At 44.2% G+C, this 143,676-nt stretch overlaps 8 protein-coding genes across 13 annotated transcripts; 1 reads left to right on the plus strand and 7 right to left on the minus strand.

The window, feature by feature from the left end:
- Window positions 1–738: 738 nt before the first annotated feature.
- On the minus strand, window positions 739–9,576 carry LOC139405718 (protein S100-A1-like). Its single transcript, XM_071148139.1, has 3 exons — window positions 9,491–9,576; window positions 1,441–1,606; window positions 739–1,364 (listed from the first exon to the last, which is right to left on the minus strand). Exons 2-3 carry the CDS (start codon window positions 1,603–1,605, stop codon window positions 1,203–1,205), a joined length of 327 nt encoding a protein of 108 aa, XP_071004240.1. The 5' UTR covers window position 1,606; window positions 9,491–9,576; the 3' UTR covers window positions 739–1,202.
- A 3,600-nt stretch (window positions 9,577–13,176) lies between these two features.
- LOC139388077 (protein S100-A16-like) lies at window positions 13,177–18,535 on the minus strand. 2 transcript variants are annotated; one of them, XM_071134610.1, is made up of 3 exons: window positions 18,329–18,535; window positions 14,080–14,201; window positions 13,177–13,810 (listed from the first exon to the last, which is right to left on the minus strand). In XM_071134610.1, the coding sequence occupies exons 2-3, from the start codon at window positions 14,197–14,199 to the stop codon at window positions 13,652–13,654; spliced, it is 279 nt and encodes a 92-aa protein (XP_070990711.1). In that variant the 5' UTR covers window positions 14,200–14,201; window positions 18,329–18,535; the 3' UTR covers window positions 13,177–13,651. The 2 variants fall into 2 exon arrangements, with proteins under 2 accessions (XP_070990711.1, XP_070990722.1); XM_071134621.1 differs by having other exon boundaries at window positions 14,080–14,204; window positions 18,329–18,501.
- A 4,019-nt stretch (window positions 18,536–22,554) lies between these two features.
- LOC139405719 (protein S100-A11-like) lies at window positions 22,555–23,834 on the minus strand. 2 transcript variants are annotated; one of them, XM_071148140.1, is made up of 3 exons: window positions 23,790–23,834; window positions 23,366–23,496; window positions 22,555–22,830 (listed from the first exon to the last, which is right to left on the minus strand). In XM_071148140.1, the coding sequence occupies exons 2-3, from the start codon at window positions 23,492–23,494 to the stop codon at window positions 22,696–22,698; spliced, it is 264 nt and encodes an 87-aa protein (XP_071004241.1). In that variant the 5' UTR covers window positions 23,495–23,496; window positions 23,790–23,834; the 3' UTR covers window positions 22,555–22,695. The 2 variants fall into 2 exon arrangements, with proteins under 2 accessions (XP_071004241.1, XP_071004242.1); XM_071148141.1 differs by having other exon boundaries at window positions 23,366–23,544; window positions 23,790–23,826.
- A 268-nt stretch (window positions 23,835–24,102) lies between these two features.
- Window positions 24,103–41,789, minus strand: LOC139388081 (toll-like receptor 12). Its single transcript, XM_071134636.1, has 13 exons — window positions 41,685–41,789; window positions 41,268–41,490; window positions 33,204–33,339; window positions 32,448–33,106; window positions 31,040–31,256; window positions 30,720–30,887; window positions 30,321–30,626; window positions 29,444–29,704; window positions 27,500–27,688; window positions 26,799–27,236; window positions 26,443–26,651; window positions 26,212–26,329; window positions 24,103–26,012 (listed from the first exon to the last, which is right to left on the minus strand). The coding sequence occupies exons 2-13, from the start codon at window positions 41,474–41,476 to the stop codon at window positions 25,989–25,991; spliced, it is 2,934 nt and encodes a 977-aa protein (XP_070990737.1). The 5' UTR covers window positions 41,477–41,490; window positions 41,685–41,789; the 3' UTR covers window positions 24,103–25,988.
- Window positions 41,790–45,322: 3,533 nt separating this feature from the next.
- Window positions 45,323–68,054, minus strand: LOC139388199 (pre-B-cell leukemia transcription factor-interacting protein 1-like). Its single transcript, XM_071134761.1, has 12 exons — window positions 67,929–68,054; window positions 60,724–60,806; window positions 60,499–60,589; window positions 51,242–51,303; window positions 50,691–51,138; window positions 50,311–50,550; window positions 50,037–50,060; window positions 49,366–49,418; window positions 49,114–49,230; window positions 48,750–48,984; window positions 48,136–48,264; window positions 45,323–47,820 (listed from the first exon to the last, which is right to left on the minus strand). Exons 2-12 carry the CDS (start codon window positions 60,778–60,780, stop codon window positions 46,391–46,393), a joined length of 2,886 nt encoding a protein of 961 aa, XP_070990862.1. The 5' UTR covers window positions 60,781–60,806; window positions 67,929–68,054; the 3' UTR covers window positions 45,323–46,390.
- Window positions 68,055–68,410: 356 nt separating this feature from the next.
- Window positions 68,411–69,436, minus strand: LOC139405720 (lens epithelial cell protein LEP503-like). Of its 2 annotated transcripts, XR_011633901.1 has the most exons (3): window positions 68,981–69,436; window positions 68,866–68,896; window positions 68,411–68,650 (listed from the first exon to the last, which is right to left on the minus strand). XR_011633901.1 is itself a non-coding variant. In XM_071148143.1 (2 exons), exon 1 carries the CDS (start codon window positions 69,209–69,211, stop codon window positions 69,020–69,022), a length of 192 nt encoding a protein of 63 aa, XP_071004244.1. In that variant the 5' UTR covers window positions 69,212–69,436; the 3' UTR covers window positions 68,411–68,650; window positions 68,981–69,019. The 2 variants fall into 2 exon arrangements, 1 of the variants encoding a protein (XP_071004244.1); XM_071148143.1 differs by lacking the exon at window positions 68,866–68,896.
- A 2,894-nt stretch (window positions 69,437–72,330) lies between these two features.
- Window positions 72,331–106,587, minus strand: LOC139388088 (SHC-transforming protein 1-like). 3 transcript variants are annotated; one of them, XM_071134667.1, is made up of 13 exons: window positions 106,185–106,587; window positions 91,593–91,757; window positions 91,201–91,271; window positions 90,254–90,317; window positions 89,387–89,506; window positions 89,122–89,175; window positions 87,550–87,601; window positions 84,346–84,472; window positions 84,120–84,270; window positions 82,099–82,156; window positions 76,359–76,478; window positions 75,829–76,073; window positions 72,331–75,687 (listed from the first exon to the last, which is right to left on the minus strand). In XM_071134667.1, exons 2-13 carry the CDS (start codon window positions 91,752–91,754, stop codon window positions 75,559–75,561), a joined length of 1,353 nt encoding a protein of 450 aa, XP_070990768.1. In that variant the 5' UTR covers window positions 91,755–91,757; window positions 106,185–106,587; the 3' UTR covers window positions 72,331–75,558. The 3 variants fall into 3 exon arrangements, with proteins under 3 accessions (XP_070990768.1, XP_070990749.1, XP_070990758.1); XM_071134648.1 differs by having other exon boundaries at window positions 91,593–92,412; window positions 106,185–106,474; XM_071134657.1 differs by having other exon boundaries at window positions 91,593–91,938; window positions 106,185–106,335.
- A 1,070-nt stretch (window positions 106,588–107,657) lies between these two features.
- Window positions 107,658–116,572, plus strand: LOC139388105 (FAD synthase-like). The gene is made up of 10 exons (XM_071134678.1): window positions 107,658–107,768; window positions 108,555–108,773; window positions 110,365–110,742; window positions 114,080–114,193; window positions 114,472–114,739; window positions 114,894–115,041; window positions 115,202–115,300; window positions 115,543–115,732; window positions 115,925–115,998; window positions 116,099–116,572. The coding sequence occupies exons 2-10, from the start codon at window positions 108,594–108,596 to the stop codon at window positions 116,232–116,234; spliced, it is 1,587 nt and encodes a 528-aa protein (XP_070990779.1). The 5' UTR covers window positions 107,658–107,768; window positions 108,555–108,593; the 3' UTR covers window positions 116,235–116,572.
- The last annotated feature ends 27,104 nt before the right edge of the window (window positions 116,573–143,676 follow it).

Raw genomic sequence — 143,676 nt, forward strand, 5'->3', positions numbered from 1 at the left:
GGCTGTATCACCGCCTGGTATGGCAACTGCACCACCCACGACCGCAGTGCTCTCCAGAGGGTGGTGCGGTCTGCCCGACGCAAATTATCTGCCCTCCAAGACACCTAGAGTACCCAATGTCACGGGAAGGCCATCAAGGCTGGGACCGAGAGACTGAAAAACAGCTTCTGTCTCAAGGCCATCAGATTGTTAAATAGCCATCACTAGCACATTAGAGGCTGCTGACTATATACATAGACTTGGAATCACTGGCCACATTAATAAATAGAACGCTAGTTACTTTAATAATGTTTACACATTTTTCATTACTCATCTCGTATGTATATACTGTATTCTATTCTACTGTATATTAGGCTATGCCGCTCTGACATTGCTCATCATATATTCTTAATTCCATTCCTTTACTTAAATGTGTGTATATATGTTGTGAAATACATGTTAGATATTACTGAACTGTTAGAGCTACAAACACAAGCATTTCGCTGCACCCGCAATAACATCTGCTAAACACGTGCATGTGACCAATAAAATGTGATTAAGTTAATGGAAGTGCAGCACAGACACGAAAGTCTATCCCTGGAGAGTCTCACTCTGCTCCCATCTGGTGGCCAGACTGTGTTAATACTCCTCTCCATCAGAGAGACTGGGTACAATGAGGAATATCCCAAACATACACACAAAGTATCCAGAAACCACAACAATACTCCACGACAAGCTTTGGTTAAATGTCAGGTTTATTCTATCGAGGAGGAACAGTTTAACAATGAATGAAAAATGAACAGGGGGTTTACAAAAGCAATGAAAAGACAGAGAAATTATATTCACATATTCAACAATGACGTTGAATGACGTTAATAATGATGACTTAAACTCTCCACATTTTCACTCTGGAATAAACTTCTCTGTGTTGGGTTTGGTTTGGATCGAGATGGCACACACACTAAACACAAAAACACACTGCCCAGGGTGCCAGGATGCATCTATGAACATCTCAGAGTGTGTGTGTGCATGTGTGTGGTATGTATGGTGTGTGTAGGTCTCTGTTATTAAACAGTAGACATTAAGCCTAGCCAGGATTTGAGTGGAGATGTCTCATAATAATCGTCCTCTCCTCAGTGAGTGAGTGAGTGAGTGAGTGAGTGAGTGAGTGAGTGAGAGAGAGAGAGCATAGACATGTGTGAGTGTACGTGTGTGTGTTGTGTTCACTTCTTCTCCCCCTTGTCGTTGTACTCCAGGAAGAAGTCGTTGCAGGCGACGGTGAGCGCCCCCACCAGGATAACAAACTCAGTGAAGTCCACCTCTCCATCATTGTTGGCATCCAGGTCCCCCATCACCTTGTCCACTGCTTCCTTGTCCTGGGCATTCTGGGTAAGGGAGAGAGGAAGACTTTTACACTGTGTGTCTGTGCGTGTGTGTCTGTGTGTGTGTGAATCTCCTTACCCCCAGGTAGTTGCCCAGCTCTGCAGAGAGCATCACTTTGAGCTCTGCTCTGCTCAGGGTGTATTTGTCGCCCTCGTCTCCAGAATACTTATGGAAGGTCTGGATCATCAGCTGCATGGCAGTCTCCAAGGTGGACACATTATCTGTTTTGGTAGGGTTAGACATACTACAGAGGTAGAAAGACAATAGACATGGTTAGGATAATGAGCAGGTGTTTCACATTGTAGTAGGACATCAAGTGATGTAGCCTGTGCAGAGTGTTTGTATTTTCTCATGGAAGCTGAGCCAGGATCAGATGGATCAGTCAAACACACTGTAGAGAGCAGTGGAGGCTGGTGAGAGGAGAACATCTCATAATAATGGCTGGAATGGAGTGATATCAAACACATGAAACACCCCCCCCAAAAAATTGTGTTTGATATCATTCCATTCCATTATTATGATCCATCCTCCCCTCAGCAGCCTCCACTGGTACAGTATCAACTGAGTTAGCAATCACCATGTCTGCTGAGCACGGCAGGACAGATAGGACGAGAGAGAGAGGGATGGATGAATAGACAGAGAGAGCTGCTTGTTCCTCAACCCTGTCTAGTTCCTGAATTAGTCACAAGTTTAAAGTCATCCTACCCAACACCTGAAGAACTACAAACCCCAAGAGTCCTACTACATTACTAAAGCCCCAGACAGTTAGCCATGGAGTATGATGATGATTGATGATTAGTTTCCCCACTTAAGGAAAAGTTGATCCTGGATCTGTGGGGAGCCACATTGAGACACTGTAATGGAAAGGAGATAGGTAATAGTGAGCAGGATATGTGAACCCCAGCCTTCTGATAAGAGTGAAACTCACACCAGGTAGAAACACACCTAGCTCTAACTCTAACCCTGTCTCTAACCCTATAGCCCTGTCCTATCCAAACCAGTACAGGAGGAACTGGGACCATAGGAACCTGAGCTAGTCTCTACCTGAGCTGGACTGGATGGTTGGTAACAGAGGAGACAGGTGTATGTATCCCACCACCCTGCCTCCATCCCACTCTGCCGCCATCTCTTTATCCCACCCCTCCTCCATCTCTTTATCCCACCCCGCCTCCATCTCTTTATCCCACCCCCCCTCCATCTCTTTATCCCACCCCTCCTCCATCTCTTTATCCCACCCCTCCTCCATCTCTTTATCCCACCCCTCCTCCATCTCTTTATCCCACCCCGCCTCCATCTCTTTATCCCACCCCCCCTCCATCTCTTTATCCCACCCCCCCTCCATCTCTTTATCCCACCCCGCCTCCATCTCTTTATCCCACCCCGCCTCCATCTCTTTATCCCACCCCGCCTCCATCTCTTTATCCCACCCCGCCTCCATCTCTTTATCCCACCCCGCCTCCATCTCTTTATCCCACCCCTCCTCCATCTCTTTATCCCACCCCGCCTCCATCTCTTTATCCCACCCCGCCTCCATCTCTTTATCCCACCCCGCCTCCATCTCTTTATCCCACCCCGCCTCCATCTCTTTATCCCACCCCGCCTCCATCTCTTTATCCCACCCCGCCTCCATCTCTTTATCCCACCCCGCCTCCATCTCTTTATCCCACTCCATCTCTTTATCCCACCCCGCCTCCATCTCTTTATCCCACCCCGCCTCCATCTCTTTATCCCACCCCGCCTCCATCTCTTTATCCTACCCCGCCTCCATCTCTTTATCCCACCCCGCCTCCATCTCTTTATCCCACCCCTCCTCCATCTCTTTATCCCACCCCTCCTCCATCTCTTTATCCCACCCCGCCTCCATCTCTTTATCCCACCCCTCCTCCATCTCTTTATCCCACCCCTCCTCCATCTCTTTATCCCACCCCGCCTCCATCTCTTTATCCCACCCCGCCTCCATCTCTTTATCCCACTCTGCCTCCATCTCTTTATCCCACCCCGCCTCCATCTCTTTATCCCACCCCGCCTCCATCTCTTTATCCCACTCTGCCTCCATCTCTTTATCCCACCCCGCCTCCATCTCTTTATCCCACCCCGCCTCCATCTCTTTATCCCACCCCGCCGCCATCTCTTTATCCCACCCCTCTACCTCTCCATCCCACCCCTCTACCTTCCCTTCGCACCCCATCTATCTGTCGATCCCATCCCACCACCTTCCCTTCGCACCCCATCTATCTGTCGATCCCATCCCACCACCTTCCCTTCGCACCCCATCTATCTGTCGATCCCATCCCACCCCTCCACCTTCCCTTCGCACCCCATCTCTGTCGATCCCATCCCACCCCTCCACCTTCCCTTCGCACCCCATCCCTTCCCCACCTCTCCATCTTACCTCCACCTCTCCCACCCCTCTTCCCTGACCACTCTACTTCTTTCCCTACAATTACATTTACACTGTATCAAATTCACTTTATCCCAACAGAAATCTGAGCTCATTCTTGTTTAGGAAAAGATTTGCCTCCTTTGAGCAAGATATTTACATAAACAGAAAATAAAGAAGAAAAAGAAGAGAGAGGTCAGTCAGGACAGAGGAAACACAACAGGTCAGAAACTCTATAGAGGCTAACATCACACCAGAATAGACCAGGGAATAGACATTAAAACACACAGAGTAGTGAAGTCTACAGTACAGGCTGTGTGCTTTCCCCTCTCTGTAAAAGTTATATTGACATTGTTTAGGGTTACAGCAACGCAAACTTTGTATCATTGTCTCTAGATCACAAACAGCTGAAATATATTTCATCTGCTCCACATTTTACCGTGCTAGACAGAGCTACCTCCTGAAGAGCAGTAGGGCTGAATTGTTTTGCCTGTTGCTGAAAAACTGCATTCATTCCTGAGTCAACCTTTCTTCCTTACCTGAGCAAAGGAGGAGTGCTGGCCTGCTGTTGGACACGTAGAGGGAGAGTAACGAAGAGCGGTGAGAAGGGGGAGATGGACAGCCTCTTAAATACTTCTCTCCCTCCTCCCACTCCACCTCCCACTCCACCTCTCTCCCTCCGCCTCTCTCCCGCCTCCCACTCCGCCTCTCTCCCTCCTCCCACTCCGCCTCTCTCCCCTCCGCCTCTCCTCCCACTCCGCCTCTCTCCCCTCCTCCCACTCCACCTCTCGAACCCCCCCCCCCCCCTCGAGAATACTGGAGAACACTCTAGCAGTTTCACCTGTGAGAGATGTGAATTAAATCTTAATGAAATCATGAATTATCCTTCAAGAAGTTTTTGAGAAAGCCAGGGAGATGAAGAGAGGGAAATCAGAAGAGGAGAGGAGCAGAGGGAAAGCAGACGAGGAAAAGAGGAGGAGAGGGGAGCGATGTGGTGTAGCCTATTTATCCACTTTGGCCACATAGACAAGGTGCAGAGAGAGCCACAATGGAGCCAAGGTACAGAGAGAGCCACAATGGAGCCAAGGTACAGAGAGAGCCACAATTGAGCCAAGGTGCAGAGAGAGCCACAATGGAGCCAAGGTGCAGAGAGCGCCACAATGGAGCCAAGGTGCAGAGAGAGCCACAATGGAGCCAAGGTACAGAGAGAGCCACAATGGAGTCAAGGTGCAGAGAGAGCCACAATGGAGCCAAGGTGCAGAGAGAGCCACAATGGGGTATCACTTACTGTCTCAGTCAGTGTGCTATAGTAGCAGTGGATTACCATGGCCCGGGCCTGTAGCCATATTGTACTGCGTGTCAAAACATAGGCCAGGGGAAGCAGTGAAAGCGTGTTTAGATGAACAGGAGAAGCCCTGGAGGAAGGTGAGAGGCCCTACTATGGCGCCAACAATATTCTTTCAAAGATGCATGCCATCCACAAGATTAAAATACAGACCATCTCAATACTTATCCTCTGAAATGGAAAATATTTCATTTACAGTTTTCCACAATTGTTTACACATGTTTGCTGAATCATTGGGCCATTTTCCCAAAACACTAAACACAAAACTCTACAAATCTGTACCAATAGCAAACACTGCATTCAAAACTGTTATTGCTTTCCATAATGTTTTTTTTTGCATCAAAATGACATACATGAATAGATCTGTCTACCAACCAACAACACACTGATGTGCTCAACACAAAACACTGAATATCCCAGCAGTAGGTTTATGATGTGCTCAACACAAAACACTATGAATATCCCAGCAGTAGGTTTATGATGTGCTCAACACAAAACACTATGAATATCCCAGCAGTAGGTTTATGATGTGCTCAACACAAAACACTGAATATCCCAGCAGTAGGTTTATGATGTGCTCAACACAAAACACTATGAATATCCCAGCAGTAGGTTTATGATGTGCTCAACACAAAACACTATGAATATCCCAGCAGTAGGTTTATGATGTGCTCAACACAAAACACTATGAATATCCCAGCAGTAGGTTTATGATGTGCTCAACACAAAACACTATGAATATCCCAGCAGTAGGTTTATGATGTGCTCAACACAAAACACTGAATATCCCAGCAGTAGGTTTATGATTTGCTCAACACAAAACACAATGAATATCCCAGCAGTAGGTTTATGATGTGCTCAACACAAAACACTATGAATATCCCAGCAGTAGGTTGATGATGTGTTCAACACAAAACACTGAATATCCCAGCAGTAGGTTTATGATGTGCTCAACACAAAACACTACTATGAATATCCCAGCAGTAGGTTTATGATGTGCTCAACACAAAACACTGAATATTCCAGCAGTAGGTTTATGATGTGCTCAACACAAAACACTATGAATATCCCAGCAGTAGGTTTATGATGTGCTCAACACAAAACACTATGAATATCCCAGCAGTAGGTTTATGATGTGCTCAACACAAAACACTATGAATATCCCAGCAGTAGGTTTATGATGTGCTCAACACAAAACACTATGAATATCCCAGCAGTAGGTTTATGATGTGCTCAACACAAAACACTACTATGAATATCCCAGCAGTAGGTTTACGATGTGCTCAACACAAAACACTGAATATCCCAGCAGTAGGTTTATGATGTGCTCAACACAAAACACTATGAATATCCCAGCAGTAGGTTTGATGTGTTCAACACAAAACACAGAATATCCCAGCAGTAGGTTTATGATGTGTTCAACACAAAACACTACTATGAATATCCCAGCAGTAGGTTTATGATGTGTTCAACACAAAACACTATGAATATCCCAGCAGTAGGTTTATGATGTGCTCAACACAAAACACTATGAATATCCCAGCAGTAGGTTTATGATGTGTTCAACACAAAACACTACTATGAATATCCCAGCAGTAGGTTTATGATGTGTTCAACACAAAACACTATGAATATCCCAGCAGTAGGTTTATGATCTGTTCAACACAAAACACTGAATATCCCAGCAGTAGGTTTATGATGTGTTCAACACAAAACACTGAATATCCCAGCAGTAGGTTTATGATCTGTTCAACACAAAACACTGAATATCCCAGCAGTAGGTTTATGATGTGCTCAACACAAAACACTGAATATCCCAGCAGTAGGTTTATGATGTGCTCAACACAAAACACTACTATGAATATCCCAGCAGTAGGTTTATGATGTGCTCAACACAAAACACTGAATATTCCAGCAGTAGGTTTATGATGTGCTCAACACAACACTATGAATATCCCAGCAGTAGGTTTATGATGTGTTCAACACAAAACACTACTATGAATATCCCAGCAGTAGGTTTATGATGTGCTCAACACAAAACACTATGAATATCTCAGCAGTAGGTTTATGATGTGCTCAACACAAAACACTGAATATCCCAGCAGTAGGTTTATGATGTGTTCAACACAAAACACTGAATATCCCAGCAGTAGGTGTATGATGTGCTCAACACAAAACACTGAATATCCCAGCAGTAGGTTTATGATGTGTTCAACACAAAACACTATGAATATCCCAGCAGTAGGTTTATGATGTGCTCAACACAAAACACTATGAATATCCCAGCAGTAGGTTTATGATGTGCTCAACACAAAACACTATGAATATCCCAGCAGTAGGTTTATGTGTTCAACACAAAACACTGAATATCCCAGCAGTAGGTTTATGATGTGCTCAACACAAAACACTACTATGAATATCCCAGCAGTAGGTTTATGATGTGCTCAACACAAAACACTGAATATCCCAGCAGTAGGTTTATGATGTGCTCAACACAAAACACTATGAATATCCCAGCAGTAGGTTTATGATGTGCTCAACACAAAACACTATGAATATCCCAGCAGTAGGTTTATGATCTGTTCAACACAAAACACTACTATGAATATCCCAGCAGTAGGTTTATGATGTGCTCAACACAAAACACTATGAATATCCCAGCAGTAGGTTTATGTGCTCAACACAAAACACTATGAATATCTCAGCAGTAGGTTTATGATGTGCTCAACACAAAACACTATGAATATCTCAGCAGTAGGTTTATGATGTGTTCAACACAAAACACTGAATATCCCAGCAGTAGGTGTATGATGTGCTCAACACAAAACACTGAATATCCCAGCAGTAGGTTTATGATGTGTTCAACACAAAACACTGAATATCCCAGCAGTAGGTTTATGATGTGCTCAACACAAAACACTGAATATCCCAGCAGTAGGTTTATGATGTGTTCAACACAAAACACTGAATATCCCAGCAGTAGGTTTATGATGTGTTCAACACAAAACACTATGAATATCCCAGCAGTAGGTTTATGATGTGTTCAACACAAAACACTGAATATCCCAGCAGTAGGTTTATGATCTGTTCAACACAAAACACTGAATATCCCAGCAGTAGGTTTATGATGTGTTCAACACAAAACACTGAATATCCCAGCAGTAGGTTTATGATGTGTTCAACACAAAACACTGAATATCCCAGCAGTAGGTTTATGATGTGCTCAACACAAAACACTATGAATATCCCAGCAGTAGGTTTATGATGTGCTCAACACAAAACACTATGAATATCTCAGCAGTAGGTTTATGATGTGCTCAACACAAAACACTGAATATCCCAGCAGTAGGTTTATGATGTGCTCAACACAAAACACTGAATATCTCAGCAGTAGGTTTATGATGTGCTCAACATAAAACACTGAATATCCCAGCAGTAGGTTTATGATGTGTTCAACACAAAACACTGAATATCCCAGCAGTAGGTTTATGATGTACTTGACACAAAACACTGAATATCCCAGCAGTAGGTTTATGATGTGCTCAACACAAAACACTGAATATCCCAGCAGTAGGTTTATGATGTGCTCAACACAAAACACTATGAATATCCCAGCAGTAGGTTTATGATGTGCTCAACACAAAACACTGAATATCCCAGCAGTAGGTTTATGATGTGCTCAACACAAAACACTATGAATATCCCAGCAGTAGGTTTATGATGTGCTCAACACAAAACACTGAATATCCCAGCAGTAGGTTTATGATGTACTCAACACAAAACACTATGAATATCCCAGCAGTAGGTTTATGATGTGCTCAACACAAAACACTATGAATATCTCAGCAGTAGGTTTATGATGTGCTCAACACAAAACACTGAATATCCCAGCAGTAGGTTTATGATGTGCTCAACACAAAACACTGAATATCCCAGCAGTAGGTTTATGCCTTTTGCATTGTCAGTGTTACACTGTAGCTGGTTGTAAAATATTGTTACAGTAATGTATACCTACTCAAATATACATAAATAAACACATACAAATGCAATACAGTAACAAAAACATTGTCATTTATTTCCAAAATGCTGTATTTTTGAACACTCTGTCACGTCCTGACCTTAGTTCTGTTTTAGTTTGGTCAGGGCGTGAGTTGGGGTGGGCATTTGATGTTTTTGTTCTATGTTTTGTATTTCTGCTTTTGGCCTAGTATGGTTCCCAATCAGAGGCAGCTGTCAATCGTTTTATCTGATTGAGAACCATACTTAGGTAGCCTGTGTTCCCACTATGATTTGTGGGTAGTTGTTTTCTGTCTAGTGTATGTCACCTGACAGAACTGTTTCGTTTCTTCCTTTCACTTTGTTCTTTTGTGTGTTCAGTCTAATAAATGAACATGGACACTTACCACGCTGCATATTGGTCCGATCCTCCCTACTCCTCCTCAGACGACGAAGAGATTCGTTACACACTTGTGTTTTGTATGTAACACTTTCTGTACCCAACAGGAGAAAAACAGGAAAAACATTCAGTATGATAAAGGGTTTTCTGTACAAAAATGAAAGTGGCGCATTCCTTCAAAACTCTAAAGGCAAAAACACATGCAAAATGTAAGAAAGAAAAACATTAGGCTACATCCTGCTGTAATGTCTGCTTCAAACTCACATCCTCAAACACGTAGATCCCCTGAACACAGCTCACTCTCCAGATCCCAATCACCTGAATTCTAGTCACCTGTTCTGACACCTGTATGTCATTATCACACACTATTTAGTTCAGTTCTTTGCACCCCGTCACTGTGAGGTATTGTTTGTTTTGTGACACACGGCTTGCAGAGCGCTGTGGTGCCCATGATCGGCTTCTCCTGTGAATGATAGTTTTTGTCTGCCTCACTAACCACGACTTTTGCCTATTCCCTGCCTGTACTTTAGTCTATCGGATTTCCTGTTCTCTACCTATTGCCTGATCTCCTGGACTACGTCATTAGCCTTCTCCATGCCTGTACTGTTGCCCTTTTGGACCCCCTTCTGCCTGCCCCTGGACCCAGCTACCTGCCTCCTCCTGTGTATGACCTTCTGCCTGCCCCTGGACCCAGCTATCTGCCTCCTCCTGTGTATGACCTTCTGCCTGCCCCTGGACCCAGCTACCTGCCTCCTCCCGTGGTCCTATGCAATAAACAACGCTTGAAACCAGCGCTGTCTCCCCTCGTGTTCATCACACCTGCCTCCTATTTTGGTCTGGCCACAGCACCTCATCTACATCACAAGCGATGTTCTCCCTGGCTAAACAGAATCTTCTGGAGTGACGGACCCAGCCACCAAAAGCCCCCACATCAACTTCACCACATGCATCCTCCATTGCCTGGAGAAGAGGCGTGTGAGGGGATGGCGGTCATACACCTTCCATCACCATGCCGAAAAAAACTATTCAATTGTGTTTAGGAATGGGGAATATGGTGGGAGGTATAGAACAAACTGTGGGTGGTCGATGAACCAGAGCAGCCAGGTGGAAACTCACGTTGTCCTAGATGACAACATACCTGGGCTGCTCTGGTCCACCCCTCTGCTCGGCTGGAATGAGGATTCCGTGTATTGTGTCCAGGAATGTGATGAGAAGGGCGGTGTTGTAGGGACTAAGGTTGACATGGTGATGGCTGACGCCTTGCTGGCTAACGGCTGCACACATGGTGATATTCCCTCCACGCTGTCCAGGGACATTCACAATGGCACGGTGGCCAATAATGTTCTGTCCCCTTCTAGAGCAGTCAATATGGTGAGGCACAATATACTGGATTACAGTACTGTAATGTGTCTATACAGTGCTGATATGATAGTAAATTCACAGTATAGTACTTACTTGCTCATATTCATAGTGCTGTTCTTTAACCCTCTCTGAGTGTCGCTCAAATGGCGACCTGTAGACCTGTTTCATCAGGATTCAGTTGCTCTGTAATACACGGTGCAATGTAGACAAGCCCACCTGGTGAATGTTATTGAATATTGTGTTGTCTGAAATGTGGTTCTGGATGTCTCGTAGGCTAATGGCATTGTTTGCCACCACCACGGTCTCCTGTTCTGGTGTGAACAGCCGGTGTCTTCTACCATGGCCTGGCCGTCTCTCAGTTCTGCAGAAGATCCACAAATATGATGACATTACTGTAACGTTGGGCAACAATCACTGAGTAACACAGGCCTACTGGTATGTCGGACTGCAGTATACATAAAGAGCATAGTGTAGATGGTAGGTAACTTACCGGTTGTCATTTCTGAATGTACGGATGATAGATGCAACCGTGTAGCAGCTCAGGTTGAGCTGAACTCTCTGCCCAGCATCCCTCATACTCAATCCATGGTTGAGCACATGGTCAACCAATGTGGCCCTGATCTCATCTGAGACAACTGTCCTTCCTCGTCCTCTCACTCCTTCACCTCTAGCTCTTGCTTCACCATTGACTTCCATTTTTCATTGACTTCCATCTCATCTGTGGCCTTTTATAGCACTAAAGCTCTGATTTCTAAGTGAACAATTCAGCAACTAGTGTTTACACCTGTGAGGAGTGGGTGTAGCCAATTGGTTTATAGAGCTTGAAATTTTGCAGACTTGGTTTAAGGATTTGGTACATGAGTTTCAGGTTTCGGTGATTGTGTTACAAGTTCCAATTATAGTGTGTAAACAATTGGGAAAAACTGTAATCTGTCATTCTCAAGCATCTGCTCAGTGAACTGTGTCTGTTCCCCTCAGGGCGTGTGGTGTGATGACCTTGTTGGCTGGGCCTGGTCCAACAGCTGCCCTGCTTGGCCTGGTAGTGTTTCCAAATGCTGTGTTGGACACACTGATTGGTAGCAGCCAATTTGAGCTGGTGATTAGGTTAAGGCCTGAAACAATGGTTCTGTCTCCCAGTAGGTTAGATGGTAGTGATTATTGAAATGAAGTGCAGAACATGTTGGAATGGCTTTAGGGTAATATAGGAGCTCCAGAGGGGGTTTATAATGTAAACAGCTCAGCAGACCGGAGGCTGTGGTTAGCCTAGTGGGTGTGTGTCTGGCCTGAGGCTGTTTGAAAGGGAAGCTGGTACCTGATACAGGATCAGAGGGTACTAGCTGAATGGAGAGAACACCCTTGACAGGCAGCCATGCATAGTTATCACTTCTGTAACACACACAAACATATACAAGCAAACAAAATTACACAAATCCTACATTCATACAAATGCACAGCTATTGTAATAATGTATATTTTAATGACAACTGCACTCCACAAACCAAAACAGCAAAGTAAATATGTCTCCTTGTTTGTCTGTGCTGTTTCTTTGACCACGCCTCAGGCTTTATACAACCACTGAATGATATAGTGTCTGTGCACGTCATGTTTGTTAAGTCTGAATGTTAATGTAACATACAGTACTTACATCCACTACAGCTCTGAGGCTGCTAGCCCCGGGGGAGTGGAGAGTAGGATTGTAGTGTATAGATCTGCCTGTATTACAGTATAGACTTGTTATCTCTCCCTGGTGCAATGCAGCATCGTATTCTGTTGGCAGAAGATGTGTGTTATCCTCGCTGTGCACAATAGGTGGTGTTGTATATTGGTGTCCAATTTCAATATTCTGGTGCATCGTGGGCAACGGAGCGGGACACGACTAAATTTAGAAGTGGTGTCCATGGAAGCAGGTATCAGTGTATTGGTTCTATAAGGTGTGTGTGTGTCTTCCTCATGACACAGGGCAACCTAGAGAATGTCATTTAGAAATCGACTTCTGCCCAAGTCGTTGCCTCTCCTTGTTCGGGTGGTGCACGTCACCGGTCTTCTAGCCATCATTGATCCAATTGGTTGGATCCACAACTGGTTTCAATCCCATTCATTACCTGTTGTGTATTTAACCCCCTGTTTCCCCTCATGTCAGAGATGGTTTGTTATTATTATCGTGTTGTATTGGTGCGTCGGGTTCTCGTACCCACTTTGTTTTGTGTATTTTTACCCCATTAAACTACTCCATTTTACCAAGATAAATTCTCCTGCACCTGACTTCCGTGCCACCTATACACACACACCTAGGACAATGTTAGAGCAGTGAAAGAAGACATGACTTTAAAACATTGCCATGGCATTTATTTCAACATGATAACAAAGCATTTACTGTAGAAGTGTTGATTTAGAGTAGTTATACTAAAACATGTGAACTGTTAAACTTAATGTAAAAAAAATGCCTTCATAAAGTATTTATAAGACCAGTAACATTTATAACTGAGATGAAGATTGGTAGTGTAAGCATATAAAATATGTTGAGATGAAGTTAAGTCTGATTATGTAGTGATATACAGCCAAGGGAGATTGACAGGTCTATGAGCCTCTATAGGTACATGGGGCCTTATGGCAGTGTTCTTCAATTCTGGCCCTGTGGTCACACACACTGTAATCAAATCCTTCACGAGTTTCCTCTGGTGTGTCAGTGTTGGAATGGAACTAAAGCCTGCACACCCTGTGGGTCACTAGGACCAGGATTGAAGAACCCTGCCTTATAGACTGCATAAGACATCTTATAGAATGTCTATGAAGCCATATGTAGTTCCTATGAGGCAGGTGTGTTGTTGGCTGCAGTCCTCTGCTCGCTGAGGGTGTTTGCCACGTAGCCAATCAGAGTCATGTATTCCTGGAAGCTGACCTTCCCATCTTTGTTCTCGTCCAATCCCTTACGCATCTCCTTCACTGCAGAGGAACTCTCTGTTCCCTATGAGGGGAGAGAGGGAGAGAGTGGGGAGAGAGGAAGAGTCTATCATTAAAGATTGCTTCCCCTAGAACACCTGGTGCTGATTTGCATTAAGACTAGGGTTGAGGCTCGGGTGTAACCGGGACGCGAACACGAACCTAGGGTCACGGCTCGGGTTTAACCGGGACGCGGACACAAACCTAGGGTCATGGCTCGGGTTTAACCAGGACGTGGACACGAATCTAGGGTCAGGGTTGAGGAGTAGTGATACAAGGATAGGTGGAACTTACAGTCATGACGTTGCCGAGCTGTTTATTGACAAGGCCCTGGAAGTCCTTATCTCCGAGACTGCCCTTCCCTTTGGCAGACTTCAGATACACTTCTACCACTGTCTGGATGGCCGACTCCATAGCTACTGGGAGAGAAGAGAGGATGGGGGGGGGGTGCAGAAAACTCTAAAGTTTAGACAATTGAATGCAGCAACTGTTTCACTGGAACTAGCTGGAACAGTTAAGACAAGGTACACTCTTAGAAAAAAGGGTTCCTAAAGAGTTCTTCGGCTGTCCTCACAGGAAATCCTTTATGATTCCACATAGAAAACTCTGTGGAAAGGGTCCTGCACGGAACCAAATGGTTTCGAACTGGAACAAAAAAAGATTATTCAATGGGGACAGCTGAAGAACCCTTTTAGGTTCTAGATAGTACCTTTTTATCTAAGAGTGTAGAAAGAGGACGTCAGAATAGAGGAAAGAATGGAAGAGAGGTGAGGTAAACAAAGGAAACTAAGGAAAAGAGAGAGAGAGAGAGGGACGGGAGGAGTCTGAGGTAAACAATGGAAACTAAGGAAAGGATAGAGAGAGAGAGAGAGGGACGGGAGGAGTCTGAGGTAAACAATGGAAACTAAGGAAAGGATAGAGAGAGAGACGGGAGGAGTCTGAGGTAAACAATGGGAGCTGTGATGTCTGATGGAGAGAGGGATACCTGATCACCATAAGCCAGCAGAAGGCTATGGGTTCACATTACTACAGCTAAGACCTGTCTGTTACACTCTCCAATATATATATATAGCTACCCTACCCCCTCTACAGTATCTCTAACCCCTTCTCTTTTAACATTAGGGTGATGTCCTGAGGGTAGGTCGGGTGATGTCCTGAGGATAGGTCGGGTGATGTCCTGACGAGGGTAATGATGATGGGTGATGTCCTGAGGGTAGGTCGGGTGATGTCCTGACGAGGGTAATGATGATGGGTGATGTCCTGAGGGTAGGTCGGGTGATGTCCTGAGGGTAGGTCGGGTGATGTCCTGACAAGGGTAATGATGATGGGTGATGTCCTGAAGGTAGGTCGGGTGATGTCCTGAGGGTAGGTCGGGTGATGTCCTGAGGGTAGGTCGGGTGATGTCCTGAGGGTAGGTCGGGTGATGTCCTGAGGGTAGGTTGGGTGAGGTCCTGAGGGTAGGTCGGGTGAGGTCCTGACGAGGGTAATGATGATGGGTCATGTCCTGAGGGTAGGTCGGGTGATGTCCTGATGATGGGTGATGTCCCGATGAGGGTAATGATGATGGGTGATGTCCTGATGAGGGTAACCCTAGAGCCTCAACCCACAAGTAAATTTCCCATCTGACAATGTCACACCTGAATGCACACACACCAAAATGCATGCGCATTCCCACAAACACACACACCTGTCCCCTGGGCCTAGGCCAATTAGGACTGATCTTACATTAGCCTAATTAGTGGGTGAGTGAGAGCAGAACACACCCATGGTCTGATGCCAGGTGTAGGATTCTGTTTCATATCCCACCTTGATGCCACACATACACACACACTATCCTGTGAGTTCCGCTGTAACTAACACATTAGCCAACCACAGACCCACACCGCTGGACATCTGTCATCATCTTCATCCCTCATCACTATTTCACCAGCCTGCGGGTGTCCCGAGCGAGACATCTTCTACGCACATAATTAGGAGACGCTGTGTGCGGTCCTCTGTAGCTCAGTTGGTAAAGCATGGTGCCAGTAACGCCAGGGTAGTGGGTTTGTATGCACGCATGACTAAGTCGCTTTGGATAAAACAGTGCTAAATGGTATATATTATTATAATCAGGGATGGGCACCTGAACCCCTTTTGTAGGCCCGCCGATCAATTTCCACACATTTTTCAGGAACTCAGTTTGCTTGCTGTTGAGAGTTACAATAGTAGAACAGACCAGGTGACGTTTCTAAATGTGGTTGTGATCAGAGTGATTGATGAGAAGATTAAAAAGATACTCATGGATCAGACACAGAGGATGTAATGAGACTAAATGGTGTGAAACCAAGCTGCCCGGGCTGCACCAGAATACAGAACAGAACCCTGGACAGGACTCGGTCAGCGGGAGGGAGGAGATGAGAAGTTAAGAGAAGAGACAACAGAGTTCAATAAGGTGACACTAGTTTGGTGTTTTATGTTTGAAGCAATGACTTGGGAAAACCAGGTCAGCTCAGGCTCCAACAATACTTTAAATATATTTTTTCAAATTGAACCTTTATTTAACTAGGCAAGTCAGTTAAGAACAAATCATTATTTACAATGACGGTCTACACCGGCCAAACCTGGGCGATGCTGGGCCAATTGTGCACCGCCAATCACAGACGGTTGTGATACGGCCTGGAGTCAAACCAGGTTGTCTGTAGTGACACCTCAAGCACTGAGACACAGGGCCTTAGACCGCTGTGCCACTCGGGAGCCCCCCACATAGCACTGAGACACAGGGCCTTAGACCGCTGTGCCACTCGGGAGACAGACATGTTTAATTGATGTTTAATAAACCCCACTACGAATTTACTTTCACATCCAGTTACTTTCAACTATTCAACATTATTTAGGTAGTCTACACAAATGACCTTGGAAGCTGAATAATGTTTATATGTGTTGACATGATATCTCAGTTGAATCTAACAGCTTGTTTCCATAGCTAAGCAGCGTACAATAGAGGCATGTATCTGGGTGGTAGACTTGATCTGACTGAAGTGAATTTCCTCCTGTATTCCACTAGGCGACAATGTTCAGGCAGGAAGTGTAGGACTGTGGCTTCACTTTTTATTTCAATATACCTCTATATTTAGGTTAATGGCATGACGTTGAAAAAATGACGGTGTAAAATATGTCCAATCAAATATGAAACTCAACGTAATTTCATCCATATTGAATATGATGAAAACTATTATTTATGTTTTTAAGTGGAATTTAACAGGATTTCAACTTATACATAGTTCTGATTATTATGTTGGAATTAGATTGATGTACTGTAACAACCTTTGTCAGGTTAAGACAATGTATTTAGGTTGAAGTTTACCCACATTTCAATGCTTCCAATGCTGGTTGACTTTTTTTCAAAATGTTCCATGTTGATTCACGTCACAATATGTTGGCAAATAATGTTGAAACAACGTTAATTCAACTAGTGTGTGCCAAGTGGGTAGTGTGTTCTATAAAGCATTGTGGGTTATACCTGGCTTGACCTGGGATGTCAGGGCTTGCAGGTGATCATCAACCTGAAAATGTAGATATCTTTCTCCTTTCCGAACACATTTAGGGGATAGATACAATCATGTGGCAGCCTGAATATGGCAGAGAGAACTTGCTTCAGTCTAATTAGGATACTTTAGAGAGCGTTGGGTGGTGGGTCACAGCAAAGTTTGAGAACCACTGCTACAGGCCTAACTACATAAATGGACACAATAGCTTATTTAGAGCCACGTCTACTCACTCTCTCCATGCCTATGAACTGTGAGAAGCTCGGTTCAGTGGACTCGTTTCACCTGCATGAGCTTTGATTATTTCGATGGCCAACCAGAATCAATCAGCGGGGATGTGATGTGTTCAATAACTTACCAGGTGTGACTGGCTCACTTCCGCAACCATACCTGCATGGTGCTGTCAACGCCGTTTGCCACAAGCCATTTCTCCCCGCGCTATTAAATACACCTTGGGTTGTCATTCGACGCACTATACCAACGTCTTACCGTTCGTTAATAATTCAGTGTGAGCTGTCCTAGCTGCTGTTACACAGGGCCACGGTCGGTGTTGAGGTTGTAGACAGACTCGAATGAATGTCATTGTCCACAAGCTTGTAACTACAACAACTACCGAACCGTTCACTCTTCGGCTCGTGCATAATTTGAGACGATTGTGGGTAGCCTACCCACAGTGGTTTTGCGCCCCCCCGCCTTTAGCCGAACTAATACGGTCGATTTGTAGAGTGGTCCCGAGTCTTACCGACTGACAGGGAAAATAAAGACGCGCCTTCTGGTTTGTCCTGAATTGTAAAGGGGTTGAGGATTGGGTTACCGACAAGGAGAAGCCGATCCCTGTGCTATCATGCTAGGTGGGTTTCGGACAATAGATCCGCTCGCAAACTACATTATTCATGTTCGAACGGAGGAACATTTTCTGGGAGGCCCATTTGGATCCATCAACGCAATGGCCTGTTTGAGTCAACGGAACTTTAGACAAACAGGCTAGGCTACATACTTCAGTTACTTTATCTACTCACCGTTAGATTGTGAATGAGAAAAAAACAAATGTGCTCGATGTCAATTATCTTGTCCAGGCTCTCTCCGTGTCTCTCAGGCACTCTTCTCAAGGCTCAAACTTGATCAACTAGTTGCACTCAAAAGAATCTCTTCCGTGATAGAAAATTTTCTTCACCAAACTTTTTTGTATTGTGTCACAGAAGGGCGTGTGCCTGGGAAAGGGGGCAGTGTGCCTGGGAAAGAGCAAGGGAGATAGGGGGAAGGGCTGCCAACATTCATTTTATTGTGTTAACTACTCTACGATATGAAACGTTGATTTGAACCTTCTTATCAACTAGTGGGTCAGGTGGCACCCCACTGTCTGATTTATATCGCGTGATTTCTGAGGATTTTCTCGATTATATCGACTGATTGGTTCTGAATGGGGTTAATAACTACTCTATAGTTTGCCAGTTATTTTATTTTCATGTTTACAATAGATGGTTTATTGTAGACTATATGTTGTATTTAGATTATTAAAAAAATGTGTAGCCATAATATGGTAAACTTAGGTATGCTATTATGAACCCTCCACACAACGTTAACAATTACTTTCCACAGATCAATGTTAGGGATGGCTCAAATATTTTAGCCACCACATTGCATCAGCACCTTGAGTGAGCAAGTGTGAACAGGCAATAAGGTGTGTGTGTCTGTGCATGGTAGTAGACCGAGTCATATTTCCACCACACCCTTAAAGTCAACATCAGTTCGAGTTTATTCAACCACATTTCTCAGAAACACAAACCATAATGTATAATTATTCACAAAGCAAGGAGAAACTTAGTCATGTAGAACTCACAGACAGATTCATTAAGAACATAATCACAGCCATGTTTTTAGTCAGTTTGTTATTTACACGTAGGCTACATTCTCCCGTGGCATGTATTCATGGATGCCAAGTGAAGCCAGGCTTCCCCAAGAAATTGACAAAAAAACAAGATAAAATAATGTATATTTTGTCTCTCTGTGTTTCATACGTTTTTTTCCTTCAATTCACAAGAGGTTGAATGGATCTCACCGGAGAAAGCAACCAAGTGAGCGAAACAGTGCCCCTCTGTCTCTGTATGTGTAGCCCATATATCTGATGCTGTCTCGTCAAAAAGAGAATATTGTTGCCGCCTGTAGCATTGAAATCAAGGGAAGCCAGTGAGCATTTGGACTCCCTTGATAAAACAAATTACACAATGAAAGCCAATCAGCGTTGACATAAACTAAGTAAACTCAGCTGTGAATGGTCCTGGCCCAGCCTGAAAAAGTGTCAAGGGAAGCCAGTCTAGATTTGGCTTCACACCAATCACATCACATCACATCAAAAGCCAAACGTCATTGACAGAAAAAACTTGAATTGTTGCATCTCGTTGTGTTGTTGTCCTCTGGTGGCTAGCTAGCTAGCTAAAATTGTCCCTTTCCTAAAATAGCCATGGATGGAGAGGGATTTGGACTTGTGGTTTTACTTACAGTGCATTTGGAAAGTATTCAGAACCCTTAACCTTTTGCACATTTGTTACGTTACAGCCTCATTCTACACACAGTACCCCATAATGACAAAGCAAAAACAGGTTTTTAGAAATGTTTGTAAAAAAAAAAAAAAAAATGATATCACATTTACACAAGTATTCAGACCCTTTACTTAGTACTTCGTTGAAGCACCTTTGGCAGCTATTACAGCCTTGGGTATGATGGTACAAGCTTGGCACACCTGTATTTGGGGAGTTTCTTCCATTTTTCTCTGCAGATCCCCTCGAGATGTGTCAGATTGAATGGGGAGTGTCACTGCACAATTATTTTCCGTCCGTTCTCTAGAGATGTTAGATCTTGTTCAAGTCCGGTCTCTGGGTGGGCCATTCAAGGACATTCAGAGACTTGTCCCGAAGTCACTCCTGCGTTTTCTTGGCTGTGTTCTTAGGGTAGTTATCCTGTTGGAAGGTGAACCTTTGACCCAGTCTGAGGTCCAGAGTGCTCTGGAGCAGGTTTTCATCAAGTATCGCTCTGTATTTTGCGCTGTAAATCATTCCCTCGATCCTGACTAGTCTCCCAGTCCCTGCCGCTGAAAAACATCCCCACAGCAAGATGCTGCCAGCAACATGCTTCACCATAGGGATGGTGCCAGGTTTCCTCCAGACGTGACGCTTGGAATTCAGGTCAAAGAGTTCAACCTTGGTTTCATCAGACCAGAGCATCTTGTTTCTCATGGTCTGAGAGTCCTTGAGGTGCCTTTGGCAAACTCCAAGTGGGCTGTCATGTGCCTTTTACTGAGGAGTGGCTTCCGTCTGGGGCTACTCTACAAAAAAGGCCTGATTGGCGGAGTGCTGTAGAGATGGTTGTCCTTCTGGAAGGTTCTACCATCTCCATAGAGGAACTCTGGAGCTCTGTCAGAGTGACCATCGGGTTCTTGCACTGAAATGCATTGCCTTAGTCCGCTGCGCCACTCAGGAGCACCATTTAAGAATGATGGAGGTCACTGTGCTCTTGTGGGCCTTCAATGCTGCAGAAATGTTTTGGTACCCTTCCCCAGATCTGTGCCTCGACACAGTCTTGTCTTGGAGCTCTACGGACAATTCCTATACGACCTCATGGCTTGGATTTTGCTCTGACATGCACTGTCAACCTTGGGACCATATATAGACAGGTGTGTGCCTTTCCAAATCATGTCCAATCAATTGAATTTACCACACATGGACTCCAATCAAGTTGTAGAAACATCTCAAGAATGATCACTGGAAACAGGATGCACTTGAACTCAATTTCGAGTCTCATAGCAAAGGGTCTGAATACTTACATAAATAAGGTATTTCTGTTTTTGTAATACATTTTCAAAAATGTCTAAACCTGTTTTTGCTTTGTCATTATGCGGTATTGTGTGTAGATTGATGAGGAACATGTGTTATTTACCCATTTTAGAAGAAGGCTGTAACGTAACTCTGAAAACTTTCAGAATCCACTGCGATTCTGTGTTCTGGCCAATGATTATAATGGCCATTCTGATCCAACCATAAAGTCATACATTGTGCCTCTGGCCTGAGAGGATGGAAGTTCAATGTAGCTAGATGTAGTAGGCTAAAGCAAGCTGGCTAATCGTTGCCCATGAAGGGAAGTAAGGCTAGCAAGCATTTTAGCCAGCCTATAGGACAACAACTAAAAGCGTATACTGTAAGACAAAGTCATAGACAGTTTCAGCAACATGAAAGAGAGGAAGATAGCATTGGTGTGTCTACAAGTAGGGTGGGTCAACATGTTTTTTTCTCCTTACGCACACACACACACACATTAAGTTGATTAGACTAAATTGTTTGTGGAATATTTTAGTTGTCACTGTATTAGACTAAGCATAGGTGAGTTGATGATGTTGAAATGGTGCTGGAATAGTGGAGGCTCCTGTTTTCTTTGTGATTTGCAGTAACTCTCCGGTGTTCTAAATCAATAGTTGTTTATTAGTCCAAAAATGTCTAAAACATTAACTTGCTTTACCATGCTGTAGGTGATGTTACTGTACATGCAATATGCTTTGTGGACTTTACTGGACAGAGGTTGCTATCCGAAGGGGAACAAAAAGTTTGGTTGAATTTATTCTGCCACTGTCTCGGCCTTAGGCCTATATGTCAAGGCATATGAACTAACAGGTTATAGAGCAAACAACGCAGTTATCACAACACATAGGTTGTAATATGGCTTTTATTTTAATGTCTTGGCTTCCCCATTGATTTTACCCTGCTACTGATTCTCCCTAGCCTGGGAGCCAGATCTTCTGCTGCTTTAGCCAACTCCTTCCCTGCTGCCATACCAAACATCATACCAAGCATCATACCAAACATCATAGCAATCATCATTGGCTGAAGCAGTAAGACTGACATCCAGGCTATGTCCACAATTCTTTACTCCTGCCTAGTGCCTATACACTTAATGGTGTTTTTCACTTTCATTCCTACAGCCTCCTGTTCATTTGGCAAGAGGTACAACCTCCTGGAAAACACTTGCAGTCTCATTCACAACAGGGCCAGAATAAATTCTACTTACACACCAAGTTCTACATTTACACAGACAATGCAGACACAGTCCGATGCCATCACTGCTCTGTGTGTGTGTGTGTGTGTGTGTATGCAGTATTAGTTTGGCGAGATGTAATTATAGAGAAAGAAAGAGAGGTAGGGAGAGAGAGAGAGTAAGGTCAGGTAGTCATAGATACTATAGTTGTATGATTCATCCATGTTTTATTTTGCTGGACCAATCCTCCATAGCTTTAGCAAACACTTAACAATTTAGAAACACAACATGGGGATAACCATATCACTAGAATAACTTATCATTGTAATCATATGGTAGTAACAGAACAAGACATGGAGACATCCTATTGGATAAAGCCGCCGTGTTGATTTGCTAGTCGTCCAATCAGCTGCCAGAACTCCAGGAAGGTGAGCTCTCCGTCGTTGTTCTCGTCAATTGAGTCCATGAGTCGGTCGATGACAGCTGGGTCATCAGCGTTCTACAGGGGGGCAATAAGGGCTGTCAGAATCACTAGTTAAGAGGCTTCCTTTCCTCTTCTCAGATTCAGAACCACACTGACTGATCTGATTATGCTTGTCAGAAAAGCCATGTGATGAGAAGAAACCTTTCTACCATCTGTGGTCATGAGAAGGGAACAAGGAAATTAAGCTATTTGATGGGTGTCACTATTTGGCCATTCTAGAAAGGATGGCGGTACAGCACTTTACAAGCACAAATGCAAATGTCTATTTAGCATGGCCATACTGATATACCACAGGAGGCAGAGGTTGGAAGGACAAGAGGCATCTGTGCAGTCTATGTCCCCATCTAGAGGAAATGAAGTGGACCACAAACTGATGTGGCTCACCAACCCTGCTCCTAGAGAGCTAAAGGGGGGACGCTTTTGTTACAGCCCAGCACTAATCATCAAGCTGAATCAGTTGTATTATAGCTGGACTGGAATAAAAGCCTGCGATCACTGGTTATTATAGTATTACTCAAACGTTACCACAGTATAATTAACATGTAATTACCTTAACGAAGTTGGGGAGTTGTGTTTTGACCAGGCTCTGGAACTCATCTCTGCTCAGTGTGTCTGAGGATCCATCACTTCCAGCAAATGCCTTGAACTGGGACACGAGTACACCAATGGCTGACTCCATCACTGACAGAGAGAGAGGAAGAATGGAGAAGAGGTAGTGTTCTAATGGGACTAAACAGAATAAAAATACAGACACAAAGGAGAGGTTATTGAACTGAAAAATCATAAATACGTAGATAAAATACTACAGACCAAGTCAGGTCAACGACGGCATTGAGAAAAAACAGCAAGTGTTACAGAGGAGGAGAGAAAGAGACGGGAGGACAGGAGATAGAAACATTAAACAGAGAGAGAGTTAAAATATGTATATTCAAGTTATAGAGAAATATGGAGGTAGATTAGAATGATTAACTCACCTGGACACTGCTGCCGGTGGCTGAGGTGGTGAGTGTGTTGAGGTGGTACGTGTGAAGGTAAGTTTTTCTCTCTCTCTTTCTCACTCTTATACTCACCTCCTCTTCCTAAAATCAAGCCCCCCCCCCCCCCCCCCCCATCTCTTGTAAATGTTTCTCATGTCATGGCGTCCATTCTGTCCACTTCAAGGTTAAGGTGTCTGTAATAGTGTAAGCTAAATTACCCCACACTGACCACTGGTTTCTTTCCATGACGTGATTATAGGATTTATACAACACTAAAAAGCCCTCACCTTCAGACAGGAAACCACACGTGTTCATTTAACCATTTATTTTTAAAGATTACAATACGTTAGTCTAGGCGTTATGCTCTGCTCCTTCATGGTAGCTCACTGCTAGAGCATGCATAATGTTAAGCTAATAATAATTACAGGCAGAGAGCAAGGTGTGCTATACCAATCACCCTGCAGGAAGGAAACACAGAACCTAACAGGTGGAGGCTGTGGTGGCTGGTGGGTAAGCAGAAAACAGACGTTACAGCAATAACACCAGTGCATAGCTTGTGTGTGGCAGCCATCATGGAAGTGTGTGCAGAACCTGGTGGACTAAATAGACCACCATGTTAACGTAGAGTGATGATCTCATTGATGCAATATCAGCTGATGCAACACTCAGGTTTCCTGTCTGGCTGCCATATGAATGTTAAGTCACTATGCTTACACTAAAACCTCTCAGGACAGCTCTTTTGGTTTACTTAGCTTTGGGCAGGACAAATCAACTTCATTATCAGCAGAAATGAGGGATTGTGTATTGCATGTTTCGCCCTTTGGCTTGCATTTAGAATATTCTATTGATTTGAGCCTGTCTTGATTCAAATCTAACATCAGTGTTATAAAGTCAGTTTTATTGTGAGTGTAGTTACGTGAGTCTTTCATTCTGACCAGAGTCAAAGGGTAGCAGATTATTCCCACCCTCTGGCATGAATGCCATCTCCTCTCCTAGTCCAGCTATATCTGACATTAACCTCACAACTAATGAGACACAGGAGTCTGAATCCAACTCCACTGAGTGAGGGGTTTGATGTGACATCATGCACGTACGTATACATTCATGCTCACACACTCACAGGAAATGCACAGTTTCATTCCATTGTAGTTGAATGTCCGTTTAATAATTGAGCAAACACAGCGATGAGGATATAACTACAAAAACATATGTCCAACACGGCTCTATTATCTTTGGATTTGAAAATGAAACGCGCACACACACACACACACACACACACACACACACAGGGCTTTGGTCTGAAGGTTTGGACTATTCCAAATCTTAAAAAGACACGTCCCCCATTTATTCACACAACACTGTAGAACTGCATCATCAGCATGATTAGTCAGCAGCTTTCACACAGACCAGGATGTCTTATTAACCCTCATCTCTCAGCCTGTAGCAATGGATGTCTAGTGATGACAAGACACTGTCCTTCTGCTGCAGAGGGTTAGAACCAACAGGCCCTGGGACTTACTGAGGAGAGGGCAGGTAGACAGCATACACCACTTTCAAACACACACACAGACAAGGACTCTTGCAAGCATGCACACACACACACACATTTTAGTCAGTATAGCTGAGACAGCAGCTATACTATGTGGGTCTCTGCTTTAGATGGGAGGAGTGTTGCACTATAAAGCTACTGTAAAATCACATTGCATCAATGAGTTACAGAGTGCAACATGTATTAAAACAAATGGTCATATCCTGGAAACAATATCTAACCAATTGAAATGTGTTGTTTCCATGGGAGAATGTTTAGCATATTAATGTTGTCTTTGTGCTAAAATACACACAGCACAGATCCAAGAACAGTTAATTGAACAATCAGTGAATGAACGAAAGGAGACAAAGGAAAGGTAGCCTAGCGTTTAAGAGCATTGGGCCAGTAACCGAAAGGTTACTGGTTCAAATCCCAGAGCCGACTAAGTGAAATATATGCCAATGTGGCCTTGAGCAAGGCACTTAACCCAGTAAATTGCTCTGGATAAGAGCGTCTGATAAAAGGAAGGCAAAGATATCAACGTCAAAATATTATGTAAAAAACAAAGTCCAGAAAGGAGTCCCTTGACGGAACCCTAATCTGAGATCAGTATCGAACACTCTCTCTCTCTCTAAACATAGAATATCACGTAGAACATGCAGATGACTTCAGGATGCTTCTGGAGGATCATGCTGCAAAATGAACGTAGAATGAAAGGACATTTGAAAACACATACAGTATGTTATATACTGTAACAGTGCTAGGGTCAGGTTGACCTTCTGTGTAACTGAGTTACAAAGTTACTCATTACAGTGGAGTAGTTACACTTCAGGTAGAAATAGAGAACAGCAGGATAAATGGTGCAATGTCTGATCTGACCCCTTCTCTCACCAGTTCGTCTGCGTCTCTCTCTGCAATGTTTCGTCGTAAACGCTCCCAGAACGTTACCCTCTCGTCCTCATCCTGGGGCCAATCCAGGTAGGTCCGGGTTCTGGCCAGCTTAGCAAGCCTGCAACACAAACACCCAGTACATCATATCACTACTGTTCATATCACTACTTTTCCTATACAATGTATTCCATTCTAAGTTCAATCCATTCAAGAGATGAGTTGGTGTGTTACCTGTGGAAGGCGGACAGCTCGAAGGGGGAGATGTGTTCTAGGAAGATGAGGATGAGTCTGTGGCTGTGCTCAGACAACAGGCGGTGTGTGGCCACTCTCATCTCCAGGCCACACCAGTCACTCCTCAGGTAGCGTCTGGTCAACACACACACCGTCCTCCTGCTGCAGTAGATGTTCTCAGCGATGTTATCCACGATGCCCTTCCCTACCTGGGACAGGACACAACAGGCTGGGTGCTGTTTATCAATGAAATCTAATGTATTTGTGGTTGTACTTTGTACCATTATAGCCCCATATTCTCTATTCTCACACACACTTGCATGTCGAAGCGCGCACTCGCCCGCACACACACACACCTCAAAGTCTCGGTGGTGCAGACACAGTCGTAGTCGTGGCTCCCCCTCCTCCTCTAGCATCGGGGCCATCTCTCCCAGTACCCACGCCTCGTCACCACTGCTGAACGACACAAACGCATCATACCTCACCTCCTCCTTCTCCTCTCCCTCTTCCCCCTCTATCAGCTCCTCCCACTGTCCCCCCATCCTCCTCTTCCTCCTCCACCACCTCCTCCCCACACGTCGCTCCACCCATCCTCTCAGACGAAAGAATAGAACGACACAGGGCCAGCGGAGGAAGCGGTATCCTAGCGCCAAGCACAGGAGGGTGCACACAGCGGCCGTTGTGGAGACGTAGGACAGGAAGTCGTCTTCGGTCTGGCATAGGCGCTCCATGGTGGACAGGAAGTTGAGTCGCTGGTAGTGCCAGATGCACTGCTGTCGCTGCAGGAGCACCACCTGAATCCATAACCAATCAATCATTAATCATCTGTAATCAATATACTGTATCAGCTTCACCTCTTATAGTCAATTATCAAAAATCTATAAATTGACTGTTGTTGAAAGATTCTAATCAATATAATTTGTTGTTCACAGCACCCGTTAAAGACCAGAAATCATCAAACATAAATACACGATCCCTAGTAAAAACCTGTTACTTGTAATTAATCAACAATAATCTATATGTTATCAGAACTTTAGTTGGACCGGACTTGTTCTACCTGTGTTTTGCGAGAGTTGTCAGCCCAGTCCAGAAGCCAGCCGTTGGAGCAGTCACAGCGGAAGTCGACCTGGTCAAAGACCAGCGTGGAGAGAGACAGCAGGGGAATGAAGACCCCCTCCAACAGGATCAGAGGGCTCTCACTGTACAGCCTCAAAACACGTAGAGACACCAGGTCTGTAAACATGGACTGGAGAGAGGGAAAGAAAGAGGGAGGAAAAGAGAAAGGGAGAGAGGGGGGGTGAAAGAAAGAGAAGGAGAGAAAGACAGTAATGAGAAGGAGAGAGAGGGAGATACAGTAATGACATTGTGAGGGAGGGAGATAAAGACAGAGGGAGATAGAGATAAAGAGAGGGAGATAGAGATACAGTAATGACATTGTGAGGGAGGGAGATAAAGACAGAGGGAGATAGATATACAGTAATGACATTGTGAGGGAGATAAAGACAGAGGGAGATAGAGATACAGTAATGACATTGTGAGGGAGGGAGATAAAGACAGAGGGAGATAGAGATACAGTAATGAGAAAGAGACAGAGAGATCTTAACTCAAATGTTTACTGTTTGCTGATGATCTGGTGTTTCTGTCCCCAACCAAGGAGGGCCTACAACAGCACCTAGATCTTCTGCACAGATTCTGTCAGACCTGGGCCCTGACAGTAAATCTCAGTAAGACCAACATAATGGTGTTCCAAAAAAGGTCCAGTCGCCAGGACCACAAAATAAATTCCATCTAGACACTGTTGCCCTAGAGCACACAAAAAACTATACATACCTCGGCCTAAACATCAGCACCACAGGTAACTCCCACAAAGCTCTGAACGATCTGAGAGACAAGGCAAGGAAGCACCTTCTACGCCATTAAAAGGAACATAAAATTCGACATCCCAATTATGAACTGGCTTTAAAATACTTGAATCAACCCTTTATGGTTGTGAAGTCTGGGGACCGCTCACCAACTAAGAATTCACAAAATGGGACAAACACCAAATTGAGACTGCATGCAGAATTCTGCAAAAGCATCCTCTGTGTACAACGTAAAACATCAAATAATTCATGCAGAGCAGAATTAGGCCGATACCCACTAATGATCAAAATCCAGAAAAGAGATTCCACAACAACCTAAAAGGAAGTGATTCCCAAACCGTCCAAAACAAAGCCATCAACTACAGAGAAAGTAACCCAGAGTAGATGTCCCTAAGCAAGCTGGTCCTGGGGCTCTGTTCACAAACACAAAAACAGACCCCACAGAGCCCCAGGACAACAGCACAATTAGACCCAACCAAATTATGAGAAAACAAAAAGATACTTACTTGATACATTGGAAAGAATTTACCAAAAAACTGTGGCAGAATACCTGACCACTGTGACTGAACCAAAATTAAATTAAGCTTTGACTATGTACAGACTCAGTGAGCATAGCCTTGCTATTGCGAGGACGCCATAGGCAGACCTGGTTCTCAAGTGGAGACACTGCCCACAGTGTGCCATCACAGCAGCAAGATTTGTGAACTGTTTCCACAAGAAAAGGTGTTGTACAACCCATATTTGTTTATTTACATTCCCTTTTGTTCTTTAACTATTTGCACATCGTTATAACACTGTATATAGCCATAATATGACATTTGAAATGTCTCTATTTCTTTGAAACTTTTGTGAGTGTAATGTTTACTGTAAATTTTTTATTGTTTATTATCTATTTCACTTGCTTTGGCAATGTAAACATATGTTTCCTATGCCAAAAAAGCCCTTTGAATTGAGAGCTACAGTAATGTGGAAGACAGCATTGGCAGTAACATGTGATGCCATCACTAGAAGGATCTAAGGACTCTAAATGTGAAGGTAGAGACACCAGGGTCATTACCAGTAGGCATGAAACTAAAAGCAGTGGGAAAAACGATCAATCAATCAATGATTCGATTGATGGACCAATAGCTAGTTAGTACCCTGGTGAGGAAGTTGAGTCGACAGTTGATCAGCACTAGGCTCCTGAGCTCCGTCAGGTTCCTGAAGGTAACACTGGGGTCTGTGTGGTTGGAGAAGTTGAGGTTGGTCAGTTTGAGCCTCTTCAGCTTTCGAAGCTGGTTGATGGTGGTGTAGGGGGTGGCAAACTTCTCAGGGTTGGCTGAGAACTCAAACGACTCCAGGTTGAGGAAGTAGGGGGCCAGGAAAATGTTGTTGCAGTCAAATTTTGTCCCGTCGCCCACCTATTTTCAGAATATTTGTATTACTAAGATTACAGGACAATTACTGGTAGCTAGCCAGATCAGTGTCTGCTGCAACCAAGTCCTTCAGCACAACGTTGTTGAGGCATGACAATAACATGAATTGGCGGTAGCAGAAACTTATCTGACTAGCTACCAGTGTGATTCATTTTCCTGTACAAGATCTGCTGCTTAGCTATAAAGCAGTGTTCTTCAACCCTGGTCCTGTGGAACCACAGCATGACATAAGTTGATCAGGTGAACCAACCCACTGGGCACAGACATCATTTGGTTGAGTTGTCAACAAATGTCACCATGTCATTAGATTTAGGGTTAAAGATTGGTGAAGAAAATACTAAATGTTCTCAGGTTGATGACTTTTTACAAATCCAATCAGTTTTCCACTTTATTTCATCGTCATCACAGATATATTGTTGTTGCTTGAAATGATGTGGAAAGAACATTGATTCAATTAGTTTTTGCCCAGTGGGAAGTGTGTTAGTACTGGAGGATGGAGCAATAGCCTGCACACCTTTACTTTCGCCAGGACCATGGTTGAAGATTACTGCTAGACATCACATTGAGATACAACACAGAGTAACTCCTCATCCTGGCCCACCTTCAGCTCTCGGACCATGGGGAACATGTTGTTTTCACAGTCAGAGGACTGGATCATCTTCCCTCTGAGTTCCAGGACCATGGGGAACTCAGGAGCGGGAACATGGCCTACGGTGAGGTAGGTTCCTGGGCCTGTGTCGATGAGGAGGTGCTGGAGCTTGGTGGGGAAGCCCAGGAACAGCATGTTGAGGTAGAGCTGGTAGATAATGTCTATCTCTCCCAGGCTGAGGTCTTGGAGTCGATGCTGTCTACGGAACACCCCATGAGCGATGCCCCCTGAGATCTTGTTCCCTTCCAGGAGGAGAACCTACAGTCACATCATCAATAATTGATTACCAAAATCTGTTTCCCCTCCAAACATATAGCAGTTAGCACATCAACACAAATATCCTGATCTGACCTCTAGAGCAGGCAGACCCTCAAAGTCGTCTTCTCCCAGCATGGAGATTTTGTTGTGGGTGAGGTCGAGGACGCGGAGGAGCGGCATCCCCTGGAGAGCCCGGTGGGCCAGGGAGGAGATATGGTTCTCACTCAGATCCAAACGCTCCAGCAGGGGCATACAGGAGAACTGAGAATGATCATTACAAACATCATACTAATCGCCATTTTGATTTTATATAACATCATACAAATATCTCAAGTCAAATACATTTGTCAGCAAAGTTATTGTATCTCAGTTAATTGAGGTATAGACATTAAACAAGTGACAGACTGACTGACCTGATCAGTGGTGATCTCAGTGAGGTGGTTCTCATGGAGAATGAGAGAGGTGAGGTTCCACACCCTCCCTCCCCCTGCTGAGCAGAACGAGGCATTGGTCAGCTTGGTCAGGACCATCATCAGACCCTGTATCTGACCGGTACCAGTCCAGAACCCCAGGTCCATACCAGACAGATCCTGAGAAGTCACAGACAGCTGCCTCAGACCAGGACCACACCTACAGAGTCAGGGTTAGCATATTACAACATTAGCCTGGTTGACAGATCTGTTCCTGTGCTCATTTGTTGTTCATAGTCATGGCAATTAATTTTCACATTCAAAAGATCAATTGGAGTCCTGTAGCTCAGTAGGTAGAGCATGGCACTAGTAATGTCAGGATAGTGGGTTTGATTCCTGGGACCACCCACACGTAAAATGTATGAACGCATGACTGTAAGTCACTTTCAAATCAAATTGTTTAGTCACATGCAGCGAATATTACAGTGAAATGTTTACATCCGAGCCCCTAACCAACAATACAGTTAAAAAAAATATGAATAAGAAATTAAAGTAACAAGTAATTAAAGACAACAGTACAATAACAATAGCGAGACTCTATACAGGGGGTACCGATACAGAGTCAATGTGTGGGCGCACCGGTTAGTTCAGGTAATTGAGGTAACATGTACATGTAGGTAGAGTTATTAAAGTGACTATGCACAGATTATAACAACAGAGGAGACCAGCGTTGTGAGGGTGGGGTGGGGGGCATTCCAATGTTTAGGACATTCCTCTATTCCTATGGTATAGAGGTCCTGGATGGCAGGAAGCTTGGCCCCAGTGATGTACTGGGCCGTATGCACTACCCTCTATACCAGGCAATAAGTCTGGATGTTCTCGATGGTGCAGCTGTAGAACCTTTTGAGGATCTGAGGACCCATGCCAAATCTTTTCAGTCTCCTGAGGGGGAATAGGTTTTGTCGTGCCCTCTTCACAGCTGTCTTGGTGTGTTTGGACCATGTTAGTTTGTTGGTGATGTAGACAAAAGTGTCTGCTAAATGGCATATATTAATGTATTATTATGATTTATTACAACTGCTTAGTTACGTCTGTTTATGCTTGTTATTCTATGATTATATATGACAACTGCTTGGTTACCAGTCTGTTTATGCTTTATCCAAATCCTTTGAGTCTGATGAGTCAGATCAGAAACCAGGCCCCCAGAAAACCCTAGACTAGACCTTTGGTACCCAACTCTAACCCCACGAGGTCCAGAGCCTGCTGCTTTCTGTTCTAGATTATCATGAATTACACACACCTGGTGTCCCAGTTCTAAAATCAGTCCCTGATTAGAGGGGAACAAGTAATAAAATGCAGTGGTACTGGCTTTGAGGTCCAGAGTTGAGTTTGAGGGAACTAGACCATTCACCTCTTCATGACCTCTGCAGTGAAGGCTGTGATCAGGGCCAGGCGCAGATCCAAGGACTCCACTCCATGTTTTACTACCAGAGTACACAGGTCAGACAGGCTGGGGGTGAACTGTCTCAAGGCGTAACTGGACAGGTAGAGCTTGTTAACCCTCCCCATGCCAGACCCCCACAGCTGGCCCACCCAGACATCCACCATAGACAGGGACAGACTGGACAGGTTCTGGAACACAGACAGAGACTTCGGCTCTACCCTCCGCACCGGGTTTCCACTCAGATCCAGGATCCGGATCCTGGACAGGAGCACTGTGGGCCACGGATTGGATCCAGAGCAGCCTCCGTTCTGGATGGAGCTGACCATGCTGCCAGGCAGCTCCAAGGTCTCTAGTTTCTCCATCCCAGGGGAGAGGAGACAGAACAGTTCCCCCAGGTCTCTCGCTCCAGCCCTGTCCACCCTCAGGCTCCTCACCCGTACCAGGGGATCCAGCAGAGCAGGGGGGGCCAGGGCCAGACTCATCCCAGCCAGGGTGAGCTCCTCCAGGCTAGAAAGGCCCTGGAACACCCCTGGCTCCAGAGTGACGTTCACTCCCCCCCAGGAGGAGGAGACGAGGATGTGGAGGAACCTTAGTTTGGGGAGACCAGCGAAGGCCCCTGAGGTCACCTGTGAAAAAAGGGGATACATACATCTAGGATTAGAAATATGGGCTGAATCAATGCATAACAGCCACACACACACGCACACGCACACACACACGTACCTTTGCCAGGTGTGAGCCATCCAAATAGAGGTGCTCCAGGAGGGGAATGTGAGAGAAGGAGTCTGCAGGCAGGGAGGAGGAGGAGTGAAGGATACAAAGAGAACGCACATCAGGAAACACCTCCTCCAGCCCAGACCTGAAATAAAGAAAGATAAGATTAGTGATTGATTCTTATATACACTGCTCAAAAAAATAAAGGGAACACTAAAATAACACATCCTAGATCTGAATGAATGAAATATTCTTATTAAATACTTTTTTCTTTACATAGTTGAATGTGCTGACAACAAAATCACACAAAAATGATCAATGGAAATCAAATTTATCAACCCATGGAGGTCTGGATTTGGAGCCACACTCAAAATTAAAGTGGAAAACCACACTACAGGCTGATCCAACTTTGATGTAATGTCCTTAAAACAAGTCAAAATGAGGCTCAGTAGTGTGTGTGGCCTCCACGTGCCTGTATGACTTCCCTACAACGCCTGGGCATGCTCCTGATGAGGTGGCGGATGGTCTCCTGAGGGATCTCCTCCCAGACCTGGACTAAAGCATCTGCCAACTCCTGGACAGTCTGTTGGGCAACGTGGTGTTGGTGGATGGAGCGAGACATGATGTCCCAGATGTGCTCAATTGGATTCAGGTCTGGGGAACGGGCGGGCCAGTCCATAGCATCAATGCCTTCCTCTTCCAGGAACTGCTGACACACTCTAGCCACATGAGGTCTAGCATTGTCTTGCATTAGGAGGAACCCAGGGCCAACCACACCAGCATATGGTCTCACAAGGGGTCTGAGGATCTCGTCTCAGTACCTAATGGCAGTCAGGCTACCTCTGGCGAGCACATGGAGGGCTGTGCGGCCCCCCAAAGAAATGCCACCCCACACCATGACTGACCCACCGCCAAACCGGTCATGCTGGAGGATGTTGCAGGCAGCAGAACATTCTCCACGGCGTCTCCAGACTCTGTCACGTCTGTCACATGTGCTCAGTGTGAACCTGTTTTCATCTGTGAAGAGCACATGGCGCCATTGGCGAATTTGCCAATCTTGGTGTTCTCTGGCAAATGCCAAACGTCCTGCACAGTGTTGGGCTGTAAGCACAACCCCCACCTGTGGACGTCGGGCCCTCATACCACCCTCATGGAGTCTGTTTCTGACCGTTTGAGCAGACACATGCACATTTGTGGCCTGCTGGAGGTCATTTTGCAGGGCTCTGGCAGTGCTCCTCCTTGCACAAAGGCGGAGGTAGCGGTCCTGCTGCTGGCCTCCTTCACGTCTCCTGATGTACTGGCCTGTCTCCTCGTAGCGCCTCCATGCTCTGGACACTACGCTGACAGACACAGCAAACCTTCTTGCCACATCTCGCATTGATGTGCCATCCTGGATGAGCTGCACTACCTGAGCCACTTGTGTGGGTTGTAGACTCAGTCTCATGCTACCACTAGAGTGAAAGCACCGCCAGCATTCAAAAGTGACCAAAACATCAGCCAGGAAGCATAGGAACTGAGAAGTGGTCTGTGGTTATCACCTGCAGAACCACTCCTTTATTGGGGGTGTCTTGCTAATTGCCTATAATTTCCACCTGTTGTCTATTCCATTTGCACAACAGCATGTGACATTTATTGTCAATCAGTGTTGCTTCCTAAGTGGACAGTTTGATTTCACAGAAGTGTGATTGACTTGGAGTTACATTGTGTTGTTTAAGTGTTCCCTTTATTTTTTTGAGCAGTATATATATATATATATATATATATATATAAATAAAACACACCTACTCATTCAAGGGTTTCTCTTTATTTTTACTATTTTCTTCATTGTTGTAATGAATACGATGGGAGACAGAGAGCTGGTTTCAAGCGCAGGTGTTAATTTGTAAAGGACCACAGGAGGAGGCAGGTAGCTGGGTCCAGGGGCAGGCAGAAGGTCATACACAGGGGGTCCAAAAAGGCAACAGTACAGGCATGGAGAAGGCTAATGACGTAGTGCGGGAGATCAGACGTACAGTACAAGCAGGGAATAAGCTAAAAGGCGTCGTTAGTGAGGATGGCCAAAACTATGGTACACAGGAGGACTAATACGGAAAAAAACAGAGCTCCAAATAGAAACATGTATCAAAACAAACAATACCTCACAATGACGGGGTGCAAAGAACTGAACTAAATAGTGTGTGTAAATGACATACATGTGTGTGAACAGGTGATCAGAGTTCAGGTGATTGGGATCTGGAGAGTGAGCTGCGTTCAGGGGATCTATGTGTTTGAGAGTGTAAGTTGGAAAAATACATTTACAATTGTAGAATAATAGTGAAGACATCAAAACTATTAAATAACACATATGGAATCATGTAGTGACCAAAAAAGTATTAAACAAATCAAAATATATTTTATATTTGAGATTCTTCAAAGTAGCCACCCTTTGCCTTAATGACATTTGCACACTTGGCATTCTCTCAACCAGCTTCACCTGGAATGCTTTTCCAACAGTATTGTTGGAGTTCCCACTTATGCTGAACACTTGTTGGCTGCTTTTCCTTCACTCTGCGGTCCAACTCATCCCAAACAATCTCAATTGGGTTGAAGTCAGGTGATTGTGGTGGCCAGGTCATCTGAGTCAGCACTCTCCTTCTTGGTCAAATAGCCCTTACACAGCCTGGAGGTGTGTTGGGTCATTGTCCTGTTGAAAAACAAATGATAGTACCACTAAGCGCAAACCAGATGGGATGGTGTATCGCTGCAGAATGCTGTGGTAGCCAAGCTGGTTAAGTGTGCCTTGAATTCTAAATAAATCACAGACAGTGTCATCATCAAAGCACCCCCACACCTCCTCCTCCATGCTCACGGTAGGAACCACACATGTTGTCTCACAAAGACACGGAAACAAAAATCTAAAACTTGGTCTCATCAGAACAAAGGACAGATTTCCACCGGTCGAATATCCATTGCTCGTGTTTCTTGGTCCAAGCAAGTCGCTTCTTATTATTGGTTCTTTAGTAGTGGTTTCTTTGCAGTAAGCCTGATTCACGCAGTCTCCTCTGAACAGTTGATGTTGAGATGAGTCTGCTACTTGAACTCTGAAGAATTTATTTGGGCTTTCATTTCTGAGGCTGGTAACTCTAATGAACTTATCCTCCGCAGCAGAGGTAACTCTGGGTCTTCCTTACCTGTGGCGGTCCTCATGAGAGTCAGTTTTCTCATAGCGCTGGATGGTTTTTTGCGACTTTCAAAACTCTTGACATTTCTGGATTGACTGACCATGTCTTAAAGTAATGATGGACTGTCGTTTCTCTTTGCTTATTTGAGCTGTTCTTACTAGAATATGGGCTATCTTCTGTATACTATCCCTACCATGTCACAACACAATTGACTGGCTCAAACGCATTAAGAAGGAAAGAAATTCCGCAAATTAACTTTTAACAAGGCACACCTGTTAATTGAAATGTATTCCAGGTGACTACCTCATGAAGCTGGTTGAGAGAATCAAAGTGTGTGCAAAGCTGTCATCAAGTCAAACAGTGGCAGCTTTGAAGAATCTTAAGTAAAAAAATATATTTGGATTTGTATAACACTTTTTTGGTTACTGAATGATTCCATGTGTCATTTCATAGTTTAGATGTCTTCACTATATATAATGTAGAACATTTTAGAAAACCACACACACATACATACACACACATACAGTGGGGAGAACATGTATTTGATAACCTGCAAAATCGGCAGTGTTTCTTACTTACAAAGCATGTAGAGGTCTGTAATTTTTTATCATAGGTACACTTCAACTGTGAGAGACAGAATCTAAAACAAAATCCAGAAAATCGCATTGTATGATTTTTTTAGTAATTCATTTGCATTTTATTGCATGACATAAGTATTTGATCACCTACCAACCAGTAAGAATTCCAGCTCTCACAGACCTGTTAGTTTTTCTTTAAGAAGCCCTCCTGTTCTCCACTCATTACCTGTATTAACTCCTGTTTGAACTCGTTACCTGTATAAAAGACACCTGTCCACACACTCATTCAAACAGACTCCAACCACAATGGCCAAGACCAGAGAGCTGTGTAAGGACATCAGGGATAAAATTGTAGACCTGCACAAGGCTGGGATGGGTTACAGGACAATAGGCAAGCAGCTTGGTGAGAAGGCAACAACTGTTGGCGCAATTATTAGAAAATGGAAGAAGTTCAAGATGACGGTCAATCACCCTCGGTCTGGGGCTCCATGCAAGATCTCACCTCGTGGGGCATCAATGATCATGAGGAAGGTGAGGGATCAGCCCAGAACTACACGGCAGGACCTGGTCAATGACCTGAAGAGAGCTGGGACCACAGTCTCAAAGAAAACCATTAGTAACACTCTACGCCGTCATGGATTAAAATCCTGCAGCGCACGCAAGGTCCCCCTGCTCAAGCCAGCGCATGTCCAGGCCCGTCTGAAGTTTGCCAATGACCATCTGGATGATCCAGAGGAGGAATGGGAGTAGGTCATGTGGTCTGATGAGACAAAAATATAGCTTTTTGGTCTAAACTCCACTCACCGTGTTTGGAGGAAGAAGAAGGATGAGTACAATCTCAAGAACACCATCCCAACCGTGAAGCATGGAGGTGGCAACATCATTCTTTGGGTATGCTTTTCTGCAAAGGGGACAGGACGACTGCACCGTATTGAGGGGAGGATGGATGGGGCCATGTATCGCGAGATCTTGGCCAACAACCTCCTTCCCTCAGTAAGAGCATTGAAGATGGGTCGTGGCTGGGTCTTCCAGCATGACAACAACCCGAAACACACAGCCAGGGCAACTTAAGGAGTGGCTCCGTAAGAAGCTTCTCAAGGTCCTGGAGTGGCCTAGCCAGTCTTCAGACCTGAACCCAATAGAAAATCTTTGGAGGGAGCTGAAAGTCCGTTTTGCCCAGCGACAGCCCTGAAACCTGAAGGATCTGGAGCAGGTCTGTATGGAGTAGTGGGCCAAAATCCCTGCTGCAGTGTGTGCAAACCTGGTCAAGGTTTCATACAGGAAACGTATGATCTCTGTAATTGCAAACAAAAGTTTCTGTACCAAATATTAAGTTCTGCTTTTCTGATGCATCAAATACTTATGCCATGCAATAAAAATGCAAATGAATTATTAAAAAATCATACAATGTGATTTTCTGGATTTTTGTTTTAGATTCCGTCTCTCACAGTTGAAGTGTTCCTATGATAACAATTACAGACCTCTACATGCTTTGTAAGTAGGAAAACCTGCAAAATCGGCAGTCTCTCAAATACTTGTTCTCCCCACTGTACAAGGCCTTTTTCAAGACAGGTCTCCCACTGTCTGTTTACCCACAGAGCGTATCTGACTACAAACTATTTTTATTTATTTTTTCAGGTAGGCAAGTTGAGAACAAGTTCTTATTTACAATTGCGACCTGGCCAAGATAAAGCAAAGCAGTTCGACACATACAACAACACAGAGTTACACATGGAATAAAACAAACACAGTCAATAATACAGTAGAAAAATAAGTCTATATACAATCTGAGCAAATGAGGTGAGATAAGGGAGGTAAAGGCAAAAAAGGCCATAGTGGCGAAGTAAATACAATATAGCAAGTAAAACACTGGAACGGTAGATTTGCAGTGGAAGAATGTGCAAGGTAGAGATAGAAATAATGGGGTGCAAAATAAATACAGTAGGGGGAGAGGTAGTTGTTTGGGCTAAATTATAGATGGGCTATGTACAGGTGCAGTAATCTGTGAGCTGCTCTGACAGCTGGTGCTTAAAGCTAGTGAGGGAGATAAGTGTTCCACTTTCAGAGATTTTTGAAGTTCGTTCCAGTCATTGGCAGCAGAGAACTGGAAGGAGAGGCGGCCAAAGGAAGAATTGGTTTTGGGGGTGACCAGAGAGATATTCCTGCTGGAGCGCGTGCTACAGGTGGGTGCTGCTATGGTGACCAGCGAGCTGAGATAAGGGGGGACTTTACCTAGCAGGGTCTTGTAGATGACCTGGAGCCAGTGGGTTTGGCGACGAGTATGAAGCAAGGGCCAGCCCACGAGAGCGTACAGGTCGCAGAGGTGGGTACTATACGGGGCTTTGGTGACAAAATGGATGGCACTGTGATAGACTGCATCCAATTTGTTGAGTAGGGTATTGGAGGCTATTTTGTAAATGACATCGCCGAAGTTGAGGATCAGTAGGATGGTCAGTTTTACAAGGGTATGTTTGGCAGCATGAGTGAAGGATGTTTTGTTGTGAAATATGAAGCCAATTCTAGATTTAACTTTGGATTGGAGATGTTTGATGCGAGTCTGAAAGGAGAGTTTACAGTCTAACCAGACACCTAGGTATTTGTAGTTGTCCACATATTGTAAGTCAGAACCGTCCAGAGTAGTGATGTTGGACGGGCGGGCAGGTGCAGGCAGCGATCGGTTGAAGAGCATGCATTTAGTTTTACTTGTATTTAAGAGCAATTGGAGGCCACGGAAGGAGAGTTGTATGACATTGAAGCTCGTCTAGAGGGTTGTTAACACAGTGTCCAAAGAAGGGCCAGAAGTATACAGAATGGTGTCGTCTGCATAGAGGTGGATCAGAGAATCACCAGCAGCAAGAGCGACATCATTGATGTATACAGAGAAGAGAGTGGGTCCAAGAATTGAACCCTGAGGCACCCCCATAGAGATTGCCAGAGGCCTGGACAACAGGCCTTCCGATTTGACACACTGAACTCTATCAGAGAAGTAGTTGGTGAACCAGGCGAGGCAATCATTTGAGAAACCAAGGCTATCGAGTCTGCCGATGAGGATGTGGTGATTGACAGAGTCGAAAGCCTTGGCCAGATCAATGAATACGGCTGCACAGTATTGTTTCTTATCGATGGCGGTTAAGATATCTTTTAGGACCTTGAGCGTGGCTGAGGTGCACCCATGACCAGCTCTGAAACCAGATTGCATAGCGGAGAAGGTATGGTGGGATTCTAAATGGTCGGTAATCTGTTTGTTGACTTGGCTTTCGAAGACCTTAGAAAGGCAGGGTAGCATAGATATAGGTCTGTAGCAGTTTGGGTCAAGTGTCCCCCCTTTGAAGAGGGGGATGACTGCAGCTGCTATCCAATCTTTGGGAATCTCAGACGACATGAAAGAGGTTGAACAGGCTAGTAATAGGGGTTGCAACAATTTCGGCAGATCATTTTAGAAAGGGTCCAGATTGTCTAGCCTGGCTGATTTGTAGGGGTCCAGATTTTGCAGCTCTTTCAGAACATCAGCTGACTGGATTTGGGAGAGGGAGAAATGGGGAAGGCTTGGACAAGTTGTCCAGGTGGAAAGCATGGCCAGCCGTAGAAAAATGCTTATTGAAATTCTCAATTATAATGGATTTATTGGTGGTGACAGTGTTTCCTAGCCTCAGTGCAGTGAGCAGCTGGGAGGAGGTGTTCTTATTTTCCATGGACTTTACAGTTTCCCCGTACTTTTTTTAATTTGTGTTGCAGGAAGCAAATTTCTGCTTGAAAAAGCTAGCCTTGGCTTTAACTGCCTGTGTATATTGGTTTCTAGCTTCCCTGAAAAGTTGCATATCACGGGGGCTGTTCGATGCGAATGCAGAACGCCATAGGATCTTTTTGTGTTGGTTAAGGGCAGTCAGGTCTGGAGAAAACCAAGGGCTATATCTGTTCCTGGTTCTAAATTTCTTGAATGGGGCATGCGTATTTTAGATGGTGAGGAAGGCATTTAAAAAAATAACCAGGCATCCTCTACTGACGGGATGAGGTCAATATCCTTCCAGGATACCCCGGCCAGATCGATTAGAAAGGCCTGCTCGCTGAAGTGTTTCAGGGAGCGTTTGATAGTGATGAGTGGAGGTCGTTTGACCGCTGACCCATTACGGATGCAGGCAATGAGGCAGACTGAGGAATGAGGCAGACTAGACTGTATGATGATGTAATATTGTATAGTGCTGATCTCTGTTCTATTGTCCTGGTTGTCTGTAACCTACCTGAGGTCAGTGATCTCTGTTCTATTGTCCTGGTTGTATGTAACCTACCTGAGGTCAGTGATCTCTGTTCTATTGTCCTGGTTGTATGTAACCTACCTGAGGTCAGTGATCTCTGTGCACTCAGCATAGGGTCCCAGGCCAGGCTTAAGGGAACACTGTATGAACCCTCCGATGTCTTTCTGTACATACATATCCTCCTCATAGCAGTCACAGTGACGCCTGATCACCCCTTCTGCTCCGTCACACACACACAAGAGCAGCAGCACACTCACACCGGGCCTCCACACCCAAAAAACAAACGTCATTCTTGCTGTTAGACCTAAATGAAACACAGAATATTTATGTTACAGCACACTTTTTATTAGAACTACATGGCATACAGTAATTACATAATCCTCATAACAAACACCTAATTAACAATCATTAAATTCCAAGTACATACCAGCTGATAGGAAACTAAATGGACTATACAAGTGGAGAACAGGACAGTCAAAGTGAAGTAGGACAGCTCACCTCAGTGTTCCGTGTTTAAAAACGGTCTTCCTGTGCCAGACCTCTGTGCTTCTATGGGGGGAGAAGTCTGTACTTCTGTCCACACCTAGACCGCTACAGTCTCGTGCAGAATACTAGAGAACAACCTTTAAATATGTCTTGAGAAAAGGGAAGTGAAAACAATGTCTTTACTGCAAAAGTTGTTGTGTAGGTTTAAAATAGTCAGATAGAGGTTCTCTGTTGCTGTGAAGTGCTGAAGGTTAATTACCAGACCTGTAACGGACAGAACAGCAATACTTTTCATTCTCACCTCTCACCACTTATCAGTCGGCATAAAGCTGACATTTTGGACACAACAACATGACAACTGTTCTTCAGAAGGTCAAAGCTTCATTTATTAGGTTGCTTTTGTCACAATCGTACCATGTTACATTTGCACATTTAAATCACACAAAGTGGAGTTTTCAACGATGCCTCTGTAAGCCCACGTGGTTCAACTTGAATGTCCGTTCAATCAATGTTTTAATGAGTGGATATGGGCTTGTCAATCATCAGATTTACACAGTTACCATCATGTAAACATAGGGCATCAGTCAGACTTTATTTTACAGCCCTGCTTCATCTGGTATCTACCTGGTCTTTACTATGAAACTCTGGTAACAGACATACCTTTTGGCACTTATCTCAAAGAATTCAACAGAATTAGAAACTCTTCAAATTACCTTTTTTTTAAATAATAAAAGTTGTCATTAGGTGGATATTCTAATGATCATTCTACTATTTAAGTAAATACCTGGTAAATACAGGACTGTAAAGTAAAGTTGAACCACAACATCCAACTGTTTTCTTTCCTGAAGACAATCCTTATCTTAAGTGCCATGAGCATTTTGCTTCATAATAACTGTTGCAACATAACCAAAAGTAAAGACGTTTTAGTGTTTCAATACAATTACAATTACAATCCCTCTTTACCCAAAAGGATGGATGCATGGTCATCATATTACAGTGTCTCCAAAGCAAGTTACTGTGCCTTCTGACATTTATAAAATCCTCTATTTAATTTTAAATAGAATATATCATTCAAATGTTTTGTAAGTGTGTGGTGTTTTAGTGCACTATTTACAACCTGTTGAACATTGACATGAAAATAAAGACCTGCATCACCATCACGTTACACTCACTCCTCAGTACTTCAGTCACTTTGTAAATCTATCCTTTAATGACCACATCTCACAAACAAAAATAAAGTTATTAATAAATAAGTTAACAGAAATGATTGACATGAATGAAAGCTACCAACGCTACATGCCGCCAGTGAAAGGGTTAACTTGGCAGTGCACAATGCATAGTGTAATCTACAGCGGAAACACACTCCTCTTTATGAAACAGACAAGTGTTACATCACTTTTCTAGGCTAGCGATCCTGGGTGGTTTGGTTTCCTATGTGCTTGGGGACAGTAAGAGGTTAGGCGAGGGGTTGATTTGGGATTGGCCATTGAGAGACATGTTCTAGTCCCCTCCGACTAGCTATGTTAAGACTGCTGGATGGACCTCTGTTTCCTCAGTGCCACTGGCCTGCTAGTCTCTCTCTCTACTCCCATCAACAACTTCACAGATCCCTCTGAAATGAATGCTTGAGGTGTGTGTGTTTGTGTGTAATACATTATTCATTCAGACTTTTAAACTGTTGAAATGGAAAATAGCATAAGATTAAAGACATTAGTAGATAGTGTGTGTGTGTGTGTGTGTGTGTGTGTGTTTCACTATATTTGTGGGGACCAGAAGTCCCCACAAGAATAGTAAACAAACAAATTTGACCAACTGGGGCCATTTTGTTAGTCCCCAAGGTCAAATGCTATTTCTAGGGGGTTTAGGGTTAAGGTTAGAATTGGTGTTATGGTTAGAATTAAGTTCAGGGTTAGGAGCTAGGTTTAGTTTTGGGGTTAGGAGCTAGGTTTAGTTTTGGGGTTAGGAGCTAGGTTTAAGGATTAATGTTAGGGTACAGGATTTTGAATGGATTAGTTATACAAGGTTAGATATACAAGACTGTGTGTGTGTATAACATATATCTATCTATCTATCTATATATATATATATATATATATATATATATATATATATATATATATATATATCCGTTCAAAGGTTTGGGGTCACTTAGAAATGTCCTTGTTAATGAAAGAAAAATTAATTTTTTGTCCTTTAAAATATCAAATTGATCAGAAATACAGTGTAGACATTGTTAATGTTGTAAATGACTAGTAGCTGGAAACTGCTGATTTTTAATGGAATATCTACATAGGTGTATAGAGGCCCATTATCAGCAACCATCACTCCTGTGTTCCATCACTCCTGTGTTAGCTAATTCAATTTTAAAAGGCTAATTAATCATTAGAAAACCCTTTTGCAATTATGTTAGCACAGTTGAAAACTATTGTACTGATTAAAGAAGCAATAAAACTGGCCTTTAGACTAGTTGAGTATCTGGAGCATCAGCATTTGTGGGTTCGATTACAGGCTCAAAATGGCCAGAAACAAAGTGCTTTCTTCTGAAACTCGTCAGTCTATTCTTGTTCTGAGAATTGAATGCTATTCAATGCGAGAAATTGCCAAGAATCTGAAGATCTCGTACCACGCTGTGTAATACTCCCTTCAAAGAACAGCGCAAACTGGCTCTAACCAGAATAGAAAGAGGAGTTGGAGGCCCCGGTGCACAACTGAGCAAGCTGCCAGTTGAGGACTTGCGAGGCATCTGTTTCTCAAACTAGACACTAATGTTTTCTAATGATCAATTAGCATTTTAAATTATAAACTTGGATTAGCTAACACAACGTGCCATTGGAACACAGGAGTGATGGTTGCTGAAAACGGGCCTCTGTACGCCTATGTAGATATTCCATAAAAAAATCAGCAGTTTCCAGCTACAATAGTGATTTACAACACTAACAATGTCTACATTGTATTTCTGATCAATCTTATTTTAAAAAGACACACTCAAAAAAGTACTTTTCTTTCAAAAACAAAGACATTTCTAAATGACCCCAAACTTTTGAACGGTAGTATATACACTGCTCAAAAAAATAAAGGGAACACTTAAACAACACAATGTAATTCCAAGTCAATCCCACTTCTGTGAAATCAAACTGTCCACTTAGGAAGCAACACTGATTGACAATAAATTTCACATGCTGTTGTGCAAATGGAATAGACAACAGGTGGAAATTATAGGCAATTAGCAAGACACCCCCAATAAAGGAGTGGTTCTGCAGGTGGTGACCACAGACCCCTTCTCAGTTCCTATGCTCCCTGCTGATGTTTTGGTCACTTTTGAATGCTGGCGGTGCTTTCAATCTAGTGGTAGCATGAGACGGAGTCTACAACCGACACAAGTGGCTCAGGTAGTGCAGCTCATCCAGGATGGCACATCAATGCGAGCTGTGGCAAGAAGGTTTGCTGTGTCTGTCAGCGTAGTGTCCAGAGCATGGAGGCGCTACCAGGAGACAGGCCAGTACATCAGGAGATGTGGAGGAGGCCGTAGGAGGGCAACAACTCAGCAGCAGGAGGAGCACTGCCAGAGCCCTGCAAAATGACCTCCAGCAGGCACAAATGTGCATGCGTCTGTTCAAACGGTCAGAAACAGACTCCATGAGGGTGGTATGAGGGCCCGACGTCCACAGGTGGGGGTTGTGCTTACAGCCCAACACCGTGCAGGACGTTTGGCATTTGCCAGAGAACACCAAGATTGGCAAATTCGCCACTGGCGCCCTGTGCTCTTCACAGATGAAAGCAGGTTCACACTGAGCACATGTGACAGACGTGACAGAGTCTGGAGACGCCGTGGAGAACGTTCTGCTGCCTGCAACATCCTCCAGCATGAACGGTTTGGCAGTGGGTCAGTCATGGTGTGGGGTGGCATTTCTTTGGGGGGCCGCACAGCCCTCCATGTGCTCGCCAGAGGTAGCCATTAGGTACCGAGATGAGATGAGATCCTCAGACCCATTGTGAGACCATATACTGGTGCGGTTGGCTCTGGGTTCCTCCTAATGCAAGACAATGCTAGACCTCATGTGGCTGGAGTGTGTCAGCGGTTCCTGCAAGAAGAAGGCATTGATGCTATGGACTGGCCCGCCCGTTCCCCAGACCTGAATCCAATTGAGCACATCTGGGACATCATGTCTCGCTCCATCCACCAACGCCACGTTGCCCCACAGACTGTCTAGGAGTTGGCAGATGCTTGAGTCCAGGTCTGGCAGGAGATCCCTCAGGAGACCATCCGCCATCTCATCAGGAGCATGCCCAGGCGTTGTAGGGAGGTCATACAGGCACGTGGAGGCCAGACACACTACTGAGCCTCATTTTGACTTGTTTTAAGGACATTACATCAAAGCTGGATCAGCCTGTAGTGTGGTTTTCCACTTTAATTTTGAGTGACTCCAAATCCAGACCTCCATGGGTTGATACATTTGATTTCCACTGATCATTTTTGTATAATTTTGTTGTCAGCACATTCAACTATGTAAAGAAAAAAGTATTTAATAAGAATATTTCATTCATTCAGATCTAGGATGTGTTATTTTAGTGTTCCCTTTATTTTTTGGAGCAGTATATATATATATATATATGTGTGTTGCTCCTCCTAAATTCTACCTTGCAGCACATGCATCTATTTTCCTCCACCTTTATCTTTCTGCTCCTCCTGACATGCGTTGACTCCCTTTCTCACTCCATCACACCCGTCCTCTCCCACTATCCTTCTTCCACTTCTCCCTCTCTCCTCCCCCTGGAACTGAAAACCTGTTCATTGCCTCTTCCTCAAAGTCATCCACCTCCTCCTCTACCTCCTCATCCTCCACCATATCCTCTAAGATGTCATCCACATCCTCCACAAAGTCCTTGAAGCTCATCTGGTCGTGAACGAACACTCCGTCACTGAAGAACTCCTTGGTTAGCTTACTGAGTTCCTCCCTCTTGGAGGCCTCCACCCCCACCCTCTCTGCCTTGACCAGGTAACCCAGGAGCAGGGCCTCAAACTCCGGCATGGTGACAGGGAGCAGCCCCTCTGCCTGAGCGCAGGCCTCCACTGAACTGCAGTGGGTTTGATGGTTGGGTTTGTGCTGCAGTCGTTCTCTCTGGTAACTCCAGTAGTCAGGTTGCTCAAGGGGGGGTCTGCGGTGGGTTTGGGGAGGGCCCTTTTCTCTCCTTCTCCTCTCTTTCTCTTTCTGCCCTTCCTTAGTAGTGGAGTAGTGGTGGTCCTTCTCGTACTTGTCATTCCCTCTGTCCCTTTTCCAGTTCCCACCATTTCTCTCCTCCTTCAATCCTTCCATCTTTCTATTTCTATCCGACCACTCATTTTCTCTCCTGTTGTCCTTACTCTTCCACTCTTTACTGACGTCTTTCTTTCTGTCTTTCTTTGTCCAATCTTTCTCTCCCTTCCACTCCTTTTTCTCTCCTCTCTCCTTCCCTCCTTTGCCAAGGTCCTTATAGTCATCCTTGTCTTTCTTCCACTCCTTCTCTCCCTTCCACTCATCCCTGCCTTTATTATAACCTCCTTTTCTTAGAATGTTGTCCTCTTTTCCATTCTTCTCTCCCTTCCACTCATCCCTGCCTTTATTATAACCTCCTTTTCTTAGAATGTTGTCCTCTTTTCCATTCTTCTCTCCCTTCCACTCATCCCTGCCGTCATTCCAACCTCCTTTTCTTCGATTTTTGTCCTCTTTTCCATTCTTCTCTCCTTTCCACTCAACCCAACCTCCTTTCTTTTGATTTTTCTCCTCTTTTCCCTTCCGCTCATCCTTGCCTTTCTTCCACTCCTTGCCATCACTCCATCTTTCAGGTTTTTCCTTTTTCCAATCTTTCTCCACCTTCCAGTCTTTTTTCTCACTCTTCTCCTTCCATTCCATCTTGTTTCCTCTGTCCTTCCATGGTTTGCCCTCATCCCCTCTGCTAGATTTATCTTTCTTCCATTCTCCCTTCTTGTCTTCTTTCTTCTTCCACTCTTTCTCCTCTTTTCCTTCTTTCTCCTGGTCATATTTTCCACTTCTCCACTCTTTTTCTACCTTACAATCAGTCTTCCCTCCCTTATTCCAATCAGTCTTCCCTCCCTTATTCCAATCAGTCTTCCCTCCCTTATTCCAATCAGTCTTCCCTCCCTTATTCCAATCAGTCTTCCCTCCCTTATTCCAACCTGTCTTCCCTCCCTTATTACAATCAGTCTTCCCTCCCTTATTCCAATCAGTCTTCCCTCCCTTATTCCAATCAGTCTTCCCTCCCTTATTCCAATCAGTCTTCCCTCCCTTATTCCAACCTGTCTTCCCTCCCTTATTACAACCTGTCTTCCCTCCCTTATTACAATCAGTCTTCCCTCCCTTATTCCAATCAGTCTTCCCTCCCTTATTCCAATCAGTCTTCCCTCCCTTATTCCAATCTGTCTTCCCTCCCTTATTCCAATCCGTCTCCTCTTCCTTCAACTCTTTTTTCTCTCCCTTCCCTGGTTTCTTGCCCTCCCTCTCCATCGTTCCTGCTGTGTTCTGGCTGTCATCCCCAGCTTGGCCAGAGGGGGGTGGGACAGAGGCAGAGACTGGAGGTGGAGCTGCATCCTTGGCTAAGGAAAGAAATTAAGAGAATTAGATATTTTTGTGTTTGGTTGCATGTACGTGTGTGTGTGTGTGTGTGTGTGTGTGTGTGTGTGTGTGTGTGTGTGTTAGATCAGTCACTGTGGCTATTAGCGTCACTAGCTAGCGCTTTCCCCTTGTCTTCTCCCTCTCTCCTACACATTCCCTACTCCACTCCCTCTCTCCTACACATTCCCTACTCCCCTCCCTCTCTCCTACACATTCCCTACTCCCCTCCCTCTCTCCTACACATTCCCTACTCCCCTCCCTCTTACACATTCCCTACTCCCCTCCCTCTTACACATTCCCTACTCCCCTCCCTCTCTCCTACACAGACCTGTGGGTTCAAATACTACTGGAAATCTTCCAATTACTTTTAGGGATTGCTTTAGCATGCCTGGTATCAAGCCCAGCTAAAGTACAGTAGTGTAAATGATTTTAAATAGTATTTGAAGCCAGGTCTACTCCTAAGTACCTGTGCTGTGTTTTAGTTCAGTCACTGTGGCTCTGAGTGTCTCTAGATCCTTCTGTAAGACAGGAACAGACTCCAGCTCTCTCTTCATCCTCTCGTTCTCCTTCTGAAGGACAGGGAGTGACATCATCTCTTTCTTCAGCCTACCGTGCTCCCTCTCCACCTCCTCCCTCTTCTTTCTCTCCTTCCCTCCATCCTCCGCCTCCTTCTGGGCTACTTTTAGCTCCTCTTTCTGTGCCTGATTAAAAAAAAGACACCAAAGAGGACCCCTTGAGAATATAGGCAGCACACACACACAGTTGTACATTAGGTCAGAAAGAAAGAGAGAGGGGGAGAGGAAGAGAGAGAGAGACAGCGAGGGGCCTACCAGGAGTTGGGCTTGCAGTACAGCTATCCGTGGGTCTTCTTTAGCCAGTTTATTCAGTTGGTCTGTACTGTCAACTTCTACAGGTGGTGGAAGAGGAACCTCAGGATTCAGCCATTCCTTTGATAACACACACAGACAGACATTACACACACACACACACACACACACACACACACACACACACACACACACACACAACTACCATTTGAATGTTGAAGTTAGAGGGGATAAGATAGAGAGAAAGAGGCTGACCTGTTTTCCCACCACCTCTGTTTCTCTCAGCTCCCTGGCATCATAGTCCCCCTCTGGAAGGACAACAGCTGTTATAACGCATCACAACACTGACACAGAATGTTACAATGCATTATATCACAGTTATAACAAGTATAATGCATCATTAAGACAATGGAGACAACCACCGACATATCACACAATACATATATCATTGGGGACAATACACATCACTCTACAAACAAACACTAGGATGCACTATCACCATGACAACAACACACAAGGATGCAGTGAACACAGTGCATCAGTGCATGCCAGGAGCTTCCTCATCAAAGCATTGAGAAACAACATGATGCATCAAAACACACTCAAATGGTGTAATGAGGATGGGCAGGCAACATTCACCTGCACAAAGCCCCCTCAGCATGCACACACACACACGTTATCATTATCAACGTGCACTTGTCATTTGTAATTGGCTAAGTAACCCTTCAGTTACACAGGGGGCAAAAAACAAAATCATTAAGCGAATATCAATGTCTAACATTCATTGAATAGTAATATTATATACAGTGTAGATCTAGAGAGAGCAGTGCATCTTGGGAAAGCATGGAGAGCACTGTCAACCAAGCATGTGAGTGTCAATTGCATAACACTCCTCTTTTCCTCTGACACACACACACACACCCTACCATCATCCAAGTCCATGAAGACACCTGTAGAAATAATACAGTCTCAGATACACCTTTATCTGCGACCACGACTTCAACCAACACACTACTGACTAGCTGTGATGTGGGAGACAAATCCCTTTAGTCTAATCATTCATCATTATGTGAAGCACATCGTGTTACCGTCAAAGAGAAGAGACAGGTGACATACAGGTGTGTGTAGGTTGTACACAGGTCACTTAAAGGGAACAGTATTGTATGTTACCATGGTAACAGAAACTGCAGAGACACACACCTGAGAAGAAGATGGTTCCGAGGCCCAGCAGTATGACAGCTCCTAGGATGCACTTGTTGAGAGAGAAACCAGTCTCCTCTTGCTCCCTCTGCTGCGGAATCCGGAACTCATCCTCCTCCTCCTCCTCTTCCTCCTCCTTCCTCCCGATCCGCTCCAGAGCCGCCAGGAGAGACCCCCTCCTCCTCCTCACCCCTGACACCTCTTCCTCTTCCCCCACCACCTCCGCTTCCAGATGGGAGTCTGGCCCAGGGAGAAAGAGAGGAGTTATAGCCACTGAACATTAGCGTTAAAGGGACAGTTCACACAAACTACATTTTAAGGAGAAGTGACAGTGAAGCTAATGTTGTTACGGGGCTCCAGACAGATGCCTTGTGTCTCACCTGTCTTGGCCCTGACCTCAGAGAGATCAGACTCCTCCTCTTCCTGCCCAAGCCCCTCCTCATAATGATGATGCACATCCTGTATATACCCCTCCGCTTCCTGTACAAGCCCCACCTCTTCCGGTGGCTCAGTGTTGAGCAGCAAGGCTGGGGGCTCTTCAAGGTTGGGGGAGGAGCTAATGTGGGTGTAGGAGTCAGAGAACGAATCAGGGTCAGAGATGGGAGGGGCTGGGTTCCCAGAGAGGCTTCTGGATTGGTTGTGTGTATCTGAGTCAAGCCCTGTGGGGGCGGGGACCTCTAACAGAGAGCTCAGAGGAGCACCACTAGCAGAGGTGGAGTCAAGGGCAGGGGTCGAGTCAGGGGCAGGGTCAAAAGGAAGGTCATGGGTGTGACTCTCTACAACAGGGGTGTAATCCTTGTCTCTCTCTGGTTGTGTTTCCTGGGTCTCCTGGGGATGGATGTGAAACAACTGTTAGTGTCCAAGACCAGTCAGTTTTTCCTCTAGCTAGATATGATCCTAGGTGGGGTGTCAATAGAGATGGATCTCTAACCTGCTGTAGCTTCACAGAGTGAGACTCTTCAGCAGACACTGCATCCTCCCCAGGCCTACTCTCTGATAGACAGACAGACATGTTAGAGGTTAAGTAGTATAACAGTATTAGTGCCTGTAGGTTATACTATTGCAGTTGCTACCCATCATTCATGGCAGGGCAGAGCCCACCTGTTTTGTATGTTATTTTGGCATTAATATGTTTCACATATCAGTTTGCAAACAATTAGTTAATAAAGCTGCATACAAACATGGTCTCTTTTTAGATTTCCTGAGTAACGCAGCTCCAAAATGCAGGTGTTTTTGCCAGGCTCAGCGCTTTCTGTGGTGGTGGGGCAGCCAGCGGAAAATACAGAGCGAAGGGGTTGGAAATGTTCTCTAGTTGGGTCGTGAATGGGTCAGTGTTCTGTCACTCATGGGGACACTACGTCAACGTAAAATCTACAGGGAGATTCTGCAGCAATGAAGGTCCTCAAGAACACAGTGGACTCCATAATTCTAAAATGGAAGACTCATCCTAGAACTGACTGCCCGGCCAAACTGAGCAATCAGGGGAGAAGGGCCTGGGTCAGGGAGGTGACCAAGAACCCTATGGTCACTTTGACAGCACTCCATAGTTCCTCTGTGGAGATGGAAGAACCTTCCAGAAGGACAACCATCTCTGCAGCACTCCGCCAATCAGGCCTTTATGGTAGAGTGGCCAGACCGAAGCAAGTGCTCAGTTAAAGGCACACGACAGCCAACTTGAAAGTTGCCAAAAGGCACCTGAAGGACTCTCAGACCATGAGAAACAAGATTCTCTGGTCTGACTCTTTGGCCTGAATACCAAGTGTCACGTCTGGAGAGACGCTCAAGTGTTTTAGTACTATATCTCTTGACACAATGATGAAAATAATCATGGCCTCTAAACCTTCAAGCTGCATACTGGACCCTATTCCAACTAAACTACTGAAAGAGCTGCTTCCTGTGCTTGGCCCTCCTATGTTGAACATAATAAACGGCTCTCTATCCACCGGATGTGTACCAAACTCACTAAAAGTGGCAGTAATAAAGCCTCTCTTGAAAAAGCCAAACCTTGACCCAGAAAATATAAAAAACTATTGGCCTATATCGAATCTTCCATTCCTCTCAAAAATTTTAGAAAAGGCTGTTGCGCAACAACTCACTGCCTTCCTGAAGACAAACAATGTATACGAAATACTTCAGTCTGGTTTTAGACCCCATCATAGCACTGAGACGGCACTTGTGAAGGTGGTAAATTACATTTTAATGGCATCGGACCGAGGCTCTGCATCTGTCCTCGTGCTCTTAGACCTTAGTGCTGCTTTTGATACCATCGATCACCACATTCTTTTGGAGAGATTGGAAACCCAAATTGGTCTACACGGACAAGTTCTGGCCTGGTTTAGATCTTATCTGTCGGAAAGATATCAGTTTGTCTCTGTGAATAGTTTGTCCTCTGACAAATCAACTGTAAATTTCGGTGTTCCTCAAGGTTCCATTTTAGGACCACTATTGTTTTCACTATATATTTTTACCTCTTGGGGACGTTATTCGAAAACATAATGTTAACTTTCACTGCTATGCGGATGACACACAGCTGTACATTTCAATGAAACATGGTGAAGCCCCAAAATTGCCCTTGCTAGAAGAATGTGTTTCAGACATAAGGAAGTGGATGGCTGCAAACTTTCTACTTTTAAACTCAGACAAAACAGAGATGCTTGTTCTAGGTCCCAAGAAACAAAGAGATCTTCTGTTGAATCTGACAATTAATCTTAATGGTTGTACAGTCGTCTCAAATAAAACTGTGAAGGACCTCGGCGTTACTCTGGACCCTGATCTCTCTTTTGAAGAACATATCAAGACAATTTCAAGGACAGCTTTTTTCCATCTACGTAACATTGCAAAAATCAGAAACTTTCTGTCCAAAAATGATGCAGAAAAATTAATCCATGCTTTTGTCACTTCTAGGTTAGACTACTGCGATGCTCTACTTTCCGGCTACCCGGATAAAGCACTAAATAAACTTCAGTTAGTGCTAAATACGGCTGCTAGAATCCTGACTAGAACCAAAAAATTTGATCATATTACTCCAGTGCTAGCCTCTCTACACTGGCTTCCTGTCAAAGCAAGGGCTGATTTCAAGGTTTTACTGCTAACCTACAAAGCATTACATGGGCTTGCTCCTACCTATCTCTCTGATTTGGTCCTGCCGTACATACCTACACGTACGCTACGGTCACAAGACGCAGGCCTCCTAATTGTCCCTAGAATTTCTAAGCAAACAGCTAGAGGCAGGGCTTTCTCCTATAGAGCTCCATTTTTATGGAACGGTCTGCCTACCCATGTCAGAGACGCAAACTCGGTCTCAACCTTTAAGTCTCTACTGAAGACTCATCTCTTCAGTGGGTCATATGATTGAGTGTAGTCTGGCCCAGGAGTGGGAGGGTGAACGGAAAGGCTCTGGAGCAACGAACCGCCCTTGCTGTCTCTGCCTGGCCGGTTCCCCTCTTTCCACTGGGATTCTCTGCCTCTAACCCTATTACAGGGGCTGAGTCACTGGCTTACTGGGGCTCTCTCATGCCGTCCCTGGAGGGGGTGCGTCACCTGAGTGGGTTGAGTCACTGATGTGGTCATCCTGTCTGGGTTGGCGCCCCCCCCCCTTGGGTTGTGCCGTGGCGGAGGTCTTTGTGGGCTATACTCAGCCTTGTCTCAGGATGGTAAGTTGGTGGTTGAAGATATCCCTCTAGTGGTGTGGGGGCTGTGCTTTGGCAAAGTGGGTGGGGTTATATCCTTCCTGTTTGGCCCTGTCCGGGGGTGTCCTCGGAATGGGCCACAGTGTCTCCTGACCCCTCCTGTCTCAGCCTCCAGTATTTATGCTGCAGTAGTAGTTTATGTGTCGGGGGGCTAGGGTCAGTTTGTTATATCTGGAGTACTTCTCCTGTCCTATTCGGTGTCCTGTGTGAATCTAGGTGTGCGTTCTCTAATTCTCTCCTTCTCTCTTTCTCTCTCTCGGAGGACCTGAGCCCTAGGACCATGCCCCAGGACTACCTGACATGATGACTCCTTGCTGTCCCCAGTCCACCTGGCTGTGCTGCTGCTCCAGTTTTAACTGTTCTGCCTTAATATTATTTGACCATGCTGGTCATTTATGAACATTTGAACATCTTGGCCATGTTCTGTTATAATCTCCACCCGGCACAGCCAGAAGAGGACTGGCCATCCCACATATGCTCTCTCTAATTCTCTCTTTCTTTCTCTCTCTCGGAGGACCTGAGCCCTAGGACCATGCCCCAGGAATACCTGACATGATGACTCCTTGCTGTCCCCAGTCCACCTGACTGTGCTGCTGCTCCAGTTTCAACTGTTCTGCCTTATTATTATTCGACCATGCTGGTCATTTATGAACATTTGAACATCTTGACCATGTTTTGTTATAATCTCCACCCGGCACAGCCAGAAGAGGACTGGCCACCCCACATAGCCTGGTTCCTCTCTAGGTTTCTTCCTAGGTTTTGGCCTTTCTAGGGAGTTTTTCCTAGCCACCGTGCTTCTACACCTGCATTGCTTGCTGTTTGGGGTTTTAGGCTGGGTTTCTGTACAGCACTTTGAGATATCAGCTGATGTACGAAGGGCTATATAAATAAATTTGATTTGATTTGGAGGAAACCTGGCACCATCCCTATGGTGAAGCATGGTGGTGGCAGCATCATGCTGTGGTGATGTTTTTCAGCTGCAGGGACTGGGAAACTAGTCAGGATCGAGGGAAAGATGAACGGAGCAAAGTACAGCGAGATCCTTGATGACAACCTGCTGCAGAGTGCTCAGGACCTCAGACTGGGGGGAAGGTTAATCTTCCAACAGGACAACGACCCTAAGCACACAGCCCGGACAACACAGGAGTGGCTTCAGGACAAGTCTCTGAATGTCCTTGAGTGGCCCAGCCAGAGCCCGGACTTGAACCCGATCGAACATCTCTGCAGAGACCTGAAAATAGTTGTGCAGTGACACTCCACATCCAACCTGACAGAGCTTGAGGGGATCTGCAGAGAACAATGGGAGAAACTGCCCAAATACAGGTGTGCCAAGCTTGTAGCGTCATACCCAAGAAGACTCAAGGTTGTAATCGCTGCCAAAGGTGCTTCAACAAAGTACTGAGTAAAGGATCTGAATACTTATGTAAATGTGACACAAATTTGCTAAAATAAAAAACGTTTTTGCTTTGTCATGATGGGGTATTGTGTGTAGATATTTTTAAATTGATTTAAAAAAAACTAAGGCTGTAATGTAACAAAATGTGGAAAAAGTCAATAGGTCTGAATACTTTCCGAATACACTATCTACAGTAGCTTTAATTGGACTGATCATGTCAACATGATACTTTCAAAATCTTATCTAGCAAACAGTCATCATAAGTCAGGTCGACAATGTACTGGCAAATCATTTTCAATTATTGTCATATGAAGGGAAACTATACAAAATCTATTGTTGCAATTTGGCCATTGGACAAACATTACACAACAAGTAGGAAATCGCAAATTCAACAATGAGTGGTTTGGAAGGAATCAGTGGCTAACTGCAAGCATTGCAAAGAAATCACTAGCCTGCTATTCAGTGGAGAGGGTGTGGGTTTAATGGTCTCTTTTCCAAGCTTAAAAGGATAAACTCACTCAAGTCAGATTTCCCAGTTCCGTTGTTTTGAACACGGCAGATTTCAGAATTGGGAAATCTCAGACTTGAGTGAGTTCAAGACAACTGGGAACTCTGGGGGGAAAAAAAAGAGTTCCCAGTTGTCTTGAAAGCACCATAAATCCAGAGAATGCCAGACTTTGATGAAAGTTTGCTGACAAAATTTGCCCACAAGATGGACCGCTACACCACCTTCCTGTTCAAGTGAGCACAACAATGTGAGTCCAAACATATCATTTATGCAGCAGCATACAAGACGTAATATGCCAGGGAGATATGTATACTCCAGCTAAGTATGTTGTGTAGGAAGCTATTAGTAGCTCATGTGCCTCACCCTAATAGATTTGGTAACTTTCCCCCTGTTACTGTAAATTAACTATGCAATGTGCTTTCATCAATTGAAAGCCCTTAATCTATTTTATGAGAATTCCTAAGATTTGTTTGCATAAAATAGACGCAGACCAGTCTTTCAATAATAGTTCATATAATTTATTCTCGGAGCGCGCTCCCACTTAATCACGTGCAGCAGTTTATATACAGATCATGACGACATTTCATTGCTTTAACAGAATCCCCTCCTCTCGACTCGGACAAAGTAAGGTGAAAAGTTCATTCTAACTTACTAACACACTCCCAGATAACTTTTGACCCCTCAGCATTATCGATCACCACTGAACTGAGTTTTAATTAACAGAAAAACTAGGAATGCACTCACTGCCTTATCTAAAAACCCCAGAGCTAAGTTTCTGTAGGGTCAACCATAGGCTAATGGCCTTATCTGTTTTCACAGTCCATAACCCATTCGTTTTATTCCTAGTTGGAATGGTGTTCATTAACTTTTATTACTCCTTGTCCGTGTCACACAATCCCTTCTTATGAACTCATATTGTTAATCACTTATAAAACAGAGTATAAGTTTACTTAGTTACAATTCTATTTAAAATGGGGATATTGTTTATTCATTTATTCATAATAAATCCAACACCCTCTCATAATTTAGTCTACTGTTCTGACTTGTGCCTATAGCCTGTTTTAGAGAAATGTAGTCACTGAATATTGTAAGAGCTTTCATTGTCTGCTTATATGCCCACTTTATTGATCCTACGGTTCTGACTTGGTGTACAGGGAGAACACTAAGAACAGCCCATGTTATGAATTCTGTCACTGTATATTTCAAAAGTGCTGAACAAAAGTTATTGACTACGTCCATTTTAGCTCGCTCATTAATGTCTTAATCAAAATAACGGATTGATTCTTATCCGCTCATCGATCCCTTATGGCACAAGTTTGTACAGCTTAATTGTCAGTAGAAACCACATTTGTTTAAACAAGTCCGCCATATCAGCTGTTTTTTTTAAAGGCAGTAAATGAGGCTGAATCAACTGTGTCGCTGCCATACGAGACCCAGCTGATAGCCAGGTGTAGCAGTGGTAAGGATTCACTCCATGGTGTTGAAAAGAAAGCTCTGCTGTTGGGACAGCTTTATGTAGGACCTAACAGTTTGTGGGAACTGCTCGTCACCATTATATAGCAATTGTTGTATTGTGTAGTGTTGTTTAGTGGCTTTATTGGCATGAATCAAAAAATAATTGGGGGGAGTTTGCCCCAACAAGATTTACATGCTAAAATCCCCACTGTTGCAATATGTGTGGCAATACAGTAAGCTCCGAAAGTATTGGGACAGTGAATTTTGTACTCCGGCACTTTGGATTTGAAATGATACAGTGACTGAGGTTAAAGTACAGACTCAACTTTAATGAGGGTATATTCATCCATACCATTGAGAAATTACAGAACTTTTTGTACATAGTCCTCACATTTTAGGGGACCAAAAGTACTGGGACAAATTCATTTATGTTATGTGTATTAAATTAGTCTAAAGTTTAGTATTTTGTACCATATTCCTAGCACACAATGATTGCAGTAAGCATGTTACTCTACAAACTTGTTGGATGCATTTGCAGTTTGTTCTGGTTGTGTTTCATATTATGTTGTGCCCAATGGAAATGAATGGTAAATAATGTAGTGTCATTTTGTAGTCACTTGTATTATCAATAAACACTTCAAAAAACTTCTACATTAATGTGGATGCTACCATGATTATGGATAGTCCTGAATAATGAGGAGTCAGAAAGTTAGACACACATATTATACCCCCACGACATGCTAATCTCTCACCATTACAATAACAGGAGAGGTTAGCATTTTATATCATACCCCCACAACATGCTAATCTCTCACCATTACAATAACAGGAGAGGTTAGCATTTTATATCATACCCCCACAACATGCTAATCTCTCACCATTACAATAACAGGAGAGGTTAGCATTTTATATCATACCCCCACAACATGCTAATCTCTCACCATTACAATAACAGGAGAGGTTAGCATTTTATATCATACCCCCACAACATGCTAATCTCTCACCATTACAATAACAGGAGAGGTTAGCATTTTATATCATACCCCCACAACATGCTAATCTCTCACCATTACAATAACAAGAGAGGTTAGCATTTTATATCATACCCCCACAACATGCTAATCTCTCACCATTACAATAACAGGGGACGTTAGCATTTTTTTTGGGGGGGGCTATTTGATCATCTAACTTTCTCACTCATCATTATTCACAATTAATTCAGGACTATCCGTAATCTTGGCAGCTCCCACATTAATGAAGAAGTGTTTATAAACATATTATATTCTTATTTTACAATAAAAGTGACCAAAAAAATTATACAATTAATTCATTTGCCATTCATTTCTATTGGGCAAAAAATAAACTGAAACACAACCAAAACAAACAGCAAATGGATCCAACAAGTCTCACGCTTTATGTAATACTAAACGTTTGACAACTTTAATAGAGAATTTAATTTGTTCCCTATACTAGGGGTACAACGTACAACAAGTGCTGTTATGTCTACACAGTTTGCCCAATATGTATGAAAATACCCTCAAATCAAAGCTTGAGTCTGCACTTTAACCTCATTTCAAATCCAAAGTGCTGGAGTACAGAGCCAAAACACGTCCAATACTTTTGGTGCTCACTGTATGACTGGGCGTACCTGTAGGTTTCTCTGCAGCAGTATGACTGGGTGTACCTGTAGGTTTCTCTGCAGCAGTATGACTGGGTGTACCTGTAGGTTTCTCTGCAGCAGTATGACTGGGTGTACCTGTAGGTTTCTCTGCAGCAGTATGACTGGGTGTACCTGTAGGTTTCTCTGCAGCAGTATGACTGGGTGTACCTGTAGGTTTCTCTGCCTGTAGGTTTCTCTGCAGCAGTATGACTGGGCGTACCTGTAGGTTTCTCTGCAGCAGTATGACTGGGTGTACCTGTAGGTTTCTCTGCAGCAGTATGACTGGGTGTACCTGTAGGTTTCTCTGCAGCAGTATGACTGGGTGTACCTGTAGGTTTCTCTGCAGCAGTATGACTGGGTGTACCTGTAGGTTTCTCTGCAGCAGTATGACTGGGTGTACCTGTAGGTTTCTCTGCAGCAGTATGACTGGGTGTACCTGTAGGTTTCTCTGCAGCAGTATGACTGGGCGTACCTGTAGGTTTCTCTGCAGCAGTATGACTGGGCGTACCTGTAGGTTTCTCTGCAGCAGTATGACTGGGCGTACCTGTAGGTTTCTCTGCAGCAGTATGACTGGGTGTACCTGTAGGTTTCTCTGCAGCAGTATGACTGGGTGTACCTGTAGGTTTCTCTGCAGCAGTATGACTGGGTGTACCTGTAGGTTTCTCTGCAGCAGTATGACTGGGTGTACCTGTAGGTTTCTCTGCAGCAGTATGACTGGGCGTACCTGTACGTTTCTCTGCAGCACTATGACTGGGTGTACCTGTAGGTTTCTCTGCAGCAGTATGACTGGGTGTACCTGTAGGTTTCTCTGCAGCAGTATGACTGGGTGTACCTGTAGGTTTCTCTGCAGCAGTATGACTGGGTGTACCTGTAGGTTTCTCTGCAGCAGTATGACTGGGTGTACCTGTAGGTTTCTCTGCAGCAGTATGACTGGGTGTACCTGTAGGTTTCTCTGCAGCAGTATGACTGGGTGTACCTGTAGGTTTCTCTGCAGCAGTATGACTGGGTGTACCTGTAGGTTTCTCTGCAGCAGTATGACTGGGTGTACCTGTAGGTTTCTCTGCAGCAGTATGACTGGGTGTACCTGTAGGTTTCTCTGCAGCAGTATGACTGGGCGTACCTGTAGGTTTCTCTGCAGCAGTATGACTGGGTGTACCTGTAGGTTTCTCTGCAGCAGTATGACTGGGTGTACCTGTAGGTTTCTCTGCAGCAGTATGACTGGGTGTACCTGTAGGTTTCTCTGCAGCAGTATGACTGGGTGTACCTGTAGGTTTCTCTGCAGCAGTATGACTGGGTGTACCTGTAGGTTTCTCTGCAGCAGTATGACTGGGCGTACCTGTAGGTTTCTCTGCAGCAGTATGACTGGGTGTACCTGTAGGTTTCTCTGCAGCAGTATGACTGGGCGTACCTGTAGGTTTATCTGCAGCAGTATGACTGGGTGTACCTGTAGGTTTCTCTGCAGCAGTATGACTGGGTGTACCTGTAGGTTTCTCTGCAGCAGTATGACTGGGTGTATTTTCATGGTGTTCGGTTCCCTCCGCTACAGGCCTCAGTGTCTCAGCAACAGTCTCCTGAGACACACACATTATTTAATTGACCCATATGGTGACACATTAATCCCATTTGAAAAACAAAATGTTCAAAACTCAAACTTTTGTAAACTCTGCAGTTCGCACACACACACTAAAGTGTAAAGAAAGCGTACCTCAGCTGTGAGGACAGTCCAGCTACTGCTGTTGGCAGCACCACTGCTGTCAGACATTGCCCCCTCGTGGCTCTGACCAGCACCTGCAAGTCAAACACAGTAGTTCAGCACAGGCTATAGATAGGCCTAAGTAATATTGAAATCCTGGCCTCAAGGTCCACAGTTCTGGTTTTCATTCTTTCTTTCGACTGATTTAAACCTGGGAAACCAAGTGTGTGCCTGTCATGGGCGATTACATTACATTAATAGAGTAAGGGCCAGAGGGAGAGGAGAAAGGCAGCAGTACTGCAGAGGCCCCCAGGGCCTGAATAGTGTTGCTATAGACTATGTACAGATACTAAAAAGGACTGTAAAAACACCAGGAAATCAGCTCCAAGAGATTTTAATTCAATAAGTCTGTTGTAAGGATTCAAACATAGTGACAAGAAAAAGTATGTGAACCTTTTGGAATTACCTGGATTTCTGCACAAATTGGTCATAACATTTGATCTGATCTTCATCTGTCACAACAAGACACAAACAGTGTGCTTAAACTGATAACAAATTGTATTTTTCTTGTCTATATTGAATACATAATTTAAACATTCAAAGTGTAGGTTTGAAAAGTATGTGAACCCCTAGGCTAATGCCTTCTCCAAAAGCTCATTTGAGTCAGGAGTCAACTAACCTGGAGTCCAATCACTGAGACGAGATTGGAGATATTGGTTAGAGCTGCCTTGCCCTATAAAAAAAACCTCACAAAATGTGAGTTTGCTATTCACAAGAAGCATTGCCCGAAGTGAACCATGCCTCAAACAAATGAGATCTCAGAAGACCTAAGATTAAGAATTGTTGACTTGCATAAATCCACTCCTCATTCTGCTACTGAAGGCTCTACAGCATCAGTATGCTACAGTACTGTTTTACTCCTCATTCCGCTACTGAAGGCCCCACAGCATCAGTATGCTACAGTATTGTCCTCATTCAGCTACTGAAGGCCCCACAGAATCAGTATGCTACAGTATTGTCCTCATTCTGCTACTGAAGGCCCTACAGCATCAGTATGCTACAGTACTGTTTTACTCCTCATTCTGCTACTGAAGGCCCTACAGCATCAGTATGCTACAGTACTGTTTTACTCCTCATTCTGCTACTGAAGGCCCCACAGAATCAGTATGCTACAGTATTGTCCTCATTCTGCTACTGAAGGCCCTACAGCATCAGTATGCTACAGTACTGTTTTACTCCTCATTCTGCTACTGAAGGCCCCACAGCATCAGTATGCTACAGTATTGTCCTCATTCTGCTACTGAAGGCCCCACAGCATCAGTATGCTACAGTACTGTCCTCATTCTGCTACTGAAGGCCCTACAGCATCAGTATGCTACAGTACTGTTTTACTCCTCATTCTGCTACTGAAGGCCCCACAGCATCAGTATGCTACAGTATTGTCCTCATTCTGCTACTGAAGGCCCTACAGCATCAGTATGCTACAGTACTGTTTTACTCCTCATTCTGCTACTGAAGGCCCTACAGCATCAGTATGCTACAGTACTGTTTTACTCCTCATTCTGCTACTGAAGGCCCCACAGAATCAGTATGCTACAGTATTGTCCTCATTCTGCTACTGAAGGCCCTACAGCATCAGTATGCTACAGTACTGTTTTACTCCTCATTCTGCTACTGAAGGCCCCACAGCATCAGTATGCTACAGTATTGTCCTCATTCTGCTACTGAAGGCCCCACAGCATCAGTATGCTACAGTACTGTCCTCATTCTGCTACTGAAGGCCCTACAGCATCAGTATGCTACAGTACTGTTTTACTCCTCATTCTGCTACTGAAGGCCCTACAGCATCAGTATGCTACTGAAGGCCCCACAGCATCAGTATGCTGCAGTATTGTCCTCATTCTGCTACTGAATACCCTACAGCATCAGCATGCTACAGTACTGTCCTCATTCTGCTACTGAAGGCCCTACAGCATCAGCATGCTACAGTAATGTCCTCATTCTGCTACTGAAGGCCCCACAGCATCAGCATGCTACAGTACTGTCCTCATTCTGCTACTGAAGGCCCCACAGCATCAGTATGCTACAGTATTGTCCTCATTCTGCTACTGAAGGCCCTACAGCACCAGTATGCTACAGTATTGTCCTCATTCTGCTACTGAAGGCCCTACAACACCAGTATGCTACACTATTGTTCTACTCCTCATTCTGCTACTGAATGCCCTACAGCACCAATATGTTACACTATTGTTCTACTCCTCATTCTGCTACCGAATGCCCTACAGCATCAGTATGCTACAGTACTGTCCTCATTCTGCTACTGAAGGCTCTACAGCATCAGTATGCTACAGTACTGTTTTACTCCTCATTCTGCTACTGAAGGCCCCACAGCATCAGTATGCTACAGTATTGTCCTCATTCTGCTACTGAAGGCCCCACAGAATCAGTATGCTACAGTATTGTCCTCATTCTGCTACTGAAGACCCTACAGCATCAGTATGCTACAGTACTGTTTTACTCCTCATTCTGCTACTGAAGGCCCCACAGCATCAGTATGCTACAGTATTGTCCTCATTCTGCTACTGAAGGCATTACAGCATCAGTATGCTACAGTACTGTTTTACTCCTCATTCTGCTACTGAAGGCCCTACAGCATCAGTATGCTACAGTACTGTTTTACTCCTCATTCTGCTACTGAAGGCCCCACAGAATCAGTATGCTACAGTATTGTCCTCATTCTGCTACTGAAGGCCCTACAGCATCAGTATGCTACAGTACTGTTTTACTCCTCATTCTGCTACTGAAGGCCCCACAGCATCAGTATGCTACAGTATTGTCCTCATTCTGCTACTGAAGGCCCCACAGCATCAGTATGCTACAGTACTGTTTTACTCCTCATTCTGCTACTGAAGGCCCCACAGCATCAGTATGCTACAGTATTGTCCTCATTCTGCTACTGAAGGCCCTACAGCATCAGTATGCTACAGTACTGTTTTACTCCTCATTCTGCTACTGAAGGCCCTACAGCATCAGTATGCTACTGAAGGCCCCACAGCATCAGTATGCTGCAGTATTGTCCTCATTCTGCTACTGAAGGCCCTACAGCATCAGTATGCTACAGTACTGTTTTACTCCTCATTCTGCTACTGAAGGCCCCACAGCATCAGTATGCTACAGTATTGTCCTCATTCTGCTACTGAAGGCCCCACAGAATCAGTATGCTACAGTATTGTCCTCATTCTGCTACTGAAGACCCTACAGCATCAGTATGCTACAGTACTGTTTTACTCCTCATTCTGCTACTGAAGGCCCCACAGCATCAGTATGCTACAGTATTGTCCTCATTCTGCTACTGAAGGCATTACAGCATCAGTATGCTACAGTACTGTTTTACTCCTCATTCTGCTACTGAAGGCCCTACAGCATCAGTATGCTACAGTACTGTTTTACTCCTCATTCTGCTACTGAAGGCCCCACAGAATCAGTATGCTACAGTATTGTCCTCATTCTGCTACTGAAGGCCCTACAGCATCAGTATGCTACAGTACTGTTTTACTCCTCATTCTGCTACTGAAGGCCCCACAGCATCAGTATGCTACAGTATTGTCCTCATTCTGCTACTGAAGGCCCCACAGCATCAGTATGCTACAGTACTGTCCTCATTCTGCTACTGAAGGCCCTACAGCATCAGTATGCTACAGTACTGTTTTACTCCTCATTCTGCTACTGAAGGCCCCACAGCATCAGTATGCTACAGTATTGTCCTCATTCTGCTACTGAAGGCCCTACAGCATCAGTATGCTACAGTACTGTTTTACTCCTCATTCTGCTACTGAAGGCCCTACAGCATCAGTATGCTACTGAAGGCCCCACAGCATCAGTATGCTGCAGTATTGTCCTCATTCTGCTACTGAAGGCCCTACAGCATCAGTATGCTACAGTACTGTTTTACTCCTCATTCTGCTACTGAAGGCCCTACAGCATCAGTATGCTACTGAAGGCCCCACAGCATCAGTATGCTGCAGTATTGTCCTCATTCTGCTACTGAAGACCCTACAGCATCAGCATGCTACAGTACTGTCCTCATTCTGCTACTGAAGGCCCCACAGCATCAGCATGCTACAGTACTGTCCTCATTCTGCTACTGAATGCCCTACAGCACCAATATGCTACACTATTGTTCTACTCCTCATTCTGCTACCGAATGCCCTACAGCATCAGTATGCTACAGTACTGTCCTCATTCTGCTACTGAAGGCCCTACAGCATCAGTATGCTACAGTATTGTTCCACTCCTCATTCTGCTGCTTAAACTCCTCATTTACATCCTCTGTTTTTACATGCACAGGAAGTGTGTGTGTGTGTACATGAAGTTCACACTCCTGTCTGTGAGTGTATTCAGTCCTTCATTAGTAGTATAGTGTGTGTTGCTAGCATTGTGGCTACCCTGGCTTCTGACTGGCTGACGCATGCTTTGGCAGAGACAGGGGTTACTATGGCTCGGGCCATTGTAGAATTAGTAGAACAGACATTCCCAAAGAATCAGTGGATTGGCCTACACCAGGAGCCATATTAGGTGCAGGAAGGCCCAGTATTTATTTAATGTTCGACTAATTGATGCCTACCACAATCTTTTTTATTGTGCCTTTCTCAAAGTTCTACTACACATGCACAAAATGGCAAATTCTATTGTCATTCGGTAGATGGTGGATTTTAGAGAACTAGTCCATTCTAGTCATTGTGATTCTATGTCTGGCCAGGCAGTGGTGGAGGCACCTCCACTCTGGCTGAAATTACTGGGGCAGAAACCAACTGACTGAAAATACTGGACAGGGTTCTAAAACGACACAATAAACTGCATACATGCATTAGCACGTTTATTGAAATTAGGGGGGGGAAAAGTGTCCTGTCTACTTTTAAAAGTATGTTCTTCTATTAAATTGGACTTTCTGGGCTACTTCCAATACGGGTTATTATTTTCATTGTGTCTGACACCATCTTCAATCATGCCACTTCTGTCAGATCACAGCATGACACACTTTAGTCCCTCATGTCTCTTCTCTGTCCCACAGTCATTTAGGTCTTCTAATCAGAGTCTTCCCATGAGAGGCCTGCTGAATGTCGCCTCGGGCCAACAGAGCATTGTGGAGCATATCTTGGAATGACTTAAATATAGATATTAGCCTAGCTAAATATAGAGCCAATGAGATAGACTCCAAGACAGAAAGAGCGAACAGTGCCCTGGTGAATCAAACATGCCCACGCATTCTGAAGGAGCGTCACTGTCTTAACTGTGGATCATTTAAAGAGGCAGTGGTGACCCGTCATTCAGGGCAGAGCTAAAATACATGTACAGTGGGGCAAAAAAGTATTTAGTCAGCCACCAATTGTGCAAGTTCTCCACTTAAAAAGATGAGAGAGGCCTGTAATTTTCATCAGAGGTACACTTCAACTATGACAGACAAAATGAGATTTTTTTTCTCCAGAAAATCACATTGTAGGATTTTTAATGCATTTATTTGCTAATTATGGTGGAAAATAAGTATTTGGTCACCTACAAACAAGCAAGATTTCTGGCTCTCACAGACCTGTAACTTCTTCTTTAAGAGGCTCCTCTGTCCTCCACTCGTTACCTGTATTAATGGCACCTGTTTGAACTTGTTATCAGTATAAAAAACACCTGTCCACAACCTCAAACAGTCACACTCCAAACTCCACTATGGCCAAGACCAAAGAGCTGTCAAAGGACACCAGAAACAAAATTGTAGACCTGCACCAGGCTGGGAAGAATGAATCTGCAATAGGTAAGCAGCTTGGTTTGAAGAAATCAACTGTGGGAGCAATTATTAGGAAATGGAAGACAAACAAGACCACTGATAATCTCCCTCGATCTGGGGCTCCACGCAAGATCTCACCCCGTGGGGTCAAAATGATCACAAGAACGGTGAGCAAAAATCCCAGAACCCCACGGGGGGACCTAGTGAATGACCTGCAGAGAGCTGGGACCAAAGTAACAAAGCCTACCATCAGTAACATACTACGCCGCCAGACGTGTCCCCCTGCTTAAGCCAGTACATGTCAAGGCCCGTCTGAAGTTTGCTAGAGAGCATTTGGATGATCCAGAAGAAGATTGGGAGAATGTCATATGGTCAGATGAAACCAAAATAGAACTTTTTGGTAAAAACTCAACTCGTTGTGTTTGGAGGACAAAGAATGCTGAGTTGCATCCAAAGAACACCATACCTACTGTGAAGCATGGGGGTGGAAACATCATGCTTTGGGGCTGTTTTTCTGCAAAGGGACCGGGACGACTGATCCGTGTAAAGGAAAGAATGAATGGGGCCATGTATCGTGAGATTTTGAGTGAAAACCTCCTTCCATCAGGAAGGGCATTGAAGATGAAACGTAGCTGGGTCTTTCAGCATGACAATGATCCCAAACACACTGCCCGGGCAACAAAGGAGTGGCTTCGTAAGACACACTCTTGACCCATCAACTTCACAAATTAACTAACGGTTCGGCGCCAGTGGTAGCACACTTGGCCTATACAGGCGTCCACTGCAAACTGCACTTTATCCTCTCTATATTTGCTTAAATAGTCCTGAGTAATAGAGAAGGATGTGCTTTGAAACAAGTTTCTCTCATTCTCTTTCATCTGAAATTACATTTATTTTTGCGTTGTCACATGCTTCTTCAGTGTGTGTGCCAACAGCCTGTTATATATCTTTATCTGTGTCTCGGCGAAAGAAAATGACCAAAAATGGTCACAACGCTGCACTGTTGGCCTTGTCTAGTCGATGCTAGGCTGTAAAATGTTTAAACAAGTGTTCAACCTAAGCTCCCTGACACCTAATTTGCATGTTAGCCATCTCAGTGTCGACAAAGGTGTGTACTCTGAAATGTCAACAACTGTCACACCGTATCTCCACTGATGAACCATGAAAAAAAAATCATAATCGATTGAAACATTGTGACCATCGGTGGTAACACAATATATAACTAAATAATACTGAAACTTTACTACATATGTTATAAAAACATGTACTATTCAATTAAAGATAAAACCTGTTATCTGCCAACCTACTATTGAAAACTTTAATCCCTTCCACCGAAAATCCAGATAGTTACTGTTTCTGTCGAGAACCAGGAAACACTAACACCTAACGACAAAATGGTAACAAGAACACAAAGTAACATTACATTTTCTACTCCACTTACCTCTGAACGCGATGTTTTCCTTACAAATGGCAATCGTGTATCAATCCCTTTCTGCCAAATTAATTGAATGCATCCAATTTCGGAACTTGGAAGAGTCTCTTTGACACTTGCGTGAGCCACTCTCTCTTGTCCAACCGGGAAGGCCATTCTCTCACGTCCCACCCCTTCTTGCCCAACTCGCCAATGATAATCGCTCTCTCGTGTCGCTCAATGGGCACACTTTCAGATTGATTGACACACGCAGGTGAAAAGAGTGGGTATACAAAATATACCATACGCAATGCTTTTCCGATGATGAGTGGTGCGACCTTACACTATGATGACATTGGCAGATGTCAGGCTCTACTTTTTTGTTTCTCACACACACACACACACACACACACACACACACCACCTGACTCTGGTTGGCACACACAAACAAAATCAGATATTACATTGTTTATTCCTTGCATATTAAGACTGTACAGAAATTTAAAAAACTTGGAATTAAATGTGACCTAAGCAGCATCAAAAGCCATGTCCATTGCCTCACAGGTTTGGTTTCTCCACAGGTCTAGGATCAGCAGATTGGTGTTAAGACGATGCTTCACACACACACACACTCTGCAGGTCTCCAGACCGACTGACTCAGGATCCGAGAATGACAGAGATCCTCTGATACACAAGGCAGCACATCAGTTTCCCAAGCCTCCAGACAGGAATACAGAACTGCATCATGGGCACTAAGAGGAGCAAATCCACACACCAGGGCCATATAGTACAACATGTAAACCATAACATATTATACAGTCCTACATATTTGGTAGAATATTTTACAGGTAACATGTACCGTAGCTGAAACAAAATTATGTCAGAAAACAGTTTGGCAAACGTCTTCTATTTTGGAGTCAAACTATGTACAGTATCTACTGTATGTAATGACAAGACTCATACTTACACTGCTTCACATGCTGTGTTTAACATCTTAGCTGGTGAGAGAAAAACAGAGGAGAAAGAGTGAAAAGGAGGAAGAGAGAAACACATCCAGAGACACGCAGGAAAGAGAACCTCACCCTCGTGCCCCTCTCTCCCTCTCGTGGTGTCTCAGTCAGTCAGTCCAGTATCTCCTTGATGCACCAGCAGCAGAGTACGAAGTAGAGGCACTCCTTGAGGGACTGGATGAAGCCGTAGGCAATGTTCCCACCAAGGAAGTTCTTCCCTCTGCCTAGGCCCATGGCCATGTCACGCAGGTTCTGCCCGAGGGAGGAGGGCATGGCCTGGGGGAGAGGACGCTGGGGGTGCATGGCTCTGTGGCACTGCTCCACACAGAGGACAGGAGGAATAAATTATAGAAATGGGAGATGAGAGGAATAGGGGTCAGGTCAATCCCAGAGGAGTTGAGGAGGAAAGGAAGAGGAGAAGACCAGGGTTGGACTGGGTGTGAGTGGACAGAGAGCTCCTGTCCAGAGAGCTCCTCCTATAGTGACATCAACACTACCAACACCAGGGGGTGTTCTCTCAGCTCCTGATCTTTCTCTATTATATTCTTCTACACTCTGGAACACAGACACACCAGTCACCCCTGGTTATGAAACATTCTGTTCACTGGCTCTGGATGTGTTCTGCACCCCACCACCCCTCTCTCTCTCCCTCCCTCCAGCTCTCTCTCTGCATCTCTAGGGTTTTTGCCAGTCTGGAACAGTCTCTCCCTATGTAAAGCATAATCTATCCACCACACCTACGGTACACCCCCCAGGATAGTTCCAGTATCACCTGCTCAATGCAGCTCTACTGTAAAAGCGCACAATATGCCTCCTCTCTTTGTCCAGGACTGTGTGACTGTCTATTGTTTCTCTCATCTGGTAATATGTGTTTTGTGTTTTGAACAGGTTGAAATAAGTAAGCCCCACTATTCTGATTTCTATATTGTTGGATGACTGCGTGGTGGTCATCGTCCAGGTTGAAATGATTCTGAGAATGGCAGCTATAGGACATGTTATCACCAGAGGTCTGAATATAGAACATTTGCTGACATGGACCCTGCACCAATGCACATTCTCTAACCCCAGACCCTACTGTACACCTTGGCACTTAATGTAGAAGCACAACTAGCCTCTATCTCCCCCCTGTGGTAACTCAACTAGCCTCTACCTCTCCCCCTGCGGTAACTCAACTAGCCTCTACCTCCCCCCCTGCGGTAACTCAACTAGCCTCTACCTCTCCCCCTGCGGTAACACAACTAGCCTCTACCTCCCCCCCTGCGGTAACTCAACTAGCCTCTACCTCCCCCCCTGCGGTAACTCAACTAGCCTCTACCTCCCCCCCTGCGGTAACTCAACTAGCCTCTACCTCCCCCCTGCGGTAACTCAACAAGCCTCTACCTCACCCCCTGCGGTAACTCAACTAGCCTCTACCTCCCCCCTGCGGTAACTCAACTAGCCTCTACCTCTCCCCCTGTGGTAACTCAACTAGCCTCTACCTCTCCCCCTGCGGTAACTCAACTAGCCTCTACCTCCCCCATGCGGTAACTCAACTAGCCTCTACCTCCCCCATGCGGTAACTCAACTAGCCTCTACCTCCCCCTCCCCCTGTGGTAACTCAACTAGCCTCTACCTCTCCCCCTGTGGTAACTCAACTAGTCTCTACCTCCCCCTGTGGTAACTCAACTAGCCTCTACCTCCCCCCTGTGGTAACTCAGGTAACTTCTTCCTGCCCCCTGTGGTAACTCAAGTAACTTCTTCCTGCCCCGTGGTAACTCAACAAGCCTCTACCCCCCCTGTGGTAACTCAACTAGCCTCTACCCCCCCTGTGGTAACTCAACTAGCCTCCCCCTCCCCCCTGCGGTAACTCAACAAGCCTCGTCCTCCTCCCGTGGTAACTCAACAAGCCTCGTCCTCACCCTGTGGCAACTCAACAAGCCTCGTCCTCCCCCTGTGGTAACTCAACAAGCCCCGTCCTCCCCCTGTGGTAACTCAACAAGCCTCGTCCTCCCCCTGTGGTAAATCAACAAGCCCCGTCCTCCCCCTGTGGTAAATCAACAAGCCCCGTCCTCCCCCTGTGGTAACTCAACAAGCCCCGTCCTCCCCCTGTGGTAACTCAACAAGCCTCGTCCTCCCCCTGTGGTAACTCAACAAGCCTCCCCTACCCCTGTGGTAACTCAACTAGCCTCTACCTCCCCCATGCGGTAACTCAACTAGCCTCTACCTCCCCCATGCGGTAACTCAACTAGCCTCTACCTCCCCCATGCGGTAACTCAACTAGCCTCTACCTCCCCCTCCCCCTGTGGTAACTCAACTAGCCTCTACCTCCCCCTCCCCCTGTGGTAACTCAACTAGCCTCTACCTCTCCCCCTGTGGTAACTCAACTAGCCTCTACCTCCCCCTGTGGTAACTCAACTAGCCTCTACCTCCCCCCTGTGGTAACTCAAGTAACTTCTTCCTGCCCCCTGTGGTAACTCAAGTAACTTCTTCCTGCCCCGTGGTAACTCAACAAGCCTCTACCCCCCCTGTGGTAACTCAACTAGCCTCTACCCCCCCTGTGGTAACTCAACTAGCCTCCCCCTCCCCCCTGCGGTAACTCAACAAGCCTCGTCCTCCTCCCGTGGTAACTCAACAAGCCTCGTCCTCCCCCCTGTGGTAACTCAACAAGCCCCGTCCTCCCCCTGTGGTAACTCAACAAGCCTCGTCCTCCCCCTGTGGTAACTCAACAAGCCCCGTCCTCCCCCTGTGGTAACTCAACAAGCCTCGTCCTCCCCCTGTGGTAACTCAACAAGCCTCCCCCTCCCCCTGTGGTAACTCAACAAGCCCCGTCCTCCCCCTGTGGTAACTCAACAAGCCTCGTCCTCCCCCTGTGGTAACTCAACAAGCCTCCCCTACCCCTGTGGTAACTCAACTAGCCTCTACCTCCCCCTGTGGTAACTCAACTAGCCTCTACCTCCCCCTGTGGTAACTCAAGTAGCCTCTACCTCCCCCCTGTGGTAACTCAAGTAACTTCTTCCTGCCCCCTGTGGTAACTCAACAAGCCTCTACCCCCCCTGTGGTAACTCAACTAGCCTCTACCCCCCTGTGGTAACTCAACTAGCCTCTACCCCCCCTGTGGTAACTCAACTAGCCTCTACCCCCCCTGTGGTAACTCAAGTAACTTCTTCCTGCCCCCTGTGGTAACTCAAGTAACTTCTTCCTGCCCCCCTGTGGTAACTCAACAAGCCTCTACCCCCCCCTGTGGTAACTCAACAAGCCTCTACCCCCCCTGTGGTAACTCAAGTAACTTCTTCCTGCCCCCTGTGGTAACTCAAGTAACTTCTTCCTGCCCGATCCTGTCTCTTTCCTTGTCCTCTCATAATCTCCTTGGTCGTCTCCTCGAAGTGTAGAACTTCACTTAAAACAATATATCGTCCTCACCTGTATTTAGCAGAATAAATAAGTAAAGGGGATATGTTCTATTTAATAGTTATGAATCAACATTTAAAAAAACACATCACAGGAGACCAAAGTGTAAATCCAGAAACTGCATTTTAAAGCCAAACTCACCAAGAAAGATTCATGACATATGCATTTATATGCAATCTGTGATTTCAGGTACAGGTGTAAACAGATGTATTTCCTCCCCAAAAGAACAAGAGCATTACAACAGAACTGTAAAAAGTACAAAATTAAATCAATATTTGTGAAGGCTAATTGAAAATAACCCTTTGGCTTTCAAAACTCGAATTAAAAAGTACATCAAAACAACAATATAGAAACTGTAAAAACAATGATTTCCATGCAACAAAGGCAACTGTGATGAACAATGACAACGCTAGAATGTTTCACAAATTATGTAGAGGATAGATGATTCCTTTTACACACACACCTTGGGGCTTGTGTACTTGTTTTCTTGTTGCCTATCCAGGACCTATAGTCACTTAAACAGTCTGTGTCTAACACAGCTGTCCTTCCTGTGTGTTTGTGACATAATGAAGCAAAGGCCTCACACACAGAGCACAAGTGCCACCATGTAAGAACTACACAACCCCCTACACTCCCAACCATAAACTCTGATCATCCACACATCCTCTCTCACAACACACACACACACAAGCACAATGAGAAAGATGAATAAAACAATTACCTGTCCGGGTTCAGAGAGCCCTTTCTCATGACTAGAGTTGCAAAATTCAGATAACTTTCCCCAAATTCCCCGGTTTTCCAGAAATCCTGGTTAAAATAATCCTAGAATTACACAAGCGAATAAACAGGAATTCCGTGAATCCTCCAACCAGGATTTCTGGAAAACCACAGGATTTTGCAACCCTACTGATGAGACAGAAATATTTTGTACAGCAGGTGGCAGATCCCAGTTTACTCTTCACTTCCACATTTACAGTTTGGTTTCAAACACGTTTACAGTTTGGTTTCAAGCCTCCCTCAAAAACCTGGACATGGTTCATTGGCTAGAATCCAAATGAATTGGATTCAGAGAGAAAAGTATTCCGTGGGTATTACATGTGAAATACAGTATCTGGTTCTGTCCCACCCATGTTATTAATAACATCTAAACAATAAAGACTTTAATTTCAGAACAAATAACTCAAACCAACCAATCAGATCTGATGTTATTTACAGGTGGAGTGGAAATCCCTCCAATGAGAGCTGCGACATCAAGCAACCGTGACAACAACAAGTGACAACAGGAAGTAAGAATGAATGTGCAATAGAGGAGCGGATTGGCATCACTGGACCTGGGTGGTGAGAGTCAGTGTCCTTTTTGCAGAGTCTTTGATGGACTGAGAGACCATGTGACAGGATCCAACAGTCCACTACATTTGGATTAAGTACATCAACTGACTGTACAATAAGCACAGTACATTAGGTGACAGACTGCACTGGAGTGAGGTGACTGCATCGAAGAAACAAGGCACGAGTAAAAGATACAAAACATATAATGAAGAGAAGGAGGGAGAGGATGATTCCTCCACGTTCTCTCCCTCTACTATCTTCTAATTCCAAGGAAAACAACACGTCAAAGTCCAACATCTGACCAACGTTCGCGAAGCTCCCAGATTTTGTTGTGAACAGTGCTGATAACACAGTTTTCCCTGCAGTGAACTGAGAAGAATCATCACACACTAATGCTTACGCTAATGCTAACGCTAAAAGCTAATCTCCTGACCAAGTGTTGCAGCACATTTGGGGAGGAGATAAAATCTATGCTTTGAATGCTCTGGACCGAACGCTTTCGGCATTAAACACACTTCATCCAGTATGCCCCCCAACCCCTCCACCCCCCACCCATCCAGACAGAGACATGGCCATAGATTGTCAAGGCAAGCAGATATTAACAACAAATCCATTGAAAAGCAAGAAAATATTGGCATTAATCCGAACTACGATTCCAACACAGCACCGATTAAATTGTGACAGTCGCATTTGGGTTGACTGTGACATCGTCCTAGAATTGGTTTTGAACTCTTTCAGATGACATCGTGTCTAGGTCTGATGACATCTCTAGATGTGGAACCTCCCCCCGGCCTCCTGCCCCTTCCCAGTCTTCTCTACATCCCTCTCTATGTAAAGAGACTATACTCCCAATGAAAGTACACATGACAGATACAGACTAGCACACTGTATGTTGGTGTAGGAGTCATCTCCATGGTTTCTGCCGCCCCAGTCCAACCAAGTCCACTTTCTTTGTCATGATCAGGACAGAAAGGTAAGACCAGTCCCATGCAGACAGACAGGGAGACCAGTCCCATGCAGACAGACAGGGAGACCAGTCCCATGCAGACAGACAGGCGGATGTCGGACACCCTTTTATCAAACTCCACCTTCAGAGGCCGGAAAGAAACCTTGTCCATATTTGGACAGACAGAGACAATGGTTGTTGGTATAGCAACCCCCTTTTTGCATACAGAGACCGTGACATCACCAGGTATCACTCAGGGTCAATGGTCAAAGATGAAAGGTATTTTAATGGAAGTGGCTTGATGGTAAGCGAGGGCCCTGATTGGTGTGGACACAAAAATGTCAATGCATATTAACAGGAGGCCTGATCTCAGTCATGATTGGCTGTTCCTGTGTTCCACTGATATTTGATTGGCTGTTCCTGTGTTCCACTGATATTTGATTGGCTCTCTGATGAGTCCAATCATCAGACAAGTCTTTGGAGTGCTTCTGTGACGGTGAGAGAAACTGTTTCCTCTGCCATGTCTGGATCAAGACCTCTCCCCCCCATCCCTCCATTCCTTTCTCTACGTTTCACTCCTCCCCTCCAAGGTGCATAGTCCTCTTTTACTATGATAGAATCATTCAGAAATGATACAATGGCATGATTTAATTAATAATGCTCAGTTTTTTTACTAAATTGTATTAATTTCTGTCCCAATGAGAAGGAAAATAAAATGTTCCTAGGTGTTACTCCCACGTTCTTTGGAGGAATGGAGGGAGTGGACCTCGATGACGGAAGGATGAACAGAAGGAGGGATCACTGAGGTAACAGTGAGTCGTCCAGGAGGAGAGAAGGGTGTGAGGAAAAGCAGAGAGCAAATGATTTTGGCAGAAAGAGTGATAGAGGTGTTTTTTTGGCTTTCCTTAATGTTGTCAGCACTGCTTATGTGTGTAGTGTTTCTGAGAGTGTGTGTGTGTGTTGCATTGCTGTGTGTGTGTGTGTGTGTTCAGGCCCCGTGCTCCACTGGTTGTTGCAGACACACCTCACTGCCTGCTGATACGATGGGCAGTCTGTTGTCCATGTGGTAACTGATCAGGTGGCTCACACTCTCAAAGTGGTGGTCTTTGGTACGTACCTGAGTAGTTGGACAACACGCACAGATAGACACACACACACACAGAGAAAGAGAGAGGGTCACAAAACATATCACGTCACAGCTGATAAGTGGGAAGGCTTCGGGTGGCTCTAACTCAGACACCTCTCCCTCCCAACTCACCACTCCCTCTGGGTCGACCAGTAGTAGGTGTTTGGGCTGACCCCCCTGTTGTCCAGTGAGGACGTACTGTCCAGGGGTGGTGCCTGACTCTCGAACCAGGAAGTCTCCGTCACGGGTCAGCAGTCTCTCAGCCTGCCTGCGACTCAGGCTGCCGTGGAACCAGGCCTCGCACTGCAGCTGTTCCACCAGAGGGGGCGCCGCTGAGACCCCCAGACCTGATACACCCAGGGAATCATCAAACGGCTCTGAGAGGAGAAGGAGAGAGGGCAGAGCGAGAGAGACGTTTTGAAACCATATGACCAGACCAGATTCATTCTTGATACAGTCAGGATACCAATATTCTAATTTCCCCTATGTCCAAACCCAAATGAATAAACTAATGACTTCTACTGTAGTGTAATTACTGCAATATAGCTGATAACCATTCTAATTAGTCTTATCTGAGATGACTGATAGTGACTGCTATAGACTGCAGGGCCAGTTGATGTATTGTATACAGACTCTAGCTGATAGGGCCAACTGGGACTCACTCATGTCGAACGCATCTCTGTGAGCATTGCCATTGGCTGCAGCTGTTGCGGGGCGGGGTTTATCCACATTGACGTATGAGGGGTCATCACACAGGTCCCGCCCTCCCTCCTTTGCTCCCACTGAAACAACCAATCAGAGGAGTTTAATCACATAACTGTCTGTCAGTATCACCTGGGAGGTGTTCAGGGATGGGAAACATTTAGAGTAGAACAGCTATATAGAATATCTGTTCTGCGATGTCACAGATAGAATAACCCAGATAATTCACAGGATGTATAAATCTGAGGCATCTGTTTAGAAATTATTCTCACCAGCAGATATGGTGATGAGAGGAAGTCCAGTGGGAGGAGATGGAGTTAGATGAAACCTACTAAACTACTAAGGACATGGTGATGAGAGGAAGTCCAGTGGAGGGAGTGGGAGGAGATGGAGTTAGATTAAACCTACTACAACTACTAAGGACATGGTGATGAGAGGAAGTCCAGTGGGAGGAGATGGAGTTAGATGAAACCTACTAAACTACTAAGGACATGGTGATGAGAGGAAGTCCAGTGGGAGGAGATGGAGTTAGATTAAACCTACTACACTACTAAGGACATGGTGATGAGAGGAAGTCCAGTGGGAGGAGATGGAGTTAGATTAAACCTACTAAACTACTAAGGACATGGTGATGAGAGGAAGTCCAGTGGAGGAGATGGAGTTAGATGAAACCTACTAAACTACTAAGGACATGGTGATGAGAGGAAGTCCAGTGGAGGAGATGGAGTTAGATTAAACCTACTACAACTACTAAGGACATGGTGATGAGAGGAAGTCCAGTGGGAGGAGATGGAGTTAGATTAAACCTACTATAACTACTAAGGACATGGTGATGAGAGGAAGTCCAGTGGAGGAAGTGGGAGGAGATGGAGTTAGATTAAACCTACTAAACTACTAAGGACATGGTGATGAGAGGAAGTCCAGTGGAGGAGATGGAGTTAGATTAAACCTACTAAACTACTAAGGACATGGTGATGAGAGGAAGTCTAGTGGAGGAAGTGGGAGGAGATGGAGTTAGATGAAACCTACTAAACTACTAAGGACATGGTGATGAGAGGAAGTCCAGTGGAGGAAGTGGGAGGAGATGGAGTTAGATTAAACCTACTAAACTACTAAGGACATGGTGATGAGAGGAAGTCCAGTGGGAGGAGATGGAGTTAGATTAAACCTATTAAACTACTAAGGACATGGTGATGAGAGGAAGTCCAGTGGAGGAAGTGGGAGGAGATGGAGTTAGATTAAACCTACTAAACTACTAAGGACATGGTGATGAGAGGAAGTCCAGTGGAGGAAGTGGGAGGAGATGGAGTTAGATTAAACCTACTAAACTACTAAGGACATGGTGATGAGAGGAAGTCCAGTGGGAGGAGATGGAGTTAGATTAAACCTACTACAACTACTAAGGACATGGTGATGAGAGGAAGTCCAGTGGGAGGAGATGGAGTTAGATTAAACCTACTACAACTACTAAGGACATGGTGATGAGAGGAAGTCCAGTGGAGGAAGTGGGAGGAGATGGAGTTAGATTAAACCTACTACAACTACTAAGGACATGGTGATGAGAGGAAGTCCAGTGGAGGAAGTGGGAGGAGATGGAGTTAGATTAAACCTACTATAACTACTAAGGACATGGTGATGAGAGGAAGTCCAGTGGAGGAAGTGGGAGGAGATGGAGTTAGATTAAACCTACTAAACTACTAAGGACATGGTGATGAGAGGAAGTCCAGTGGAGGAAGTGGGAGGAGATGGAGTTAGATTAAACCTACTAAACTACTAAGGACATGGTGATGAGAGGAAGTCCAGTGGAGGAAGTGGGAGGAGATGGAGTTAGATTAAACCTACTAAACTACTAAGGACATGGTGATGAGAGGAAGTCCAGTGGAGGAAGTGGGAGGAGATGGAGTTAGATGAAACCTACTATAACTACTAAGGACATGGTGATGAGAGGAAGTCCAGTGGAGGAAGTGGGAGGAGATGGAGTTAGATTAAACCTACTATAACTACTAAGGACATGGTGATGAGAGGAAGTCCAGTGGAGGAAGTGGGAGGAGATGGAGTTAGATTAAACCTACTAAACTACTAAGGACATGGTGATGAGAGGAAGTCCAGTGGAGGAAGTGGGAGGAGATGGAGTTAGATTAAACCTACTAAACTACTAAGGACATGGTGATGAGAGGAAGTCCAGTGGAGGAGATGGAGTTAGATTAAACCTACTACACTACTAAGGACATGGTGATGAGAGGAAGTCCAGTGGAGGAAGTGGGAGGAGATGGAGTTAGATGAAACCTACTATAACTACTAAGGACATGGTGATAAGAGGAAGTCCAGTGGAGGAAGTGGGAGGAGATGGAGTTAGATTAAACCTACTACAACTACTAAGGACATGGTGATGAGAGGAAGTCCAGTGGAGGAAGTGGGAGGAGATGGAGTTAGATTAAACCTATTACAACTACTAAGGACATGGTGATAAGAGGAAGTCCAGTGGAGGAAGTGGGAGGAGATGGAGTTAGATTAAACCTACTAAACTACTAAGGACATGGTGATGAGAGGAAGTCCAGTGGAGGAAGTGGGAGGAGATGGAGTTAGATTAAACCTACTAAACTACTAAGGACATGGTGATGAGAGGAAGTCCAGTGGAGGAGATGGAGTTAGATTAAACCTACTACACTACTAAGGACATGGTGATGAGAGGAAGTCCAGTGGAGGAGATGGAGTTAGATTAAACCTACTACACTACTAAGGACATGGTGATGAGAGGAAGTCCAGTGGGAGGAGATGGAGTTAGATTAAACCTACTACAACTACTAAGGACATGGTGATGAGAGGAAGTCCAGTGGAGGAAGTGGGAGGAGATGGAGTTAGATTAAACCTACTACAACTACTAAGGACATGGTGATGAGAGGAAGTCCAGTGGGAGGAGATGGAGTTAGATTAAACCTACTACAACTACTAAGGACATGGTGATGAGAGGAAGTCCAGTGGGAGGAGATGGAGTTAGATGAAACCTACTAAACTACTAAGGACATGGTGATGAGAGGAAGTCCAGTGGAGGAAGTGGGAGGAGATGGAGTTAGATTAAACCTACTATAACTACTAAGGACATGGTGATGAGAGGAAGTCCAGTGGAGGAAGTGGGAGGAGATGGAGTTAGATTAAACCTACTAAACTACTAAGGACATGGTGATGAGAGGAAGTCCAGTGGAGGAAGTGGGAGGAGATGGAGTTAGATTAAACCTACTAAACTACTAAGGACATGGTGATGAGAGGAAGTCCAGTGGAGGAAGTGGGAGGAGATGGAGTTAGATTAAACCTACTAAACTACTAAGGACATGGTGATGAGAGGAAGTCCAGTGGAGGAAGTGGGAGGAGATGGAGTTAGATGAAACCTACTATAACTACTAAGGACATGGTGATGAGAGGAAGTCCAGTGGAGGAAGTGGGAGGAGATGGAGTTAGATTAAACCTACTATAACTACTAAGGACATGGTGATGAGAGGAAGTCCAGTGGAGGAAGTGGGAGGAGATGGAGTTAGATTAAACCTACTAAACTACTAAGGACATGGTGATGAGAGGAAGTCCAGTGGAGGAAGTGGGAGGAGATGGAGTTAGATTAAACCTACTAAACTACTAAGGACATGGTGATGAGAGGAAGTCCAGTGGAGGAGATGGAGTTAGATTAAACCTACTACACTACTAAGGACATGGTGATGAGAGGAAGTCCAGTGGAGGAAGTGGGAGGAGATGGAGTTAGATGAAACCTACTATAACTACTAAGGACATGGTGATAAGAGGAAGTCCAGTGGAGGAAGTGGGAGGAGATGGAGTTAGATTAAACCTACTAAACTACTAAGGACATGGTGATGAGAGGAAGTCCAGTGGAGGAGATGGAGTTAGATTAAACCTACTAAACTACTAAGGACATGGTGATGAGAGGAAGTCCAGTGGGAGGAGATGGAGTTAGATTAAACCTACTACAACTACTAAGGACATGGTGATGAGAGGAAGTCCAGTGGAGGAAGTGGGAGGAGATGGAGTTAGATTAAACCTACTACAACTACTAAGGACATGGTGATGAGAGGAAGTCCAGTGGGAGGAGATGGAGTTAGATTAAACCTACTACAACTACTAAGGACATGGTGATGAGAGGAAGTCCAGTGGGAGGAGATGGAGTTAGATGAAACCTACTAAACTACTAAGGACATGGTGATGAGAGGAAGTCCAGTGGGAGGAGATGGAGTTAGATTAAACCTACTACAACTACTAAGGACATGGTGACTTCTAGTGGACAACCAGAGACTTACACAACCAGATACTTTTTAAATGTAAAACATTTTTTTTTTGACCTTTATTTAACTAGGCAAGTAAGTTGAGAACAAATTCTTATTTTCAATGACGGCCTAGGAACAGTGGGTTAACTGCCTGTTCAGGGGCAAAATTACAGATTTGTACCTTGTCAGCTCAGGGATTTGAACTTGCAACCTTCCGGTTACCAGTCCAACGCTCTAACCACTAGGCTACCCTGCCACCCCTATTTAACGTAAATATTTACATTGCATTTCTAAATCTGAATGAGCGGGTGTTAGGGTGCTAAATATCCATATTTCCGATGAGCGTATTATTCAACTGCATGTACGATAGATTAATTCCTGTCTCTCCTTCTCCCGCTCTTTCTTTCCCCAGCCCTTTCACTGTGTAACCAGCCGTCATATCGGGTTAGTCCACTAGGGACTTGTCATTGCATTATGTTAGAAATCAACGTATAATCTATCCTGTGTGTGTTTATGTCATTCTGTGTGATTATTTAGTTAGTCAGTAAATAAATAATTAAGCCAGTTTGTGTATCGCTGAATCATCATGCAGACTAGGGTTGGTGCAAGTCAACGGTGTTCAGAATGAGACTGATATGAGGTAATAATAATTCATGGATGACTAATATGATAAAGGTATATTCTGATATTCTTCAGTCAATTCGGGGAAATTGTAACTCATTAAACAAACTTTTTCTGTGGTGCCCAAGATTGCTAATGAGTTAATTGTTACATCATTAATTTAATCACATAATCATTTAAACGTAGTAAATTGATTTGATTAAATAATTGTCATCGCATTAATGGTATTCACGTCACAACACCCCTATGGGAACACAGAGACCAGTTGACACACACACTGTCCTAGAGCAACGCACACTGTCCTAGAGCAACACGCACACTGTCCGAGAGCAACACACACTGTCCGAGAGCAACACACACTGTCCGAGAGCAACACACACTGTCCGAGAGCAACACACACTGTCCGAGAGCAACACACACTGTCCGAGAGCAACACACACTGTCCTAGAGCAACACACACTGTCCTAGAGCAACACACACTGTCCTAGAGCAACACACACTGTCCTAGAGCAACACACACTGTCCGAGAGCAACACACACTGTCCGAGAGCAACACACACTGTCCTAGAGCAACACACACTCTGTCCTAGAGCAACACACACACTGTCCTAGAGCAACACACACACTGTCCTAGAGCAACACACACACTGTCCTAGAGCAACACGGTCAATCTGACTCATTTCCTCTCACTGTGTCCGTGTCATTCTCTCACTGCAAGTCATTGTATTGTGTCACCTCATATCCTTTAGCTGTGTGTGAGTGTGTGTGTGTGTAAGAGTGAGTGAGAGAGTGAGAGAGAGAGATGGCTCACTTGGTAGAGGGGGAAGCGGCTGCTTGTGAATATCATTCTGACCCGGCTGTCCATAGGGCTGAAAAGACACACACCAGAAGCAATTAAGATACAGATGGAAAAACATACATTACACTGACCAACTGACGACACACACACACACACTGTGAGGTGAATAAGGAGAGCGCCAGAGAGAGTGGAAGACTAAGGCCTGCTGTGATGTGAGAGTGAGACTGGGTCAGATGATTAGCTTACATACTGAACTGCCCTCTCTCCCCTGGAGCTGCAGTCTGGATTCAATACAATTGACTAACAATTACTTGATGTGTGTGTGTGTGTGTGTGTGTGTGTGTGTGTGTGTGTGTGTGTGTGTATGTATGTATATATATATATATATATATATATTTATACAGTGCCTTGCGAAAGTATTCGGCCCCCTTGAACTTGCGACCTTTTGCCACATTTCAGGCTTCAAACATAAAGATATAAAACTGTATTTTTTTGTGAAGAATCAACAACAAGTGGGACACAATCATGAAGTGGAACGACATTTATTGGATATTTCAAACTTTTTTAACAAATCAAAAACTGAAAAATTGGGCGTGCAAAATTATTCAGCCCCCTTAAGTTAATACTTTGTAGCGCCACCTTTTGCTGCGATTACAGCTGTAAGTCGCTTGGGGTATGTCTCTATCAGTTTTGCACATCGAGAAACTGAAATTTTTTCCCATTCCTCCTTGCAAAACAGCTCGAGCTCAGTGAGGTTGGATGGAGAGCATTTGTGAACAGCAGTTTTCAGTTCTTTCCACAGATTCTCGATTGGATTCAGGTCTGGACTTTGACTTGGCCATTCCAACACCTGGATATGTTTATTTTTGAACCATTCCATTGTAGATTTTGCTTTATGTTTTGGATCATTGTCTTGTTGGAAGACAAATCTCCATCCCAGTCTCAGGTCTTTTGCAGACTCCATCAGGTTTTCTTCCAGAATGGTCCTGTATTTGGCTCCATCCATCTTCCCATCAATTTTAACCATCTTCCCTGTCCCTGCTGAAGAAAAGCAGGCCCAAACCATGATGCTGCCACCACCATGTTTGACAGTGGGGATGGTGTGTTCAGCTGTGTTGCTTTTACGCCAAACATAACGTTTTGCATTGTTGCCAAAAAGTTCAATTTTGGTTTCATCTGACCAGAGCACCTTCTTCCACATGTTTGGTGTGTCTCCCAGGTGGCTTGTGGCAAACTTTAAACAACACTTTTTATGGATATCTTTAAGAAATGGCTTTCTTCTTGCCACTCTTCCATAAAGGCCAGATTTGTGCAATATACGACTGATTGTTGTCCTATGGACAGAGTCTCCCACCTCAGCTGTAGATCTCTGCAGTTCATCCAGAGTGATCATGGGCCTCTTGGCTGCATCTCTGATCAGTCTTCTCCTTGTATGAGCTGAAAGTTTAGAGGGACGGCCAGGTCTTGGTAGATTTGCAGTGGTCTGATACTCCTTCCATTTCAATATTATCGCTTGCACAGTGCTCCTTGGGATGTTTAAAGCTTGGGAAATCTTTTTGTATCCAAATCCGGCTTTAAACTTCTTCACAACAGTATCTCGTACCTGCCTGGTGTGTTCCTTGTTCTTCATGATGCTCTCTGCGCTTTTAACGGACCTCTGAGACTATCACAGTGCAGGTGCATTTATACGGAGACTTGATTACACACAGGTGGATTGTATTTATCATCATTAGTCATTTAGGTCAACATTGGATCATTCAGAGATCCTCACTGAACTTCTGGAGAGAGTTTGCTGCACTGAAAGTAAAGGGGCTGAATAATTTTGCACGCCCAATTTTTCAGTTTTTGATTTGTTAAAAAAGTTTGAAATATCCAATAAATGTCGTTCCACTTCATGATTGTGTCCCACTTGTTGTTGATTCTTCACAAAAAAATACAGTTTTATATCTTTATGTTTGAAGCCTGAAATGTGGCAAAAGGTCGCAAAGTTCAAGGGGGCCGAATACTTTCGCAAGGCACTGTATATATCTCACCAGCGTAGCCCCAGGGCGGGCCCTCATGTCCACCAGTCCCCCAGGAGGAGGTTGTTTCCCGGGGAAGTTATTATAGTACGGAACATCTGCAGGGGGCGGTGCTCCCTCATCTTCCTCTTCCTCCCACGCTGAGCCATCAAACGGAGCCATCCTGAGAAAGGGGAGAGGAGTTAGAACTCAGGAGTGAGACACACACACACACACACACACACACACACACACACACCTGTCATGGGGGGTGACCAGTTTGGGGGGGTTCTTCAGGTACTGTTTGAAGCGTAGTTCGAAGGCCTGCCCTATGGTACTGATGACTTCCTGGGCCAAGCCCTCCGAACACTCCAGGATATGACACGCTGGACAGAAAAGAAGCAGAGAGGAGGGTAAACAACAGAGGAAAGGAAACAGAATATTGGCACTGCCTCGCTGTCCAAAGAAAGGTACTGAACAGGGATTTGATGTGCTGCTGGATAAATATATTGAGTTTGTGTTTATTTTTACAGGGACAGTGCACATTAATCAATGTTTCAGTAAAAGTGACGGTTTTAGTCAGCCGGCTAATTTTCAACTGCAGTCCCTGGGCAGGTTATTTAAAACAATTACAATATAGACAATCAATGAGCAGTGAGCACGCGCAGAATAATATAGGACAAGCAACACGTAGCATGCAGACAAAGCAACAGCACAAAAAGCAACAAAGTGGAGTGATGACATTGATGTAAGGTACTGAACAAGGACTGGATGTGCTGCTGGATAAATCTATAGGAGGGATGACATTGATGTAAGGTACTGAACAAGGACTGGATGTGCTGCTGGATAAATCTATTGGAGTGATGACATTGATGTAAGGTACTGAACAAGGACTGGATGTGCTGCTGGATAAATCTATAGGAGGGATGACATTGATGTAAGGTACTGAACAAGGACTGGATGTGCTGCTGGATAAATCTATTGGAGGGATGACATTGATGTAAGGTACTGAACAAGGACTGGATGTGCTGCTGGATAAATATATTGGAGGGATGACATTGATGTAAAGTACTGAACAAGGACTGGATGTGCTGCTGGATAAATCTATAGGAGGGATGATATTGATGTAAGGTACTGAACAAGGACTGGATGTGCTGCTGGATAAATCTATAGGAGGGATGACATTGATGTAAGGTACTGAACAAGGACTGGATGTGCTGCTGGATAAATCTATAGGAGGGATGACATTGATGTAAGGTACTGAACAAGGACTGGATGTGCTGCTGGATAAATCTATTGGAGGGATGACATTGATGTAAGGTACTGAACAAGGACTGGATGTGCTGCTGGATAAATCTATAGGAGGGATGACATTGATGTAAGGTACTGAACAAGGACTGGATGTGCTGCTGGATAAATCTATAGGAGGGATGACATTGATGTAAGGTACTGAACAAGGACTGGATGTGCTGCTGGATAAATCTATTGGAGGGATGACATTGATGTAAGGTACTGAACAAGGACTGGATGTGCTGCTGGATAAATATATTGGAGGGATGACATTGATGTAAGGTACTGAACAAGGACTGGATGTGCTGCTGGATAAATCTATAGGAGGGATGACATTGATGTAAGGTACTGAACAAGGACTGGATGTGCTGCTGGATAAATCTATAGGAGGGATGACATTGATGTAAGGTACTGAACAAGGACTGGATGTGCTGCTGGATAAATCTATAGGAGGGATGACATTGATGTAAGGTACTGAACAATGACTGGATGTGCTGCTGGATAAATCTATTGGAGGGATGACATTGATGTAAGGTACTGAACAAGGACTGGATGTGCTGCTGGATAAATCTATAGGAGGGATGACATTGATGTAAGGTACTGAACAAGGACTGGATGTGCTGCTGGATAAATCTATAGGAGGGATGACATTGATGTAAGGTACTGAACAAGGACTGGATGTGCTGCTGGATAAATCTATTGGAGGGATGACATTGATGTAAGGTACTGAACAAGGACTGGATGTGCTGCTGGATAAATCTATTGGAGGGATGACATTGATGTAAGGTACTGAACAAGGACTGGATGTGCTGCTGGATAAATCTATTGGAGTGATGACATTGATGTAAGGTACTGAACAAGGACTGGATGTGCTGCTGGATAAATCTATAGGAGGGATGACATTGATGTAAGGTACTGAACAAGGACTGGATGTGCTGCTGGATAAATCTATTGGAGTGATGACATTGATGTAAGGTACTGAACAAGGACTGGATGTGCTGCTGGATAAATCTATTGGAGTGATGACATTGATGTAAGGTACTGAACAAGGACTGGATGTGCTGCTGGATAAATCTATTGGAGTGATGACATTGATGTAAGGTACTGAACAAGGACTGGATGTGCTGCTGGATAAATCTATTGGAGTGATGACATTGATGTAAGGTACTGAACAAGGACTGGATGTGCTGCTGGATAAATCTATTGGAGTGATGACATTGATGTAAGGTACTGAACAAGGACTGGATGTGCTGCTGGATAAATCTATTGGAGTGATGACATTGATGTAAGGTACTGAACAAGGACTGGATGTGCTGCTGGATAAATCTATTGGAGTGATGACATTGATGTAAGGTACTGAACAAGGACTGGATGTGCTGCTGGATAAATCTATTGGAGGGATGACATTGATGTAAGGTACTGAACAAGGACTGGATGTGCTGCTGGATAAATCTATTGGAGGGATGACATTGATGTAAGGTACTGAACAAGGACTGGATGTGCTGCTGGATAAATCTATTGGAGGGATGACATTGATGTAAGGTACTGAACAAGGACTGGATGTGCTGCTGGATAAATCTATTGGAGTGATGACATTGATGTAAGGTACTGAACAAGGACTGGATGTGCTGCTGGATAAATCTATTGGAGGGATGACATTGATGTAAGGTACTGAACAAGGACTGGATGTGCTGCTGGATGAATCTATTGGAGGGATGACATTGATGTAAGGTACTGAACAAGGACTGGATGTGCTGCTGGATAAATCTATTGGAGTGATGACATTGATGTAAGGTACTGAACAAGGACTGGATGTGCTGCTGGATAAATCTATTGGAGGGATGACATTGATGTAAGGTACTGAACAAGGACTGGATGTGCTGCTGGATAAATCTATTGGAGGGATGACATTGATGTAAGGTACTGAACAAGGACTGGATGTGCTGCTGGATAAATCTATTGGAGGAAATACATTGATGTAAGGTACTGAACAAGGACTGGATGTGCTGCTGGATAAATCTATTGGAGGGATGACATTGATGTAAGGTACTGAACAAGGACTGGATGTGCTGCTGGATAAATCTATTGGAGGGATGACATTGATGTAAGGTACTGAACAAGGACTGGATGTGCTGCTGGATAAATCTATTGGAGGGATGACATTGAGTCTCACCTCTCTGGTTGACTGGGTCTTTGGCCACGTATGCTACATACTCTGCTGTGTCCTGAGGGAGAGAAAAGAGAAGAGGGGGATGGGGAGGAGGAAGAGAGGGTGTGAGGGGTAAATGAGAGGGAAATATGGAGAGGGTGAGGAGAAAAGGGGAGAGTGGGTGAGTTGGAAGAGAGAAGGAAGCAAATACGTTAAGTCGGAAGAGCTATTAACACACAATGATCTAGAGGAGGAAGAGGAAGAGCTATTAACACACAATGATCTAGAGGAGGAAGAGGAAGAGCTATTAACACACAATGATCTAGAGAGGAGGAAGAGGAAGAGCTATTAACACACAATGATCTAGAGAGGAGGAAGAGGAAGACCTATTAACACACCATGATCTAGAGAGGAGGAAGAGGAAGAGCTACTAACACACCATGATCTAGAGAGGAGGAAGAGGAAGGCTACTAACACACCATGATCTAGACAGGAGGAAGAGGAAGAGCTATTAACACACCATGATCTAGAGGAGGAAGAGGAAGAGCTATTAACACACAGTGATCTAGAGGAGGAAGAGCTATTAACACACAATGATCTAGAGGAGGAAGAGCTATTAACAATGATCTAGAGGAGGAAGAGAAAGAGCTATTAACACACAATGATCTAGAGGAGGAAGAGGAAGAGCTATTAACACACAATGATCTAGAGGAAGAAGAGGAAGAGCTATTAAAACACAATGAACTAGAGAGGAAGAAGAGGAGGAGGAAGAGAAAGAGCTATTAACACACAATGATCTAGAGGAAGAGCTATTAACACACCATGATCTAGAGAGGAGGAAGATGAAGAGCTATTAACACACCATGATCTAGAGAGGAAGAAGAGGAAGAGCTATTAAAACACAATGAACTAGAGAGGAAGAAGAGAGGAGGAGGAAGAGAAATAATACATGTCTGAGGAAGAGAGGCAGGGAGTTCCACTGACGTGGATGAAGACAAAGGAGGGAGGAAAAGAGGAAAGGAGCTATGGAATACAGAGAGAGATGGATAGAGGAAAAGAAAGATGGACGGAGCAAGACGGAGAGGCAGCGTGACAGGGATAGCGGAGTAGATGGAAAAACAGAGTGAAGCAGGGAGAGAGAGAGAGAGAGAGAGAGATAGAGAGGCATAGAGGAGTAGATGGGTGGACAGAGTGAAGCAGGAAGAGAGAGAGAGAGAGAGAGGCATAGAGGAGTAGATGGGTGGACAGAGTGAAGCAGGGAGAGAGAGAGAGAGAGGCATAGAGGAGTAGATGGGTGGACAGAGTGAAGCAGGGAGAGAGAGAGAGAGAGAAGTAGATGGGTGGACAGAGTGAAGCAGGGAGAGAGAGAGAGAGAGAGAGAGGGGCATAGAGAAGTAGATGGGTGGACAGAGTGAAGCAGGGAGAGAGAGAGAGAGATAGAGAGAGGCATAGAGAAGTAGATGGGTGGACAGAGTGAAGCAGGGAGAGAGAGAGAGGCATAGAGAAGTAGATGGGTGGACAGAGACAGAGCAATGAATAGAGTGGGTATAGAGGATGGATAGTGAGGTGAGCAAGGGAGAGGGCTGTATGACTCACTGGGTCTCCTCCAGAAGCGAAAGAGATGGACTGCATGTGATGATTTGCAATTATCTGTGAAAAGAGAGAGAGAGATCATGTCTCTCCATTCAGCAGTAGGGGTTGGTTCCATTGACAGTTAGATATAGTGTATACTAAATACCTAACTGACTGGATGATGTAATTAACACCATGTAACAGTCTGTAATAACAAACCAAGATAAATCAATAACAACAAACACTCATTCAGGATCCATGCACGAAAGTGCTTGTGTGTGTGTGTCACCTGTTTGCAGTCGGAGGCCAGCAGGTTGAGGCTGCTGGTAGAGACCGTCAGGCTGATGGTCATCCCAGCAAACTGCAGGTTACGTTTCCCCAGAATGGACGTCATACAGCGAGACGACGGCTGGAGAGGGAGGGGAGGGAGGGACATTCATGTTAAACAGAAGGCCAACAGGGAAAGGAAGATTTCACCAATAAGGAAGATTAAACAGAAGATATCCTAAAGGATAACAACAGAGCATAGTAAACGTACTGTACAATATACAGAGAATAATGTGTGTGTGTGAAGGCAATAGAGAGGGAGAAGCATGTCTGAGCCGTGTGTGTGTGTGAAGGCAATAGAGAGGGAGAAGCATGTCTGAGCCGTGTGTGTGTGTGAAGGCAATAGAGAGGGAGAAGCATGTCTGAGCCGTGTGTGTGTGTGTGTGTATATGTGTGTATGTAGAAGAACAGCTGCAGGCTGCCACTGAAGCTTGTCTAGTCAAGTCTCCCACAGTCTCCCACAGTCTCCCACAGTCTCACAGGGCCAGACATGCTTTAGCCAAACCAGTCTGTTGTGTATATAGCTGTTTTATGTAGTGTTTGGGTGGATGCATGGAGTTTTACAGGAATTCCCCCCCCCACAGAAAGACAGGCTGGGCCCGGCCCAGTTGGAGTTGGCTTAGACTCGGAACACACAACTTAGTCACAAGTCTCCCTCATACAAGGGGCAGTGTGTACATGTGTGAGAGAGACAGAGGTAATTACCTGGAAGTACCACTGACCACAGAGTGGTCAATCCAGCTAAATCCAGATCCAACAACGCCCTGACCACGGCCCTCCACTTAACACATAAATAAATAATACTCTTTGTGTGTGTATATTGGTGTACCTTTCTCTTGCGTTGGGCTCCTTTGGCTCCAGGCACTGCCTCACACACCACTGAGATAGCCTCTCTGAAACAACAATGCGTGTGAGAATCTCTCTGTAACACACTTGTGCGGATTTCACACTGTGCAGCAGATTAGATGAAATCTGGCAACATGTGACACAGACTTGATCATCCTGACAACCACACTCATCCTCACCATGGATACAAACATCACTATAGAAACCAGAAGGAAACCACCAGGATTCCAGAACATGCTAATTTAGAGGTTGTGAGGGCTGTAGGCACACACACACAATACTGTTAAACCTAAATAGAACAGGGCAAAAAAGAGAACTGGGGGATATGAACTGGAGATAAATAATGCATTTTTATGTGAAAAGGAGGTAGCTAGTAAGAGTACATTTTGTGATTTGCAATGTTTTGAACCAGAGCCCTATACAACACTTAGCTCTAACTACATGGCTATGTTTTGAACCAGAGCCCTATACAACACTTAGCTCTAACTACATGGCTCTGTTTTGTACTACCTAACCACAGTACATCTGCGTGCAGTAACTTGATCATTAGCCTTAAACAACAGCTTAAACGGTTAGTTCACCCAAATGACAAAATAACACATTGGTTTCCTTACCCTGTAAACAGTCTAAGGACAAGGTATGACAGCAATCCATGCCTTGGTTTGGTTTTGCTGGCACTGTTTCCAAATGCTAACGTTTTAGCAATTGTTGCACAAATCCCATTCAAGTCATGGTACCGACATTAGCATTTTCCGCACATCATGTTCAAATCATCTATAAGTGACTTTGTTGAGCTTCACAATCAATTTGAGATACTTCCGGGGGATTTTGATTGTCATAATGTTTCCATAGACTGCTTACAGGGTAACGAAACCAATATGACATTTTGTAATTGGTTGAACTATCCCTTGAACAATTGGAGGTTCGCACCTGGTGACCTGAGTTCTGGTGTTGAAGTCCAGCGCCCTCATAGACTGTAGCACCTCCACACAGCCCATATACTACACAGGAAATAGAGAGGAGACGCATATGAACAGGGATGCCACATCCTACAGCACTCCTCTCCACACAGCCCATACACTACACAGGAAACAGGAAAGGAACTCATATGAACTAGGATTCCATTTCCTCCAGAACACCCACACTGACCGGAGGGGCAGATGGAAACAGATAGAGACGGAAAGATGGACAGACAAGAGAATAGATCATTTTGAGAGAGCAACAGAAAAATTGATAGATATGGAAAGTTAAAGAAATATGCAAGTACTAGCCTATACGCCTACATCCAACAAACTGAAAAACAGAGAACAACCAACTCTTACCCGTACTGAGTAGGCGACCCCAGTGGTGCTGACCACATGGTCTGAGTGTAGCCATCCTCTGGTGGGCTTGTTGACGAAGGAGCCGTGGCGCGTCCACTCATCTCCCCCCAGCTGCCCCCCCTCCACCCGCGCCCTCCTGGACGCCCCACCCAGCCGGTTCATATCCTGCAGAGGGGGGCGATGGGGGGGAGAGGGGGCTGTTAGACAGGGAGGGGGGTGAGGAGTGGGAGAGCTGGAACTGTTACCCCCTGAAGACCCCATGGGGGCTTGAGCCCGCTGAGGCCTGCTGGAGACCTTGAGGCCTGGGAGTAGAGTAGCAGAGATGCCCAGGCGAAGGGCTCCCATCCTGGGGAAGAAGGAACAGAGCGTGGTGGGGCTGTTCTCGGCCCGGCGGGGGGAGGAAGGGGGGAGGATGGGGGTGAGAGAGGAGGAGGAGAGGGAGGAGGGTAGCCCAGGAGGGGTGAGGGGGGTTGCGGGGGTGGAAGGGGGGAGGGACAAAGGGTTGGAGTTGGTATCGTCATTCGAACTGAGAGATTCACTCCGGAGGTGAGTGTACTTAGTTTTAGGGACCAGCTCCATCATGGATCTGAGATGTTCGATGTTATTTCAGTGTTTCTCTAACAAGTCCACACACACTGGTGTGATTCAGTCTAAACAACAACGGTGGTTCATTCTCTCCTTCTCTGTATTATCAGTCGCTCGCTCAAAAACTTGCTCGCCTTTCTTTCCCTCTCAGTGACCGTTGTCTGTCCGTCCGCCCTGTTTTATATCCTCCTGTCATTGTCAGGCAGTGCAGCAGACACTGCGCAAGAAACACCATCTACAAGACAGAGGAGAGCAGCAAGAGGAGCGATTGAAGATCAGAGGGGATCACTCTAAGAGTCTAACCCAGCACACTGATGGAGTGATACTCAGTTGTTTGGTGTCTTCGCTGTCAGTCTTACAACATGTTATCACTTTCAATCCACAGAAATTAATGCCACTTTCCAATAGACAGAATCAAAAAGGATTTTTGTGATCAAGTATGTAGCACCTGTTCTGAAAAATGCTGTTTGAGCACATCAGCATGTCAACTAATGTAGCATGGCACTTAAGTCCAGTTGTTCATCTTTGAGCACCATGGAGATTCAACATACAACCTCAGAATGTGATTGTCTATTGACACAGAAACTCAGGTGGTATGAGTTACTCAATCAAGGGGCCTACCCTCATGTGTCTGTTAGCATGTGTTGGAGTAGAAACCTACTCTACTGCCTGTAAATGGCACAGAGTGTGTGAGTCTGTGGTGTGTGTGTGCACGTTTCAGCGTGTCTGTCAGGGCAGTAGCTCACTAGCCTCTCTTGCCTGACACGGGCCCATAAAAACCCTATCAGCTGCCAACGAGTAGATCAGAAGGGACACACACACACACACACACGGGTTGATACAACAGAGTCAAATTATCTGCAGAGTTTAATATAGCAAAGTTCTGTTAAGACCTGCTGATCTATGGCCAGACACCAATTCTGGCAGGGAAAATCTCTCTATCCCTCCTGCTTTTTATTCCTCTCTCTCTCTCTCTTTATCCCTCTTTCTCTCCTGTGAGCAGCTTTGTTTTTCAGGTTCCAAGGCTGCTGGAGAATGCTCCTAAGTAATTTAACTCTTCCTCCTCTGTACTCTTTCACTCCCTCTTCCTTACACACTCCCTCTCCCTTTTCCTCACTCCCTCTCTCTCTTCCTCCAGATGGTCTCGTGTCCTCTCTGGATGGCCTTGGCTTTCTCCCCCTCTTCCTCTCTCTTCCTCCAGATCACCTCCTGTGCAGTCTCTCTCCCGCTCTCTGCGCTTCTCTCTCCCCTCAGCTTGTCCTCTCCTATCCTCTCCTGGAATCCCTCTCTCCTCCTCCACACTGTTTTCTGTGCCTCCCTCAGTAGCCGCTGCACTTCCTCCTTCTCTCGCTCCACCACTTCCTGCCTTCTCTTCCAAATGATCTCTCGCTCCCCCTCCCCCCCTCCCTCGTCTCCTTTCCCGTTCTCCAGACTGTCTTCTTAAACAGTCCCTCTACTTCAAAGATTGTCTGTCTCTCTCCACACTCACTCTGTAACTACAGCCAGAGTCTATACAATGCACATAACCTAGTAACAGACACCACTAGATAAGAAAACGACTGATAGATAAGAAAGCACCAGATGCTGGGCTTGTCCCTGACTGAAGTTTCTGATATGGCTAAAACCGTAGGTAGAGCGGTTCTAGAACATTGCTGCCCTGGTTAGAGTGGATACGTTCTGGAGCACCATAGCATCAGAAGTGCTAGAGTTGGAGAAGTTGCCTCTTTCTGGTTACAGAAACAGTGACACACACAGTGGTGATGTAACACGAGAGAATGTAGGTCATTGGCTGATGACACCATCGGTGGGATTGTTTTGATGATAATGAGACCTGAATGGTACTGGAGGCTTGTTAGAGAACTCCATCACCCAGTCATTACACTTAATTAAACCTCCCTCCCCTCTCTCTCTCTCCTTATCGATTCCACAGAAACAGTCTTGTTTAAACAAGCCACGCCAATAGTCAGTTACCTGAGAGAAGCATGTGTATTTCTTGACACAGCACAGCACGATACAGTACTAGCCTAACTAGAAACACTGAGCTAACTACAGTCCGAACAATCTGCATAGTCCATCCAAAGAAGAAAACTAAAGATGTCTAACATGAACAGTCTCCAGCCACAAGACACAGCTCACAGGACTGAATAGTGGAGGTTGAACCAGGAATATAACTCCAGGGGCTTGTCAGCTCACAGGACTGAATAGTGGAGGTTGAACCTGGAATATAACTAGCTAACGTCTCCTCCCAGACAGAGAGCACCAGAACACATCAGACTGGGATTAACTATGAAGTGCTATGTAGGGGCTATGAAGGGCTATTAAGGTCTTACGACAGCCTACGGCAGGCTCTTAGCACAGCCTAACTGTCTTCGCATAACTACAAAAGTCTTCCATTATAGTCTATGCTCTAAATGTCTATTTGTCCTAGTGCTGTAGCACTACCAGTGGAATGCTAAATGCAGGCTAGATGGTCAGATCGCGACGGCCAATTAGTGGCTGTAGACAACGTGTCCCGTGTGGCTCACCTGGTGGAGCATTAGGCTTGCAACGCCAGAGTTGTGGGTTCGATTCCTATGGGGGACCAGTACGAACAAGTATGCACTCACAACTCTAAGTCGCTCTGGAAAAGAGTGTCTGCTAAATGACTAAAATATAAATGTCAACACAGATGAACGTATAGAGTTGCTAGCGTTTCACAATTGAACGCAATGCAACGCTAGCAACGCAACGCTAGCAACAGACAGAACCAGTCGCTAACAGTGACGAGATGTCACAAACATAGCCAACGGGTCAGTTAGCAAACATAGGTTAACACTAGTAAATGCTAGTACAGCAGGTTTAACCCTCGCCCTGCCAGATGTTAGTGCACAGAATAAAACACAGTGTAGGTCAGATGAGTGCTGAGTATAGCGCCCTCTACCTGAAAAGATGTCCTGATTCTCCTACACACAGATAGAAAACACACACAACAAGTAGAGAAAGTCACCACTACACTAACACATAAACAACACAGTTGATGATACCAGTTAAGACTACACAGTTCCACAGCTGTACAAAGTGAATGATATGTCCACATGTAGAATTATCTGATTATAATCCAGACTAGTCATTTCTGACATCGGCTTGGTATACCACCTGTCCCGGTCAGGACGCTAGTTACCAGCAAAGATGGCACGGCAGACGTTGAAGAGAGAGAACGAGAGATATACCTCATGGCAAACAGCAAGAACACTGCATCAAATTCAGTCTAGAATTCTAGACAGAGCCTACATTTACATAAATAGGTTAGAGGTTCTACACACTAACACCCTACCAGTAGTCTAGACTGTTTCTCCTGGTCATCACCACCCCACCTGTAGTCTGGTCCTGTCTGGACTGTTTCTCCTGGTCATCACCACCCCACCAGTAGTCTGGTCCTGTCTGGACTGTTTCTCCTGGTCATCACCACCCCATCTGTAATCTGGTCCTGTCTGGACTGTTTCTCCTGGTCATCACCACCCCACCTGTAGTCTGGTCCTGTCTGGACTGTTTCTCCTGGTCATCACCACCCCACCTGTAGTCTGGTCCTGTCTGGACTGTTTCTCCTGGTCGTCACCACCCCACCAGTAGTCTGGTCCTGTCAGGACTGTTTCTCCTGGTTATCACCACCCCACCAGTAGTCTGGTCCTGTCTGGACTGTTTCTCCTGGTTATCACCACCCCACCAGTAGTCTGGTCCTGTCTGGACTGTTTCTCCTGGTTATCACCACCCCACCAGTAGCCTGGTCCTGTCTGGACTGTTTCTCCTGGTTATCACCACCCTAGACAGAAAAGTATAGAAAGAACAGCACCAGTATTTGAAAAAAGAGAAAAAGACTCAAAAGAACTTTACATCTCAGTCTGTCTCCGACTGCAGCGGATGCAAGTTGCCGTGGCAACAAACATTAAAAGAGAAGCCTGCTCAGGATCTATATTGAGAAATCCTGACAGCGGCAGAAACATCTCAGACAACGAGATAACAGACTGCTTCCACAAATCAGAGCCCAGGAGCAGCTAAGCAGAGCTGAGACTGACCCATTACGGTCTTTAACATCTAACTATAGAAACCACAGCCGGTCGGCCAGCCAGAGACTCCTGGAGGGATCAATACCACTCAGGAAATGATCAAAGTTTGGCCCACGTCGCACCGGCCATAAAACCAAATCAATGTTGACATCCCAACCTGGCTGATTCCAGACTCTGGCTAGGACACATGGATTAACACAACATATATTGCTTCAGAGGATGAAATACTTTCATATATGATAGTCAATATTAATATCAATAAACTTTACTATCACAATAGCTAACACTTTAGAAAAAAATTGCATAACAACAACCTGAATGTTTTCCTGTACAGTCCTAACTGTTAGGTAAGTAACGACAAAGGTGGTGATTGTATAATAATCTGCAGAGCAGGTTTTTTTCCACCTATAATTGTTTATTTTACTACACAAAATGTTATTTTTTTGCTTTGAGTTGTGAATAAATTCTTGAGAACTCTTCCTTTGCTTCAAGAGTGAATGAAAAATGTAAAACGATTGTTCCTTATTTTGGGTTAGACAGAGTAGAGGTGATTATCCGTAGCATGGTATTAACAGAGCTCCATATTCACATCAGAACCATATTCATGTTTAAACACCCTCTCTCTCTCTCCTCTCTTCCACTTGTTTAAATCACAAAGTCATTGCCAGATCTCATATCCTCTCCCTCTATCCTCTCCTCAGCTTGTCCTCTTCCTCTCTTCCCCGTCTCAGTTGAATGTGAAACAGCAGAATGGCTGGGCTGAACAGCGGCACTCCTTCATTGTCTTCCTCTCCTCCTCTTGCTTCGCTCTCTCATTCCCCTTTGCTTTCCTTCCAGCTCTGTCTTGTCTGTCTGGGTGATGCCGCCTCTCTCTCTCTCTCGCTCATGCGCTGCTGCTGTCTCATCCGCTCACCCCTCCTTCCCTTTCCCTCTCTCGTTCCATTTCCTTCCCTCCTTCCCTTTCCCTCCCTCCTTCCCTTTCCCTCCCTCCCTTTCCCTCTCCTCCCCTTTTCCCCTCTCCCACTTTGCAGTCTAAATCATTTAACAGTATATGCATGCGTGTGCACTGAGCATTGCTCTCTCCCTTTCTCTCTCACACACACTAGGGGAAGGACAACGGAATGGATGGAGGAGGGGAAGGAGAGAGGGATGGAGATAGTAGAGACCTCATGGGCTGTTTCCCCTCTAAAAGGCTCCTCCCCCTTATTCCTGTTTGGTAACCTGAGAACCAGAGGGAGAGATGGATTGAATTGAGATGGAGGGAAAGAGAAAAAAGGAGGGAAACAGACAGAGGAAGAGAGGGAGGGGAGTCTCTCTCTCTCTCTCGACAGACCAGACAGACCACACAGACCAGAGATGCAGGCTGATTTGAGGGCATTGTGAATAACATTGATGTATATGGCCAAATATGTACATTTAACCTGGCAATGCCAAGCAGCTACTGTACCACGAGTTCACCGCTGGTAAAGAACAGGTTATTATCTCACAAACAGGGCAGTAACAACAGAAACAATACACTGACCACGTATTCCATGGGACAACACTGACTGCCTGTGAGTGTCTGTAACCCTAAAAACACCAAAGCGCACATCAGCACATGGTACACACTAGAGGTTGACCGATTAATCGGAATGGCAGATTAATTAGGGCCGATTTGAAGTTGTCATAACAATCGGAAATCTGTAATTTTGGACACCAATTTAGCCTTTTTTTTTTACACCTTTATTTAATCTTTATTTAACTAGGCAAGTCAGTTAAGAACACATTCTTATTTTCAATGACGGCCTAGGAACGGTGGGTTAACTGCCTTGTTCAGGGTCAGAACGACAGATTTTTACCTTGTCAGCTCAGGGATTCAATCTTGCAACCTTACGGTTAACTAGTCCAACACTCTAACCCCCTGCCGCATGAGGAGCCTGCCTGTTACGCAAATGCAGTAAGAAGCCAAGGTAAGTTGCTAGCTAGCATTAAACTTAATCAATCATAATCACTAGTTATAACTACACATGGTTGATGATATTACTAGTTTATCTAGCGTGTCCTGCGTTGCAGTGCAGTGCGCATTCGCGAAAAAGGACTGTCGTTGCTCCAACGTGTACCTAACCATAAACACCAATGCCTTTCGTAAAATCAATACACAGAAGTATATATTTTTAAACCTGCATATGTAGCTAAAATAAATCCAGGTTAGCAGGAAATATTAACCAGGTGAATTTGTGTCACTTCTCTGGCGTTCATTGCACGCAGAGTCAGGGTATATGCAACAGTTTGTGCTGCATGGCTCATTCGGAACCAATTTGCCAGAATTTTACGTAATTATGACATAACATTGAAGGTTGTGCAATGTAACAGCAATATTTAGACTTAGGGAGGCCATCCGTTAGATAAAATACGGAACAGTTCCGTATTTCACTGAAAGAATAAACGTTTTGTTTTCGAGATTCTAGTTTCTGGATTCTACCATATTAATGACCAAAGGCTCGCATTTCTGTGTGTTATTATGTTATAATTAAGTCTATGATTTGATAGAGCAGTCTGACTGAGCGATCTTAGACACCAGCAGGCTCATAAGCATTCATTCAAACAGAACTTTCATACATTTTGCCAGCAGCTCTGCTGTTTATGACTTCAAGCCTATTAACTCCCGAGATTAGGCTGGTGTAACGAAGTGATGTGAAATGGCTAGCTAGTTAGCAGGCTGCGCGCTAATAGCGTTTCAAACGTCACTCGCCCTGAGACCTGGACTAGTTGTTCCCCTTGCTCTGCATGGGTAATGCTGCTTCGAGGGTGGCTGTTGTCGTTGTGTTCCTGGTTCGAGCCCAGGAGCGAGGAGAGGGACGGAAGCTATACTTTACACTGGCAACACTAAAGTGCCTATAAGAACATCCAATAGTCAAAGGTATATGAAATACAAATGGTATAGAGAGAAATAGTCCTATAATAACTACAACCTAAAACTTCTTACTTTGGAATATTGAAGACTCACGTTAAAAGGAACCATCAGCTTTCATATGTTCTCATGGTCTGAGCAAGGAACTTAAACGTTAGCTTTTTCACATGGCACATATTGCACTTTTACTTCTCCAACACTTTGTTTTTGCATTATTTAAACCAAATTGAACATGTTTCATTATTTAAGGCTAAATTGATTTTAGTGATGTATTATATTAAGTTAAAATAAGTGTTCATTCAGTATGGTTGTAATTGTCATTATTACAAATACATTTTACAAATTGGCAGATTAATCGGCATCGGCTGTTTTTGCCCTCCAACATTCGGTATCGGTGTTGAAAAATCATAATCGGTCGACCTCTAGTACACACACTCTTAACCAATCACTGAGCGTTGTACATGTAGCGAATCATAGTTCTCCTAAATGATCCCCTCACAAACACTTGGCTTGGAGCATGCATTGCTCCCAGGATCAGCTGTGGAGAGAGTCATGTGACCTCCTTGTTCAGGTGAGCGCAAAGGTACACACACACTCGTTAGGCAAGCTCTTTTTGTATCCCCACATACCAAAGACTGTGACTGTGTGTGTGTGTGTGTGTGTGTGTGTATTGAGCATGTTCAGACACACATTGTGGAATGAAAGGAATTACTTACAGGGACTAGTCAAATAAATCCAGACAACAGCTTTCCTTCCCAAAATCATATGTGTACACACACGCACAACATATAACCTATCAGGTGATGTGAATGTGATAGAACAGGTCCAGAAATATTCAGGTTATTGAGCGTATATTAGGGGGTGGTATGGACATTAGATTAGCCAGGCTTTCAGCAGGCCCAACCAGCCGACCAGACCAGTTAACAGTTCTACATGTGAGACAAACAGATAGTTTCAGGTTGTTTCACCCTCTCACCTTCTTCTTCGCTCTCCCTTCCTCTCTCCTCATTTTACTCTAACTCTGTCCCTATCCTCGTTTTATTCTCTCTATCCACTCTCCTTTCTAGACTTTCTGTTTCCCTTCCTCTCTCCTCATTTTATTCTCTCTATCCACTCTCCTTTCTAGACTTTCTGTTTCCCTTCCTCTCTCCTCATTTTATTCTCTCTATCCACTATCCTTTCTAGACTTTCTGTTTCCCTTCCTCTCTCCTCATTTTATTCTCTCTATCCACTCTCCTTTCTAGACTTTCTGTTTCCCTTCCTCGCTCCTCATTTTATTCTCTCTATCCACTATCCTTTCTAGACTTTCTGTTTCCCTTCCTCTCTCCTCATTTTATTCTCTCTATCCACTCTCCTTTCTAGACTTTGTTTCCCTTTCTCTCTTTTGTCTGCTCTGTCTCTCATTGATGTTCTCTTTTCCTCTCAGGTTCTCCAAGTCTGTCCCTTCCTCTATCCTTCAATACCAAATACTGTAAAACTTCAATTAATATCCCAGGTGTTTATTTGCTTTAATCACTGAACACAACCGGCGCTTATTCGAGACAGGTCTTTATTTCAGCCAGGCGTCTACTTCCTAAGGCACACAGGTCTTGCTCAATAAAATGTTGAAAAGACTACCACACTGTTTGTGACTAGTATAAACATTGTAATAACAAATCCATCGCAGATCAGACATGCAAAGACTAGCCTGCCCATCATACACCCCCGATTTCACGTTTCAGCACCATTGTCTCACTCATTGCACCTCTTGTATCCACCGTAGTTGAGCCGACCATGTCAAACCACACTGCTGTCTCATCCATGACTCTCCTTTATCTCTACTGTACTCACTGAAGTTCACTCGTAAACAATTACATTTAGACACGCCATTTATTTGAAACAGGTGTTTATTTGCTGGAATGTGTGCCGCTGTCTGGCTATTAAAAAGGGACAGACAGTCTGAAGGTAAAGTTTGTTTTATTGCCGACTCACATACTTAGCTACTCAAACACACACACACATTCCCATTCTGCCTGCCTCCTGTCCTGACCACACCGGGTTCCACTCCTATCAGCTAAAAACAAGAAGAAGTGGCTCCAGTGGGCACGTGATCACCAACACTGGACAGTTGAGGAGTGGAAAAACAAGAAGAAGTGGCTCCAGTGGGCACGTGATCACCAACACTGGACAGTTGAGGAGTGGAAAAACAAGAAGAAGTGGCTCCAGTGGGCACGTGATCACCAACACTGGACAGTTGAGCGGAAACATCCCCTGGAACATGACAGCCAGTTCAGTTTATTGTTGTGGCCTGGTCAGTCCACAGACCTCAACCCAATAGAACATGTTTAGGATGAGATGGAACGGGCTGTTCACAGCATGTATGTACCACTGTCCAATCTGCAGCAACTGCATGAGCCCATGACGCCAACATGGACCAACATCCCTGTGCAACGTTTCCGACACCTTGTAGAATGCCACAAAGAATTCAGAGGCAAAGGGGGTCTGACCCGGTACTAGATGGGTGTACCTAATAATTGGCTAGTGAGTGTTTTATCCTGGGTGTAAAAATGTATATACAGTACCAGTCAAAGGTTTGGACACTCCTACTCAATATTTTCTTTATTTTTACTATTTTCTAAATTGTAGAATAATGGTGTTATTTCATAGTTTTGATGTCTTCACTAAGAGTGTGCAAAGCTGTCATATATATATATATATATATATATATATATATATATAAACCAAAGATTCTCAGGGCAGTCACTGCGAGAATTGACTGAATAACAAGATATCTCCCATCGGTCTCTCTCCATCTCTTCTCCCCATGTCCCTCTCCCTTCTGTGTTGCTGCTTTGATGAATATTAACCAATTCTACAGGGCCCCATAAATGCGGTACACACAAACGCACGCGCTTCACTGTCCAGAACCACAGGCCTTAACGGAGACCAATACTTTACAACACACAGGACAGATCTGTCCTGTCCAAATCTATACAGACTCGCTCTGACTCATAGCCTATTCTACACAACTCATGGCCCAAATAAATTGGATAATTCAAGACAACAGCACAAAGACTGAAGAAACTCAGAGTCGTATCACTTTATTCACAAACATACTGATATGGTAGACAGAGAACTCCTTCACCACTGCTCTGACTACAAGCTCAGCCAGCCAGCCAGCCAGGGGAACTATTAGTGTGTAACACTACACAGACTGCACACCATAGGGAACTCTTAGAGTGTAACACTTTACAGAGAAACAATAAGAAATTCCAAGAAACTGTAGCCTCTGGGCCAGAGCAGGATGTGAGACTGAAACGGTTCCCTTTTAACCTCACAAACCTCCCACACAGAGGTGTTCACGCCACACAGACCCAATGCCATGAACCTAGGATGGCAGAAAACAGGATTAGGCACAGAGATGTCATAAAGGAGACCAGGAAGTATGGGAGCTAACCATTCTATTCATTTCATTCGGTTCCATTCAGTGGACAGGAGTCCCATTTGCTCCCTGTTCATAGTACTCCTGTTAATAACATCAGACATTAGGAATGTCCCTCTCTAAATGTGCTGATCAAATGTGAACGACAGGAAGCACCAGGATATGACGGGCCTGAGTATGAAGCATGTAAAACCCTGATAAAGCTCCCTGTTTTGTATCATAAAAAATCTATGAATCTATGAATAGTGGTATCATAATGATTACTTTGGGACTTGATTATTATATATGCCATTTAGAAGACACTTGTATGCAAAGCGACTTACAGTTATTAAGTGCATCAAGTAAATACTAGTAGCCCTTTAGATACATTTAAACTATGTGGGAGTGAATCTGTCTGCAGCTCAGCATGTAGTCTAAGTATCTATGTGAAGTGAGTAGGAGGCAGACCAGGGCTGCAGGGCAGGAAGTGGAGCTCAGGCATCACCATCTCTTCCGCTACATTGTAAGAGACGGACAACCACACACTGAGACCCAGATATCTGCTCCTACAGTGTTTCCACACACGCTGAAAACTATTTGGGTCCACAATTAAGTGTTACAGAGAAGGACCCAAATAAGTCAAAGGTCATACATATGAATGTTCTTAAAACCATGGAAACAAAACCTCTTCTTGATGCAGATAAGCTGCTGCTCACAACAGCTGAAACAGTATCTTGCCAGCTAAAACAGAGCAGTATCTAGCCAGCTGCTTGGCTTTTTTCTCTGGCAGTGAGCTACATGTCAGACATAGCCTCATATTGATACACAAACTGACGCTGAGTGAAATCCAAGACTGTTGCCAATTGCAACTAAGTGCTGGCACATGTCCGCACACATGCATACGTGCACGCGCTCACACACACTTATTTTTGAGTGGAGATACACACACCTGTCTGACAAATCAAAAGGGAGTTAAGGAAAGGTATCACCCAGCCAAGCTTATCACAGAGACAGGACTGATTGGTTCTGCTTTTGATTGATAGGGTCTGCATTAGATTGGGCAGACCAGGTTTGATTGAGAGGGTCTGAGGTGGATTGTGAAGCTCTGTCAGACAGGATGTCTTTGATTGACAGATATATTAATTTATTAGTTGGTAGTGTGTGTGTGTACATTTCTATCACTGACATTTCTGTCTCTCAGAGTGTATTATCCCCAGGCCCAGCCATGCAGCAGTCAGTCAAGCCTTCCTCCTCTTCGTCACCATCAGAGAGATAACCCACTGACAGTGAGTTTAAGGAGTGTGGGAGAGTGTGATATGGGAGCTGGGCATATTATGAAGCAGTCTGTTCAGACACATAGGCCTACCTCTATCCACTCCATCCCTGACTCCTGTCTGTCTGGGGTGTCTCCAAACCATCAGAGTGGTATACTATGATTAAACCTAGATCTACTCAGGGTTTTCCAAAGCTAGCCAGCTTTAGTCACATTCCAGCTCAGGCTTCATCCATACTACAACAGTGGATATTGCTTATATGCCTGCTGCTAACTCTAGCAGGCTTGTAACTGTGCATGCACGTCACACGTGTCTGGTGGAACGCCAAACTTTTCATTGAGACAAGGCTGAAACATCCACCCATGGGCGAGTCAGTGCCACGTCTTAATTTGTGCAAAATGAAAAGAGTTATGCTGCACATTCAGCAGGCTGTGGTGTAAAATAGGCTCGTTGAAGGGCCATCTTTATTTTATTATCGTTAATGCCTTTTTAGTGTGCTTATCAATACACGAGCACCTTTCCCCCACTCCTATCGATATAATAATTGTATTAAGTTATACACACGTTTTACTTGATTTTATTGGTCTTTAACTCGTGACACTTCATTCAAAATACATGGAGTTAACCCTGAGTAAGCCTGCCCAGGTGCAGGTTAGTTCCGGATTTGTTGCCATAGAGATGTACCTGGCTAACTTTGGTCAACTCTGAGTTCAACTCGGGATAACTGGTCGTGGTACCAACTCAAGAGTTGACCAAAGTTACCTCGCTAACTCCTCAAACCACATACGTAGTATAGGGCTCAGGACCAGGCCAGCTGTCGAACAACAGTAGTCCCATCACAGAATGGGGTGTAGGTAACCATAACAATTGTGTGTGTTTACGTTTCTGGCCACACCAATGCAGCCCGAATCATAGGCTAATGAAGGGCCCAGCATCACAGCTTGTTGTTGAATGTTCTGTATGTGTCACGGCCTGGCCATAGAGAGGCTTTTATTCTCTATTTTGGTTAGGCCGGGGTGTGACTAGGGTGGGAATTCTAGTTTCTTTATTTCTATTTCTTTGTTTTTGGCCGAGTGTGGTTCCCAATCAGAGGCAGCCCTCTACTGTTGTCTCCGATTGGGAATCGTACTTAGGTAGCCTTTTCTCCACCTGTGTTTTGTGGGAAGTTGTTTTCTGTATTGTTTATTTGCCTTACAGAACTGTTCGTTTTTTCACTTTGTTCGAGTGTTTTGATCAATAAAAATCATGGACACTTACCACGCTGCGCTTTGGTCCATGCCGTCTGACGAGAGACGTGACAGTATGGCACGTATCCAACTTCAGAGTACTGTTTTAGTCAGGGCTTGTTACAGATGATTTAAATTATCATTGTTGTCTGAAACAAATAGTTACACTTCCATGACAATATAGAACCTAGACCTATTGAAACATTAAATCATCTCCATGAGAATGCCATCTTGACAATATGCTAAAGATCTATATTGCACATCACAGAAATGTGAACTTCTGATTAGGTCGCTGAAAAAGAACTAGAGCATTTACAGAAAGCCAAAACCAGCCTGTTTAGTCTAAGACTTTAGATTCAGTTTCTCTAAACCTGTGTGGTAACACTGGGATTAATTTAGTAATATCCTTGCATTAACGTGTTTTTACATAGTAAGAACAGTAGCATAGTTTCCATTGCATAGTAGGCCTTGTGGAGTTTACATAAACGGAATAGTGGTCAGTTCCTGTTCCACGTGTAGAAAAACGAACAAAACTCCATATTGCTATAGTAGTACGTAAACAACACGTCAATACAAACAATGCGGTTACTTTTCTTGTTACAGTATTAGTACTCATGTAGGTCTATAAAGTGTTACCAGAACAGTTTAAATGACAGAGTTGGACAACTTGTTGTGAGGAAAGTAATGATATCCCAGGGACCCAGGCCTACAGAACTGACTATTTCTAGTAGCCTATGCAGCAAACCACTTGATTTTGAAAACACCCAAAAGTGACAACACGGCTATTTGCGACTTCTGTTGAATAGATACAATGTTTAATGTGCGGCCTAGGCTAGTTACTTTGTATCGCTAGGCTATATTTCGCAATGTTACAATAACTCGATACATTTTTTCGTAGTAGGGCCAAACTGAACTCAGCAGTCTTACTAGACGAGTTATTTTTTTTAGCACGACTGTTTCGCCAACATCGAACAGATGGCACAACGAAAAGTAATAGCCTAGGTTGCCTACACTCGGCCTACAGCAAATAATATTCATCTGTCAGACAATGTTATTGCTTTAGTATTCGAATGTCCTAAAACGTCTCTCTACCACGTTACAACACGCAGCCCTTAAAATTCAAGCCCAAACCATGCCCAGAGAAGTGTGCTGAACTTTTGTCAGGAGAACTTACCAGCTATCTTCCTCCTTGTCCCTTTAGAGCCTCTTGTTTTCTCCCAGCTGTTGTTGTCCCGTAGGCCTACCTCTAACTAAATTACACAAGTGGCTGAATGCGAAGGTTCAAAACGCCAGCTGTCGTACAGTGTGCATATGAATTTCTTTAGAAAGAGGGCTGAAACTTTTCTTCTTTAGTTTCTCTTCCTTTCCTCCCTCCACCGCCCCCTTTCTACCAACAAAAAAAAGCCACTTCCGCGAACAAATGGTAATGTCATTTGCCTTGGCCGCTAGTGCCACTCAGTTTGTGTGGTTCTCTGCACCTGGCCCGCGGTTGAGCGGCCTTGACAGAAAGGGGTTACGCAAAAATATCATTTCCCACAATAACAATCCAGCCTACGGTTATAACCGAGTAAACTGACATTAAACCACATACACACAGTCTTTATTGAGGCACACATTATTATTTGCATAGTGCAACTGTAATGCCTACGTTATATGCTACAACTTTCTTGACCGAGGAGCACGAGAACAAACCAGGATAGCAGATCATAATGTTTATGATTGGATCACTGAGGCCAAATAATGTTATATTGTATTTTATTATATTCCGTTATTTTCTATTGTATTACACTCAATTATATTCCACAGTCCTATATTTTATTCTATCCCATTTTTCAATTAAACTCACCAACTCAACTCTATTCAATTGTTTTTTCTGTTCAATAATAGAATAGGCCCTTATTGAATAGGTAAAATATGATAAATAGCCTATACTCTAGATAATTCCATGAAGCCCAGTCATGTATGCATAGTGAATACTGTTCAATGGAGTCCTCTGCTGGTAGATACCATATTCGCACACGCACACGCACAGCTTAATATTTGTTTTTGACAGTACTAGAAAATAAAAACATTTACATTTATGAGACGATCCAGAGCGATTTACAGTAGTGAGGGCATATTAATTGTACTGGTCCAACGTCTGAATCGGACCTACAACCCAAGCGCCATGCTCTACCAGCTACAAAAGACTGTCTGCATATCTACAAAGGGTACATTCTACCACCTACTTATTGTTTTTCTTATGGTTTATCACACATCAATGTAAGAATTGTAATCTCTGTTGTGGATAGGCTTAAAACACGTGTTTTGCTTGGTCGAGGCTAATATAATAATAATGTTATAATCATAAAATAATATTGTAGGCATACTTCGGGTGTCTGTTATCAGGGTCTTGTCTAGAAGGGATAAGGTTGTGACATTTGACATCAAAAGTATTTTTTATTTTAGCTAATCCTAACTCTTTTCCTAACCTTGACCTAGTTCTCATAACCTACTGCTCACGTTATGCTAAACCTACTACGAAAAAAAGTTGTATCCCTTCTAGACAAAACATGATATCAGTGGAACACTGCACACCCTGTACTTCCGCTACACAAATAGCGTGGTCAATTTCCGTCCCGCCTTCTTACAGCTCATTGGCTTTTTGGATTCAGAGATGGCACTTTATTGCTCCTGATTGGCTCGCCAGAGCCACCCAGTGTTTGAAGGGCATGCAGTTTGTCTGCTAAGACATAACGAGGACGTATGCGACTTTAGGGTAAGCACTTGTCTGTTGATTACACAGGTTATCAAACACATGATTGTTGCTATCTATTGTCACAGCAGAGACACATTATATACAGTAGAAAGGGTATTACGTTGCCATTAAACTAATGATCATGTTTACATTCAGACGTTGCGCAGGGGATATCTAGCTAGCTGTTAGCCTATGATGTCTAATCAAATATGGTGGATAAATGAAGAAATCTTACGCAGGCCGTTTACCTTTGAAAACAGTTGTCATAGTTCCGGTCTGCTTTAGGGATAGCAGCTGGATCTGGTTTGCTTAGTTCATTGACCTAATATGAACCGTAAAAAAATTTGCGAGTGGGATGTCTCGCTTCCTTTTCCGTCTCTGGTCCAATGCAATGGTTGCGGATGGGGCTGGCTTGTTCCTCGCCGAGTGACCGTGGTGAAATCACCCTTTACTCTAGATAGGCAGGTGGCTTATAACTACAGCAGACGTTTAGCTTGAACTTAGACAGCAACATACATTTCAGCCACCATAACTTCAAGTTAATGCTTGGATTTCAAATAGAATAGGTTGCTAACTGGACAATCATTTATGGTGAAATCCTGTGTAACACTCCTCTGATCTACCCTCCCGTCTTATGCAAATAAGATGACAAACAGCTGTTCTCCTTATTGGTGTCCAATGACTACATTTTGATCTTATTGGAACAAGTATGTACAGCATTCTCCCCTTCTTTCTCCCTCTACTACTCCATAACTCACCCTCCATGTCTCTCTCCCTCCCTCTCTCCTTCCCTGCCTCCCTCTCTAGTTGGTTCTCTTTCCCCCACTCTTTCTGTCTCAGGTCTGGATGCTGCAGGCTGTGTCCAGGCTGAGTAGAGCAGCGGTGCATGTGAGGAGAGTGGCCGCCCAGGTCCAGGTCACCACTGTAACCATGGACCAGAATCACCAGAGCTGCGGTACCTCCTGTCAACAGAATGGGGGTGCTGTCACAGCAGCCATCCTCATCATCGGGGACGAGATACTCAAGGTGATACTGGAGATGGGGGCTTGCTACTAGAGGTCGACCGATTAATCAGAGTGGCCGATTAATTAGGGCCGATTTCAAGTTTTCATTACTATCGGAAATCGGTATTTTTGGGCGCCAATTTTGCTTATTTTTTTATTATAATAATTTTTTTAATACCTTTATTTAACTAGGCAAGTCAGTTATGAACACATTCTTATTTTCAATGACGGTGGGTTAACTGCCTTGTTCAGGGGCAGAACGACAGATTTTCACCTTGTCAGCTCGGGGAATCCAATCTTGCAACCTGCCTCTCGTTGCACTCCACAAGGAGACTGACTGCCTGTTACGCGAATGCAGTAGAATCCAAGGTAAGTTGCTAGCTAGCATTAAACTTATAAAAAACAATCACTAGTTAACTACACATGGTTGATGATATTACTAGTTTATCTAGCGTGTCTTGCGTTGCATATAATCGATGCAACGCTGGGGGATGATTTAACAAATGCGCATTTGCGAAAAAAGCACAATCGTTGGACGACTGTACCTAACCATAAACACCAATGCCTTTCTTAAAATCAATACACAGAAGTATATATTTTTACACCTACATATTTAGCTAAAAGAAATCCAGGTTAGCAGGCAATATTAACCAGGTGAAATTGTGTCACTTCTCTTGCGTTCATTGCACGCAGAGTCAGGGTATATGCAACAGTTTGGGTAGCCTGGCTCATCGCGAACCAATTTGCCAGAATTTTACGTAATTATGACATAACATTGAAGGTTGTGCAATGTAACAAGAATATTTAGACTTAGGGATGCCACCCGTTAGATAAAATACAGAACGGTTCCGTATTTCACTGAAATAATAAACGTTTTGTTTTCGAAATGATAGTTTCCGGATTCGACCATATTAATGACCAAAGGCTCGTATTTCTGCGTGTTATGTTATAATTAAGTCTATGATTTGATAGAGCAGTCTGACTGAGCGATGGCAGTCTGACTGTTACACTGGCAATACTATAGTGCCTATAAGAATATCCAATAGTCAAAGGTATATGAAATACAAATGGTATAGAGAGAAATAGTCCTATAAATACTATATTAACTACAACTGATAACCTCTTACCTTGGAATATTGAAGTCTCATGTTAAAAGGAACCACCAACTTTCATATGTTCTCATGTTCTGAGCAAGGACCTCAAACGCTTTTTTACATGGCACATATTGCACTTTTACTTCTCCAACACTTTGTTTTTGCATTATTTAAACCAAATTGAACATGTTTCATTATTTATTTGAGGCTAAATAGATTTTTATTGATGTATTATATTAAGTTAAAATATGTGTTCATTCAGTATTGTTGTAATTGTCATTATTACAAATAAATAAATAAAAATCGGCCGATTTTAATCGGCATCGGCTTTTTTTTGGTCCTCCAATAATCGGTATCGGCGGTGAAAAATCATGATCGGTCGACCTCTACTTGGTACTGAGTGGAATATGCCTGATCTCTGAAAAGAAACTCCTCCCTAAGTCCCTATCTCTTAGGAGTTAGCTAATCTAAAGAGTCTCTTTCCCTCCCTCTACCCCCCCCCCCCACTCTCTCTCTCAGGGTCACACGGTGGACACTAACAGCGCCTTCCTGTTGCGAGCTCTGAGGAAGCTGGGAGTGTGTGTCCAGCGTGTCACAGTAATCCCAGACCAGCAGGAGGTCATCTCTAAGGAGGTGGCCCTCCTGGCCCCACAGTACACACACCTGCTCACCTCTGGGGGAATAGGCCCCACCCACGACGACGTCACCTTCGAGGGTGTTGCCATGGCGTTCGAGGAGGAACTGCATGCCCACCCGGAGCTGACCCGTTTGGTGGAGGAGTTCTTTGGGGTGGTGGATAGGGAGAATGCAGCCATGAAGCTAGCCATGGTCCCCCGCTCGGCCAAGCTCAACTACGGCACTGACCCTCAGACTGGACAGCCACTACGCTACCCACTGGTCAGTGGCTGACTACTGTTAAACAAAAAATATATTTGGGTATTTTTTCCTCATTAGTCCACTGTTGATACAGTCCCTAAATTCTTTGAATGTTAGCAGTCAAGTCAAGATATTGGACTTTCAAGAAGTAAAACGTCACTTGCCACATCATCATTATGATGCAAAATGCATCATGTGATTCCTTTAACATGTAAGGGATAAACGCCCACGTTCTGTACATTACCTTGGAAACAACGGACGGCAGAGCGGGATGAGGCGGAGCCAACTAGCTACAGCAACACAGTCCCGACCTCTGCAGCCGAATAACAGCAAAGTTTATTTTGTTTAAGCTGTTTATCCCGCTTATACCACATTTGTCAATGAAAACAATACTAAGCACACATTTACCGGTAGAAATAAAATGTTTTTGTTGATATTTTCACTTATATAAGACAATTCATACTCCTATTTTGGTTGCTACAGACTCAACCCAGTGGTTTGTTATGATTAGTTCGATATTTATGGACGTGACCCAGTTGTTTGTTCTTTGTCCCGTTGCCATGCTCACTGCCAACGTTCTTATCCCTTGCTTGCTAGCTAGCCAGCTAGCTATGGCTAACACAGTCACAAACTTTTCAGCCAGAATAACAGCAAAGTAGATGTTTTCTAGGGACATTCATTTGAATTAATCGATAACAATGAGCTGGTAATGCCCGACTTTGCCTGGCATAGCTAGAAAAGTTTGCCTTCTCGTCAGGACACCCGACACTGTTCATTACGAGGAGATAGCATTGCATATCAAACACTAGGCTAGAAGCTAGCTACAGTGGGGCAAAAAAGTATTTAGTCAGCCACCAATTGTGCAAGTTCTCCCACTTAAAAAGATGAGAGAGGCCTGTAATTTTCATCATAGGTACACTTCAACTATGACAGATAAAATGAGAAAAAAAATCCAGAAAATCACATCGTAGGATTTTTTATGAATTTATTTGCAAATTATGGTGGAAAATAAGTATTTGGTCACGACAAAGAAGCAAGATTTCTGGCTCTCACAGACCTGTAACTTCTTCTTTAAGAGGCTCCTCTGTCCTCCACTCGTTATCGGTATAAAAGACACCTGTCCACAACCTCAAACAGTCACACTCCAAACTCCGCTATGGCCAAAACCAAAGAGCTGTCAAAGGACATCAGAAACAAAATTGTAGACCTGCACCAGGCTGGGAAGACTGAATCTGCAATAGGTAAGCAGCTTGGTTTGAAGAAATCAACTGTGGGAGCAAATATTAGGAAATGGAAGACATACAAGACCACTGATAATCTCCCTCGATCTGGGGCTCCACGCAAGATCTCACCCCGTGGGGTCAAAATGATCACAAGAACGGTGAGCAAAAATCCCAGAACCACACTGGGGGACCTAGTGAATGACCTGCAGAGAGCTGGGACCAAAGTAAGAAAGCCTACCATCAGTAACACACTACGCCGCCAGGGACTCAAATCCTGCAGTGCCAGACGTGTCCCCCTGCTTAAGCCAGTACATGTCCAGGCCCGTCTGAAGTTTGCTAGAGAGCATTTGGATGATCCAGAAGAAGATTGGGAGAATGTCATATGGTCAGATGAAACCAAAATATAACTTTTTGGTAAAAACTCAACTCATTGTGTTTGGAGGACAAAGAATGCTGAGTTGCATCCAAAGAACACCATACCTACTGTGAAGCATGGGGGTGGAAACATCATGCTTTGGGGCTGTTTTTCTGCAAAGGGACCAGGATGACTGATCCGTGTAAAGGAAAGAATGAATGGGGCCATGTATCGTGAGATTTTAAGTGAAAACCTCCTTCCATCAGCAAGGGCATTGAATATGAAATGTCGCTGGGTCTTTCAGCATGACAATGATCCCAAACACACTGCCCGGGCAATGAAGGAGTGGCTTTGTAAGAAGCATTTCAAGGTCCTGGAGTGGCCTAGCCAGTCTCCAGATCTCAACCCCATAGAAAATCTTTGGAGGGAGTTGAAAGTCCGTGTTGCCCAGCAACAGCCCCAAAACATCACTGCTCTAGAGGAGATCTGCATGGAGGAATGGGCCAAAATTCCAGCAACAGTGTGTGAAAACCTTGTGAAGACTTACAGAAAACGTTTGACCTCTGTCATTGCCAACAAAGGGTATATAACAAAATATTGAGAAACTTTTGTTATTGACCAAATACTTATTTTCCACCATAATTTGCAAATACATTCATAAAAAATCCTACGATCCTACGAAATTCACCTGCGAAAAGTACCTGGATGTGTGCGTATGTTCTTCAGCTTTTGTACAGATCCATATATGGCAATGGTCTACTTGCATATTTATTTATTTACCTTTATTTAAGTCAAGTCAGTTAAGAACAAATTCTTATTTTCAATGATGGCCTAGGAACAGTGGCAGAACGACAGATTTGTACCTTGTCAGCTCGGGGGTTTGAACTTGCAACCTTCCGGTTACTAGTCCAACGCTCTAACCACTAGGCTATATGCCGCCCCATATAGGCTGCTCTGATTGGTTATGCCACAGGTCTGTGTAGAGTAAGGACTGAGTTGTGCATGTCAATTCAACAGAATCCTACTCCGATGCGTTCTGCCTAACAAAAAATCTCTTGCATAGTTATTAGTTTTGGATACTAAGTATGTTGCATTGAAAGTGGCTAATATTGTGTTGATTCAATCACAATTCCCACAGTAAAGGGAAACATTCATAGTGTTAACTAAGTGGGAAAAATTCTAGAAAGTTAATTGAAATTCAATTTCGTGCTTCTTTGTGCAGACTGATATTTCTACTGTGTCGCGCCTGTGCACACGCACAGTTTAGAGGGAACATTGGTATTGTCCAGAGAGATTCATGTTCATCACTCACCACGTTAGGTCATCAGATGCTAAAAAAAAATTCTCTGCAAAAACAAATCAATGCCAGCTAGCAAAGTTTTTTTTCTTTCTCGTTGGACCTGCGTTTACAGTTTATCCATTTTCAGTTTGTGTAGTTGTTGGTTTAGCTTCCTGTAACAAGTACGGTCTGCATGTGTAGGCGCATATTGCGCACTGATTGCAAGGCGTCCCGATATCTTTTCCAACTGTCCAGTTATCTGGTTTTAATGTCCATTCTAGAATGCCCTTCTAGCCAATCAGAAATTAGTATTCAACAACGCTGTGGTGTAACATGATATCATGTAGAAAACATGAACGTTCTGCCTGATGGTCAGTGTCTGAAACCAGGTAAAATATATTTTAATGATAGGAGATATGAGTGCGTTGGAGCCACCGGCTTCCTTGGAGATGCTTGATGTCATGCTGGTCGTGGTTCTGACTCCATCTCTGACATTCCCAGGTGAGTGTGCGTAACGTCTACATCTTCCCTGGGATCCCGTCTCTGTTGGAGAGAGCCTTCAACGGTCTGGAGCACCTGTTCGCTGGCTCAGGGACCACCTTCCACACACGAGAGGTGAGGTGACCAACAGTCTGACTCCACTACAATACAGTTGACAGGACGTTTTCAACAGACAAACGTCACTTCACTCCTGGACCTGGAGACCCACAGGGTGTGCAGGCTTGTGTTCCATCTCAGATTTAACACATCTGACTCAAGTTATGGACTAATCATCAAGACCTTGATGAGCTGAATCAGCTGTGTTTGTGCTGGGCTGGAGCAAAGCCTGCACAGGACCACTGCTGCAATGGATGCCTACTATAATGTTATGTATTCCCCGTGTTGTGTTGTAGGTGTTTGTGGATGCAGACGAGGCGTTGATCGCCCCGGTGCTGACCCGCCTGCAGGCGGGCTGGGGGAAGAGGGTGGCTCTGGGCTCCTACCCTGACTGGCTCAGTAACTACCACCGGGTCAGGCTGGTGCTGGATTCAGACAGCTCTGAGGAGGTGGAGAAGGCCCGGGCTCAGCTGCTGGAGGAGATGCCCAAAGGCAGTGTGGTTCCCCTGGTCACGGACCCTGTGTCCATCGCTACTGAGGAGGTCTACACACTGGCCAACAGCGGTGTGTGTGTGTGTGTGTGTGTGTGTGTGTGTGTGAGAGAGAGAGCAAAGGAGGGAGGGGTGGTGGAGGGACGGACAGCTAGAGTACCCATAAAAAAATCACTGACTACATTTCCCATGACCCCAACTGTCTGTATGAACTCCATCTCCCATAGGCACGCCGCTGGGTGATAAAGTGGCAAACGCTCTGAAGACCATAGAGTCTGCTCTGGATCAGTATTCGGCAGGGGAGATCTGTGTGGGCTTCAATGGAGGCAAAGACTGCACTGCTCTACTACATCTATATTACGCTGCACTGAAACGGTGAGAGAAAGAGGGAAATAGACAGTTTTCTGTCTACACAGAATGAAGGAATGAGACGATATGTGACTTTTAACCCATATTGTGTTCTCCTGTCTGAATTGATTGTTTACTGGGAAAATCTACCTCGTATTTATTCTCTCGTTCTCCCCCTCCCTCACAGGCGGTATCCGGAGGGTAAGGACAAGGTAAAGGCTCTGTACATTCGCATCGTCTCTCCCTTCCCAGAGATGGAGAGATTCCTCCAGGACACAATAAAGAGGTAAGCTATCGGTCTCTGTAGTTAGCGTTAGCATCTCTAGGTCGTTTCCTCAATTCCTATATACTGCACCTCTGTTAGCTATGTACTTTTTTTCTGTCCCCAACAGGTCTGTGTATGGTTGTAGCTTCATCTGCATTGCATCTTTGAGTTTGAGCAAAACTCTGATAATAAAATGTATTACAGTATTATTATACAGAGACTTTGGCTCACTATTTAGCAGAGCTCCATCCTGTCTCCCATAGGTATGACCTGGAGATTTTCTCAGTGGAGGGCAGTATTCGGCAGGCATTGAGTGAGGTACAGGAGAGGAGGCCGGAGCTGAGAGCTGTGTGTATGGGCACCAGGAGGAGTGACCCCTACTCACACACACTCACACCCATGTGTCTCACTGACCCTGGATGGCCGGACTACATGAGGGTCAACCCCCTGCTGGTGAGACATGATGCTTACAATGTTCCCTTTCTGAGGGTGTGTGTGAGATATACTTCTAATGCTCTCTCTTCCTCCCTCTCTTTCTCATTCTCTCTCTTGTCTCCCCCCTCTTGTCTCCCTCCCTCTCTCTGTGTGTCTCTCTCCCCCTTCTTTCTTGGTTTCTCTCCCTCCCTCTCTCTCTGTCTCCATCAGGACTGGACGTATCATGATATCTGGTCATTCCTGAGGACTCTATATGTGCCCTACTGTATTCTGTATGATAAAGGGTAAGAAGACATACACACCTTAATCAAGCATGTCCTCTGTTTCCTCTCACTGTCTACCCGTCCTAGTCTCTGACTGAGTCCTCTGTCCGTCTCCTGACAGGTACACCTCATTGGGCAGCATGGACAACACATGCCGAAACCCCGCCCTCCAAGTGGTGGATGGGAGGGGCGTGAGCCGCTATAGACCTGCCCACCACTTGGAGAATGAGGAAATGGAGCGCGACTCACGTGAATGATGTCACTTCCTTGTTTGTAACGTCATGTCCTGATCTTTTATCCGCCCTTCCTGTTTGGGGCTCCAGGTAAGAGATGCTTGTAGGGACAGACCTAGGATCAGCATATCCTCCTCAAATCCCAACCTTAACCATTAGAGGAAGGAAGTGGAGAGTGAAAGAAAGAGGGAACAGATTGAGGAAAGTGGAACAGACAAAGAACCAGAGACTGATCGCAGAATGAGTGAATTTTGAAGGAAAAGTGTGTGTTTCTGAATGGAAAACATGTGCCTGAGTGTATGTCTGAGTGGCTTAGAATCTAAAGATATGGATTTACATGGTTTGTAATAAAATATCAATCTGTCACAAGTTTACTTATTGATTAATTATTGGCAAAAGATTGTGAAGGTGCTGATGAGAGAGGGGGAGGGAGAGTAATTATTCTGTTGTACATTTTAACAATATTCCTCTGTTCACGATTTTACACGACAAACACCTTCCTAATATTGAGTTGCACCCCCCCTTTTCCCTCAGAACTGCCTCAATTTGTTGGGGCAAGGACTTTACAAGGTGTCAAGCGTTCCACAGGGATGCTGGCCATGTGGACTTCAATGCTTCCCACAGTTGTGTTAAGTTGGCTGGATGTCCTTTGGGTAGTGGACCATTTTTGATAAACAGGAAACTGTTCTTAACACTCAAACCAGGGCGCCTGGCACTACCATACCCTGTTCAAAGGCACTTCAATATTTACTCTTGCCCATTCACCCTTTGAATGCACACATACACAATCTGTCTCAAGTCTTAAAATCCTTCTTTAACCTGTCTCCTCCCCTTCATCTAAACTGATTGAAGTGGATTTAACATGTGACATCAATACAGGATCATAGCTTTCACCTGGTCAGTCCATGTCATGGAAAGAGCAGGTGTTCTTAATGTTTTGTACACTCAGTGTATATCATATTTGTATACTGCAGTGGAGGCACATGGGAAGTGCCGGGAGACGAATGAGGCGGCGCAAAATTGGCACAGCGTCGTCTGGATTAGGGGAGGGTTTGGCCCAGCGTCGTCTGGATTAGGGGAGGGTTTGGCCCAGCGTCGTCTGGATTAGGGGAGGGTTTGGCCCAGCGTCGTCCGGATTAGGGGAGGGTTTGGCCCAGCGTCGTCTGGATTAGGGGAGGGTTTGGCCCAGCGTCGTCTGGATTAGGGGAGGGTTTGGCCCAGCGTCGTCTGGATTAGGGGAGGGTTTGGCCCAGCGTCGTCTGGATTAGGGGAGGGTTTGGCCCAGCGTCGTCTGGATTAGGGGAGGGTTTGGCCCAGCGTCGTCTGGATTAGGGGAGGGTTTGGCCCAGCGTCGTCTGGATTAGGGGAGGGTTTGGCCCAGCGTCGTCTGGATTAGGGGAGGGTTTGGCCCAGCGTCGTCTGGATTAGGGGAGGGTTTGGCCCAGCGTCGTCTGGATTAGGGGAGGGTTTGGCCCAGCGTCGTCTGGATTAGGGGAGGGTTTGGCCCAGCGTCGTCTGGATTAGGGGAGGGTTTGGCCCAGCGTCGTCTGGATTAGGGGAGGGTTTGGCCCAGCGTCGTCTGGATTAGGGGAGGGTTTGGCCCAGCGTCGTCTGGATTAGGGGAGGGTTTGGCCCAGCGTCGTCCGGATTAGGGGAGGGTTTATTTTATCAGATCCTTTTTAGCCAACATCTGCATAGCGCTTGTTTTGGCCGTGTCGGCGGTGGAACTGCATTAGGGTGGCAGGTAGCCTAGCAGTTAAAGCATTGGAACAGTCACTGAAAGGTTGTTGGTTCAGAAAAATCTGTCTGTGCCCTTGAGTAAAGTGCTTTAACCTTAATTGCTCCTGTAAATTGCTCTGGATAAGAGCATCAGCTAAATGACTAAAATGTAAATCCACAAGCAGCTCCTGGCATTACACCTAAAGTTGACATTGTCATTGGCTGCACAGAGCCGCATTAACAGAAATCCCATGCAGATTTGTTGGAACACTGGAGTGTGAGATGTAGGTTAATCTACACCTTGATTAGGATGATAGAAAACCTAATTTCATTTCATGATTTTTCAATTTGAGCATGACTATTTCTATATAGCCTACACTTTTTGGTTCTGAACTTCTAACGTGAGTGGGGTGGGGGTGTGGCTTCGTGACAATGATCGCAAGAGCAGCTGTTCACTGTTTTTAACTGGTCCAACCCAGCTCCACCTCCAACATGCCAAAACATCAGCTATGCAGGTGTCTGCTATCGCTTGATGTGATTTCATCCATATGGGCCTTAATGTATAGTATATGGTGCAATCTAAAAAGAACCTACAGCTACTGCAAAGTAGTCTAATCTACATTGAAACAGGCATGCATCTATGATACCACAACAAAGACATACCCATAGAGATTCTATTGCATTACAAGAGGGGCTATGTCATAAACCCTCAAAGTTCCAGAATATTGTTATATAATGACTGTATAATTAGGCCTACAATTTATGTAGGTTTTATACACATTTTCTGTATATCTTCCAAAATGTATGCAAACAGACCATAAATGTTTCAATGTTTGTTTTTTTGGAAAGCTGTGTGTTATTATGTGATGCCTTTATTCATACTTGTTACATTTACAACTCTTCTAAGTCCTAGCATCAATGGATTTCAGCCAGTGGATTGATTGCATTGTTTGTATGGAATGCTAATAATAATAATTGATGCAACTTTTATGGAGCTTTTCTTTACAGAAAATAATGTCAAAGTGCATAAAAAGCTAAATAAGCAATCAACAAATTTAGATGGTAGAGATGGAGATGGAATATTCCTTTGGCTTCGGACGAAAGGCTGGGCGGTAAGGCAGTTTGGATTGAAAGGCGGCAGTGTTGCTTCAGGTGAAAGGCTGGGAGATGAGGCAGTTTGGATTGGAAAGGCAGTGTTGCTTCAGGAGAAAGGCTGGGAGATGAGGCAGTTTGGATTGGAAAGGCAGTGTTGCTTCAGGTGAAAGGCTGGGAGATGAGGCAGTTTGGATTGGAAAGGCAGTGTTGCTTCAGGTGAAAGGCTGGGAGATGAGGCAGTTTGGATTGGAAAGGCAGTGTAGCTTCAGGGGAGGGGGCATCGATGGTAGAGCCAGAGAGAAACAGACAGTCTGACAAACAGGCCCAGAGTGCTTCATCAGTACACCACATCTGCTTCTCCGACGGCCAGTTCCTCAATAGGACCCACTCCTCCGTAGCTACTGCTCCTCCACTGCCCAACATCACCTAGGTGATGCCACATCTGCTTCTCCGACGGTCAGTTCCTCCATAGGACCCACTCCTCCGTAGCTACTGCTCCTCCACTGCCCAACATGTAGCACCCACCTAGGTGATGCCACATCTGCTTCTCCGACGGTCAGTTCCTCCATAGGACCCACTCCTCCGTAGCTACTGCTCCTCCACTGCCCAACATCACCTAGGTGATGCCACATCTGCTTCTCCGACGGTCAGTTCCTCCATAGGACCCACTCCTCCGTAGCTACTGCTCTTCCACTGCCCAACATCACCTAGGTGATGCCACATCTGCTTCTCCGACGGTCAGTTCCTCCATAGGACCCACTCCTCCGTAGCTACTGCTCCTCCACTGCCCAACATCACCTAGGTGATGCCACATCTGCTTCTCCGACGGTCAGTTCCTCCATAGGACCCACTCCTCCGTAGCTACTGCTCCTCCACTGCCCAACATGTAGCACCCACCTAGGTGATGCCACATCTGCTTCTCCGACGGTCAGTTCCTCCATAGGACCCACTCCTCCGTAGCTACTGCTCCTCCACTGCCCAACATCACCTAGGTGATGCCACATCTGCTTCTCCGACGGTCAGTTCCTCCATAGGACCCACTCCTCCGTAGCTACTGCTCCTCCACTGCCCAACATCACCTAGGTGATGCCACATCTGCTTCTCCGACGGTCAGTTCCTCCATAGGACCCACTCCTCCGTAGCTACTGCTCCTCCACTGCCCAACATCACCTAGGTGATGCCACATCTGCTTCTCCGACGGTCAGTTCCTCCATAGGACCCACTCCTCCGTAGCTACTGCTCCTCCACTGCCCAACATCACCTAGGTGATGCCACATCTGCTGAAAAGTTTTTAACTTTTTTGGAATATTATTGGAAGTTAATTAGAACAAATATTTGAATAATTTCACTTAAAATGGCTGACTGTCTAGCTACTAAACATAACGTGCAGATAATCTTCAAATTCATTGTTTTACACTGGCTTGGACATGGTTGACTGACTCCCTGACCAAAATGGCTGACCTTTTATGGTGTCATAAGACCTTTTATGTCCATTCTGTTATTCTAATTCCTAATTATATGGAAATATCTGTGCAATTTAAGCAAAACATACAGAAGAAAGGTTTTAACTATTGTCTCTCTCACACAGAACAGTTGATTCAGGATGGGACAGCATTCATTTTACAGTAGGTCTAAGATGCAGTTTCAGTGTCCAACCTCACAGGAGCGTTGTTCTCACGTTTTTCATTTAGCTTTTTGATTACACTAAATGACCCTTTCTGTTTTCAAGTGTGACTGAATCCCGGCGTATCGATTCCCCTCTCCCCGCCAGGAGATTAGTCGATGCTCCGGCAGCAGGGATCGATACAGGCCAATCTAATCAAGCGGGTCGCTTACGAGGCCTCCCCAGGCCTCACACAATGTTACAGCATCAATTACCTTCTCTGCCCTCGCTCTGTGTCACTCCCGTGTCCCCCAACTTCACTGGTCTGGGTGTTATGGCGTGATTAGATTATTATTAATAAGAGCGACAATAAGATGAGATATTACAATTATAAAGTTAATGGTGTTAGATTGTGGGACTTGATAGGAGATTGTCTGGAATATGATGTAGGTATATTTGGAGTGATTACTTTATATTGGTTAAGATGCTTGTCAATTACAAATGTAGTGTGTGTGTGTGGCAGGTGTTGAGTATGTAATTATTTCAGAGAAGCAGGTGCCCCCTCTTCCCCAAGATCTACCCCATACCCTCTCTCATCCTCTCTCTCCTCCATCCTCATATCCCTCCCTTTCCTTCATGACTCCCTCTCCCCTGCTGACCCTTATTCCCTCTAGTCTTTAATGTTCAACTTTCAGAGTTTACCGTCTCATAAACAGGAGCTAGATGGTGCCAATCTTTCCAATTTGTCTGGGATGGAGCCTGCAGATTTCCCATAATGCATATTGCTGAATTTATTTACACAACAGATGCCATGAAAAACAGACACAGCTTGACTATAGATCACTGTTTATGTGAAAAAGGCGTGAAAACATCTGACAGACTTTGATTTGGTAGAGAGCTATTGCCTTAACGTCTCCAGATGTAAGCCTTCTTCAGATAGTGTTTGTGTTCTATAGAGGAACGTCTCTAATCCAATTGCATGCTGGCTCTCTGTGTAAGAGGAGACGAGGCAGCATGAGACAGCGATTCAGCTCCCCGTCCTGAGAGGGATGCTGAACACTCAGGATGAATGGATTCTCAGTGGTTAGAAATCATCTGGAGAACCGAGACCTTTGGGTCTATGCAAATCACAAAGTGATTGGCATGTAAAGTCAACCAACCAGAATGCAGGAAATGTGATGTTCAGTATCAAAGTGAGAGGGAGAGAGAGCTCTTTGAATCGTCTCATGTGAGGTGTGACCGAGTGAGGTGATTTAACTTTGTGTCTAGCTTTGGTTTCTACACATAAAGGTATTCTCATACTCTCAGGTTTGCCACAGTTCTGAGTTCAGTTAATAAAACCTAGACCCCTGCTTGTATTGGGGTACATGAAGGAGTTTCTGAAAAGACTTTCAAACCAGACATAACAGGGTTCACTCAAAGTAAATGCAGCATGGCTTACAGATTCAATACCAGTTTTCTGAAACTGATGAGAAAATTCAGAGAGATTGGATTTGTGGGGTTCATGTTTTGTACTGAGAACATGAACACAGCTAAATATATCCAGAAGTTGCTAATTGCAACGTCCTTCAGATTGTCACGGCTCAGTGACCGGCCTAGATGGGGCTGAGAAGTCTTTGATTGTGCATGTACTTGAGAACGTCTTCAACGATTGGTCAGTTTGTGTGTAACAGTCCTCCATTGTACTTGTAAAGACTGAACAAACACAAGCTTTTTGAAGTTATAGAAATTACGTCATGGTAAAAACCACCTTCCGACTTGGTTATGAACACAACATTAGACACACGGATCTATACAACTAATTGAAATGTCACTGAACGTGTGTTCAAAGAATGTCTTGCCATTTCTCAGGAAATCAAACTTAAACAGAAAATATCACAACACACCTGTCTGTCTATTAATTAAGCATCATTAATAGTATACCTTATATTTGCTCTAAATAAAGTTAAGCTATTCAAAAACCCACTGGAAAGTCAAATGAAGAGAAAATATTTATAAATGCTCCTAATAGGTTTCAGAAACATATCAATTACTGTAATGTGGCTTTAACAGTTAACAATACGAAAGATCTGATGACGTGGGTGTGGCTGTTTTTATGGATGCACACAACCTTTAATCTTTAAAGAGACGCACCTGAGTATCACCAGTCATACAGCACAACAGAGACGACACACCAACATTGTCTCAGTGATTAGTAAAGATAATCACAAAATAACATTTACCACTTTAGACAAACTAATCCTCCATTGTCCCTGTAAAGACTAAACAAACACATGACAACTTAGTGAATTTATAGAAATGACCTCAAGAAAGTTAATTTAATCATATCTGAATCAAGAATCAAATCCAGTTTTCTAGTAAATTCTGCACTTCCGTTACTGAATTTATATGAAAATAATGTAATTTGTCCTTGAGTGTTCACACAAATTCTCAGGAGAACACACAATTCCTTAACTCTGAAAGGAGGACAAAAATATATATTTTTAAATTCACACGCCCGACTTCCTCAAAACAAAGGATGCAGCAATTAATACATTACACCTTACAATGGAAAGTCCCAGAGAGAGACAAATGTAACCCTCCAAATTGCCTTTCTTCTAAAGGTTCTAGAAACATATATGTGAGATGTTCTATAAAATACAATAATGGAACTTTAATAAATAATAATGGTTTGATGACATTGGCAGTAGTTTCTACTTCAACAATAACATAATTTGCTTTTCTTCATAGAAGATGCTACCTACTTCACAAAAATTTGAAAACGAAAAAACAAAACAACTATTTTTTCCTAAGAACTGATTGTAATACATATTAAATCTGGAAGCACCAGATTTATACAACAAGGTATTTAAACCCCTGGAATAATCATTATATTCCTGAATAACCTGCGTAGACCAGAAAAAAATATTTAACTGTCATTAAGGAATATTGACAACCAAATGTGCGTGTAAAGTAATTATTAACAATAATTTCAGTTAATTCTCCCATGCACTTTTTTTAAAACAATTTTTAAAAATATTTTTATGATATTTTTAACACACTTCTACGATAAGTGCACTTTAGTGTTCCCTGATATAACTTTTGTGACTGGAAAATGAAATTGAATGGAATAAAATAAATAAAATAAAAGTAAAAATCTAACCAATAGATAAACAGATATAACACAATAAAAATAATGAATTTAAATTGCATTGATAACTAAATGTAAGTAATTTATGTTATTTGTTTAATGAACAGACAATAAAAAATATATATTTTATAACTTAAGAAAATACAGGGTAACCTGTACTAAAGAGTTTGAGTTATTGTTGATAGAGCTACAAGCATAACCACACTGAGTTCATCTACACCTGGAAACATTTGTAAAAAAGGTCAGCCATGTAAAAATGTGGAGATTTTTCAGAATGTTTCAAATAATCTAAATGGATGCCAACACGTGTCTGGACCTCTAAATATCAACATTTAATTGAAACACCTAAAGCAGAGTGTTTACTGCGCTAAAATAAAAACCTCCATTCAAACAAACACCAACTTTAAGCCTCTCCTCATTGATGGAGGGCCTCACCTGGTTAAGTGTTCAGTGACAGTCGAAATAACTGCACACCTGGTGTAAGCAATGTTATGATATCTGTACATTACAATTCTACCTGTGATTACAAAAGTACAATGATTCATGTTTTGCTTTATCTTGAGATTAAGAATCAGTGGTAGAGACGTAAAGTGCATGAAGAGATCAACTGTACAAAAGTCAAATGTCTGTTAGTTTCCCAATCCTTCTTCCATAGTTTAAACAAACTGCAAATAACAATAAGCTGAACTCCGACTAGCAGAAACATCTTTGTATTAGCAACTATTAATTAGGAGCTTATATGGTGTTAAAGTTAAGGGACATCACCCTGGCCGGGGTGATCCTCAGTAGGGGATAAAAAGGGAAAACACCATCTTTTGAACTGAGTGTCTTGCTTGCAAATTGCTGTAAGTTTAAACTCTGGGTCGCAATCCTCATTAAACAAACTAACCTCTGATCAAATACGTTTTCCTGTGGTCACTTGTGTGCACATAGGGCAGAATTCCCTTACACTGGTTAAAATCGAGCACACTGCAATGCAATCTCCATAGACCAACATTGGCAGTAGAATGGCCCATACCGAAGAGCTCAGTGACTTTCAACGTGGCACCGTCATAGGATGCCACCTTTCCAACAAGTCAGTTCATTAAATTTCTGCCCTGCTAGAGTTGCCCCGGTAAACTATGCTGTTTAGTGTGTGCTGTTATCACCATGTGCAATGCCAAGCGCTGGCTGGAGTGGTGTAAAGCTTGCCGCCTTTGGACTCTGGAGCAGTGGAAACGCGTTCTCTGGAGTGATGAATCACGCGTCATCTGGGTTTGGAAGATGCCACGAGAACACTACCTGCCCCAATGCATAGTGTCAACTGTAAAGTTTGGTGGAGGAGGAATAATGGTCTGGGGCTGTTTTTCATGGTTCTGGCTAGGCCCCTTAGTTCCAGTGAAGGGAAATCTTAATGCTACAGCATACAATGACATTCTTGACGATTCTAAGTGTCCAACATTGTGGCAACAGTTTAGGGAAGGCCTGATCCTGGTTCAGCATAACAATGCCCCCGTGCACAAAGCGAGATCCATACAGAAATGGTTTGTCGAGATCAGTGTGGAAGAACTTGACTGGCCTGCACAGAGCCCTGACCTCAACTCCATCGAACACCTTTTGGATGAATTGGAACGCCGACTGCAAGCCAGTCCTAATCGCCCAACATCAGTGCGCGACCTCACTAATGCTCTTGTGACTGAATAGAAGCAAGTCCCCGCAGCAATGTTCCAACATCTAGTTGAAAGTGTTTCCAGAAGAGTGGAGGCTGTTATAGCAGCAAAAGGGGGACCAACTCCATATTAATGCCCATGATTTTGGAATGAGATGTTCGACGAGCAGGTGTCCATGTATAAAAAAACAGATATCTCCAGCTTAAACTGACGGATTTTGATGGGGACTTTTTTATTCTTCTAATTAGATTTCCGCGGGCCCTCTGAAATAGACTCTAGTTAGTCCTAAACTGGCACATGTGACTCAGCTAGTTAAAAGCTTGACGATTAGTTCACTAATAGCATCAGGTGTCCCAGTTTCGGATTAAAACAAAAATGTAAAATGTCTGTGTGGGCCCCAAGGAGAGAGTTGGGAAACACTGCTGTAACTTATCTATCAACATATGAATGTGGCCCTGGCTTAGTTTAGCAACACCTTAAGCCCAATGTTGCGTTTTTACAACACTTACAAAACCACCGCTAGCTCTGGCTTAGAATGTTTGTTTCTCAACTTGTTTTTTCGACATAATTATTATATCTTGAGAAGACAGGAAACATGTTTCAAGTGCACTTGCATAGATAGCCTACAACATATGCTTGTGTTGGGGACCAGTGAGGTGTCAGACGAGAGGACAATTTCTAATGTTTCAGAGGCTACGGATGCCACAATAATCATACCAACACAAAACAAATACTACTAAGAGATACATCTGTGTCTAAGGAGATGCATTAGGTAGTGTTTGACATAATCCTTTAGTTTAGGACTGGTACATGATGAAGCAGAGGTGGGTGTGGATGTTTATATGGCTTCACACGACCTTCAATACTCACCTGAGTATCACTGGTCATGCAGCAAGGCAGGGATGACACAACAACATTTCCACTGTAATAAGTGAATGGAATTACAAACGTACATGTAACACTTGAGACACAATAATAATAGTGAATTTATAGAAAGGACCTCAAGTTAATTGAATCATAATGAAGACCATAACCCAGTTATCTTGTACATCCTGCTCTGCCTTCACTAAACTTGTCGGAAAATAATGTCATTTGTCTGAGTGTTCACACACAATTCTCAGAAGACATTCCTTAACTCTGAAAGCAAGAGAAAAGAGAACTCCATACTTCCCCACCCCCTCAAAACAATGGTTTCAACAGTTATACATTACACCTCACAGGTCAAATAGAGAGAACAATAACTTTAATTCTAAAGGTTTAAGTGACATACATGTGAGATGTTCCATAAATGACATGGGAATTTAACAATTATTTGATGACATTGACAGTAATTCCTACTTCAACAATAACATATAATTTGCTCGACCAAAACTAAAAGGCAGTGATTTAAAACCTGGATTAAAAATAGAAACTCACATGTAACTGTTTTATGGTTGGGGGGAATTCCATAAGACTAATCTTCAGCCTGGAATGACACAGAGGTGGGTGTGGATGTTGGTTAAAACCTCTTAAGGATCGGACTTTTTTTTCTTTCAATTCCTCCTAAAATGACATAACCCAAATCTAACTGCCTGTAGCTCAGGACCTGAAGGAATGTTGTTCCTGCATGTTCTTGCTACCATTTCAAAGGAAATACTTTGAAGTTAGTGGGAATGTGAAATGAATGTCGGAGAATATAACTATATATAACTCTCCTACACCGTACAATGGAAAGTCACAGAGACAAATGTAACCCTGCAGATTGCATTTCTTCTAAAGGTTTAAGAAACATACATGTGAGATGTTCTATAAAATACAAGAAAGGGGCTTTAATATATACAAATAGTTTGATCACATTGGCAGTAATTCCTACTTCAACAATAACATATTCCGCTTTTCTTTTTTCATTTCTATTATTTACTTCAGTTTATTTAGCAAATTCTTTCTTAATACTTATTTTTCTTAACTGAACTGTTCATTTATGAATCATATAATCAGTTATCCAGTAATAACTGGAGGGGTTTATCACATGTTAGACGTTTTATCCACATCTATACAACTAATTAAATACAAATATCACTGAACTTGTGTTCAAAGAATGTCTTGCAATTTTCTCAGGAAACAAACTAAACTAAAAACACTACGACATACTTGTCTGCCCATTAAGCATGTAAGATGCAACATAGACATATAACATATGGATCATCATATGGATCAACAACTCAGGTGAGTCCTTCACTGAGTATCACGGGTCATACAGCACGGCAGGGAGGACACCTGGATCAACAACTCAGGTGAGTCCTTCACTGGGTTAGAGAAATAGGCTATTTAGGGGAAGGCACACAAACTTTACAATCATATTTACAGTGCCTTGCGAAAGTATTTGGCCCCCTTGAACTTTGCGACCTTTTGCCACATTTCAGGCTTCAAACATAAAGATATAAAACTGTATTTTTTTGTGAAGAATCAACAACAAGTGGGACACAATCATGAAGTGGAACGACATTTATTGGATATTTCAAACTTTTTGAACAAATCAAAAACTGAAAAATTGGGCGTGCAAAATTATTCAGCCCCCTTAAGTTAATACTTTGTAGTGCCACCTTTTGCTGCGATTACAGCTGTAAGTCGCTTGGGGTATGTCTCTATCAGTTTTGCACATCGAGAGACTGACATTTTTTCCCATTCCTCCTTGCAAAACAGCTCGAGCTCAGTGAGGTTGGATGGAGAGCATTTGTGAACAGCAGTTTTCAGTTCTTTCCTTCCTTTTCTTCCAGAATGGTCCTGTATTTGGCTCCATCCATCTTCCCATCAATTTTAACCATCTTCCCTGTCCCTGCTGAAGAAAAGCAGGTCCAAACCATGATGCTGCCACCACCATGTTTGACAGTGGGGATGATGTGTTCAGGGTGATGAGCTGTGTTGCTTTTACGCCAAACATAACGTTTTGCATTGTTGCCAAAAAGTTCAATTTTGGTTTCATCTGACCAGAGCACCTTCTTCCACATGTTTGGTGTGTCTCCCAGGTGGCTTGTGGCAAACATTAAACAACACTTTTTATGGATATCTTTAAGAAATGGCTTTCTTCTTGCCACTCTTCCATAAAGGCCAGATTTGTGCAATATACGACTGATTGTTGTCCTATGGACAGAGTCTCCCACCTCAGCTGTAGATCTCTGCAGTTCATCCAGAGTGATCATGGGCCTCTTGGCTGCATCTCTGATCAGTCTTCTCCTTGTATGAGCTGAAAGTTTAGAGGGACGGCCAGGTCTTGGTAGATTTGCAGTGGTCTGATACTCCTTCCATTTCAATATTATCGCTTGCACAGTGCTCCTTGGGATGTTTAAAGCTTGTGAAATATTTTTGTATCCAAATCTGGCTTTAAACTTCTTCACAACAGTATCTCGGACCTGCCTGGTGTGTGTTCCTTGTTCTTCATGATGCTCTCTGCGCTTTTACCGGACCTCTGAGACTATCACAGTGCAGGTGCATTTATACGGAGACTTGATTACACACAGGTGGATTGTATTTATCATCATTAGTCATTTAGGTCAACATTGGATCATTCAGAGATCCTCACTGAACTTCTGGAGAGAGTTTGCTGCACTGAAAGTAAAGGGGCTGAATAATTTTGCACGCCCAATTTTTCAGTTTTTGATTTGTTAAAAAAGTTTGAAATGTCCAATAAATGTCGTTCCACTTCATGATTGTGTCCCACTTGTTGTTGATTCTTCACAAAAAAATACAGTTTTATATCTTTATGTTTGAAGCCTGAAATGTGGCAAAAGGTCGCAAAGTTCAAGGGGGCCGAATACTTTCGCAAGGCACTGTATAATGTATTATAGTTTTTGACCAAGCAGTTACGATGGGTTTAAAAAAAGATTGTTATATGCATTTGGAGAGAGAGAGAGAAGGGGGGGGGGGGATAAAAAATGTGTACACATTGTCAGAAAACAAAACTATAGTCTGGACAATAGCTCAAGGGAGCTGCAATACTCATAGCACAATGTCTATGCATTTCCAATCATTTTTGGTTGAGTTATTTGTGGATTTCATTTAACATGTTTCTGAGGATATATAGATATTAAAATCTGGATGTTAAAAATATACTGGCCTCTGTCCAGAGAAGGCTGGCTTACTGTACATCACTATACTGTATGTAATGCTTACTTGAATGATCAATTCTGATTTAGCTTCTGTGTGTCATTTAGGTGTGTTGCTCTGTCTTTATCCACTGCATTTGTTTTGTTTTGAACAAGAGTAGTCAAGTTTTCATACATTCTACTGGATAAATATATACGTCTTGATCTACCTAACAGCATGTCAACATTACATCACGTCCCTCTCCTCCCCATGATATTGTTCTTCTTCAACGGTTTCCTTTCGTCATGTTGCCCAGAAGGTGCTAAACAACCTAGGTCAGTGATCTGACAAAGAACAAGTCACAAGTACAACCTCAACCATCGCTCATAAAACACTCATCAATTTATATGAACTCATCGGAATCATCATCAGAGACAGAGAACGATCAGTCTCCCTTTACCAGGGTCTACTCTTCACTTCATCACCTGGAACACCTGTGGTATCAAACCCCGCAGACAAGCCTCAGATAATGACCCTAAACTGAATGCTGTACTAGACCAGCTGGAGGATATAAACTCTTCTGTAGCGTTTCTACAGGAGACACACGTTGGACCTGAGGATGGCAGTCTTTTAGAGGATGTTCCGGGTTGGAAATCTTTCTTCACTGTATTTAATTCAAAAAGCAAAGGAGTGGCCATACTGACAGAAGATCTAGTCACATCAAATATTATTAGTCACATGCACCGAATATACAAGTGTAGACCTTACAGTGAACTCCTTACTTACTAACCCTAACCAACAATGCAGTAAAAAAAAGAAAAAGAATAAGAAATAAAAGTAACAAGTAATTAAACAGCAGCAGTAAAATAACAATAGCGAGACTATATATAGGGGGTACCGGTACAGAGTCAATGTGCTGAGGCACCGGTTAGTCGAGGTAGTATGTACATGTAGATAGTTATTAAAGTGACTATGCATAGATGATAACAACAGAGAGTAGCAGTGGTGTAATAAAAGAAGGGGGGGGGGGGGGGGCAACACAAATAATCTGGGTGGCCATTTTATTAAATGTTCAGGAGTCTTATGGCTTGGGGGTAGAAGCTGTTTAGAAGCCTCTGGACCTAGACTTGGCACTTCGGTACCGTTTGCTGTACAGTAGCAGAGAGAACAGTCTATGACTAGGGTGGCTGGAGTCTTTGACAATTTTTAGGGCCTTCCTCTGACACCGCCTGGTATAGAGGTCCTGGATGGCAGGAAGCTTGGCCCCAATGATGTACTGGGCCGTACCCACTACCCTCTGAAGTGCCTTGCAGTCAGGGGTCGAGCAGTTGCCATACCAGGCAGTGATGCAACCAGATGCTCTCGATGGTACAACTGTAGAACCTTTTGAGGATCTGAGGACCCATGCAAAATATTTTCAGTCAGCTGAGGGGGAATAGATTTAGTTGTGCCCTCTTCAAGACTGTCTTGGTGTGCTTGGAAAATGTTAGTTTGCTGGTGATGTGGACACCAAGGAACTTGAAGCTCTCAACCTGCTCCACTACAGCCCCGGCGATGAGAATGGGGGCGTGCTCAGTCCTCTTTTTCCTGTAGTCCACAGTCATCTCCTTTGTCTTGAGCACGTTGCGGGAGAGGTTGTTGTCTTGGCACCACACGGCCAGGTCTCTGACCTCCTCCCCATAGGCTGTCTTGTCGTTGTCGGTGATCAGGCCTACCACTGTTGTGTCATCGGCAAACTTAATGATGGTGTTGGAGTCGTGCCTGACCTTGTAGTCATGAGTGAACAGGGAGTGAGTACGCACCCCTGAGGGGCCCCTGTGTTGAGAATCAGCGTGGCGTGTGTGTTGTTATCTACTTGTACCACTTGGGTGCAGCCCGTCAGGAAGTCTTGGATCCAGTTGCAGAGAGAGGTGTTTAGTCCCTAGGTCCTTAGCTTATTGCTGAGCTTTGAGGCCACTATGGTGTTGAACGCTGAGCTATAGTTAATGAATAGCATTCTCACACAAGTGTGCAATAGCGATTGCATAATCTGTGGATCTGTTGGGGTGGTATGCAAATTGGAGTGGGTCTAGGGTTTCTGGATTAATGGTGTTGATGTGAGCCATGACCAGCCTTTCAAAGCACTTCATGGCTACAGACATGAGTGCTACGGGTCAGTAGTCATTTAGGCAGGTTACCTTAGTGTTCTTGGAAACAGTGGTGGTCTGCTTAAAACATTTTGGTATTACAGACTCAGTCAGGGAGAGGTTGAAAATGTCAGTGAAGACACTTGCCAGTTGGTCAGCGCAGGCTCACAGTACACGTCCTGGTAGTCCGTCTGGCCCTGTGGCCTTGTGAATGTTGACCTGTTTAAAGGTCTTACTCACATCGGCTGCGGAGAGCGTGTTACTCTTATCTTTTTACTTATTTTGTACATAATGTTGCTTCTACCGTCTCTTATGACAGAAAAGAACATCTGGACATCAGAACTGCGATTACTCACCACGGACTGGCAGAATCCTTTTTTCCCTTTAACAAGAACGACAAGCCCGACGTGAATGATATACTGCTCTCCCGGGAACAGGCCCAGATCCACGTCATTTGCGTGAAGAGAAGGCAGAGAAAAAGGGGCCAGAGGGTGGGCTGCCTTCTGAGAATTCGTAGGCGATCGAATAAACCCCCACTTCCTTCCATAATATCGATTACCTACGTGGAAGATTAAACTACCAATGAGACATTCAAAACTGTAATATCTTATGCTTCACAGAGTTATGACTGAACGACAACATTATCAACATACAGCTGGCTGGCTATACGCTGTATGAGCAGGACAGAACAGCGGCATCTGGTAAGACGAGGAGCGGCAGACTATGTATTTTTGTAAATAACATCTGATATCTAAGGAAGTCTCGAGCTATTGCTCGCCTGAGGTAGAGTATCTCACGATAAGCTGTAGACCACACTATCTACCTAGATAGTTTTCATCTGTATTTTTGGTAGCTGTCAACATACCACCACAGACACTAAGACCCCACTGAATGAGCTGTATTCCGCCATAAGCAAACAGGAAAATGCTCACCCAGAGGCGGCGCTACTAGTAGCCGGGGACTTTAACGCAAGGAAATTTAAATCCGTCTTACCAAATTTCTATGAGCATGTTAAATGTGCAACCAGAGGGGAAAAAAAACTCTGGACCACCTTTACTCCACACACAGAGACACATTCAAAGCTCTCTCTCGCCCTCCATTTAGCAACTCTGACCATAATTCTATCCTCCTGATTCCCGCTTACAAGCTAAAATTAAAGCAGGAAGCACCAGTGACTCGGTCAATAACAAAGTGGTCAGATGAAGCAGATGCTAAGCTACAGGACTGTTTTGCTAGCACAGACCGGAATATGTTCCGGGATTCTTCTGATGGCATTGAGGAGTACACCACATCAGTTATTGGCTTAATCAATAAGTGCATCAATGACGTCATCCCCACAGTGACCGTACGTACTTACCCCAACCAGAAGCCATGGATTATAGGCAACATCCGCAATGAGATAAAGGTGAAAGCTGTGATCCCTTATTGATGTCACTTGTTAAATCCACTTCAAATCAGCGTAGATCAAGGGGAGGAGACAGGTTAAAGAACGATTTTAAGCCTTGAGACAATTGAGACATGGATTGTGTACGTGTGCCATTCAAAGGGTGAATGGGCTAGACAAAGTATTGAAGTGACTTTGAACGGGTAATGGTATTAGGTGTCAGGCGCCCTGGTTTTTGTCAAGAACTGCAACACTGTTGGGTTTTTCACACTCAACAGTTTCTTGTGTGTATCAAGAATGGTCCACCACCCAAAGGACATCCAGCCAACTTGACACGACTTTGGGAAGCATTGGAGTCAACATGTAGAGTCCATGCCCTGACGAATTGAGACTGTTCTAAGGGTAAAAGGGGGATCATGACCACACAATCCTGAAGAGACTGGGTCAGTTTCTTGAAAACACTGCTCCCAGAACCTTAGTGGTCAGAGGAGATTTCAACACAGTGCGAGACCCTAAAAGTGACAGGAGCTCCACGTTAGATAATCATCAGCACAAAGCATTTAGAGGTTATTTTCAAGAATTAATTTCCTTTCTGAAGCTAGTGGACATCTGGAGGAGATGGCACCCCGGGATAATACAAAAGAACTATGTAGAATTAAAGAGAAACCAAGGTAACTCAGAATCCAAATCCAGATTAGACTCTTTTTTTATTCAAGAGACTGCAGTTTCATGTTCACAGTTGTGAAATATGCAAGATGTAGAAATTACAAGGGGATAGTTAGGAAAAAATTGAAAGATTTCAGATCATGAGCCAGTTTCTCTCTGCTCTGCCTACCTGAAGCACTAACAGCATCCTATGATGGCCGTGAAATCCTGGACAACTCCGGACAACCAACACCAGATGTTTTAAAAGCAGACCACTACAAACGCTTTTGCTTTCCAATGACAGAGATCTTAAAGATAAATTACAATCTAATGCTTGGATACAATCAATATCTAAACAATTAAAACATTTGCTCTTCCAAAATAACCAGCACCTTTTTAATGTTGACTACTTGGTATTTTCCAAAATAATTTTTCATCTGAAGCACAAAAATAAGGTGTAAGGACAGAAGTTTCATTGTTACATTTAACAAAGTGCTACAGTTAATAAACTGTCCCTCCCTGATGGAGAAACTGGAGCCCATAAAGCTTTCTAGTATCCAAGAGGTGCTGAAGGAATTGCTTCCCATTAAAGAAAATAAAGAAACTCCGGGCAGCATAAAATGTATGCGATCGGGCTGTCCCCTCACACAAGCCATCCTCATGCTCTCACTGACACACCTTGCTGTACTGATATCTAAGAAAGGCTGGGTCACCAGTATCTGCCACCATAGAAGGGGAATCCTGATATATATGAGGGATAATAGACAGAGGGATTAGATATCCCAAAGTCTGTTGAAACTCCTCTTGAAATTCAGAATAAAATCAGGGCTTAGAATGATCATTTCTGGAATTAAAGATTAGCGGCAGATACCGCTTCAAGGCTAGTGTAGGCCAGTAGCGGTACGTTGGTAAAATCACTGAGGAAGCCAAGCGCTCTAAAAAAGCCATATTACAACCTATGTGTCGTGATAATTGTGTTGTTTTCTCTGTAAGCTGTTAGTTCATATGCCTTGACACCGTGATATATAGGCCTAAAGGCCGAGACAATAAGAAGACACAGTGGCAGAATAGATTCAACCACACCTTTGTTTTATCACAAAACCGAATAGCAACCTGTCCAGTGAAGTCCACAAAGCATATTGCATGTACAGTAACAGACAGTTACATGACTTACAGGGTGGCAGGTGGCCTAGTGGTTAGAGCATTGGGCCGGTAACCGCAAGGTTGCTGGATTGAATCCTTGAGCTGACAAGGTACACATCTGCCTTTCTACCCCTGAGCAAGGCAGTTAACCCACTGTTCCCCAGGTGCTGAAGACGTTGATGTCGATTAAGGCAGCCCTCTGCACCTCTCTGATTCAGAGGGATTGTGTTAAATGTGGAAGACACATTTCAGTTGAATGCATTCAGTTGTACAATTGACTAGGTATCCCCCTTTCCCCTACAGCATGGTCAAGCAAGTTAATGTTTCTGACATTTCCGGACCACTAAACAACTATTGATTTAGAACCACAGAGTTACCGCAAGTCGCAAAAAGAAACAGGAGCATTTCAACATCATCTAATCACCTATGCTGAGTCTAATACAGTGACAACTAAAATATATCAAAAACAATTTAGTCCAATTGAGATAAGCTAAATATGATGTGGCTGTCCATGGTTCTGATTTGTGTGTGTGTGTGCACATTCATGAAAGTAGAAAAACATGTCTCACTCTACTTGTAGAGAAACGTCAATGCCTCCTCTCTTTCATGTTGACGAAACAGTCTATGACTCTGTCATACACTACATACTTTTATTATTTGTTGTCCTAGGCTACCTGGCTAAAATACTTGTTCCCTAGCCTGACTTCCATTCATGGGCAGTGTTAGCTAGTTAACATTAGCCTTCTGCATCTAGCTACATATTGAACTCATCCTCTCAGGCCAAGGGTACAACAATGAATGAATTAATGGTTGGATCAGAATCGTCGTTATACTCATTGGCCAGTACAGAGAATTAAGTAAAACCACAAGTCCAAATCCCTATCTCCATCCATGGCTAATTTAGGAAAGGGACAATTGTAGCTAGCTGGCCACTGGAGGACAACAACAACGAGGCGCAACAATTCAAGCTTTTCTGTCAATGACTTGTGCTTTCAATGGGATTTGATAGGAGTGGTGCCAAATCCAAGCTGGCTTCATTTGACACTTTTTTTGGTGCGCCAGGACCATTCACAGTTGAGCTCGCTCAGTTTAGCTCAACGCTGATTGGCTATTTTTAAAATATATTTTCTTAGACAAGGGAGTCCAGATGCTCGCTGGCTTCCCTTGCCTTCAATGTTACGGCGGCAATAATGTCATACTCGTTTGGACCAGACAGCATCAGATAGATGGCCTACACGTAGAGAGACAGAGGGACACTGTTTCGCTCGCTCGGATGCTTTCTCCTGTAAGATATATTCAGCCTCTTTCGAATTGAAGGAAAATTATGAAAAAAGTCCATTATGTTGTTTAAGGACACAGTGTTTGATGGTACTTGACTAATTCCACATCGGCAGCGTTTACACAGGCAGCCTACTTCTGTTATTTTGTCAACTCATTTGTCTTTTCACTAGTTGGTCACTAGTGCTGCGCAATTAACCGAATGTTGGCTATTTTTTGAAATATTCTATAAGAGTTAAGTAATTTGAATAAATGACAGTTAATATGTGATAAGCAGTACTACCATCAAAGGACTTTTAAAAATGGTTTTGTTCTGTGTTGTTACAGCATTGAACCTGCATTATGTATAGTGCATTTAATGTTTTTTTTAATTATCGAAACTGAAAGCTCTGAAAATGATCTGATGTGAAAAGATTTAGCGTGATTGGTCAAAAAAGGTCAATTAGTGTAAAAAAATACAGAATTGGGCTGCCTGTCTAAAAGCAGCCAGAGGGCGACATCTATCCTGCATTTATGAATTGGTGAAATATTATCTAACTCTAATTATCTCTAATGATCTAATATAATAAAATGAAATAAAACTTCATTTTAAAGTTCTCTGGTTTGTTCTCTGCCTTTTAATACTTTGTCTGATATTTCTATTATGCCAGAATCTGGCAAAAAGGCAACAAAACAAATACTCTGAATGTCATTATAATGTAGAAGCATGCTTTAATTAATAACTTCTATTCAACAATGTGCGTTATGAGGCGATGAAGAATTTTAAACCATAGCATGTTGCCCTCCATACTAGTTGCATCAGTTCATAAAAGCCACTAAGAAGATACAGTAGCTAAGTGAAGGTCAAACCCAGAACCAGTCCTAAAGAGCATGTATTATCTGTAACTAACATTTCATCAGATGAGATCATAAACCATGAAATAGGAGCCATTACACTTCATATCCAGGGATATTCGACATCTGGTGCTATACGTTACATCCTATATGAATGTATACACTTACATTTATATATGTATCTTTAAAACATGCTCATATTACTGTATTCATTGTTGCATATCTGCCGTGATAGGAACATGAATAACTACTGTACATATTATACTGTATATATATATATGTATGTGTATCTTTAAAACATGCTCATATTACTGTATTCATTGTTGCATATCTGCCGTGATAGGAACATGAATAACTACTGTACATATTATACTGTATATATATGTATGTGTAACGCTTGTCGTCTGGGGAAGGAGAGGAGGACCAAGGTGCAGCGTGGTAAATGTTCATATTTTAAATATTTTAATGAACACTGAAAACAAAACAATAAACAACCAACGAACAGTCCTGTAAGGTGCAACACAACACTAAACAGAAAATAACCACCCACAAAACACAATGGAAAACAGGCTACCTAAATATGGTTCTCAATCAGGGACAACGATTGACAGCTGCCTCTGATTGAGAACCATACCAGGCCAAACACAGAAATAGAAAATCATAGACAAACTAACATAGACAACCCACCCAACTCACTCCCTGACCATACTAAAACAAAAGACAAAGCAAAGGAACTAAGGTCAGAACGTGACAGTATGAGCTATGATGTATCAAGGAGAAGTGCTCCCAGGAGTGTGCAATGTCTCAGTCTTATCAGGGTTATGCCGACTGTACATAAAATATAAACTCAGGTTAATATACCATTGAGTTTCTCAGGTTACACACATACACCTGGATTGTGTGTTGTAGAATAGTGGCCTGAGGGCACACACTTAATATATTGTGAAATGTATTTTCATGTTTAAATGGGATTATAATGTATATCACTGCCTTCATTTCTCCTAGACCCATGATTAATACAAATACTTTTTTATTTCACTAGGCAAGACAGATAAGGACAAATTCTTATTTACAATGATGGTCTAGGAACAGTGGGTTAACTGCCTTGTTCAGGGGAAGAACAACATATTTTTACCTTGTCAGATCAGAGATTTGAGCCAACAACCTTTCAGTTACTGTCCCAACGCTCTAACCACTAGGCTACCTGCCGCCCCTAAATACAAATGGCCTTTGAAACCTAAAGGTAATCCGTGAGGTCTCGTTAGGAACATAAATTGTACATAATATGTCTGTCTTCAACAAATAAAGGTGTGTATTTGCATGTGTGTGTATTGTCTAAATTCCTCTTGAGTATAGGACTTGATGAAGGAAAACAAAGAAGAAGAAAACGAAGACACCAGGAAATAAACCAGGAAAATGTACAAATAGCGAAGGAAAGCAAATTCAACAGTCTTATTGCAATCATATTTATTTAGTCGTCTCACCTTGTATAAAAGGGCTCAGATTGCAGTTCACCCTTCATAGAAGATACTACATAATTCACTAAAATTTGGAAAACATAACACAAAAATAACAAATCTTTTTTTCCTATGAATTGATTGTAATAAACTCTAAATCTGGGAGCACCAGATTTATACAAGGTTCCAGACATCAGCGTTCACAGCAATATGCAATAATCATAGCATTCCTAAATAACCTGCTTAGACCAGATAAAATGATTTAAACGTATTTAAAGCATATTGATAACATTGACAAATGTGTGAGTAAAGTAATACTACAGACTCCTCTTCATGAGTAAGTGCTTACAGGCACAACTAATAGTTGAACTGCTGATGAGAGAGCAATTCAACTCCATGTCCTGAGAGGGATGCTGAACAAACAGGATGAATGAATTCTCAGTGGTTTGAAATCACCTGGAAAGGAGGGAGAGAGTATAGAGAGAGAGGGAGAAAGAGAATTAGGAGTCTATACAAATCACATACTGATCTGCATGAAAAGAGAGTGAGGGAGGAGCACCTCTATGGAAATCCCGTCAGGCAAATCAAGCAGCAGGCTGGAGTCGACAAGCTACAATTTACCTTTCAAATACCAAACCGGGATGGCAGGTAGCCTAGTGGTTAAGAGCGTTGGGCCAGTAACCAAAAGGTTGCTGGTTTGAAACCCTGAGCTGGCTAGGTGAAAAACATGTTGATGTGCCCTTGAGCAAGGCACTTAACCCTAATTGTTCATGTAAATTGCTATGAATAAGAGGGTCTGCTAAATGACTAAATCATATAAACCAGACAGACTGTATCCCCAATGACATCCTGTCCCCTACATTTAGACAGGACCTACAGGACCTAAACATAAAGGCATTCTCATTGTCCCTGGTTTGCCACAGTTCTGAGTTCAGTTTATGAAACCTCAACCCCTGCTTGTACTATGGTACATGAGGGAGTGTATGAAAAGTCTTTCAAACCCGACATCAATCCCATTTATTTATAAAGTCGTTCTTACATCAGCTGATGTCACAAAGTGCTGTACAGAAATCCAACCTAAAACCCCAAACAGCAAGCAATGCAGGTATAGAAGCACGTTGGTTAGGAAAAACTCCCCAGAAAAACCAGAACCGAGGAAGAAACCTAGAGAGGAACCAGGTGGCCAGTCCTCTTCTGGCTGTGCTGGGTGGAGATTATAACAGAACATGGCCAAGATGTTCAAATGTTCATAGATGACCAGCAGGGTCAACAATAATAATCACAGTGATTGTTGAGGGTGCAACAGGTCACCACCTCAGGAGTAAATGTCAGTTGGCTTTTCATAGCCGATCATTCACAGTATCTCTATCGCTCCTGCTGTCTCTAGAGAGTTGAAAACAGCAGGTCTGGGACAGGTAGCACATCCAGTGAACAAGTCAGGGTTCCATAGCCACAGGCAGAATAGTTAAAACTGGAGCAGCAGCACGGCCAAGTGGACTGGGGACAACAAGGAGTCATCAGGCCAGGTACCCCTGAGGCATGGTTCTAGGGCTCAGGTCCTCAGAGTGAGAGAGAAAGAAAGAAAGAGAGAGAGAAAAAAAAGAGAAAAAAAGAGAGAGAGAATTAGAGAGAGCACATGACACCGAATAAGACAGGAGAAATACTCCAGATATAAACAGACTGACCCTAGCCCCCCGACACTGCAGCATAAATACTGGAGGTTGAGACAGGAGGGGTCGGGAGTCACTGTGGCCCGTTCCGACGATACCCCCGGACAGGGCCAAACAGGCAGGATATAACCCCACCCACTTTGCCAAAGCACAGCTCCCACACCACTAGAGGGATATCTTCAACCACCAACTTACCATCCTGAGACAAGGCCGAGTATAGCCCACAAAGATCTCCGCCACGGCACATCTCAAGGGGGGGGGGGGGCGCCAACCCGGACAGGAAGATCACGTCATGAACTCAACCCACTCAAGTGACGCACCCCTCCTAGGGACGGCATGGAAGAGCACCAGTAAGCCAGTGACTCAGCCCATGTAATAAGGTTAGAGGCAGAGAATCCCAGTGGAGAGAGGGGAACCGGCCAGGCAGAGACAGCAAGGCGGTTCATTGCTCCAGAGCCTTTCCGTTCACCTTCACACTCCTGGGCCAGACTACACTCAATCATCTGACCTGCTGAAGACATGAGTCTTCAATAAAGACAAAGGTTTGAGACCGAGTCTGCGTCTCTCACATGGATAGGCAGACCATTCCATAAAAATTGAGCTCTATAGGAGAAAGCCCTGCCTCCAGCTGTTTGCTCAGAAACAGTAAGGAGGCATGCGTCTTGTGATCGTAGCATATGTGAAGGTATGTACGGCAGGACCAAATCGGAAAGATAGGTAGGATCAAGCCCAGGTAATGCTTTGTAGATTAGCAGTAAAACCTTGAAATCAATCCTTGCCTTAACAGGATGCCAGTGTAGGGAGTCTTGCACTGGAGTAATATGATCAAATTTTGGGGTTCTAGTCAAGATTCTAGCAGCCGTGTTTAGCGTTAACTGAAGTCTATTTAGTGCTTTATCCAGGTAGCCAGATAGTAGAGCATTGTTATAGTCTAACCTACAGTAGAAGTGACAAAAGCATGGATTCATTTTTCTGCATCATTTTTGTACAGAAAGTTTCAGATTTTTGCAATGTTACGTAGATGGAAAAAAGCTGTCCTTGAAACAATATGTTCTTCAAAAGAGAGATCAGGGTCCAGAGTAACGCCGAGATCCTTCACAGTTTTATTTGAGATGACTGTACAACCATCAAGATTAATTGTCATATTCAACAGAAGGTCTCTTTGTTTCTTGGGACCTAGAACAAGCATATTGTCACGTTCTGACCTTTATTTCCTTTGTTTTGTATTTATTTAGTATGGTCAGGGCGTGAGTTGGGTGGGCAGTCTATGTTTGATTTTCTATGATTTTGGTGGTGGCGACCGGGAGCATGCAACCAGGTAGGGTTGGGAAGGCTCGGTGCTCAAAAGCTCCAGTGCGCCTGCACCGGTCCGGTCTATCCGCCACCACCTCCACGCACCAGCCCTCCGGTGGCAGCCCCCCGCACCAGGCTGTCTCTCCGGCTCATCCTTGCGGGTGCTCCCGCCTGTCCAGCGTTGCCGGAGCCTTCCTCCTCTCCAGCGCTAACGGAGTCTCCCGCCTCTCCAGCGCTGCCAGAGCCTTCCTGCTCTCCAGCGCAGCCGGAGTCTCCCGCCTCTCCAGCGCTGCCAGAGCCTTCCTGCTCTCCAGCGCTGCCGGAGTCTCCCGCCTCTCCAGCGCTGCCAGAGCCTTCCTCCTCTCCAGCGCAGCCGGAGTCTCCCGCCTCTCCAGCGCTGCCAGAGCCTTCCTCCTCTCCAGCGCTGCCGGAGTCTCCCGCCTCTCCAGCGCTGCCAGAGCCTTCCTCCTCTCCAGCGCTGTCGGAGTCTCCCGCCTCTCCAGCGCTGCCAGAGCCTTCCTGCTCTCCAGCGCAGCCGGAGTCTCCCGCCTGTTTGGCGCTGCCAGAGTTTTCCTCTCCAGCGTTGCCGGAGCTTCCCGTCTGCCCAGCGCCATCTGAGCTACCCGTCTGCCTAGCGCCATCTGAGCTACCCGTCTGCCCAGCGCCATCAGAGTCGCCAGTCTGCCCAGCGCCAGAGCCCCTGCCCCTCTGTCCCGAGCTGCCGCCCCTCTGTCCCGAGCTGCCGCCCCTCTGTCCCGAGCTGCCGCCCCTCTGTCCCGAGCTGCCCCTCTGTCCATTGAGAAGGATCGCCGTGGTTAGGAGGCCACGGAAGCGGACAATAAGTCAGACTAAGACTATGGTGAAGTGGGGGCCACGTCCAGCACCAGAGCCGCCACCGCGGACAGACGCCCACCCAGACCCTCCCCTATAGGTTAAGGTTTTGCGGCCGGAGTCCGTACCTTTGGGGGGGGGGGGCCTTTGAAACCTAAAGGTAATCCGTGAGGTCTCGTTAGGAACATAAATTGTACATAATATGTCTGTCTTCAACAAATAAAGGTGTGTATTTGCATGTGTGTGTATTGTCTAAATTCCTCTTGAGTATAGGACTTGATGAAGGAAAACAAAGAAGAAGAAAACGAAGACACCAGGAAATAAACCAGGAAAATGTACAAATAGCGAAGGAAAGCAAATTCAACAGTCTTATTGCAATCATATTTATTTAGTCGTCTCACCTTGTATAAAAGGGCTCAGATTGCAGTTCACCCTTCATAGAAGATACTACATAATTCACTAAAATTTGGAAAACATAACACAAAAATAACAAATCTTTTTTTCCTATGAATTGATTGTAATAAACTCTAAATCTGGGAGCACCAGATTTATACAAGGTTCCAGACATCAGCGTTCACAGCAATATGCAATAATCATAGCATTCCTAAATAACCTGCTTAGACCAGATAAAATGATTTAAACGTATTTAAAGCATATTGATAACATTGACAAATGTGTGAGTAAAGTAATACTACAGACTCCTCTTCATGAGTAAGTGCTTACAGGCACAACTAATAGTTGAACTGCTGATGAGAGAGCAATTCAACTCCATGTCCTGAGAGGGATGCTGAACAAACAGGATGAATGAATTCTCAGTGGTTTGAAATCACCTGGAAAGGAGGGAGAGAGTATAGAGAGAGAGGGAGAAAGAGAATTAGGAGTCTATACAAATCACATACTGATCTGCATGAAAAGAGAGTGAGGGAGGAGCACCTCTATGGAAATCCCGTCAGGCAAATCAAGCAGCAGGCTGGAGTCGACAAGCTACAATTTACCTTTCAAATACCAAACCGGGATGGCAGGTAGCCTAGTGGTTAAGAGCGTTGGGCCAGTAACCAAAAGGTTGCTGGTTTGAAACCCTGAGCTGGCTAGGTGAAAAACATGTTGATGTGCCCTTGAGCAAGGCACTTAACCCTAATTGTTCATGTAAATTGCTATGAATAAGAGGGTCTGCTAAATGACTAAATCATATAAACCAGACAGACTGTATCCCCAATGACATCCTGTCCCCTACATTTAGACAGGACCTACAGGACCTAAACATAAAGGCATTCTCATTGTCCCTGGTTTGCCACAGTTCTGAGTTCAGTTTATGAAACCTCAACCCCTGCTTGTACTATGGTACATGAGGGAGTGTATGAAAAGTCTTTCAAACCCGACATCAATCCCATTTATTTATAAAGTCGTTCTTACATCAGCTGATGTCACAAAGTGCTGTACAGAAATCCAACCTAAAACCCCAAACAGCAAGCAATGCAGGTATAGAAGCACGTTGGTTAGGAAAAACTCCCCAGAAAAACCAGAACCGAGGAAGAAACCTAGAGAGG

This window comes from Oncorhynchus clarkii, chromosome 3 (assembly GCF_045791955.1).
Source record: "Oncorhynchus clarkii lewisi isolate Uvic-CL-2024 chromosome 3, UVic_Ocla_1.0, whole genome shotgun sequence".
In the NCBI taxonomy this organism is placed as follows: Eukaryota; Metazoa; Chordata; class Actinopteri; order Salmoniformes; family Salmonidae; genus Oncorhynchus; species Oncorhynchus clarkii.

Bases quoted from the DNA above. Each gene is read 5' to 3' on its own strand.
- LOC139405718 (XM_071148139.1), bottom strand. From the start codon at position 1,605: ATGTCTAACCCTACCAAAACAGATAATGTGTCCACCTTGGAGACTGCC. The intron at 1,365-1,440 runs GTAAGGAGATTC...TCCCTTACCCAG, and splicing joins AGCTGGGCAACTACCTGGGG to AATGCCCAGGACAAGGAAGC.
- LOC139388077 (XM_071134610.1), bottom strand. From the start codon at position 14,199: ATGGAGTCGGCCATCCAGACAGTGGTAGAAGTGTATCTGAAGTCTGCC. The intron at 13,811-14,079 runs GTAAGTTCCACC...CTCCCCTCATAG, and splicing joins AGCTCGGCAACGTCATGACT to GGAACAGAGAGTTCCTCTGC.
- LOC139405719 (XM_071148140.1), bottom strand. From the start codon at position 23,494: ATGGAGTCAGCCATTGGTGTACTCGTGTCCCAGTTCAAGGCATTTGCT. The intron at 22,831-23,365 runs GTAATTACATGT...GCCCCCCTGTAG, and splicing joins AACTCCCCAACTTCGTTAAG to AACGCTGATGACCCAGCTGT.
- LOC139388081 (XM_071134636.1), bottom strand. From the start codon at position 41,476: ATGACGTTTGTTTTTTGGGTGTGGAGGCCCGGTGTGAGTGTGCTGCTG. The intron at 27,237-27,499 runs GTAGAACAAGTC...TTATGGATTCAG, and splicing joins ACAACTCTCGCAAAACACAG to GTGGTGCTCCTGCAGCGACA. The intron at 26,330-26,442 runs GTAACACACCAA...TTTGTGTTGCAG, and splicing joins GAGCTGTCCGCCTTCCACAG to GCTTGCTAAGCTGGCCAGAA.
- LOC139388199 (XM_071134761.1), bottom strand. From the start codon at position 60,780: ATGTCTGACAGCAGTGGTGCTGCCAACAGCAGTAGCTGGACTGTCCTC. The intron at 50,551-50,690 runs GTGAGACACAAG...TCCCTGGGCCAG, and splicing joins TGAGGTCAGGGCCAAGACAG to ACTCCCATCTGGAAGCGGAG. The intron at 47,821-48,135 runs AAGAGTTGAAGG...GGAAGACTGATT, and splicing joins ACCAGGGAAGGGAGAGAAAA to GGAATAAGGGAGGGAAGACT.
- LOC139405720 (XM_071148143.1), bottom strand. From the start codon at position 69,211: ATGCACCCCCAGCGTCCTCTCCCCCAGGCCATGCCCTCCTCCCTCGGG.
- LOC139388088 (XM_071134648.1), bottom strand. From the start codon at position 92,174: ATGATGGAGCTGGTCCCTAAAACTAAGTACACTCACCTCCGGAGTGAA. The intron at 90,318-91,200 runs GTGCGAACCTCC...TTGTTGTTTCAG, and splicing joins ACCAGAACTCAGGTCACCAG to AGAGGCTATCTCAGTGGTGT. The intron at 84,271-84,345 runs GTGTGTGTGTGT...CCCCTTTCTCAG, and splicing joins CTGGTCACCCCCCATGACAG to GATGGCTCCGTTTGATGGCT.
- LOC139388105 (XM_071134678.1), top strand. From the start codon at position 108,594: ATGCTGCAGGCTGTGTCCAGGCTGAGTAGAGCAGCGGTGCATGTGAGG. The intron at 115,042-115,201 runs GTGAGAGAAAGA...CCTCCCTCACAG, and splicing joins TATTACGCTGCACTGAAACG to GCGGTATCCGGAGGGTAAGG. The intron at 115,733-115,924 runs GTGAGACATGAT...TGTCTCCATCAG, and splicing joins TGAGGGTCAACCCCCTGCTG to GACTGGACGTATCATGATAT.